A 144,179-nucleotide genomic window follows, 5' to 3' on the forward strand; every position below is an offset into this window, starting at 1 on the left:
TTGGAATTGAAGACTCTCAGGGCTCACCCGGGAGGACCTCCTGGGCCAGAATCTGCATTTTAACAAGATGCCTGGGTGATTTACGTAAATGTTCAGATCTGAGAAGCGCGCTGGTAGGAGAGGCTTTAAGGTGGTAATTAGATTTTTTCTCCACCTGCAAGAATCTTAGTTTCTTCATGTTAAACCTATTAACTGTGGCAATGGCATGGGGGTTATAAAACAAAACAAAATCCTTACATCAAGAATGCACCCTGGTGTGTTATGGATGTGGGTGAAATGAAATGTCTGGAATATGCTTTAAAATCTTGTAAAATAGCAAGAAGGAAAAGAAAAGCAGGAACTGGAATGAGATTGGTGAAATGTTGACAAGTTCTTGCAGTGGGATGATGGGTGCATGGGGGTTCATGGTGCAATTCTCTCCCTGATTTTTTTGTGTGTATGGGAAATTTCCATAATGAAAAGTTAGAGGTCGGGCACGGTGGCTCATGCCTGTAATCTCAGCATTTTGGGAGGCTGAGGTGGGTAGATTGCTTGAACCTAGGAGTTCAAGACCATCCTGGACAACATGGCGAAACCCCATCTTTACTAAAAATGCAAAAATTAGCCAGGCATGATGACAACATGCCTGTAGTCATGTTGAGGCACGAGGTTGAGGCATGAGAATCACTTGAACCCAGGAGGCAGAGGTTGCAGTGAGCCGAGATCACACCATTACACTCCAGCCTGGGCGACAGAGTGAGACTTGGTCTCAAAAAATTTTTTAATTTTCTTTTTTTTCTTTTGAGATGGAGTCTTGCTCTTTTGCCCAGGCTGGAGTGCAGTGGCATGATCTTGGCTCACTGCAAGCTCCACCTCCCAAGTTCACTCCATTCTTCTGCCTCAGCCTCCAGAGTAGCTGGGCCTGAAGGCACCCACCACCATGTCTGGCTAATTGTTTGTATTTTTAGTACAGACGGGGTTTCACTGTGTTAGGATGGTCTTGATCTCCTGACCTCATGATCTGCCCACCTTGGCCTCCCAAAGTGCTGGGATTATAGGCATTAGCCATCGTGCCCGGCCTTAATTTTGTTTAATTTTTTTCTTTGTTGAGACAAGATCTCACTCTGTAGCCCAGGCTGGAGTGCAGTGGTGTGATCCCGGCTCACTGCAGCCTCTACCTCCTGGATTCAAGCAATCCTCCCACCTCAGCCTTCTGAGTAGCTGAGACCACAGGCATGTATCACCACACCTGGCTAATTTTTTCCCTTTTTCTAGAGGCAAGGTCTTGCTATGTTGCCCAGGCTGGTCTTGAACTCCTGAGCTCAAGCAATCTTCCCGTCTTAGCATGGGAGTAATCCCAAAGTGCTGGGATTACAGGTGTGAGTCACTCTACCAAGCCTCAACTGTTTTTCATGACTCCACTTTTTCTCACCTCTTGGAAATGAGTAGTCTTTGAGGGAATGTCTTTTTTGTCTCAATCTCTGGTTTCTTTGCTCAGTGCACCTGTGTTTGGCGCTTTGTTGATCTCCAGACCTTTTTCAGCAGTGTTGTCCCTGGAGAGCAGGATGGCAGCTGATGGCTTCTCAGCATCTTTTAACTCAGTTTAAGATGACTATCAACGTCATCTAGTCAGCATCTGTTGCTCTCGGCAGCTGGGACTTCATTTCCTTTCTCTTTCTCCACCTCTCTAACCTCTTTAAGACTCTGGCTTTGTCATGGGTACAGCATCACCTGTGTGGCCCTTAGTCTCTCTTACTTACATGTGATCTGCATATTATGTCTTTACTTCAGGGCTTCTCAAACAGGGTGTGATTTTGCCCCCCAGAGAACATGTGCCTATGTCTGGAGACAGTTTTGGTTGTTGCAGCTGGAGGAGGTGGTGCTACTGGCATCTAATGAGTAGAGGCCAGAGATGCTGCTAAATATCCTACAATGCCCTGGACAACTCCCACTAAGACAAAATAATGATCCAGCCCCAAATGTCAATAGTGCTGAAAGTGAGAGACCCTGATTCCATCTTAGAGCTTAGAGATCATCCAAGCACATTTGGGCCAAATTGTTTTTGCTACTGTCCCATGAAGAAAAGGCAGACTCATGACTGATGGCAACATCGATGGGAATTTTGTTTACCTCTTCTTGGTGGACTTTGGGACACGATGACTTACCATTTGTGCAAGTTGTGCATCACACACCTCCAGGTGCCACCCACATATTTATGAAAATGCCACCACAGGAATTGCACAGTACATAGTCTACATGGCTATAAGCAGTTGCTCTGGTTTTGGGGTTGCCCTGGAGTGCTCTGAAACTAGGAGGAACTTTATTTCTGGTCATTAGAGGCCCTGAGCATGACATTGAGTATTCCTTCAAGAAAGGAGAAATGTTGAACAGAGAGGACCTCATTTTTATAACTCTTGACCATCATCTAGTTGCAGAGCATCCACTTTTCACCCCTGGGGCATATCCATTTGACGGATATAAAATGATCAAATTATACTATCATGGCTTACACTTTTGATAGCTTCTGCCCGGAACATAGCGGTAAGAGCCTCTCATTTTCAATTGATTCATTGGGGGAGAAAATATACACGGCTGCCCTAAGACTTTCTATTACACACCATTTGTTGATGGGATTTCTTTAGTTTCTGTAGCATAACTTATTCTAACTGGTCCTCAATCACTTTGCAATAAAAACTGTGACTGTGAAAATGTTCATTGTCATTACCAGTGACGGAGCAGTAAGTACAGAGTTCTGGAGAGGGAAGGAATCAAGAGATTTAAACTAGCAGAATGAGCCACTCACCCTCAGAATTGCTTTTCTTCTTGGTGAGAACTGAGGGGAATTTCAACAGGGTTCAGAGGGACTGCGGGGAGTGGGGCTGGGAGATGGCTGTTTGCACGTGTGGTCAGCAAATCCAGTGAGGGGGTCCATGTACTGTGGGCAGCCCCACAGATGGAGTTGGGGTTGCCCTGGACTGAGTACTGGGTCATCAGACTGCAAACTGCCATTCTCAAGACATCGAGGCCCAGGCTGGTGCAGGAGATACATCGCAGTGTGTCAGCCTTTCTTCCATCACTCCTCTCTAATGACAGTTCCCGATTTTCCACCAAGGAGTCACTAGTGCCCCAGGGCATGTGTGCGACTGGCCACTCCCCACCCTGATCTGGGGCTGGGGCATGTGGTCCCAGCCTGCATGTCAATATCCTTCCACCTTCTCCACCACCCTGGCCACAGTGATTGGGTCTGAGAAGCAGATTAGCCAAAGGAGAGACAATCTTGGAAATTTCATGTTCATGCTTAAGAAAGTAAAATGGAAAGTGGGGGGAGGGTGAGGGGTCATTCTGACGATATAGTTTGAGGACCTGGATGTAGCCACACCTGTAGCTGTCAACTCTGTGCCATAGTACTGCTTTTTTTGTTTTTTCCTTCATATTTAAATACTTTCTAGAGGCAAGGTCTTTCTATGTTGCTTGGGCTGGTTTTGAAAAGCCTCTTTTGGGGGGATGCTTTCACTGCTTCACTTCCTTTCTATGACAGCTCAGGGAATCAGAAGACAAGGGAGATGACTTTTTTTTTTTTTTTTTTTTTGAGACAGGGCTTGCTCTATTGCCCAGGCTGGAGTGCAGTGGTGCAATCACAGCTCACCACAGCCTTGATCTTCTGGACTCAAGAGACCCTCCTGCTTCAGCCTCCTGAGTAGCTGGGCCTGTAGGCAGGTACCACCATGCCCAGCTAATTAAATAATTTTTTTTTTTTTTTTTTTTTTTTTAGAAATGAGATCTCAGTATGTCACCCAGGCTGGCCTCAAACTCCTGGGCTCAAGTGATTGCCCTGCCTTAGGTTCCCAAACTTACAGGTGTGAGTCCCCACACCAGTCAACACTGTGGTCTTATGCACCTGGTGTCCCCATAGGCCTGAGCAATGATCCTCCTGCTTCAACTTCCCAAAGTGCTGGGATAAGAGATGTGAAGCACCATGTGTGGCCCACATAGTATTCTTATGGGTTAAATTGAGTCCTCCTCAAATGATGTTGAAATCCTAAATTCTAGTAGCTCAGAATGTGATCTTATTTAGAAATACTTATCGCAGGCTGGGCATGGTGGCTCACACCTGTAATCCCAACACTTTGGGAGGCCGAGGTGGGTGGATCACCTGAGGTCAGGAGTTTGAGACCAGCCTGACCAACATGGAGAAACCCCGTCTCTACTAAAAATACAAAATTAGCTGGGTGTGGTGGTGCATACCTGTAATCCCAGCTACTCAGGAGGCTGAGGCAGGAGAATCACTTGAACCCAGGCAGCGGAGGTTGCATTGAGCTGAGATCGTGCCATTGCACTCCAGCCTGGGCAACAAGAGTGAAACTCCATCTCAAAAAAAAAAAAAGAAAGAAAGAAATAGGCTTATTGCAGAAGCTATTGATTAGGATGAAGTCATCCTGGAGTAGGGAGGGCCCTAAGTCAATGACTGGTGTCCTTATAAAAGAGGAGAGGACACGCTGAGTCATGGAGACATAGGGAAGAAGGCCATGGATCGGACAGAAGATTGCACTGATGCGTCTGCAAACCAAGGAACACTGAAGACTGCCAGGAGACCGCAGGAAACTAGGACGAGGCAAGGCAGGACTCCCCGACAAGTGCAGGAGGTAGTGTGGCCCTGCTGGCCCTTCCATTTCAGACTGCTGGCCACCAGAGCCGGAAGACAATCAATTTCTCTTGTTTCAAGTCACCCAGCTTGTGGTACTTGGTTGTGGCAGCCCTGGGGAATGAATATAATTATTTTCTTTTTTTTTTTTTCTTTTTTTGAGACGGAGTCTCACTCTGTCGCCCAGGCTGGAGTGCAGTGGCGAGATCTCGGCTCACTGCAACTCTGCCTCCCAGGTTCACGCCATTCTCCTGCCTCAGCCTCCCGAGTAGCTGGGACTACAGGCACCTGCCACCAAGCCCAGCTAATTTTTTGTATTTTTAAGAGACGGGGTTTCACCGTGTTAGCCGGGATGGTCTCCATCTCCTGACCTCGTGATCCGCTTGCCTCAGCCTCCCAAAGTGCTGGGATTACAGGCGTGAACCACTGTGCCTGGCCAAATATAAGTACGTTTAAATTAACTCTCCTTTTCTCTCCCTCTTCTTCTAAATCATCATTTTTGCCTGAGCAACAGCTAGGGTCTAATAAGGATGTGATGACTCACTTCAAAGTGGGAAAAGCCAGTCCCCATGTGCGCCCAAAGCTCCTGCTGCCTTGGCTCTGGGCTCAGAGACTGGACCATTATTCTGGAGGCTTGCTGAAGATCTGAGACAGGGCAGCATTCTCTGTTGCCTTTAAACAAAGGCTGGTGCTCGCCCAGGCATGTGAGCTCCACAGAGGATCTATTTGGAAGGCAGAATTCTGAGATGTCCCCTTAGATTCTTGCCCTGGATAAATCCCAGGTGTAATTTCCTCTCCCTTGGAGTGTAGGCAGGACTCGTGGCTTGCTTCTAATCTATACCTATGGAAAAGTTGAAAGGATTTTGCAGATGTAACTAAGCCCCTAATCTGTTCCCTTTGAGTTAATCAAAAGGGAGATTATTCAGGGTGGGCCTGATCTTCAGGTGAGATCTTCAATGAGGGTCTGGAGGAGAGAGACTCCTTCCTCCTGGTTTTTGGTTTTTGTTTGTTTATTTGTTTGTTTGTTTTTGGGATGGAGTCTCATTCTGTTGCCCAGGCTGGAGTGCAGTGGCACGATCTCGGCTTACTGCAACCTCTGCCTCCTGGGTTCAAGTGATTCTCCTGCCTTAGCCTCCCAAGTAGCTGGGATTACAGGCATGCGCCATCATGCCTGGCTAAGTTTTGTATTTTTAGTAGAGACGGGGTTTCACCATATTGGCCAGGCTGGTCTCGAACTCCTGACCTCAGGTGATCCACCTGCCTCAGCCTCCGAAAGTGCTGGGATTACAGGTGTGAGCCACCAGCCCCGGCTGGTTTTGAAGAAGCCACATGAGTTCCACAGTTCCATGGAAATAAATTCTGCCAACAACCATGAGATGTTGGGAGAAGACCCTAAGCCTCATATGAGACACTAATTCCAGCCGAGACCTTGATCACGACCTTTTAAAACCTGAGCAGAGGACCCAGCTAAAGCTGCACCCCCAGACTCCTGACCCACAGGAAAGGAGAGGTAATAGATGGGTGTTTTAAGCTGCTAAATTTGTGTTGATTTGTTATGCAGCTTAGAAAATGAATACATCATTCCATTTTTTAAAAATCATAAGCTAATCACAGCATTCGATTTTTTTTTTTTTTGAGACAGAGTCTCACTCCATCGCCCATGCTGGAGTGCAGTGGTGCAATCTCGGCTCACTGTAACCTCTGCCTCCTGGGTTCAAGTGATTCCCTTGCCTCAGCCCCCCAAGTAGCTGGGACTACAGGCATGCACCACCATACCCAGCTAATTTTTGTATTTTTAGTAGAGATGGAGTTTCACCATGTTGGCCAGGCTGGTCTCGATCTCCGGACCTCAAGTGACCTGCCTGCCTCAGCCTCCCAAAGTGCTGGGATTACTGACATGAGCCACCGCACCCAGCCCGACACACCATTCAATTTTAAGGAACTTCCAAGTGCTGTGGTCAAGCCCCTCTTGTGTGGCATGGAGGTGGGGGTGATGGGTTGGAAGATGACTGGATGGGGGCACGGAGCTAGGTGGGAAGAGGAAAAGTGTCTTGAAGGAAGTAAGTCCCTTCAGATAAGGGAGGAAGAAGCTTGATCAGTATGCAGACTTTCACAGTCCTTCAGTTCATGGGGATATTGGAGGAGAGACAGGTGTTGCCTTGTATTTGAGAGTTACCACCCCAGGCAGAGACCCTACTTCCACCTTCTTGCAGCTGGGGCTGGAGGGCAAATACTTAGAGGAGAAATGAACACCCTTTGTAAGCATGTGAAAAGTTTCTGGAGTGGAGAGATGATGAAGCAGGATATTTGGAGTCAACAGCCAATGTTTTTATTTTATTTTTTATTTTTTATCATACTTTAAGTTTTAGGGTGCATGTGCACAACGTGCAGGTTTGTTAAATATGTATACATGTGCCCTGTTGGTGGGCTGCACCCATTAACTCGTCATTTACATTAGGTATATCTCCAAATGCTATCCCTCCCCCCTTCCCCCACCTCATGACAGGCCCCAGTGTGTGATGTTCCCCACGCTTTGTCCAAGTGTTCTTATCGTTCAATTCCCAACTGTGAGTGAGAACATGAGGTGTTTGGTTGTCCTTGCAATGTGTTTGCTGAGAATGATGGTTTCCAGCTTCATCCAAGTCCCTACAAAGGACATGAACTCATCATTTTTTATGGCTGCATAGCATTCCATGGTGTGTATGTGCCACATTTTCTTAATCCAGTCTATTGTTTTTGGACATTTGGCTTGGTTCCAAGTCTTTGCTATTGTGAATAGTGCCGCAATAAACATACATGTGCACGCGTCTTTATAGCGGCATGATTTGTAATCCTTTGGGTATATGCCCAGGAATGGGATGGCTGGGTTAAATGGTATTTCTAGTTCTAGATCCCTGAGGAATCGCCACACTGACTTCCACAATGGTTGAACTAGTTTACAGTCCCACCAACAGTGTCAAAGTGTTCCTATTTCTCCACATCCTCTCCAGCACCTGTTGTTTCCTGACTTGTTAATGATCGCCATTCTACCTGGCGTGAGATGGTATCTCATTGTGGTTTTGATTTGCATTTCTCTGGCCAGTGATGATGAGCATTTTTTCGTGTGTCTTTTGGCTGCATAAATGTATTCTTTTGAGAGGTGTTTGTTCATATCCTTTGCCCACTTTTTGATGGGGTTGTTTGTTTTTTTCTTGTAAATTTGTTGGAGTTCATTGTAGATTCTGGATATCAGCCCTTTGTCAGATGAATAGATTGCAAAAATTTTCTCCCATTCTGTAGGTTGCCTGTTCACTCTGATGGTAGTTTATTTTGCTGTGCAGAAGCTCTTGAGTTTAATTAGATCCTATTTGTCAATTTTGGCTTTTGTTGCCATTGCTTTTGGTGTTTTAGACATGAAGTCCTTGCCCATGCCTATGTCCTGAATGGTATTGCCTAGGTTTTCTTCTAGGGCTTTTATGGTTTCAGGTCTAACATTTAAGTCTTTAATCCATCTTGAATTAATTTTTGTCTAAGGTGTAAGGAAGGGATCCAGTTTCAGCTTTCTACATATGGCTAGCCAGTTTCCCCAGCACCATTTATTAAATAGGGAATCCTTTCCCCACTTCTTGTTTTTGTCAGGTTTGTCAAAGATCAGATAGTTGTAGACATGTGGCATTATTTCTGAGGGCTCTATTCTGTTCCATTGGTCTATATCTCTGTTTCTGTACCAGTACCATGCTGTTTTGGTTACTGTAGCCTTGTAGTATAGTTTGAAGTCAGGTAGTGTGATGCCTCCAGCTTTGTTCTTTTGGCTTAGGATTGACTTGGCAATGCAGGCTCTTTTTTTTGGTTCCATATAAACTTTAAAGTAGTTTTTTCCAATTCTGTGAAGAAAGTCATTGGTAGCTTGATGGGGATGGCATTGAATCTATAAATTAACTTTGGCAGTATGGCCATCTTTATGATATTGATTCTTCCTACCCATGAGCATGGAATGTTCTTCCATTTGTTTGTATCCTCTTATTTCGTTGAGCAGTGGTTTATAGTTCTCCTTGAAGAGGTCCTTCACGTCCCTTGTAAGTTGGATTCCTAGGTATTTTATTCTCTTTGAAGCAATTGTGAATGGGAGTTCACTCTTGATTTGCCTCTCTGTTTGTCTGTTATTGGTGTATTAGAATGCTTGTGATTTTTGCACACTGATTTTGTATCCTCAGACTTTGCTGAAGTTGCCTATCAGCTTAAGGAGATTTTGGGCTGAGATGATGGGGTTTTCTAGATATACAATCATGTCATCTGCAAACAGGGACTATTTGACTTCCTCTTTTCCTAGTTGAATGCCCTTTATTTCCTTCTCCTGCCTGATTGCCCTGGCCAGAACTTCCAACACTATTTTGAACAGGAGTGGTGAGAGAGGGCATCCCTGTCTCCTGCCAGTTTTCAAAGGGAATGCTTCCAGTTTTTGCCCATTCAGTATGATATTGGCTGTGGGTTTGTCATAGATAGCTCTTATTATTTTGAGATACGTCCCATCAATACCTAATTTATTGAGTTTTTAGCATGAAGCATTGTTGAATTTTGTCACAGGCCTTTTCTGCATCTAATGAGATAATCATATGGTTTTTGTCATTGGTTCTGTTTATATGCTGGATTATGTTTATTGATTGGTGTATGTTGAACCAGCCTTGCATCCCAGGGATGAAGCCCACTTGATCATGGTCAATAAGCTTTTTGATGTGCTGCTGGATTCGGTTTGCCAGTATTTTATTGAGGATTTTTGCATCGATGTTCATCAGGGATAGTGGTCTAAAATTTCTTTTGTTTTGTCTCTGCCAGGCTTTGGTATCAGGATGATGCTGGCCTCATAAAATAAACTAGGGAAGATTCTCTCTTTTTCTATTGTTTGGAATAGTTTCAGAAGGAATGGTAGCAGCTCCTCCTTGAACCTCTGGTAGAATTTGGCTGTGACTCCAACTGGTCCTGGACTTTTTTTGTTGGTAAGCTATTAATTATTGCCTTAATTTTAGAGCCTGTTATTGGTCTATTCAGAGATTCAACTTCTTCCTGGTTTAGTCTTGGGAGGGTGTATGTGTCGAGGAATTTATCCATTTCTTCTAGATTTTCTAGTTCATTTGTGTAGAGGTGTTTATAGTATTCTCTGATGGTAGTTTGTATTTCTGTGGGATTGGTGGTGATATCCCCTTTATCATTTTTTATTGCATCTAGTTGATTCTTCTCTCTTTTCTTCTTTATTAGTCTTGCTAGTGGTCTGTCAATTTTGTTGATCGTTTCAAAAAACCAGCTCCTGGATTCATGGATTTTTTGAAGGGTTTTTTGTGTCTCTATTTCCTTCAGTTCTGCTCTGATCTTAGTTATTTCTTGCCTTCTGCTAGCTTTTGAATGTATTTGCTCTTGCTTCTCTAGTTCTTTTAATTGTGATGTTAGGGTGTCAACTTTAGATTTTCCTGCTTTCTCTTGTGGGCATTTAGTGCTATAAATTTCCCTCTACACACTGCTTTGAATGTGTCCCAGAGATTCTGGTATGTTGTGTCTTTGTTCTCGTTGGTTTCAAAGAATATCTTTATTTCTGCCTTCATTTCGTTATGTACCCAGTAGTCATTCAGGAGCAGGTTGTTCAGTTTCCATGTAGTTGAGTGGTTTTGAGTGAATTTCTTAATTCTGAGTTCTAGTTTGATTGAACTGTGATCTGAGAGATAGTTTGTTATAATTTCTGTTGTTTTACATTTGTTGAGGAGTGCTTCACTTCCAAATATGTGGTCAATTTTGGAATAAGTGCGGTGTGGTGCTGAGAAAAATGTATATTCTGTTGATTTGGTGTGGAGAGTTCTGTAGATGTCTATTAGGTCTGCTTGGTGAAGAGCTGAGTTCAATCCCTGGATATTCTTGTTAACTTTCTGTCTCGTTGATCTGTCTAATGTTGACAGTGGGGTGTTAAAATCTCCCATTATCATCGTGTGGGAGTCTAAGTCTCTTTGTAGGTCTCTAAGGACTTCCTTTATGAATCTGGGTGCTCCTGTATTGGGTGCGTACATATTTAGGATAGTTAGCTCTTCTTGTTGAATTGATCCCTTTACCATTATGTAATGGCCTTCTTTGTCTCTTTTGATCTTTGTTGGTTTAAAGTCTTTTTTATCAGAAACTAGGATTGTAACCCCTGCCTTTTTTTGTTTTCCATTTGCTTGGTAGATCTTCCTCCATCCCTTTATTTTGAGCCTATGTGTGTCTCTGCACATGAGATGGATTTCCTGTATACAGGACAGTGATGGGTCTTGACTCTTTATCCAATTTGCCAGTCTGTGTCTTTTAATCGGAGAATTTAGCCCATTGACATTCAAGGTTAATATTTTTATGTGTAATTTGATCCTGTCATTATGATGTTAGCTGGTTATTTCACTGGTTAGTTGATGCAGTTTCTTCCTAGCCTCGATGATCTTTACAATTTGGCATGTTTTTGCAGTGGCTGGTAATGGTTTTCCCTTTCCATGTTTAGTGCTTCCTTCAGGAGCTCTTGTAGGGCAGGCCTGGTGGTGACAAAATCTCTCAGCATTTGCTTGTCTGTAAAGGATTTTATTTCTCCTTCACTTGTGAAGCTTATTTCACTGGATCCACTTATTTCGCTGGATATGAGATCTGGGTTGAAAATTCTTCTCTTTAAGAATGTTGACACGCCTGTAATCCCAGCACTTTGGGAGGCCGAGGCGGGCGGATCACGAGGTCAGGAGATCGAGACCATCCTGGCTAACACGGTGAAACCCCGTCTCTACTAAAAATACAAAAAAATTAGCCGGGCGTGGTAGCGGGCGCCTGTAGTCCCAGCTACTCGGGAGGCTGAGGCAGGAGAATGGCGTGAACCCGGGAGGCGGAGCTTGCAGTGAGCCGAGATCGCGCCACTGCACTCCAGCCTGGGCGACAGAGCAAGACTCCGTCTCAAAAAAAAAAAAAAAAAAAAAAAAGAATGTTGAAAATTGGTCCCCACTCTCTTCTGGCTTGTAGAGTTTCTGCTGAGAGATCAGTTGTTAGTCTGATGGGCTTCCCTTTGCACATAACCGGACCTTTCTCTCTGGCTGCCCTTAACATTTTTTCCTTCATTTTAACTTTGATGAATCTGACAATTATGTGTCTTGTAGTTGTTCTTCTCGAGGAGTATCTTTGTGGCATTCTCTGTATTTCTTGAATTTGAATGTTGGCCTGCCTTGCTAGATTGGGGAAGTTCTCCTGCATAATATCCTGAAGAGTGTTTTCCAACTTGGTTCCATTCTCCCCGTCACTTTCAGGTACACCAGTCAGACGTAGATTTGGTCTTTTCACATAGTCCCATATTTCTTGGAGGCTTTGTTCATTTCTTTATATTCTTTTTTCTCTAAACTTCTCTTCTCGCTTCATTTCATTCATTTCATCTTCCATCACTGATACCCTTTCTTCCAGTTGATTGAATCGGCTACTGAGGCTTGTGCATTCGTCATGTAGTTCTCTTGCCTTGGTTTTCAGCTCCATCAGGTCCTTTAAGGACTTCTCTGCATTGGTTATTCCAGTTAGCCATTCATCCATTCTAGTTAACCATTCATCTAATCTTTTTTCAAGGATTTCAACTTCTTTGCCATGGGTTTGAACTTCCTCCTTTAGCTCGAAGCAGTTTGATCGTCTGAAGCCTTCTTCTCTCAACTCGTCAAAGTCATTCTCTGTCCAGCTTTGTTCCATTGCTGGTGAGGAGCTGTATTCCTTTGGAGGAGGAGAGGCACTCTTATTTTTAGAGTTTCCCATTTTTCTGCTCTGTTTTTTCCCCATCTTTGTGGTTTTATCTACCTTTGGTCTTTGAAGATGGTGACGTACAGATGGGGTTTTGGTGTGGATGTCCCTTCTCTTTGTTTGTTTTCCTTCTAACAGTCAGGACCCTCAGTGCAGGTCTGTTGGAGTTTGCTGGAGGTCCACTCCAGACCCTGTTAGCCTGGGTATCAGCAGCAGAGGCTGCAGAACAGTGGATATTTGTGAGCAGCAAATGTTGCTGACTGATCGTTCCTCTGGAAGTTTTGTCTCAGAGGAGTACCCAGCCATGTGAGGTGTCATTCTGCCCCTAGTGGGTGGTGCCTCCCAGTTAGGCTACTCGGGGGTCAGGGACCCACTTGAGGAGGCAGTCTGTCCATTTTCAGATCTCCAGCTGCATGCTGGGAGAACCACTACTCTCTTAAAAGCTGTCAGACAGGGACTTTTAAGTCTGCAGAGGATTCTGCTGCCTTTTGTTTGGCTATGCCCTGCCCCCAGAGGTGGAGTCCACAAAGGCAGTCAGGCCTCCTTAAGCTGCAGAGGGCTCCACCCAGTTCAAGCTTCCCAGCTGCTTTGTTTACCTACTGAAGCCTAGGCAATGGTGGGCGCCCCTCCCACAGCCTTGCTGCTGCCTTGCAGTTTGATCTCAGACTGCTGTGCTAGCAATGAGCGAGGATCCGTGGATGTAGGACACTCCGAGCCATGTGCGGGATATAATCTCCTGGTGTGCCATTTGCTAAGACTGTTGGAAAAGCACAGTATTAGGGTGGGAGTGACCCAATTTTCCAGGTACCATCTGTCACCCCTTTCTTTGACTAGCAAAGGGAATTCTCTGACCCCTTGTGCTTCCTGGGTGAGGGAATGCCTCACCCTGCTTGGGCTCACACTCAGTGCACTGCACCCACTGTCCTGCACCCACTTTCTGACACTCCCCACTGAGATGAACCCAGTACCTCATTTGGAAATGCAGAAATCACCTGTCTTCTGTGTTGCTCATGCTGGGAGCTGTAGACTGGAGCTCTTTCTAGTCAGCCATCTTGGCTCCACCCCCATTATTATGATGCTTACACAGAGTCCTTTGCTTTCCAGCCACCTCCTCTCCCTCCTTTTTAGGTTGGAATCCCTGTATTTTAGTGGCCACTGGGATTCTGAAATGACAAGGTCTTTGTCTCAGAGACCTCACACATGCTGTTCCCTCTGCCTGGAACACTTTTCCTTGCTCTGGTCCCCTGAGATCTCTTTCAGCTCAACTGCCCCATGCTCAGAGAGCCCCTTTCTCCCTCTCTAGTTTGAAGCCAGTTTACCCCTGTAGTCTGTGCCTGGAAAACTCGTTTTCCTCCTTGGTGCCTCCCAAGTTGTCACAGGATGTATGTGCCTGTTAGGGTGTCTGGTGTCTGTCTCCCCAGCTAGACTGTATGCTCCTGGTATGCTGGAGGGACTGGAATAGCACAGGCCAAGTCCCTGGGGCTGGAGGGAGCAGGGCAGAAGGCACAGGCAAAAGGCCTTTGTGATCTGGAGGGAAGTGTGAAGGAGAGGGAGAGAGATGAGAGAGGCTGGCAGAAGATGGGCCAGTGGCCAGGCTGCATGGGATCTTTTGGGCCACAGAAAGACATTTGAATTCTCATGTAAGAGAACCAGGACACCACTGGAGGGTATGAGTCACCTCATCTAACTGAGCTCTGTAAATGTCAATATTTTTTTATTTTTATACAATTCTTTAAAAGTGATTTTAATTATTTACCTTTTTGTTTTTATTACTTTTATTTATTTATTTATTTTTGAGACAAAATCTTGTGCTGTTGCCCAAACTGGAGTGCAATGGCATGATCTCGGCTCACTTCAACTTCCACCTCCTGGGTTCAAGTGATTCTCCTGTATCAGACTCCTGAGTAGCTGGGGTTATAGGCGTCTGCCACCACGCCCAGCTTATTTTTGTATTTTTAGGAGAGATGACGTTTCACCACGTTGGCCAGGCTGGTCTTGAACTCCTGACCTCAGGTAATCCACCCGCCTCATCCTCCCAAGGTGCTGGGATTACAGGGGTGAGCCACCATGCCTGGCCTTATTTACTTTTTTAAAAAAGATCAGGCCAAGCACGGTAGCTCATATCTCTAATCTCAGCACTTTGGGAGGCTGAGGCGGGATGATCACTTGAGGCCAGGAGTTCAAAACCAGCCTAGGCAACATAGTGAGACACCCCCTGCTCCAATCTCTAAAAAAATGAGAAAATTAGGCACAGTGGTTGGTCTGTATCCCCAGTTACTGGGGAGCCTGTGGTAGGCAGGACTGCTTGAGACCAGGAGTTTGAGGCTCCACTGAGCTGTGACTATCCCATTGAGCTACAGCCTGGGCAACAGAGTGAGACCCTGGAGCCACCTCAGCCTCCCTAGAGCTGACCGAGCTCTGCTTCTTATTCCAGGAATGATGGGCGCTGGGGCTTTGATGGGCATCGGGTGAAATGGGCAGAATGGTGCTTACCCAGGATGGCGGTGAAGTGGGACGGGGAGGTCATTGTGACAAAGGGCGGCATGAGGTACTTGGCCTTGACGCTCTCCCCGGCCTGACGGTCCAGTTTGGGGGTGTCCACATCCTGATCCTAGTCCCAGTGGAAGCCCTGGAAGGAGATCAGCAGTAGCTGTGAGTGCTCTTCCTCCCTGGGACAGGGTGGCTACCCAGTAGGACAGGCGGCAGCAGCAGCAGCAGCTGGAGAGCCCCGAGCCCTGTCACCCCACGAGCACCTGTCATGCACTCCTCACAGAGTTCATGGGCTTCTCCCTCTTTAGTCCGTTGTTGAACAAAGTCCACATTAATAATTCTGCCCAGTTCTGTTGTGGGACAAACAACCCGGAATGTAGCAAGGTGCCGCATATTTGCAGGACAGTATGAAAGCGTTCTGGAGATGGATGGGGGACATGGCTGTACAATGTGGTGGATGCACTTAACACCACTGAATTTTTCCTTTGAAAATGGCTAAAATAATAGATTTTGTATGTATTTTACCACAATAAAAAATTAAACTGGCTGGGCATGGTGGCTTACACCTGTAATCCCAGCACTTTGGGAGGCTGAGGCAGGTAGATCATTTGAGGTCAGGAGTTTGAGACCAGCCTGGCCAACATGGAGAAACCCCATTTCTACTAAAAATGCAAAAATTAACAGGGTGTGATGGTACATGTCTGTAATCCCAGCTACTTGGGAGGCTGAGGCAGGAGAATTGCTTGAACCCGGGAGGTGGAGGTTGCAGTGAGCCGAGATTGTGCCACTGCACTCCAACCTGGACGATGGAATGAGACTCCGTCTCCAAAAAAAAAATCAAACCATGTGAAATATTTTGGACTCTTATAATAATTCCAACATTTTGAAGATCTGGGGAGAACAAACTAGATTAGCGCTTTCCTTGGCTTAGTATGTCCTGTTTTTATAGGGAGAGCAAATTATTGTTCACCAGTACTATTAAAATAGCTACAACAGGATGGGCATGGTGGCTCACACCTGTAATCCCAGCACTTTGGGAAGCTGAGGTGGGAGGATCGCTTGAGCCCAGGAGTTCAAGATGCCAGCCAGGGCAACATGGTGAGACCCTGTCACTACCAAAAATACAACAACTACAAAAATAGCTGGGTGTGGTTGCGTGCACCTGTAGTCCCAGCTACTTGAGAGGCTGAGGTGGGAGGATCACTTGTGCCCAGGAGGTTGAGGCTGCAGTAAGCTGTGATTATGCCAGTGTACTCAGCCTGGGTGACAGAGTGAGACCCTGTCTCAAAAAAAAAAAAAAAAGCTGCAGTGGACTCAGTGATCATGAGCCAGGCACTGTACACATATACATCATCTCATTTAATTTTTTCTCTTGTTTAAAATTAGTTTTTCCTCTAATCCCCATGTTGATCAACACTTTCTTAATCCAAGGATTTTATTAGTTGAAAATTTCGCATAAGAATTAAAAATTGCCTGGCGTGATGGCTTACACCTGTTATCCCAGCACTTTGGGAGGCTGAGATGAGAGAATCGCTTGAAGCCAGGAGTTTGGGCTAGTCTGGGCAATATAGTGAGAATGCAACTCTATAAAAAAAATTAGAAACCCTGGGTGTGGTAGCCTTCACCTGTAGTCCCAGCTACTTGGAAGACTAGGTGGGAGGATTGCTTGAGCCCAGGCGGTAAAGGCAGCAGTGAGCTATGATTGTGCCATTGCCCTGCAGCCTGGGGGACGGAGTGAGACTCTATCTCTGAAATGAATGAATAAAATTGTGGTATAATATATGCAACATTTACCATTTTGTGCATCTGAAAGTGTACAATTCAGTGACATTTTGTACATTTATCATGATGTGCAATTATCACCACTACCTAGTTTCAGAGCTTTTTCAACACCTCCATTGGAAGCCTCATATCCATATCCATTCAGCAGTCACCCTGCATACCCCCTCCTGCAGCCCCTGGAAACCTCTCCTCTACTTTCTATCTCTGTCAATTGGCTTAGTCTCAACATTGCATATAAATGGAATTGTACAATATATGACCTTTCATGTCTGGTTCTTTCACTGAGCATGTTTTTAACGTTCATCCATATCACAGCATGGATAAGTTTTATTTTCTTTTTAGACCCTATCTAAAAAGAAAACAAAATTGTAAAACAAAAAAATATATATAGGATGGAGATCAGATGTGTCCTGCAAAGCTGATAATATTTACTATCTAGCACTTTACATAGAAGCTTGCCTACCTCTGAATGATATGCAGGTACAGGGATGACATTTATCTTGGCACTTATAGAAAGACCTGTAAGTTGTATAAAGATGTCATCATTGGATTTCCAGTAACAAGAAGCGGCAAGACATGACGGTGTGTCCAGGTGTTCAGGTGAAGTTTAGGGAAGGTCTTATCTTGATGAGGTGGGATGTGAGACCCAGATGAGATAACCCAATTTCCCCTGCTGAAATTGCCTGAGAATTTCGTTCCAGTTATTTGTGTGGGTTGATTCTTTCGGTTGGGGGTGGGGTGGGTGAGGAGATGAAGTGTCAGGGGAGTTCTATTGTGTATTTGCACAACTTGGCTTTCTTTTCACTTGGTGTGGTGTTTTGCTATATGAGGAATTTCATAGACTTTTGTAATGAATATGCAGCTTAGTGGTTTGAGTCCTGCCAGGCGGAGGGTCATATCTCAGCTCTGCAACTCATTATCTATGACGCCTTGGGGCAGGTCCCATAACTCTCTAAGCCTCTGTTATATATTCCATGGGGTTGTGAGGTTCAGATGAAATAATGCATGCTGGCACGAATGGTTACTGCTCATGGGATTTCCATGTGCTCCCCGTATTCCCCAGACTCCCAGTAGTTAGATGGATCCATGCCAGGGTCCAATGCTCTATAAGTGGAAGTCACTGACATCACTTCTAGTCCACAGATTTGAGGGCTTGGGAATAACTATCTCATCCTCTCATCTCCTGGTGCAGTAACTATGGGAGAATCCCTGCATTAAGATGGTAGAATTTCCATTATTCTAGGTCTTTGAATGGCCATATGGAGCACACCATTCCCAGCCAACCCATTGTGGACATGGAATGTAAGAAATCAACCTTGGTTGCTAAGCTGCTGAGACTCTGGGGTTAATTTGTTACTGCAGCATAACCTAGTCCATCCTGACACATGCAGCATGCAAACCACTTACGTTGACCCTTAGCCATGGTAAGTGCTCCACAGATGTTAGTTACTTTTGGTAGGAAGATAGATTACCTCTGAAAGTTTTGTTAGCTGATTTCATGATGCCAATGTTGCTATTTTCTAATTGGATAAATTGGACTTGACTCTCCTTCCAGCATGTGGGACAGACAGATGACTGAGAGACAATAAAGCACTATTATCTTCAGTTTGTGTCCTTGGATACCCTTGGTGGCAATGAACATTGTATGCTCCTCTGAGAAAACTGGACCTAAAGGAGAATGGGAGGTGATACCAGAATTGGGAATGTCCAAGGCCCCAGGTATTCCCTGGTCTGGAGTCCACTTTGAGTCCTTGGTTGGGAAGATTCTCCGAGGGAACATAAATGCTTTTACTATCTAGTTTGTCTCTTTGATAATTAAAACTCTTTTTTTTTTATTCCAGTAGCTTTTGGGGTAGAGTTTGGCTCTTTGAGAATTGCCTACTAATTAATTTTAGGGGTCATCCATACACATCTCTATATTCCTGAAACACAGTAGAAACAGCCAGCAGTCAGGCAACCATCTACTGTGACCACTAAAACATCCCCAAAGTGAAACACCAGATGTGATCTGCTAGGTTTAGTGGAGGTGGCTGGCTCGAGAGTTGATTATATTTATTATTGTCACTGTGGTGATTATGGCCACAACATTGTGATGCGTCTTGGTCTTCTTCTGGTGAGTTGCAGTTTGGAAGGAATAAATCCATTATTCTTTTTTTCTTTCTTTTTATTTTTTCTTTTGAGTCTCGCTCTGTCACCCAGGCTGGAGCGCAGTCGTGCCATGTCAGCGTACTGTAAACTCTGCCTCCCAGGTTCAAGTGCTTCTCCTGCCTCAGCCTCCCAAGTAGCTGGGATTACAGGCGCCCACCACAACACCTGGCTAATTTTTATATTTTTAGTAGAGATGGGGTTTCGCCATGTTGGCCATTCTGGTCTTGAACTCCTGACCTCAGGTGATCCACCTGCCTCAGCCTCCCAAAGTGCTGGGATTACAGGTGTGAGCCACCACGCCTGGCCCCATTATTCATTTAACCAATATCTATTAGCACGTTGGGTATAGTGGAGGATGAACTGCAGGGGAGGGAGGAAGCCTCCTCCTGCCACTATGTTTTCAAGTTGTGCTAATACTCCAGCATGGTACATGCAGGCTTGTGGGTCCCAGAGCTCCAGAAGCATATCCCAACCACACCATCCTGACCCAGGTTCTACTGAAAAATACATGATTCTAGCAGAGCCATTTCTGACACTTCCCTTCTCTTGAACGGCTGATCTGTCAGTCATGGGGATCCCTTATGAAAGTGCAGTGTGCTTTGTGAAACTTGAGGTTGATCAAAGAATACCATTAAACTTTGTTAAGAAATGTACATATTGATGACATACGCAGTGGGGTGGAGGTGGGGAAATTCCCAAATACATTTTAGAAATTATCTCACAAGGAGGTAATAGTCAGAATCTTGGTTGCCAGTGACAGAAACTCATCCTACTAGTGTGGAGTGGAAAAGGGATCATGTTTTGGTCTGCACTCCCCAACCCCACCCCCAAGCAGATGCTGAAAGAGGGACAGGATTGCAAGTGGATTATTTAGGAGATGATTCCAGGGAACACCAATAGGGGAGTGAGGAACTGATTCATGAAAAGGCAGGAGGCCACACAGGGGGCTTCAGTGAGCAGCTTACCACTCCAGGCAACTAGGATTTGACCCCACTGGGGACCTCTGGGAGGTGATGTGGAATACATTTCAAAGTTGTTCCATCTAGGGGGTGAAGATATTGAAGGATTTATAGCCTGGTTCCCATCCGTCACTGGCTGAGGACTGGTCCCAGGGCATCAACTCTCTGGCTTTTCTTTTTTTTTTTTTTTTTTTTGAGACACAGTCTTGCTCTGTCATCCAGGCTGGACTGCAATGGCATGATCTCAGCTCACTGCAACATCTGCCTCCCAGGTTCAAACGATTCTCTTGCCTCAGCTTCCTGAGTAGCTGGGATTACAGGCGCCTGCCAACATGCCCTAATTTTTTTATTTTTTGTAAAGACGGGGTTTTGTCATGTTGGTGAAGCTGGTCTTGAACTCCTGACCTCGTGATCCACCTGCCTTGGCCTCCTAGTGTTGGGATTATGGGCGTCAGTCACTGCACCTGGCTTCTGTGGCTTTTCTGATATATTCCATGCCTGACTTTGAAAAAACTCTCAGGTGAAAGTCTTGGTTGTATGCAGTAGCAAGCATGGACTAGATTGATAAATACCAAGGGGCTTACCACAAGATCTCTCTCTCCATCTCTGGATGGAGACACCATCAGCTCTCTCTCTCCATCTCTGTCTCTAGGTTTGTCTGCATACTGGCTTAATTTCTTCTTACTCAAGCCTTTTCTCCATAAGGCGAGATATGTGGTCACAAAAGCTCCTGTATTTCTCATTACACACAGTTCCTGTCATCACAGAGAATGATTAACTTGGTCTGGTTCCAGTTTGGAAAAATATTCAAGGGAAGAATTCTTATTGGCCAATTTAGGCCAGATGTTCATCCCTGAGCCAATCAACTGAGGCCAGAGGGGTGGAGTCATGTGAGAACATGGCAGCCCCCATGAGAGGCACGTGACTGGAGTAGGAAGTGTGAGTCTCCATAGAGGGGAGAGCTGCTAGGCTGAAAAGGCAATAGATGTCTGCAGTAAAAGGAATAGATTAGGAGATATATTCTGTTAAACCTGTTAATTATTAAAAAAAGAAACTTTCAATATACAGTTACAGTATACGTGAGCCGGTGGCTCACGCCTATAATCCCAGCACTTTGGGAGGCCGAGGTGGGCAGATCAGAGGTCAGGATTTCGAGACCAACCTGACCAACATGGTGAAACCCCGTCTTGCGCACCTGTAATCCCAGCTACTCAGGAGGCTGAGGCAGGAGAATCACTTGAACCCGGGAGGTGGAGGTTGCAGTGAGCTGAGATCATGCCACTGCACTCCAGCCTGGGCAACAGAGTGAGATTCCCTCTCAAAAAAAAAAAAAAAAAAAGTTACATTGTGATTCCTTCAGCATGATTTATCAGAAAGGAAAAACTTACCATATGCATATTTCCTATGCACAGGCTACTGCTATGAATTCAAATTCTTAAATTCCAAAGATTAATTACTATGTTTCTCAAGACACATAAACTGTGTGAGAATCTGCTTATAATGACGCTGAAGTTGAGTAAGAAGAGAACTGGCATTTAGTACACTACTTTTCTTCTGTCGAGTACTGTCAAGTTTAAGTTCTGCCTGGAAGTAGATGCACCTCAAGGGAGGGTTACATGTAAAGGTGTGTGTGTGGGTGTGTGTGTGTGTGGTAGTTTCCAAAGATGGGTACAACTTTCTGCAAACGCTCGTGCAGTGTAATTGAACCAATCTTTCCTTTAAGACGTAGAGTTTATATTCCTCTACATGAATCTGGGCTGCCTATGACTTGCTTTGGCCAGTGGAATGCTGCCAAAGTGATGGTGACCAACTTCTAGCCGTGAAAGGAAAATAAAGCTTGGGGACCCAAGATCACTAAGCTAGGCCGGGCTCGGTGGCTCACGCCTGTAATCCCAGCACTTTGGGAAGCTGAGGCAGGTGGATCACCTGAGGTCAGGAGTTCCCAGCACTTTGGGAAGCTGAGGCGGGCAGATCACCGGTCAGGAGTTCAAGACCAGCCTGGCCAACATGATGAAACCCCGTCTCTACTAAAAAATATGAAAATTAGCCAGGTGTGGTGGCAGGCGCCTGTAATCCCAGCTACTCGGGAGGCTGAGGCAGGGAAAATTGCTTGAACCCTCGAGTTGGAGGTTGCAGTGAGCTGAGATCACACCACTGCACTCCCGCCTGGGCAACAGAGTGAGACTCTGTCCCCCCCCCCAAAAAAAAAGTTACTGAGCTGAAGAGAAATGTCAAGCTGGGAACGGCTTAGGGCAAACCTGCCTCCCATTCTATTCAAAGTCACCCCTTTGCTCACTGAGATAAATGTATATCTGATTGCCTCATTTGGAGAGGCTAATCAGGAACTCAAAAGAATGCAACCATTTGTCTCTTAACTACCTATGACCTGGAAACCCCCTCCCGGCTTCGAGTTGTCTCACCTTCACCTTCACCTGGAGTTGTCCTGCCTTTCCAGACTGGACCAATGTACATCTTGCACATATTGATTGATGTCTTATGTCTCTCTAAAATGTATGAAACCAAGCTGTGTCCCTACCACCTTAGGCACATGTTGTCAGGACCTCCTGAGGCTGTATCACAGGGGTGCGTCCTCAACCTTGGCAAAATAAACTTTCTGAATTAACTGAGACCTCAGATTTTTGGGATGCATATAGTCTTAGGCCTTGAGGGCCCTCTCGTAGTTTCCATATTTTTGCCCTCTTGGATGCTGGCACCAAGCAAGCCTTGGCTATCCTGTTTAAAGGGTCATTTGGAGAGGGGCTCTGGAGGGCGAGGGGCCACATGGAGGAAAATAAGGTTCCCCGGCTGACAGCCAGCACTAACTGCCAGGAACATGCGTGAGGCTGTCCTGGATGTTCCGCCCATCTGGCCCTCCAGCTGCAGGTAGCCACACAAATGAGCCCAGGTTAAGCCAGACAGGAAGTCCCCATGCAACTCACAGGGTCATGAGCAATAATGACTTATGGTGGTTTAAAGTTTCTAATTTTAGGGTGCAATAGGTAACTGAAATAGCCCACAAGGGTGTGAGCCTGTGGAGTTTGCATTTCCCACTTGAGGAAACTTCTCAATTCCCAGGATCCAATCTAGATAAGACTCTTGTTCTCAGTGTCCTTGATGGAAATGGCAATGAAATTTTTGCAGATTGGACCATCTCAGGAGAATCCCAAAGATCGGAAACTATTTTCTTTCTTAGAAACTTCCACACAGCATTGAGCCTTAGGAATTTCTAAGAAGGATCTGAAATGAAAAAAAAAAATCTTTTGAAAAGGTATTTGTATAGCTTCACTTCAGCAAGATTCATGGTGGGTATTAGACTAAGTGCTGGTGTTAAGCCAAACCATGTTTTTCAAAGACTCATCTGGCCTTAAGGTTGGCAGGATCAGAGTGGCCTCCCAGGATCTATCACATCCTCAGAAGAGTTGGTTCAACTGGCATGTACCCAGATCTCTTTGAGCTAGTATAATACTCCCTTGAGTCAAAGGCTGCCACATCACATCTCCTTTAAGTCCCCCTAAGTACGACCCCAGAAGCATTGACAAAGTGTGCTATTACTGAAGATTTCAGGAGGACATAAATGAAGAGATTAAACTGCAAGATACCAAAACTTCCATTTTTGCTAAAGACTCTCATCCAACCTGGGTGCTGTGGCTCATGCCTGTAATCCCAGCACTTTAGGAGGCTAAGGCGGGCGGATCACCTTAGGTCGGGAGTTCAAGACCAGCTTGATCAACATGGAGAAACCCTGTCTCTACTAAAAATACAAAATTAGCCAGGTGTGGTGGCACATGCCTGTAATCCCAGCTACTAGGGAGGCTGAGGCAGGAGAATCACTTGAACCTGGGAGGTGTAGGTTGCGGTGAGCTGAGATCACGCCATTGCTCTCCAGCCTGGGCAACAAGAGCAAAACTCCATCTCAAAAACAAACAAAAAAACCCTTATCCAATGGTCATGCCACTCTATCTGTCCATGTAATTTCTCCTCCTGGCTGTCTGTAGCAACAGCCTTCTGAGGAACCTCACTCTGCCTTTCAAAATCCCTTCAAATTGTACCCTTCATCAGCAAAGTATTTAGCTCAGCATGTATGCCTCTGGGGGAACTCATCCACATGACATTTAAGGATATTTCCAGCAACATCATCTTCACTACCCCAGGACAGCATTTTAGAGTGGATTACGTACCTGCTGGATGTGTTGTTCTTGAGCGAGTTAGAGAAAACGCTACACTTTGAGATGAATTAAGAGTCTGTTTATTTAGCCGGCGGCTAAGGAACGGCTAACGTTTAAAGTTCTCTCGGCTTCGAAGAAGGGGCTAAGATTTTCTTTTATACTTTGGTTTAGAAAGGGGAGGGGTGTCTAGTTAAAACAATTTTACATAAGTAAAGTAGGCAAAAAAGTTAAAAGGATAAATTGTTACAGGAAAGTAAACAGTTCTAGGTCTAGGGCCTTTAAGACTATTATAAGGTGATAGACACGGGACTTCGGGCGTTATCAATAGGATGAATTCCTGGGAACTGCGGTTATTGCTCGCCACAGTATCTTATCAGTTAATTGCATTCTTCGATGTGCTGGGAGTCAGCTTGCACAAGTTAAGTCCTTGAGGAAGGGGCTGCCAGTGAAAGAGCCAAGAAATGGAGTCTGTCTGGCTCTCTTAGCTAAGAGAGAGTCAATTCAGGTGGAAACAAGGCTAGGTCACTAAAAGAAAGGGAGAGTCTAAGAACAGGGTTAGTAAAAACAAGGTTGGGCATTACATTCCTCACTTGTGTTTTTGGGGAATCAAATCGTTGATTCTTCAGTTATAAAAAGGGGGTTATATTGAGTCTTAAGATACATAAGTTTGACAGAAGCTATGCTTTGTTCTACAAAACTAAGGAACTAATTTAATATACAAGGCCCAAAAATTAGACTTATTAGTAGGATGGGGAGGGGGTCTGGCTAATTTAGTAATTAGAGTGGTTAGCTATGGGTTCTAGTTGAACATGTTTTGATACTAGGGGATGTTATTTTCTTGTTCTTGTTGGCGCTTGTCTAGATTTTCTTGCACTTTTTGGAGTGCATCTTTTATGACTGAGAATGGTGGAGGAACAATTAAATCAACTTTGTCAGGGTGTTTCTGGAACATAGGGTTACTTAGATCAGTTAAAGGTCTGATTGGCTTGGGTGGGCTTCATGAGACTAGGGTTTTTTTGGATGGTGAACATAGACTTAACATTAAATCCTGGGATATAAAATCTTAATCTTCATGCCATGCCATGATACTATTGAGTTGAATTAAGGTCATGGACAGTTATAGTAAGAGGATTACAATTTTTTCTAGTACATAATTTAGGATGAGAAGCACGACTTATGGAAAGAGTTGAAGATCTGGTTGATCTTTTAGAGTAGGTGGCTAAAGTTACACATGTCTAACCAGGACAGAAAAACTGATAAGCATCTTGACAGCTAGCATCAGGGTGATTTCTAGGACAGAGGTAAAAGTCAATATTTTGGAGTCTTTTTTCTGCACTTTTGGAGCTTCTTCATTTAGTTTGGCTCTTGGAGTGTCTGAATCTTGCTGCAAGGTCGACACTTCCTGCTCCTGGGACTGGCAGATTGTGTTGCTTTTCGTGGGTATGGGCTGGCTTTGAGAAAAGTAAAAATAAATCAACTGCAAAGGAGACTTCCTTGGAGGTACTGGCCTTCTAAGTGGTGTTTGCAAATACACATCCTGTTGTGAAAGAGGTGAGGAGAAAGGAGTAGGAAGGCACAGAGGACATAAAGGGCAAAAACAAATAAGTGAGGTAGATAAAAAGAATTAATCTAATGGCTTCACCTGACTTAGGTGCAGTTTTAAGGGGTCTGACTTAGGCCTGGAGACTTATGTTTTTAGCTGGGCTCTGTTGGCCTTTTTGATGCGGGGGTGATGAATCTAAGCAGGAATGCCGTCTACTTTCAGAGCAGTTGGAGTCGTGAGGATGACGGTGTGAGGTCTTTTCTAAGCAGGAGTGAGTCTTTCTTTTTGGAACTTTTTAACAAACACTAGGTCTCCTGGCTGGAATGAATGGCAGGACTTTGTCTGGTCAGGAATTGGATTGGGATGGGCTCCTCGAACAAGTTGCAGGATGATCCCTTGTACCTGTTGGAGAGACTATAGGTACTGTAATAAATTAGTTTGTGATATTTCCGCGAATTTGGCATCTCTTAGCTTAAGCAAGATAGGCAGCCCCTTCTTATACATGATTTCAAAGGGTAAGAACTTAGCCTGGTAAGGGGTGCACCTTACTTTAAGTAAGGCTAAAGGAAGGAGACTTACTTAATTTACACTGGTTTTTAAGATTTTGTAAGAGTGTTTTTTAGGGTGTGGTTCACGCGTTCTATTTGCCTGGAGCTCTGGGGTTGATAGGCACAATGGAGCTTCTGTTGAATATTTAACGCCTTACTGACTGACTGAGCTATAGGCGAGGTGAAGGCTGGTCTATTATCAGACTTTATGGCAGCAGGCAACCTATATTGAGGGATGATTTCATTGCGTAAAAACTTAACTACTGTGTTGGTGGTTTCGTTTTCGGTAGCAAATGCCTTAGTCTATCTGGAGAAGGTGTTTACTCGTACTAGAAGGTATTTGTACTTAGCCTGGTGTGGTTTTACTTCTGTAAAGTCAATTTCTTACTTTTTTCTTGGAGAGTTTTTTCAGAGACAGTGGCCAGGGCTGGGTTTAGGACTCTGTTTGGCATTTACATGGGCGCAGGTTGTGCACTGGAGAGCTGCTTAATCTGTTAGGCTTTGAAGACGGGGGAGCTTAAAATGGGTCCGGAGGAGCTGAGGTAGCTTTGCTCTTTTTAAGTGGGTGGTAGACTGTAGGTGACTGATTAAAGTTTCTTTAAGAGTTCAGGATATGAAGATTCTAGAGTCAGGAAGAATCTACTAACTTTCCTGATTTTTATTGGCTCTGAGATCTGAAGCCAGTTTTTTGTTGTTGTTGAGTATATGGGATTGTCAGGCAGATCTGGCTGTGGAAAGGAGACTGTGGGCAGCAAGTTTAGAGGCATGATTGAAAGTGGCGCTGTGACCTTAGCTGCTGAATCAGCTTTCTGGTTACTATGGGCAACGGCCTTGTTTTCTTTTTGATGTCCTTTGCAGTGGATCACAGCTAACTGCTGAGGTGAGTAGCCTGCTTTCCTGGTAGATGGCTTTATGTACATGCACAGTAGCAAAGGCGTACTTGCTGTCAGTGTAAATGTTAATACGTTTATTCTTAGTTTATCGGAGAGCCTGAGTGAGGGCGATCAATTCAGCCTTTTGTGCTGAGGTGTTCGCTGGTAAAGCTTGAGCTTACAACACATCTGTCTTCATGGTAACAGCTGCACTGGCTTTTCCTACTTCCTGCTTGAGGAAGCTGCTACTGTCTGTGAACACGGCGGCATCTGCCTTTTCCAGGGGCACATCTTGAAGATCAGATCGGCCAGTTTCGATAGTTTCTAACAGTTCTTGACAGTCATGAGCAGGAATAGTGCACTCTGAGTCAGGAAGTAGTGTAGCTGGATTGAAACACTTTGTGGGATAGAAAGTCAAACGAGGCTGATCTAACAGTAAACTTCGATACTGCAAGATGCGAGCATTTGACATCTGTTTGCCAGAAGCACTTCGTAGTAAGGTCTTTACAGCACGAGGAGCTGTAAGGGTTAAATTTTGGCTTAGAGTAAACTTATCTTCTTGGGCTAGGCTTGCTGTAGCCTCTACGGCTCGCAGACAACTTGGCCATCTAGAGGCCACAGGATGTAGCCTCTTAGATAAATAGGCCACTGGGTGTCTTTAGGGTCTTAAAGCCTGAGTAAGCACCTCTTTAGCAACTCCTTGGCTTTTATGGAGATATTAGGGAGGGCTAAAGCAGGGGCTTCAGTTAATGCTAAACTAATGGGCTATTTTATTCTGCACTTCTTGGATAGCCGCCACTAAGATTTTTGTTTGTCTTTTGAATGCTTTATCAGCGGCCTTTTCAGCTGCTTGTGTTGCTTGTTTTTGTTTTTTAACCTTTTGATGGTCAAAAGCTTTTTGGGCTATTTCTAAAAGCTGACTGATATTTATTCTAGCAAATCTTTCTAGTTTTTGGAGTTTATTTTTAATATCCGGGGCTGCCTGAGCCACAAATGCTAAATTAAAAGCACGGCTATTTTCCGGAGCTGCCGGGTCAAAAGGGGTGTAAATCCGATAAGCCTCCTGGAGATGCTCTAAAAACGTTCTTGGTGACTTATAGGGCCTTTGGACAACTTGGGTCGTCTTAGACAAGTTTATGGGTTTCTGAGCGGCTCTTTTAATACTTGCGAGGAGATACCGGTGAAAATCGTCTAAAGCTCTCCTTCTACTTGAGGAATTTGGGTCCCAGTTAGGCCAGGTAGAGGGAAAGACCTCGTCAAGGAGGTCTCTAGTGTCTTCTTCTGGTCTATTGGCTGATGTGAGGAAGTACTTTTTGGCTTCTTTTCAGATACGTTCATTTTTTTCAGAGGTGAAAAGGGTTAAAAGGAGCTGTTGGCAATCATCTTAGGTGGGCAGGTGAGTCCGGAGTACGGACTCTATCAGAGAGGTCAAAGCCTGGGGCTTTTCAGAGAAGGGAGGATTATGGGTTTTCTAATTATATAAGTCAGAAGTAGAAAAAGGGACATAAACTAAGAAGGGGGCTGAGCGCTCATTACCTGGAGGGACTTGTGCCTCTCTCAGTGGTAGTAGAGGGGCTACTTCTTCCTGTCACGGTCGCGATTGAGAGGCAATGGGTGGCGAGCCTACAGGGGATGTCGTCGAGGAGACATGGGATAACTTTAAGGGAGCAGGCTGGTTGTAAGGCGGTGGGACTGGGTGAGGGAGACTCTCCTCTTCTTCAGAGGGAGGCAGTACAGGGGAAGCCGAACCGGCTGAGGGTCGAGGTGAAAACGCGGTCTGGCTTAGGAGGACCTTGGAGGTAGAATTCTGAATGGCTCATGAGCGGAGCTATGGAGGGGCTCCTGACTGAACTTAGCTATTGATCAAGGTAGGGAAACTGATCAGGGTGGCTAGGAGTTTCAGTAATAACCTGCCACACAGCTTGAACAATTGTGAGGTTCAATGACCCTTCAGGGGGCCACTTGACTTTAAACTTTGGCCATTTTATTTTGCACAGTGTCTGGAGTTTGCCTTTTTTAAGGCGGACTTTATAAACCTCTGAGAAACTGAGAGGAAAATTCTGCAGCACACATTGGAGAGGGCTTTAACTTTTAAAAGGCTGGGAGGAAGTGTTTCTTATTTTTTTTTTGAAGGCAATTTAATAAGATTTGAGCATAAATATTAAACTTAGCATGGACAGAGAAACTTATTTCTTGGGGGACTGGAGTATTGAAAGAACAGAATCAACATGACTAGAAAGAGCAGAAAAACTACAACAGCTAATGCTACTTGCTACATTACTGTAGCTTTAAGATTGAGGGAGGAGGACTAGAGCCAGCCTGAGATCTTCTGGGTCAGTTTGATCTAGGCGTTCTTCTTCTTCTAGATCTGGACTTTAAATACTTTTGGTGTCTTTATGACTTAAAGGCAAATAGCTTAAACTTAGCTTTTTCTTTTAAGGGTTTAAGGAGTGAGAGCAGAGCCAAGTCATGGAGATGCTGAACTTGCTGTCACACCAGAAAATGAGACGTGCAGGGTAGAGGGCAGGGACGATGTGAAAAGGACTACTCAGATCATTTTTAAGATGGGAGAGTAGCCACAGAGGAACAGAGTAAGAATCTCAACGAAGTAAAGTAGTACGGGTGTACGTTCTACTTCAGGGCACAGGAAAAGTTACAGAATGACAAAAGAAGTGAGCAAGGAAATCTGCATGGTGGCTGTTTTGAACTTACTACTGGTTTAGTTTAGAGGAGGTCTAATCACTTGGACGTGGGGTATGACAATCCAAATACTTACAACTTTCATGGTGCTAGAAATCTTAATCAGGCAAATGTTTTTCACACTTGTTCTTGTAACAACACTTGACTTGCTTCTGGCAGAAAAGACAGGACTGTGGTGGCCAGCCTAAATGATTGATAAGAAATTTAACCTCCTGTGACAAAAAATCAGCACTAAGGACTTTGAAGAAGTTTTTACTTAGATATCTTGGGCAATATCAACATCTTGACATGCAAAACTTTGACAACTACTAAACAAGAAAATAGACACTGAACAGAACAATCAACATAAACAATTGAATTTAGGGCATGTAAACAGTTATGACAGTTTCTTCCTTTTTTTTTTTTTTTTAGACAGACAAGGGGAGGGGGGTCCTGTGATGAGATCAGTCAGATGCCTGCCTGGCCGCTCCCCCTGAGGGAACTTGGGCTCCTCTTAGCATTGGCAGGCCAGTATAAACTTCCGGCTCAGATCGAGATATGCCTGATGCTGCCTTAAGCCTTATGAGGTCGCCACGGAACCGCAGGTGAGGGCCCACTTGAACTCCGAGCTTTCACCGTGGAGCTACGAACTGGAGGACAAGCGCAAGCCCTTGTCCTCCCTCATTCATTCATTATTCACACAGAGTTTATAACAGTTTTTCTTTCTTTCTTTCTTGGAGATTCTTCAAGAAACTTGAACAAGAGAAAGATGAGAGATAGAAAAAGAGAGGGAGAGAGAGAGAGTGTGACCGGTCTGCCAGAAACCAGGACTCAGTCCTCCAGCATCCTGGGATGTGGACTGAGTCAAGGGAGGGCCCCTGTCAGGGCCACTTCCCTCCTAGACAGAGACACAGACGTGCCTAACAGAAAAACAGGGCTCTAACTTCTAGCATCCTAGAGAAAGGGGCAGAGTCAAAAGAGGGACGCTGTCATCAGGGCCGCTTCCCTCTTACTGGAACTGAAGTCAAATCTGACCTACCTGACCTCGGGGTCAGAAGTTGAGGACTCAGAGGTGGAATTTTTGTGGGCACCCACACGGTAGTCTATCTGCTCTCCTCCGGAAGACGGTCACCTTTCGGGGACCTGAAAATTTTTTTTCAGGTGGCGCCCCCATTACAAGCCGGCCGTCCTTCCGGGGGGCCCGGAGCAAGCCCGGCTCTCGCCTGGTTGCGTTTCTCACTAGGGCCTCCAAATGTTGTACTTGAGCGAGTTAGAGAAAATGCCACACTTTGAGACGAATTATGAGTCTTTATTTAGCCGGTGGCCAAGATACGGCTAATGCTTAAAGTTCTCTCGTCCCTGAAGAAGGGGCTAGATTTTCTTTTATACTTTAGTTTAGAAAGGGGAAAGGGGTCTAGTTAAAACAATTTTACAGAAGTAGGCAAAGAAGTTAAAAGGATAAATTGTTACAGGAAAGTAAACAGTTCTAGGTCTAAGAGCTTTAAGACTATTACAAAGTGATAGACGCGGGGCTTTAGGCATTATCAATCAGACGAATTCCTAGGAACTGCGGATATTGCTCGCCCCACAGTATCTTTTCAGTTAATTGCATTCTTAGATGTGCTAAGAGTCAGCTTGCACAAGTTAAGTCCTTGAGGAAGGGGCTGCCAATGAAAAAGCCAAGACAAAGTCTGTCTAGCTCTCTTAGCTAAAAGAAAGTCAATTCAGGTAGAAACAAGGCTAAGTGATTAAAAAAAAAAGGAACGTCTACGAACAAAGTTAATAAAAACAAGGTTAGGCTTTACAGATGGGGTCATCCTTATATTCAGCACAGTGTTTGTTCTGAAACTTCAATGGAGTGCTCCAAGTTTGATAACTTGGGCCATGCCAAATAAATTGAATTTCTCTTTCTTAACAACAGATGTTTGGATACAGCCCCGTGTCCCTCTCTGCTCCTTCCTGCCTTCCTCCTCTCCTCTTCCTTCCCTTCCTTTTCAAGAGCAGGCTTTGCAAAATTTCTTGAAAGCATCAGATAGTAAATATTTTAGAATTCGTGGGCCATACAGTCTCTTGTAGTAGTTACTCAACTCTGCCACCCATAGCATGAAAGCAGCAGATATAGGGTGAATATGTCTCCCCGCCCAAATCTCATGTTGCAATGTAATACCCAGTGTTAGAGGTGGGGCCTGGTGGGAAGAGATTGGATCATGGGGGTGGATTTCTCATAAATGATTTAGCATCATCCCTTTCATCCTGTCCTTGCAATAGTGAGTGAGTTCTTGCAAGATCTGGTTGTTTACGAGTGTGTAGCACCTCCCTCCTCACTCTCTTGCTCCCACTTCACCTTCTGCCATGATTGTAAGTTTCCTGAGGCCTCCACAGAAGCTCAGCAGATGTCAGTGTCATGCTCCCTGTACACTCTACAAAACTGTGAGCAAATTAATCCTCTTTTCTTTGTACATTACCCAGTCTCAGGTATTTCCTTATAGCATGAGAGAACAGCCTAATCCAGCAGCCATAGACAATATGTAGCAAATGGGCATGGCTGTGTTCCAATAAAACTTTATTGACAAAAACTTGTGCAGCAGGTCAGATTTGACCCATGGGCCATAGTATCCCAAACCCTGCTCTGGAATATTCTCTTCAGCCTGGATGGACATTTCTAGGTTTTTGTTTTTATTTTTTTTTTTTTTTGAGACAAAGTCTCACTGTTGCCCAGGCTGGAGTGCAGTGGTGCAATCTTTGCTCACTGCAACCTCTGCCTCCTGGGTTCAAGAAATTCTCCTGCTTCAGCCTCCCAAGTAGCTGGGATTACAGGCACCTGCTACCACACCTGGCTAGTTTTTGTATTTTTTAATAGAAATCGGGTTTTACCATGTTGGCCAGGCTGGTCCCAACTCCTGACATCAGGTGATCCACCCACCTCAGCCTCACAAAATGCTGAGATTACAGGCGCCTATCATCACACCTGGCTAATTTTTGTATGTTTAGTAGAGACGTGATTTCACTATGTTGCCCAGGCTAGTCTCGAACTCCTGATCTCAAGTGATCCACCTGCCTCGGCCTCCCAAAGTGCTGGGATTACAGGTGTGAGCCACTGCAGCTGCCCTCTAGATTTTTTTTTTTTTTTGACCATGGCTTATTTGGTTTGACTTTCATTTTCTTCCCCATTGTTGTAGCCATTTTCTGAATGCCTGTTAGTCTGTCCATCTCTCTCCTCTGTAGTCCCTAGAGTCAGATGAACTCCTCTGCAGGTGCAATGGTGTAACACTCTCTAGTGCTGAATTTTGAGCAGGAGAAAGAGAGCAAGAGTGACAAGCACTCTTGGAAACTCTGGCCTCCTGAGAATTTGGTGTCTTCTCTGCAAAGGCTGCAAACCTGTTACCCCACAGGCCAGAGAGAGAGAGAAGCCAGAAGCATGATCTGTTAAGCTTGAGTTTAATATTTGATGCACAGAGATCACTGTGTTTTTTGATGAGAATTATAGGGGGAGACACGGCCACAGAGAACAATTTCTATCCCCAGGTGAGGATTCAGGAGATAATTCTGTGAACAGAACTTCCTGAGAACTGAGATGGGGGAAAATTGCTAGTGTTAGAAGGGTGAAAACGTCACTAATTAAGGCTATGACTATGCTCTGACAGGCGAAAGAAGAAAATGAGACTGCCAGGCATGAATAATGAGAAATCTTTGATGGAATTAGCCATGCAGAACAAATCTAAATGCATCCTCATTCCCCTCATAGTCAAAAGTTTTTGCTTAAGCTGGATGGGAAAAAGAGAATCCCATTTCACTAAGTATAAAAGAGGGAATTTTAGAGACGGTCTCAGAAGAAAGAGATGTGGGGGTTTGGTGAAACTCACCAGAGGCTGAACCCTCTCCAGCATAACACAGGGATTGGCAGGAGTGGGGTAGCATTAGGCCAGGTGCATGGCCCAGTGCTGCTCTCTCTGGACTTTCTGCTCTCTCTGGACCTGTTTGCTAGCTGAGCTCATCCATTTGCATAATTTTCAGTGCCATTTCTCAGCTGATGAGTCCTGAACTTTTGTCTTGAGGCTAGACTTCTCCTTCAAACAGCAGTCTTAAACACTCAACTTCTTGTTTTTTCCACTTGTCAACTCATGAACACCTCAATCTTGTTACATCCAAAGCCAAACTCACAGCTTGGAGTGGTAGGTGATGGCTGTAAATCCAGTGCTATGAGAGGCCGAGGTGGGAGGATTACTTGAGGCCAGGAGTTTGAAGCCAGCCTGGAAAACACAGTGAGACTCCCTGTCCACCAAAAAAAAAAAAAAAAAAAAAAAATTAGCTAGGCATGGTGAAGTGCATCTGTAGGATCTGTAATCCTGCTGCTTGGGAGGCTGAGGCAGGAGGATTGCTTGAGCCCAGGAGTTTGAGGCTGCAAAGAGCTATGATCACACCAATGCACTCCAGCCTGGGTGACAGAGCCAGAGACCCTGTCTTAAAAAAAACCCAAAGCCAAACTCTCTTTTTCCTCCTTCTCCATGGCCTCTGTCTGTGCCATCTCTGTTCTGTAAATGGCACCACCCCCTGCTGAGCTGCTCAAGGTGGTCATAACTCACGTGTTGTGCTAACTCTGCTTTTGCCTTCTTCTCCAGTCAGCAAGTCCCTTGATTCTAAACTTTATCCAACTTGTCCACTCTCTCTATCTTCACTGTCATTATCTTTGCCTAGGGCACTGCTATCCCAGCTGGGCTACAGCAGCAGCCTCCTAACTGGTCTTAACTGGTCCTCTGCACCTGCTCTTGATGCTCAGCAATCCATTTCCCACCTGGCAGCTTCAGTGATCTTGAGGTGTCCATTGAGTCTCATCCCTGCCTTTCCTGCCCATGGCACATAGAATAAAATCAAGACCCTGAGTCTTCTTCCTGTTCCTGCCACCTCTCCAGCCCTCTCCTATCTCCTCCCCTTGGCCTACTCTATTTCAGCCACTCTGGCTTCCTTTTGTTTTGTTGGACTTTCAAACCTTTTTCCACAACAGGGCCTTTGCACTTGCTGCTTCAGTCTGGAATGATTTTCCTCTGCACCTCCCCAAATTAGACCATCCTTTAGGTCTCAGCTAAAATGGTGCTTCCAACAGAGAGCTCTTTCCTGACCCCTTTATAAAGTGGACTTCCCTGCTCTTCTCCACCTTAACCTCTTATTATTCCTTGTTGTGGGAAGTCAGGGACCCCAAATGGAGGGACTGGCTGGAGCTGCGGCAGAGGAACATAAATTGTGAAGACTTTGTGGACATTTATCAGTTCCCAAATAATACTTTTATAATTTCTTATGCCTGTCTTTAATCTCTTAATCCTGTTATATTCATAAGCTAAGGATGTACATCACCTCAGGACCACTGTGATAATTGTGTTAACTGTACCAATTGATTTTAAAACATGTGTGTTTCAACAATATGAAATCAGTGCACCTTGAAAAAGAAGAGAATAACAGCGATTTTTAGGGAACAAGGGAAGATAACCATAAGGTCTGACTGCCTGCAGGGTCGGGCAAAAAGAGCCATATGTTTCTTCTTGCAGAAAGTCTATAAATGGATGTGCAAGTAGGAGAGATATCACTAAATTCTTTTCCTAGCAAGGAATATTAATACCCTGGGAAAGGAATGCACTCCTGGGGGGAGGTCTATAAATGGCCGCTTTGGGAATGTCTGTCTTATGCGGTTGAGATAAGGACTGAGATAGGCCCTGGTCTCATGCAGTACCCAAAGGCTTACTAGGGTGGAGAAAAACTCCACCCTGGTAAATCTGTGGTCAGACTGGTTCTCTTGTTTTCTGTTTTCTGTTGTTTAAGATGTTTATCAAGACAATACATGCGCCAATGAACATAGACCCTTATCAGTGGTTCTGCTTTTGACCTTTGCTTTGTGATCATTGCTGGACCCTTATCAGTAGTTCTGCTTTTACCCTTTGCCCTGTTCCCTCAGAAGCATGTGATGTTTGTTAGACCCTTAGTAGTAATTCTGCTTTTTGCCCTTTGAAGCATGTGATCTTTGTACCTACTCCCTGTTCTTACACCCCCTCCCCTTTTGAAACCCTTAATTAAGAACTTGCTGGTCTGAGACTCAGGGGGCATCTTGGCCCTACTGATATGTAATGTCACCCCCAGTGGCCCAGCTGTGAAATTCCTCTCTTTGTAGTGTCTCTCTTTATTTCTCAGCTGGCTGACACTTATGGAAAACAGAAAGAACCTATGTTGAAATATTGGGGGCAGGTTCCACCAATACTTCTTTCATGGATTTACTTAATTTTTGTTTATCTCCCTCTGTATCCTAGAAACTCCTGGAGGGCAGAGCCATGCCTGCCATTTCCATCATTGCATTACCACCACCCAGCACAGTGCCTGGCACAAAAGAGTTGCTCAATAAATTAATCAGGATGAATGGATAAATACACGGATAGGCACTTTGAACTACAGATGAGCTTAAATACTTTGTGTTTTTCTTAGTCAAACATGTGCAATTAAGCATGTGATAAATTATGTGATGACCACACCTATGTCTTGCCTGATGTTCTTTGCAATCACTAAACGAAGTCCATTTTGCCTGTTTTGACAGTTCTGTTTTCAACCTAATCTGTTTCTTTTAACTTCTGGCTGTTGGCTTTGTTTGCATTTGTTATCCTGACAAAGTGGCAGATATTGGTATAAGCTCTTTTGTTTAAATGTCACGAACTTCAAAAATGCCTTTGCTTTTGGTAAGAAACCCTAGTTAGGACAGTCTAGTGGTCAGGATGATTTGGGTTCTGGTGCAGTAACAACAATCCCCAAATCTCAGTGGCTCCATGCAGTGAGGTATTTGTTTGCTTGTTTGTTTTTGAGACAGGGTCTCACTCTGTCACCCAGACTAGAGTGCAGTGGTGCAATCTCAGCTCACTGCAACCTCTGCCTCCTAGACTCAAGCGATTCTCTGCCTCCTGAGTAGCTGGGATTACAGGCCCATTCCACTACTGTCTGGCTAATTTTTGTGCTTAGTAGAGACAGGATTTCACCATGTTAGCCAGGCTGGTCTTGAACTCCTGACCTCAAATGATCCACCTGCCTTGGCCTCCCAAAGTGCTGGGATGACAGGCATGAGCCACCATGTCTGGCCACAGTGAGGCTTATTCTTGGTCATGTTACATGTCTGGGCTGTGTTAGGGCATTGTGGGGTGGTCTGTTCATTGTGTTCACTCAGGGATCCAGGTTGACAAAAGTCCCATCTCTGCATGTGTCCTTGATCATCACTTCAGGGGAAAGGGAATGTGGTGGATCACAGAGCCTCTTAGCACTTCCACCTGGAGGTGACTCAAGTTGCTCCTGCTCATGGTTCATTGGACAAAACAGATCACAGAGTCATGGGCAACTTCTCTGTTCCTGGAAGGGGAACCAAAATATGAATAGCTACATTGATTTTCTCTAGCTAGTACAAAGAAGGCCTCATTTAAACACAGTTACTTATTTGTGTTTTGAAGCTAATTGTAGTCCATCAACTTTCACAGAAGATATGTGCACTTCCAAGCTATTTTTAAGCACAGCTTTTTTTTTTTTTCTTTTGAGACAGAGTCTCACTCTCTTGCCCAGGCTGGAGTGCAGTGGCATGATCATGGATCACTGCAACTTCTGCCTCCTGGGTTCAAGTGATTTTCGTGCCTCAGCCTCCCAAAGTGCTGGGATTACAGACACCCACCACTGCGCCTGGCTAAGTTTTGTATTTTTAGTAGAGATGGGGTTTCACCATGTTGGCCTGGCTGGTCTGGAACTCCTGACCTCAGGTGATCCCCCTGCCTCAGCCTCCCAAACTGCTGAGATGACAGGCATGAGCTGCCGTGCCCGGCCTTGAGTATGATTTTTGATTGGGAATGTCAGAGTTTGGGATTTAGTCTGAGGACAGTATGACGTGAAGGTGAAAAGCAGAGCTTGGCTGTGAGTTTGCTGGGATTCCTGTGCTACTTCTACAGTTCTTTGGCTGTGTGACCATCACCTTTGTCAAGTTCCTTTACCTTTCTATGTGTTGGTTTCCACATCAATAAAATGGAAAAAAATAACATAATCATAATATCTATTGGTGTTGGGATAGCCCAGTGGTTGACACATAAGGACTCAAAAATAGTATTTTTTTTTTTTTAAGATGGAGTCTTGCTCTGTTGCCAGGCTGGAGTGCAGTGATGCAATCTTGACTCACTGCAACCTCTGCCTCCTGGGTTCAAGCGATTCTCCTGCCTCAGCCTCCTGAGTAGCTGGGATTACAGATGCCTGCCACCACTCCCAGCTAATTTTTGTACTTTTAGTAGAGATGGGGTTTCACCATGTTGTCCACGATGCTCTCGATCTCTTGACTTCATGATCCACCCACCTCAGCCTCCCAAAGTTTTGGGATTACAGGCATGAACCACTATGCCTGGCTCAAAAATACGATTATCAATTTTGGGGGTAGTTACTATATTTTGTGAAAATCAGAGTTCAGTACCTTGTAACACTGGGTTGGGATCTAACCCTGAAAGGACAGGCTTCTAAAGAGGAAGGCATGGAGAGAGGGGCAAAATTTCAGTGGATGTTGTAATGACTTTAGGTATATGGACCTGGGGTTGAGTTCTAGCTGGGGCCACCAGGTAGCAAGGTGGACTTTGCTAAATTCTATCACTTTCCTGGGCCTCAGACTCACTTGTTACAAATGGGGTTAAAGCATCCCTCTTTCAAGGCTAAGATAAAGATGATTAAGTAAGCGGGGATGAAAGCAACTTCCATCAATGCTCAAAAGTATTCGTTTAACTTTTTTTTTTTTTTTTGAGATGAAGTCTCTCTCTGTTGACCAGGTTGGAGTGCAGTGGTATGGTCCTGGGTCACTGCAACCTCCACCTCCTCAGTTCAAGTGATTCTCCTGCCTCAGCCTCCTGAGTAGTTGGGACTACAGTTGTGTGCCACCACACCTGGCTAATTTTTGTATTTTTAGTAGAGATGGGGTTTCACCATGTTGGCCAGGATGGTCTCGATCTCTTGACCTTGTGATCCACCCTCCTTAGCCTCCCAAAGTGTTGGGATTACAGGCATGAGCCACCATGCCCAGCCCACTTAACTTCTATATTACTTTCCTGTTGGTGGATTTACCAGTGCAAACTGAGCAGCTTAAACACCACCCAGTTATTATCTGTTTTCATGAGCCAAGGGTCTGGGCAGGGTTTAACTGGGTCTTCTATTCAGGGTCACAATACTGCAACCAGAGTGTCAGTTGGAGCTGGGGTCTCATCAGATACTCAGGGTCCTCTTTCAAGCTTATTCAGTTTGTGGACTGAATTCAATTTCTTCCAATTGTTGAATGAAGGCCCTCAGCTACTACAGCTGCCACCTCCAAAGACAGCTCACAGCAGGGCCATTTGTGTCTCCTTGGAGGCTAAGGGTTGAATCTCTGAAACTTCTCCTTTAAAAGGCTCACCTGTTTAGGTCTGGCCCACCTAAGATCATACTGCTTTGGATGAACTCAAAGTCAGAAGAGCAAATGTGTTTAACAAAGCAAGTGTGACCATAATTACATTTGCAAAATTCCTTCCCCTTGGCCAAATCACAAGCTCTGGACACACTCAAGAATAGGAGATGATACAGGGAACAGATATAAGGGAGTGGGTCTCTTGGGAGCTGTCCTAGAATTCTGCCCATTACAACTTCCTTTCTCAAGGAACAGCAGGCCTGGGGAGAGATGATCATGGATGAGCACAGCCCACAGGTGGTGAGCACCTGGTGCTGGGGTAGGATGCAGGAGCCAGGAAAGCAAGTATGAAAAGCCGTCTCTGGGCTGGGTGCAGTGGCTCACGCCTGTAATCCCAGCACTTTGGGAGGCCGAGGTGGGCAGATCATGAGATCAAGAGATCGAGACTATCCTGGGCAACCAACATGGTGAAACCCCATCTCTACTAAAAATACAAAAATTAGCTGGGCATGGTGGTGCACATCTCTAACAACCCAGCTCACCAAGTGAGCAATTCCTGTCCCTTTTAAGGGCTCACAAGTCTAAGGGGGTCCATGTGAGAGGGTTGTGATCATGAGAGGGTCGTGATCGATTGAACAAGCAGGTAGTATGTGACTGGGGGCTGCATTTGGCAAACTCCATCTCTACTAAAAATACCCAAATTCAGCAAAGTCTCAGATACAAAATCAATGTGCAAAAATCACAAGCATTCTTATACACCAATAACAGACAGAGAGTTAAATCATGAGCGAACTTCCATTCACAATTGCTTCAAAGAGAATAAAATACCTAGGAATCCAACTTACAAGGGATGTGAAGGACCTCTTCAAGGAGAACTACAAACCACTGCTCAATGAAATAAAAGAGGATGCAAACAAATGGAAGAACATTCCATGCTCATGGGTAGGAAGAATCAATATCATGAAAATGGCCATACTGCCCAAGGTAATTTATAGATTCAATGGAATCCCCATCAAGTTACCAATGACTTTCTTCACAGAATTGGAAAAAACTGCTTTAAAGTTCATATGGAACCAAAAAAAGAGCCTGCACTGCCAAGTCAATCCTAAGCCAAAAGAACAAAGCTGGAGGCATCATGCTACCTGACTTCAAACTATACTACAAGGCTACAGTAACCAAAACAGCATGGTACTGGTACCAAAACAGAGATATAGACCAATGGAACAGAACAGAGCCCTCAGAAATAATGCCACATATCTACAACTATCTGATCTTTGACAAACCTGACAAAAACAAGCAATGGGGAAAGGATTCCCTATTTAATAAATGGTGCTGGGAAAACTGGCTAGCCATATGGAGAAAGCTGAATCTGGATCCCTTCCTTACACCTTATACTAAAATTAAGTCAAGATGGATTAAAGACTTAAATATTAGACCTAAAACCGTAAAAACCCTAGAAGAAAACTTAGGCAATACCATTCAGGACATAGGCATGGGCAAGGACTTGATGTCTAAAACACCAAAAGCAATGGCAACAAAAGCAAAAATTGACTAGTGGGATCTAATTAAACCAAGAGCTTCTGCACAGCAAAAGAAACTACCATCAGAGTGAACAGGCAACCTACAGAATGGGAGAAAATTTTTGCAATCTACTCATCTGACAAAGGGACCCATGACTTTCTTATAACCAAGAGAATATGGCAGAGGTGATGGGATGTGGTGATTATGTTAGATAGGATGTTAAGTTGTCTTGCTAAGAGGCTGTCTGACTTGCTGGCTTTGAAGATGTGAGCTGCCATGTCATGAGCAGCCAGATGGAGAGGCCCATGTTGCAAGAAGCTGAGGGCAGCAAGAAACTGGGGCCCTGAGTCCAGCAGCCTGCAAGGAACTGGATTCTGCCAACGACCAGATGAGCCGGGAAGCAGATCAATCACCAGTCACGCCTCCAGATGAGAACCAAGCCATGGCTGACACTATGGCTGCAGCCTTGCACTGAACCCAGCTGAGTCATGCCTGGATTCCTGACCCACAGAAACCGTGCAGTGATAACTGTGTGCTGTCTCAAGCCACAAAGTTTGCAGTAATATTGTTGCACAGCAATAGATAACAAATATAAAAACTGTCTTACATCATGTACATTACTGAGGGAAATGTAGAACCTGGATTTGAGCTCTGATTTCAGAGTTGTGGTCTCAGTCTCCCCAGGAAGACCTGTTCTGGGAGACAGTTATGCCAGGCTGTGATGCTGTGATTGTTCTCTTCCTACCCAGAAGCTTTCAATAGGCATGTCAAGCATGTGACCCCAGCTACATATACCAAATGTATTTCTGACAAATGCCAGGACATCGTGAACTTTCTTGTTTTACTGAGAGCTCCATAAAGGAAGGACCATCTCTGTCTTTTTTTTTTTTTTTTTTTTAAGAGTCTCACTCTGTCACCCAGGCTGGAGTGCAATGGTGCGATCTTGGCTCACTGTAGTCTCTCCCTCCTGGGCTCAAGGGATTCTCCAGCCTCAGCCTCCTGGCTAGCTGGGATCAAAGGCGTGCATCACCACACCCAGCTAATTTCATATTTTTGGTAGAGACGGGGTTTTGTCATGTTGGCCAGGCAGATTTTGAACTCCTGGCCTGAAGTGATCTGCCTACCTCGGCCTCCCAAAGTGCTGGGATTACAGGTGTGAGCCACTGCACCTGGCCTGTCTTTTTTATGCTATGTCCACGTGCAACAGCCCAGTGGTCAGCACACAAAGGGGTCCAAATGTGAAAGGAAAGGGCAAACACAGGGGAAACATAGGGGTGTTCAGAAATAGTTCCCAGGTCACTGCCTGTTTCAATATGTACAGTCCTCGGCCCCACCCACAAGATTCTGACTTGGCAGGTCAGAGTTGGAGATGGGAAGCTACCTGGTTATGAGGGATCCCAGTGCATTTTGAGGCAGCTGGTTGTTAGACTGCATTGTAAAAATTACTCCCCAAAGATGTGAAGGGAAACAGAAAGGCAAAGGCAGGCTAGAAAACAACACAAGTAAAACATGAACAAGTTCATTCCAGAAGGAGATTCTCAACCACAGCTGCACGTTAGAATCAGCTGGGGAGATTTTATAAACCCAGTGCCCAGGCTCTGCAACCCAGATCAATTATTACAGAATCTCTTGGGGATGAAACATGGGCATCAGTATTTTGTGTGTGTTTGTGTGTTTTTTTTTTTTTTTTGAGATGGAATCTTGTTCTGTCACCCAGGCTGGAATGCTGTGGTGCAATCTCAGCTCACTGCAACCTCTGCCTCCCGGGTTCAACCCATTTTCCTACCTCAGCCTTCCGAGTAGCTGGGATTATAGGTATGCACCGCCACGCCTGGCTAATTTTTGTATTTTTAATAGAAATAGGGTTTCACCATATTGGGCAGGCAGGTCTCAAACACCCAGCTTCACGTGATCCTCCCGCCTTGGCCTCCTAAAGTGCTGGGATTACAGGCATGAGCCATTGCTCCTAGCAGTATTTTTTTAATGAGGCAAAATTCACATAACATACAAATCCCTGTATGAAACCATACACTTCAGTATCATTAAATACATTCACAGTGTTAAGCAGTCATCATCTCTGTCTAGTTCCAAAACATTTTCATTAACGCCCCCCGCCCCCCCACAAAAAAACCCTGTATCCATCAAGAACCCCACATCCCCTCCCCTTTCCCCCAGCTCCTGGCAACCACTTGCCTGCTTTCTGTCTCTATAGATTTGCCTATTCTGGACCTTTCCAGAATAGGCAATCCATAATTCCATTATGGATTCACATAAATGGAATCATGTAATATATATAATAACCAAAAGGTAGCAAACAACCAAGCTGGCCATTTGGTTGACGAATGAATAAACAAAATGTGCTGTATCCATACAGTGGAAGTACTGGTGCCTACTACATGGGGATGGACCTTGGAAACATCATGCTAAGTGAGAGAGAGCCTTGTTATTGTCTCGTCTCCCCAGGAGATTCCAAGGTGCAGCAAAGGTTGAGACCCACTGACAAGCAATGGATATGGTTGGGTGCAGATGAAATAAGGCAGCCAGGGGCAGGAGGGACTTCTCATTGAAGATGACTATTTGTGGATGCCTAGCGGGGTGGGGAGGAGGTATGATAACAGCAACCCCAATCTCAACACAGCGTGACCGATTTTATCTTCAGTCAGCTGATACACCTCATGGGGTGTGGACACAGGACACTTCTGCCTCCCAGGCTCAAGTGATAACTCCTGCCTCAGCCTTCTAAGTAGCTGGGATTACAGGCATGTACCACCATGCCTAGCTAATTTTTGTATTTTTAGTAGAAACGTGGTCTCGTCATGTTGCCCAGGTTGGTCTCAAACTTCTGGCCTCAAATGATCCACCCACCTCAGCCTCCCAAAGTACTGGGATTACAGGCATGAGCCACAGTGCCCAGCCTCCAAATTCTATTTGAAGATTGACTTTCCACCTCCAGAAAATCCAAACCTTTGCCCAAGTCACAGTGGGACACCCCGGAGTTAATTTGAGAGAAATGTGCTTTTAAAAACAACTCCAAGCCAGGCGCAGTGGCTCACACCTGTAATCCTAGCACTTTGGGAGGCCGAGGCGGATGGATCACGAGGTCAGGAGATCAAGACCATCCTGGCTAACACGGTGAAACCCTGTCTCTACTAAAAGTACAAAAAATTAGCCGGGCATGGTGGCACATGCCTGTAAGCCCAGCTACTCGGGAGGCTGAAGCAGGAGAATCGCTTGAACCAGGGAGGCGGAGGTTGCAGTGAGCCGAGATCGCACCACTGCACTCCAGCCTGGGCGACAGAGTAAGACTCCGTCTCAAAAAACAACAACAACAACAACAACAACGATAAAATGTCACCTTTACTGAGCACACAGTATCTCAGTCCATCTCTACATCAGCCCTGTATTTCACCAGTGAGGAAATTGGGACACAGTAGTTACGTGGGATGCCCAAGGTGGGACCACTCCTATGAAGTTTCAACACCCTAATGTGAGACCGTTCATGACCTAGCCCCTCTCTTTCTCCAGCCTCATTTCCTGATTCTCTCACTTGCCCTGCAGGCTTCAGCCACACAAACTTCTTGAAAGTCCCTTAAATCTGGCTGAGCGCAGTGGCTCATGTCTGTAATCCCAGCACTTTGGGAAGCTGAGGCGGGTGCATCACCTGAGATCAGGAGTTCGAGACCAGCCTGGTCAACATGGTGAAACCCCATCTCTACTAAATATCCAAAAATTAGCTAGGTGTGGTGGAGGGTGCCTGTAATCCCAGCTACTCGGGAGACTGAGACAGGAAAATCGCTTGAACTCAGGAGGCAGAGATTGCAGTGAGCCAAGATCACACGACTCCACTCCAGCCTGACCGTCAAGAGCGAAACTCCTTCTCAAAGAGAAAAAAAAAAAAAAAGTCCCTTAAATCTGCTCTATGCCTATCAACCTCAGGGACTTCACTGTGCTGTTCCTCACCCTGAAATGCTTTTCCTCATTTTCTACCTAGTGAATTCATCCCACCCCCTATGCCTCTCCTTAAGTGTCATCTCTTCAAGGAAGATTTTACTTTTTTAATATAACTATTAAAATATAATTCAGGTACCGTATGATTTGCCCATTTAAAGTGAACAAATCAATGGTTTCATTGCATTCACAGAGCTCAGCAACCACCATTATGATCAATTTTAAAACATTTTCATCACCCCAAAAAGAAACCCTGTATCCATGAGCAGGTACCTGCCATGTCCTCCTCCCACTAAGCCCTGACAATCTACTTTTTTTGAGATAGAGTCTCTGTCACAGGCTGGAGTGCAGTGGCACAATCTCGGCTCACTACAACCTCTGCCTCCCGGGTTCAAGCAATTCTCCTGCCTCACGAGTAGCTGGGATTACATGCATGTGCCACCACGCCCATCTAATTTTATATTTTTAGTAGAGACAGGGTTTCTGTCTTCATAGATTTGCGTGTTCTGGACATTTCATATAAATGAAATCTTATAATATGTGACCTTTTGTGACTGGTTTCTTCCACTTAGCATAATATTCTCATGGTTCATCCGTGTTGTAGCACGTGTTAGTACTTCATTCCTTTTGATGACTGAATAATATTCCATTGCATGGTGAAACCATGTTCTATTACTCCACTCATCAGTAGACAAGCATTTGTGTTGTTTTCAATTTGGCGTTATTGTGAGTAATGCTGCTATGAGCATTTATGTACAAGTTTCTGCATAGACATATATTTTCATTTCTTTCATAAACAGGAGTGGAAGTGCTGGGTCATAGAACTCTGTGTTTAAGCTTTTGAAGAAATGCCAGACTGTAAGAAAGAAAGCCTTTCCTCACCCTGCAAGACTGAGCTCCGTCTCTCCATTTATATGTTCTCTTTATGCCCTTTGCTTCTCTTTCAGAGCAATTCACGTTGACCTGGGTCACCCTCAACTTAAGGCTCATAACTCCCCTAGACCCTCAGGGCCCACACTAAATGTGATGAAATATGATGCAAGCCACACATTTACTTTTGCATTTTGTAGTAACCACATTTTAAAAAGTAAAACAAAAGAAGTGAAGGTAATTGGAATAATATCACAGATTTAAATAAATCTATCCAAAATACCAGGTCTACGTGTATAAAATATTTTAACATTAGTAAAATACTTTGCTTTCTTTTTATATTAAGGCTTCACAATCTAATGTGTATTTGACACTTCTCACCCATCTCAGTATGATGGCAGCACCCCATATGGGAGGCCCTCCCATGATGCCAATGATGGGCCCTCCTCCTCCTGGGATGATGCCAGTGGGACCTGCTCCTGGAATGAGGCTGCCCATGGGAGGCCACATGCCCATGATGCCTGGGTGCCCAATGATAAGACCTCCTGCCCATCTCATGATGGTGCCCAGTCAGCCCAGAATGACTCGACCAGACAGAAAAGGATAGAGCGGAAGCCTCATTACCTCAGTGTTTTTTGTTGTTGTTGTTGTGGTTTTTTTGTTTTGTTTTGTTTTTGAGACAGAGTCTTCCTCTGTCACCCAGGCTGGAGGGCAGTGGCACGATCTCAGCTCACTGAAACCTCCACTTCCTGGGTTCAAGTGATTCCGCTGCCTCAGCCTCCTGAGTAGCTGGGACTACAGGTGTGCGCACCATGCCTGGCTAATTTTTTTTTATTTTAGTAGAGACAGGATTTCACCATGTTTGCTGGGATGGTCTCAATCTCCTGACCTCGTGACCCGCTTGACTCAGCCTCCTAAAGTGCTGGCATTACAGGCGTGAGCCACTGCGCCCAGCCTATATGAGTTTATATTTACCTGCTCCCTTCACCAGGAGATCATGCGCTGTGATACTGGGTTTTCTTAACAGCATAAGGAACACTTGCCCCCTTACCCTATCAAAGAGAATAGTTTTGGAGGGGAGAAGTGGGACCAAAAAAAACGCAGTTTTCATTTGTATTGGGAAATGTGAAAATAAAATTGTCAACTCTTTTAGTTAAAAAAAAAAAAAAAAGAAAAGAAAACAAGATGTGGGGCTGCCATGTGCAATACCGTGGTTTCCAAGGATCTTCTAATCTGGAGGCAAAGATTATCTTTGCTGAAGCCAGACCAACCTGACACAAAGACCTTTTGTTTTTTTTAATGTGACTGTGTTTTATTTTACAATGTGTAATTCACTTTAGAAGGGCAAAGTACATGTTTGGGGAAGACTATTTAATTTCCTGCATTTATTTAGAATGTTGGCTGATGTTACTATGAAGGGAAACAGCTCTAACAAGTGAGTGCCCCCCACATAGACACAGCTCATGAGTTCAAGGGGCAAAGGAATTGAACAGCAGCTTCCTAATAGCCGGCCTTCTTCGTGGTATGGAAATAATTGTTAGCATGTAAAAGACTATATATATATTCAACAATTCTGACCCCCTGCAAAATTCAAATCTACAATTGATTTGCTTCCTGGGCTCCTGAAAACAACTTTGTCAAAATTGTTCAGAAATCACCCAATCGTTGCCCCTTGGGGACACAGGACAAAGCAAGTCAGCCATGACCAATGTGGAGTCGGCCGTACACAATTACATGCAGACCTGCAGGGCATTGAGTCCCTGCTATGGTCCCTCCCCAATCAGGCCCCCATTGCCTGGGCTGCAGCCAGAAGCATTCAGGCACAAGTGCATTCAACAAATACTTATTTAATTGTATTGGTGGTTAGAGGGTTGCAGTTGATTAAGGTACATTAATGGATCCATGTCCTCCCTGTATCCAAGACTCTGCCATTTGTCTCTGCAGTTCCTCCCAGTGAAGAATCGGAGTATATTTCTCCAGCCCCTAATGTTGCATTTAGTCATGTGTCTAGCTTTGGCCACTGGAATATTAATCTGCATGACCAAAAACTTGGAAAGTGTGCATTCATTTGTGCTCGCTCACTCCTGCTATCACCATGAGAACAAGCCGAGGCCAGAATGCTGCTTCCAGAAGAAGACAAGAGACATCAAGTGCAAAGTCAAGCTTCCCAGACATGCTCATGCCAGATTAACCAATCCTCAGCTGACCCATAGATCCATGAAAATAAACAATTGTTGTATTAAGCCACTGAGATTTGGAGTGACATGTTATGCAGCATTGTGTGAAAACAACTAACGGATACAAGGGTCACCATCCTTTATCTCTGTAGAGTTTAACCAATTTTTAATAGCTAGATGGAGATCTTCTAGTTGCCCTTATTTATAATGAATATGACTGTAGAGCTAATTTGGCCTGACACTACCAGTAACCTACCCAGAAATTCAGAAATACTTTCTTCTCCAACCCGCCCCAACCAACCTTTTTTTTGCTTTGTTTTTGGGTTCTCCTTCTTTGCCTAGGCTAGAGTACAAGTGGTACAGTCAGAGCTCACTGTAACATCAAAATCCTGGGCTCAAGTGGTCTTCCCCTTCAGCCTCCTGTCTAGCTAAGACTACAGACATGTGCCACCATGCCTGGCTAATTTTTTTATTCTTTGCAGAGACAGGGTCTCAGTATATTGCACAAGTTGGTTTCAAACTCCTGGCTCCAAGCAGTCCTCCTGCCTCATCCTCCCAAAGTGCTAGGATTATAGGCATGAGCCACCACGCCCTGCCTCTTCTTCTTTTTAAATAGAAACCCTATTTTATTCTGACAGTGGGTTGCTTTCCTTTTTTTTTTTAAGAAAAAGTTGACCCAGCACCAGGGAATAAATTCTGACTGTTCTAAACAGGGTTGGCAAACTATAGGCCAGGGGCTAAATCTGGCCCTCTGACTGTTTGTATAAATTAAGTTTTACTGTAATAAACCCAGGTCCACTCATTTATGCATTGTCTACATATGCTTTTAGGCTACGATGGCACCACTGCATCACTGCAACAGAGGTTATCTAGACCAAAAGCCTAAAATATTACCGTTTGCCTCTTTATGGAAAAAGTTTGCCATTCCCTAGTCTAAGGTTTAGAGTCTGAGCTTATCATTTTAGCCTAATCCCCCTTACCAGTGACTGGCTCAAAACAAGTCTGTGATTCCATTCTGACTGTTCTACTGAGGGAATTCCCCCTTCTTCTCATGCAGAGCTGATGAGGGTAAGTTGTATTAATAGGACATATGCTTAGGTTTTCTGAAAAATACTTTTATCTAGAAATGCATAGGAATATGCTGGTGCCTGAATGTACCATCTGGGGGCCTGGAGATTGACTCACACTGCCTCCAGAGCTAGTGCTCACACTTACTACTGAGAGGCCTGAGGAAACGCCTGCCTACCCACCACCAGAACCTGCACACATCACCAGGAGAACTAGAGATCAGACTGCCACACACACCACCCAGGAGCCCAGTGGCGCACCTGCCCACCTGGCCCAGTGTTGCCACTGCCAGCAACCAAAGAAGCCACCTGGGGACCCAAGGATTGGCACATGCAGACAGGCTATCATCAGTGCCCATATACACTGCCCATGGTCCCTAGTATTGACAAACCTGGTCCACCACCACTACCACTGATGCTGAAGGACAAGACTTCCTGGCATCCCTATCCTCAGCAAAGCCTCACCACATCCTCCAATAACAACTGTGGTCTGGCCAGGCGTGGTGGCTCACCTCTGTAATCCCAGCACTTTGAGAGGCCAAGGTGGGTAGATCATGAGGTCAGGAGTTCGAGACCAGCCTGGCCAACATGGTGAAAACCCCGTCTCTACTAAAAATACAAAAATTAGCTGGGCATGGTTACACGTGCCTGTAGTCCCAGCTACTCAGGAGGCTGAGGCAGGATAATCACTTGAACCCAGGAGGCAGAGGTTGCAGTGAGCTGAGATTGTGTCACTGAACTCCAGCCTGGTGACAGAGCTAGACTCCATCTCATCAACCACACACACACACAAAAACAAACAAACAAACAAACAAACAAAAAAACTGCAGTCTAAGCCACTGAGTGACTCAGAGACACCACTCATGCCAATTACAGCTGAAGAAATCATATGCAGACTATACCACTGTACCCACCCAGAATCAAAGCCAAAGTGTGGTATCCAATGAACATTGTAGATACAGCTATAAGAAAAGGTCTTTCCCATATAAAAGCCAATCCATAAAATTGGAAGAAGTGACTGTTATGTCAGAGGCACAGATAGTCACATAAGGATGCAAGAAATATGAAAAAGGAAACATAACATCTCCAAAGAAGCACAATAATTCTCCAGCAACAGATTCCAATGAAAAGAAAATCTATGAAATGCCTGAAAAAAATTAAGAATAATGTTAGTAAAGAAACTCAGGGAGATACAAGAGAACACAGATAACGAATACAAAAAAATCAGGAAAACAATTAATGATCTGAATGAGAAATTCAACAGAGATAGACAGCATAACAAAGAACCAAACACAAATCCTGGAAGAGAATAAATCATTGAAAGAAATACAAAAGATAATTGACAGCTTTAACAACAGACTAGATCAAGCAAAACAAAGAATTTCTGAACCTGAAGACTAGTCTTTTAAAATAATCCAGTCAGACAAAAAGAAAGAAAAAAGAATGAAGCAAGGCTACATGACATATGGGACACATATGTGACTAAAAACTGAAATTCTGGGTGTTCTGGATGGAAATGAGATGGGTAAAGGCATAGAAAACCTATTCAATAAAATAATAACTGAAAACTTCCTGAAAGCTTCCAAATGCAGGAAGCTCAAAGATTACCAAATAAATACAACTCAAAAAGGTCTTCTCCAAGGCACATTATGGTAAAATTGTCAAAAGACAAAGAGAAAATGCTAAAAACAGCAAGAAAAAAGCATCAAGTCACTTAGAAGAGAATCTCCATCAGGCTAACGGGATTTCTCAGCAGAAACCTTACAGGCTAGGAGAAAAGGGGATGTATACTACAAGCAAAAAAAAAAAAGAAAAAATGTAAGCCAAAAATACTATACGCAGCAAAGCTATCCTTCACAAATGAAGGAGCCTGGCACAGTGGCTCACATCTGCAATTCCAGAGACTCAGAAGTCTAGGCAGGAGGATCATTTGAGCCCAGGAGTTCAAGGCTGCAGTGAGCTATGATCATGCCACTGTACTCCAGCCTGGGTGACAGAGTGAGACTCCATTGCTAAAAAAAAAAAAAAAAAATACATAAATAAAAAAGTATTTCCCAGATAAGAAAAAGACTGTTTGTTTGGGTCTTGTTTGTTGTGGTCCTAGGGGAAATGCTTAAGAGAATCCTACATTGGGAAGCAAAAGAACAATATCTACCATCATGAAAATAGATGAAAGTATAAAACTCAGTGGCAGAGCAGACACACAAAGAAGAAAGGATTCAAACAACACCACTAAAGAAAACCACTGAACTGCAACCATAAATAATGAGAGAAAAAAGGAACAAAGGTGTATTAGTCTGTTTTCACACTGCTGATAAAGACATACCTGACTGAGACTGGGCAATTTACAAAAGAAAGAGGTTTAATGGACTTACACTTCCACATAACTGAGGAAACCTCACAATCACGTTGGAACGCAAGAAGAAGCAAGTCATGTCTCACATGGATGGCAGCAGGCAAAGAGAGAGCTTCTGCAGGGAAACTACCCTTTTTAAAACCATCAGACCTTGTGAGACATACTCACTATCATGAGAACAGCATGGGAAAGACCAGCCCCCATGACTCAGTTGCTTCCCACCAGGTCCCTCCCACAACATGTGGGAATTCAAGATGAGATTTGGGTGGGGACACAACCAAACCATATCATTCTGCCCCTGGCCCTTCCCAAATCTCATATCCTCACATCTCAAAGCCAATCATGCCTTCCCAACAGTCCCCCAAACTCTTAACTAAGTTCAGCATTAACTCAAAAGTCCACCATCCAAAGTCTCATGTGAGACAAGGCAAATCCCTTCCGCCTATGAGCATGTAAAATCAAAAACAAGTTAGTTACTTCCTAGATACAATGGGGGTATAGGCATTGGGTAAACACAGTCATTACAAATAGGAGAAAATTGCCAAAACAAAGGGGCTACAGGCCCCATGCAAGCCCAAAATCCAGTGGGGCAGTCAAATCTCAAAGCTCCAAAATGATCTCCTTTGACTCCATGTCTCACATGCAGGTCATGCTGATTTAAGAGATGGGCTCCCATGGCCTTGGGAGAAAAAAGGCCACAGCCCCACTCCTGTGGCTTTGTAGGGTATAAACCCCCTCCTGGCTCCTTTCATGGGTTGGCATTGAGTGTCTGCAGCTTTTCCAGGCACACAGTGCAAGTTGTCAGTGAATCCACCATTCTGGGGTCTGGAGGATGGTGGCTCTCTTCTCACAGCTCCACTAGGTGGTGCTGCAGTAGGGACTCTATGAGAGGGTTCTGACCCCACATTTCCCTTCTGCACTGCCCTAGTAGAGGTTCTCCATGAGTGCCCTGTCCCTGCAGCAAACTCCTGCCTGGATGTCTAGGCATTTCCATACATCTTCTGATATCTAGGCAGTGGTTTCCAAACCTCAATTTTTGACTTCTGTGCACCCATAGGCTCAACACTATGTGGAAGCTGCTAAGGCTTGGGGCTTGCACCCTCTGAAGCCACAGCCCATGTTGTACCTTGGCTCCTTTTAGCTGCAGCTTCAGTGGCTAGGACTCAGGCACCCTAGGCTGCTCACCGCAGGGGGGCCCTGGGTCCAGCCCAGAAAACCATCTATTTTTCCTAGGCCTCTGGGCCTTTGATGGGAGGGGCTGCCATGAAGATCTGTGACATGTCCTGGAGACATTTTCCCCATTGTCTTGGGGATTCACATTTGACTCCTCGTTACTTAAACAAATTTCTGCAGCCAGACTGAATTTTTCTTGAGAAGATGGGATTTTTTTTTCTATTGCATTTTCAGGCTGCAAATTTTCCAAACTTTCAGGCTCTGCTTCCCTCATAAAACTGAGGGCCCTTAACAGCACCCAAGTCATCTCTTCAATGCTTTGCTGCTTAGAAATTTGTTCTACCAGATACCCTAAATCATCTCTCTCAAGTTCAAAATTCCACAAATCTCTACAGCAGGGGCAAAAAGCCACAAGTCTCTTTGATAAAACATAACAGGAGTCACCTTTGTGCCAGTTCCTGACAAGTTCCTCATTTCCATCTGAGACAACCTTGGCCTAGACTTTATTGTCCATATAACCATCAGCATTTTGGGCAGGTCTCTAGGAAATCTCTTCCCAATTTTCCCACATTTTCCTGTCTCCTTCTGAGCCCTCCAAACTGTTCCAACCTCTGCCTGTTTCCCAGGTCCAAAGTCACTTCCACTTATTCAGGTATCTTTTAGCAACACCTCACTTCTGGTACTAATTTACTGTATTAGTCCATTTTCACACAGCTGATAAAGACACATTCAAGACTGGGAAATTTACAAAAGAAAGAGGTTTAATGGACTTACAGTTCTACATTGCTGGGAAGGCTTCAAAGTCATTGCGGAAGTCAAGGAGAGGCAAGTCACATCTTACAGGGATGGCAGCAGGCAAAGAGAGAGCTTGAGCAGGGAAACTCCTCCTTTTAAAACCATCAGATCTCATGAGACTTATTCACTATCAAAAGAATAGCATGGGAAATACCTGCCTCCATGATTCAACTACTTCCCACTGGGTCCCTCCCACAACACATGGGAATTCAAGATGAGATCTGAGTGGGGACACAGCCAAACTGTATCAAAAGGATATACAAAATAACCAGAAAACAATGAACAAAATGACAGGAATAAGTCCTCACCTATCAATAATAACTTCGAATATGGGTTAAATTACCTACCTAAAAGATAGAGACAGGCTTAATAGATAAAAAATGACCCAACAACATCTACAAGAAACTCACTTCACTTGTAAAGACACACACAGACTGAAAGTGAAGGGATTGAAAAAGATATACCACACAAACAGAAATCAAAAGTAACCAGGAGTAGCTAAACTTACATCAGATAAAACAGACTTTAAGTCAAAAACTGTAAAAAGGACAAAGAAGGTCATTATATGGTAATAAAGGGATCAATTCAGCAACAAAGTATAACAATTCTAAATATGCATGCAACCAACACAAGCACATCCAGACACACATAGCAAATATTATTAAATCTACAGAGAAAGATAGAGTCCAATACAATGATAGTTGAGAACTTCAATATCCTACTCTCAGCACTGGACAGTTCATCTAGACATAAAATCAACAAAGAAACATTAGATTTAAGCTGCACTTTAGACCAAATGGACCTAACAGATATTTTCAGAATATTTCATCCAGCAGCAGCAGAATATACAATCATCTCATCAACACATGGAACATTCTCCAGGATAGACCATATGTTAGGACACAAAACAAGGATCAACAAAATTTTAAAAATTAAAATCATATCAAGTATCTTCTCAGACCACAATGGAATAAAACTTGAAATCAATAAGAAGAAGAAATTTGGAAACTGTACAAATACATGGACATTAAACATGCTATTGAATGACCATTGGATCAATGAAGAAATTAAGATGGACATTAAAATATTTTTTAAACAGAAAACGGAAACATAACATGCAAAACCTATGGGATACAGCAAAAGCAGTACTAGGAGGAAAGTTTATAGCAATAAATGCCTACACCAAAAAAGTAGAAAGATTTCAAATAAACAACCTAATGATGAACCTCAAGGAACTCAAAAAGCAAGAACAAACCAAACGCACAATTAGCAGAAAGAAAAAATAATAAACAACATAGCAGAACCAATTGCAACAGAGACAAAAAAGAAATGCAAAGAATCAACAAGATAAAAGTTGGTTTTTTGAAAAGTTAAACAAAATTGATAAACCACTAGTGAGAATAACCAAAAAAAAAAAAAAAAGGAGACCCAAATAAATACAATCAGAAATGAAAAAGGAGACATTACAACTGTTACCAAAGAAACAAAAAGGATCATTAGAGGCTATAATGAACAACCATATGCTAACAAATTGGAAAACCTAGAGGAAAGGGATAAATTCCCAGACATACACAGCCTACGAAGATTGAACTAGGAAGAAACAGAAAACCTGAACTGACCCAAAATGAATAGCAGGTTTGAATCAGTAACAAAAAGTCTCCCAAAAGAGAAAAGCCCCAGACTAGGCCTTTATGCTGATTTCTACCCAATTTATAAAGAAAAACAAACACCAATTCTTCTCAAACTATTCCCAAAAATTGAAGGGGAGGGAATTCTTCCTAACTCATGTATAAGGTCAGCATTACCCTGATATCCAATCAAGACAAGGACACAACAAAAAGAGAAAAGTACAGGCCAATATTCCTAATGAACACAGATGGAATAATTCTCAGCATAATACTACCAAGCCAAATCTAATGATGAATGAAAAAGATAATATACCATGATCAAGTGAGATTTATCCCAGGAATGCAAAGATGGCTCAACATACACAAATCAATACATGTGATACATCACATCAACAAGATGAAAGGCAAAAACTATCTGATCATCTCAGCAGATGCAGAAAAATCACTCGGTAAAACTTACCGTTCCTTCAAGATGAAAACTCTCAACAAATTATGCATAGAAGGAACACTTCAAAATAAGAAAAGGCATATATGACAAATCTACAGCTAACATCCTACTCACTGGGAAAAATTGAAAAGCCTTTCCTCTAGGAACTGGAGCAAGACAAGGATGCCCACTTTCATCACTCTTTATTCAACACAGTATGGGACATCCAAGCCAGAGTGATCAGACAAGATAAAGAAATAAAAGGCATCCAAAATGGACAAGAGGAAGTCAAATTGTCTCAGTTTGCAGATGACATAATCTTATACTTGTAAACAGAAAAACCTAAAGACTCCACCAAAAAACTCTTAAAATGGGTAAATTAGGCTGGGCATGGTAGCTCATGCCTGTAATCCCAGCACTTTGGGAGGCCAAGGTGGGTGGACGACCTGAGGTTGGGAGCTTGAGGCCAGCCTGGCCAACATGGTGAAACCCTGTCTCTACTAAAAATACAATTAGTCAGGCGTGGTGGTAGGTGCTTGTAATCCCAGCTACTTGGGAGGCTGAAGCAGGAGAATCACTTGAACCCGAGAGGTGGAGTTGCAGTGAGCCAAGATTGCACCACTGCACTCCAGCCTGGGCAACAGAGTGAGACTCTATCTCAAAAAATAAAAAATAAAAAATAAATTTAAAAAACGGATGTATAATTCAGTAAAGCTTCAGGACACAAAATCAATATACAAAAATCAGTAATGTTTCTATATACCAGTAACAAACTAGCTAAAATAGAAATCAAGGAAGAAATTCTATTTATAACAGCTACAAAAATAAAATACCTAGGAATAAACTTAACCAAGGATGGGGAAAAAAAAGACCAAAAAACCTCTACAAAGAAAACCACAAAACACTGATAAAATAAATTGAGAAGGAAAGGAAGAAATGGAAAGGAATCTCAAGCTCGTGGGTTGGAATAACTAATACTGTTAAAATGACCATGCTACCCGAAGCAATCTAGAGATTCATTATAATCCCTATCAATTATATTCTTCACAGAAACAGGAAAAAAAAAAAAAAAACCTGAAATTCATATGGAACCACAGAAGACCCCAATAGCCAAAGCAATACTGAGCAAAAAGAACAAAGCTAGAAGCCTCACATTACCCGATTTAAAAATATACTGTAAAGCAGCCGAGCGCGGTGGCTCATGCCTGTAATCCCAGCACTTTGGGGGGCCGAGGCGGGTGGATCAGAAGGTCAGGAGATCGAGACCAACCTGGCTAACATGGTGAAACCTCGTCTCTACTGAAAAAAAAAAAAAAAAATTAGCCAGGTGTGGTTGTGGGCGCCTGTAGTCCCAGCTACTTGGGAGGCTGAGGCAGGAGAATGGCGTGAACCTGGGAGGCAGAGCTTGCAGTGAGCCAAGATTGCGCCACTGCACTCCAGCCTGGGCGACAGAGCAAGACTCTGTCAAAAAACAAACAAACAAACAAAACAAACAAATATATATATATATATATATATATATATATATATATATATATATATATACTGCAAAGCTATAGTAACCAAAACAGCTAGTATTGGTATTAAAAGAGACACAAAAACAAAGGAAACAGACTAAAGAATCCAGAAATGAATCCACATATTTACAGCTAACTGATTTTCAAGAAAGCTGTCAAGAACATTCATTGAATAAAGGACAACCTCTTCATTAAATGGTGCCAGGAAAACTAGATATCCAAACACAGAAGAATAAAACTAGACCCTTATCTCTCATCACTTACAAAAATAAACTCAAAATCTATTAAAGACTTAAGTGTAACAGCCACAACTATAAAACTACTAGAAGTAAACACAGGAGAAACGCTTCAGAACAAACATTGTATGGCTAACACTTAAAAAGTACAAGCAACAAAAACAGACAAATGGGATTATATTAAATACCTTCTGCATATCAAAGAAAGCAATCAACAGAGTGAAAAGACAACACCCCTTCCTTACACCATACACAAAAATTAACTCAAGATGGCTTGAAGACTTAAATCTAAAACCCATAACTATAAAAATGCTGGAAGACAACCCAGGCAATACCATCTGGTACATAGTGATGGGCAAAGAGTTCATGGTGAAGATGCCAAACACAATTGCCACAAAAGCAAAAATCGACAAATGGGATCTAATTAAATGAAAGAGCTTCTGCACAGCAAAAGAAACTATCAGAAAATAAAGACATTTCTCAAAAGAAGATATACAAATCACGAAGTTTATGAAAAAATATTCAACATCACTAATCATCACAGAAATGCAAATCAAAACCACAATGAGATATCATCTCACACTTGTTAGAATGGTTATTATGAAAAAGACAAAGCACAACAAATGCTGGCAAGCATGTGAAGAAAAGAAAATTGTTGTATATTGTTGGTGGGAATGTAAATTAGTACAGCCATTATGAAAAAAATACAGAGATTTCTCAAAAAACTAAGAACAGATCTACCATATGATCCAGCAATCCCACTCCTGGGTATATATCCAAAAAAAAGGATATCAGTGTATCAACGGGATATCTGTACCCCCATATTTACTGCAGCACTATTTACAATAGCCAAGATATGGAATCAATCTAAGTGTCAATCAGTGGATGAATGGATAAAGAAAATGGGAATATACGCACAATAGAATAGTATTCAGCCACAAAAAAGAATGAAATCCTGTCATTTTCAGCTAAATGTATGGAATTAAAGGTCATAATGTTAGGTGAACTAGGCCATGCACAGAAAGAAAATCATTGCATGTTCTCACTTATATGAGCGGTTTATGCTCCTGGAAACCAAAGTGGGGGCCATGTTTCAGGTCAGTAGGGTCAGGGATAGAGACCGCAGTTATGGACTTGTGTGCCCTGGAGCTATATAAAATTGACATCATGGAGATAAAGAGTAGAATGATAGTTACCAGAGGCTGGGAATAGGAGGGGTTTGAAAAGAGGTTGATTAATGGGTATAAAAATATATAATAGAAGGAATAAGATCTAGTGTTATCACAGAAAGTAACTACAACAATTTGTTGTATATTTCTTTTTTTTTAAATTTCAATAGTTTTTAGGGAACAGGTGGTATTTAGTTACATGGATAAGTTCCTTAGTGGTGATCTCTGAAATTTTGGCATACTCATCACCAAAGCAGTTTACCCAATGTATAGTCTTTTATCTCTCACCCCCTCCCACCTTCCCCCTGAGCCCCCAACGTCCACTGTTTCATTCTTGTGCCTTTGCATCATCATAGCTTAGCTCCCACTTATGAGTGAGAACATGCAATGTTTGGTTTTCCATTCCTGAGTTACTTCATTTAGAATAATGGTCTCCAACTCCATCCAGGTTGCTATGAATGCCATTATTTCATTCCTTTTTAAGGCTAAGTAGTATTCTATGGTATATATATATATATATATATATATATATATATATATATATATAAATAAAATACATTTTCTTTATCCACTAATTGATTGATGGGCATTTGGGCTGGTTCTATAGTTTTGCAACTGTGAATTTTGCTACTGTAAACATGTGTGCAAAAGCATCTTTTTCATATAATGACTTCTTTTCCTCTGGGTAGATACCTAGAAGTGGGATTGCTGGATCAAATGGTAGATTTACTTTTAGTTCTTTAAGGAATCTCCATACTGCTTTCCATAGTGGTGGTACTAGCTTACATTCCCACCATCAGTGTAAAAGCGTTCTCTTTCACCACGTCCGTGCCAACATCAATTTTTGCTATTTTTCGTTTTTGGTTTTGGTTGTTTTTTTTTTTTTTTTTTTTTTTTTTTTGAGATGGAGTCTCACTCCGTTACCCAGGCTGGAGTACAGTGGTGCGATATCAGCTCACTGCAACCTCTGCCTCCCGGGTTCAAGCAATTCTCCTGCCTCAGCCTCCTGACTGGCTGGGATTACAGGTAACCGCCACCATGCCTGGCTAATTTTTGTATTTTCAGTAGAGACTGGGTTTCACCATGTTGGTCAGGCGGGTCTCAAACTCCTGACCTCCTGATCCACCCACCTCGGCCTCCCAAAGTGCTAGGATTACAGGTGTGAGCCACTGCGCCCGGCCCTATTTTTGTTTATTTTACACGTGGTATTGCATTGTGGTTTTGATTTGCATTTCCCTGGTAATTAGTGATATTGAGCATTTTTTCATATGTTTGTTGGCCATTTGTATATCTTCTTTTGAGAATTGTCTATTCATGTCCTTGGCACACTTTTTGATGGGATTATTTTTTTCTTGCTGATTAGAGTTCCCTGTAGATTCTGGACATTAGTCCTTTGTCAGATGCAGTTTGTGAAAATTTTCTCCCACTCTGTGGGTGATCTGTTTACTCTGCTGATTATTTCCTATGCTGTGCAGGAGGCTTTTAGTTTAATTAAGTCCCATCTATTTATCTTTGTTTCTGTTGCATTTGCTTTTGGGTTCTTGGTCATGAACTGTTTTCCTAAGCCAATGTGTAGAAGCGTTTTCCAATGTTATCTTCTGAATTTTTATGGTTTCAGACCTTAGATTTAAGTCTTTGATCCATCTTGTGTTGATTTTTGTATAAGGTGAGAGATGAGGATCCAGTTTTATTCTTTTACATGTGGCTTGCCAATTATCCCAGCACTATTTGTTGTATAGGGGGTACTTTCCCTACTTTGTTTTTGTTTACTTTGTCGAAGATCAGTTGGCTGTTAAGTATTTGGCTTTATTTCTAGGTTCTCTACTCTGTCCCATTGGTCATGTGCCTATTTTTATACCAACACCATGCTGTTTTGGTGCCTATAGCCTTGTAATATAGTTTGAAGTTGGGCAATGTGATGCCTCTAGATTGGTTCTTTTTGCTTAGTTTTGCTTTGGCTATGCAGACTCTTTTTTAGTTCTAAATGAATTTTGGCATTTTTTTCTAGTTCTATAAAGAATGATGATGGTATATTGATAGGAATTGCATTGAATTTGTAGACTGCTTTTGGCAGTATGGTCATTTTCACAATATTGAGTCTACGCATCCATGAGCATGGAATGTGTTTCCATTTGTTTGTGTCATCTATGATTTCTTTCAACAGTGTTTTGTAGTTTTCCTTGTAGGGGTCTTTCACTTCCTTGGTTAGGTATATTCTTACGTATTTTATTTTTACAGCTATTATAAAAGGGTTTGATTTGATTCTCAGCCTGGTAGATGTTGGTGTATAGCACTGCTACTGATTTGTGCACATAGATTTTGTATCATGATAAATGGATTTATTGTATATTTCTAAATAGCAATAAGATTTGAAATATTCCCAACACAAAGAAATGATCAATGTTTGAGGTGATTAATATCCTAAAGACCCTGATTTGATCATTACACATTGCATGCATGTACCAGAATCTCACATGGACCCCATAAATGTGTACAATTATTCTCTATCAGAAACGTTTTTAAGAAACATGCAGGAATACACTGTACCTCTTCCTTGCTGTCTCTGGATATTGTCACAGGAGGACTTGACATGCGGATTGTGGCAGCCTCTGTGACCAAGAGCAGAAGACAATAGCAGCATAGAAACCTCAAATGAAAAACCTAACATCTCAAGCTACTAATTTAGCCAACCTTGGCATCATCTATCTCTGGTCTTAGTACATGAAGTGATAAGCCCCCACTGTTCAAGTTGGGTGGCCATCAATTGCTGCAGAATAGAAATTAATGAGGCTTCCTCCTCCTGGATCCCCTACTAGACCCTGACATACCCATTCAGTCACAGGCAGAAAGGGAAGCAGAGGGTAAGGAGACCTGGCTGGCTGTGCCAGATGCAGATCTTACCTGTCCTGCTTAGAACACTCAAAGCTCAACTGGTTAACAAAAAAAGGAAAAAGACAGTAAGGAGTATAACACTCCCCAGATGCAACTTAATCTAAAACTCTGTACTTTAAATTTTCTGAACATACATAGAAATCAGACCACTACTTCTGCAGAACATTTTACTGGTAAAAAGAACAGCCCACATGAGGGAAAACTGATTTGGTGGAAAGACAACAGAAACAAAACATGGGAAATAGGTAAGGTGATAACATGGGGGAGAGGTTTTTCTTGTGTTTCACCAGGAGAAAATCAGCTTCCTGTTTGGATACCCACTAGACATTTGAAGTTCTACAATGAACCCATCAGAGATGCAAATGAAAGTGCCTCCGCAGAGACAGAAAACCCGCAATCGATCATCATCGACTCGCAGGGTGAACAAAATGGTGATATCAGAAGAACAGATGAAGTTACCATCCACCAAGGAAATGGCACATGTGGAGAGCCAGGGAGAGGAAGAGAAAGAAAAAGAGACAGAGATCAGAGAGAGACACAGAAAGTGAGACTGGGGAGAGAGGTAGTGTAAAAGAGAGAGAGAGAGAGACTGTAAGAGAAGGGAGACAAAGATAAAAGGTGCGAGTCAGCAGGTGAGGAGAAAGACTGAAAACTATGAGAAATAGCAACTAAGACACAAAGGACGTGGGAGACTGCCTGCGTGCCGCAGCACCCACACCGTCCTCTTGCCCCCTGTCACTTGGGTTAAGACCACCGGAAATTCCACTATTGCAAATTTTGTATTAATCCTTGTATGTCTGTCCTTTCTATTGTTACTCTACAGGTGTATCCAGCAGCTCAAGAGAGACATCGACCAGCGAGAAGGGGCCATGATGATGGTGGTGGTTTTGTGAAAACGAAAAGGGGGACATGTAGGGAAAAGAAAGAGAGATCAGACTGTTACTGTGTCTACATAGAAAGGGAAGACATAAGAGACTCCATTTTGAAAAAGACCTGTACTTTAAACAATTGCTTTGCTGAGATGTTGTTAATCTGTAGCTTTGCCCCAGCCACCTTGCCCCCAACCATTTTGACCCAACCTGGAGCTCACAAAAACATGTGTTGTATGAAATCAAGGTTTAAGGGATGTAGGGCTGTGCAGGACGTGCCTTGTTAACAAAAAGTTTGCAAGCAGTATACTTGGTAAAAGTCATCGCCATTCTCTAGTCTCAATAAACCAGGGGCACAATGCACTGTGGAAAGCTGCAGGGACCTTAGCCCTTAAAGCTGGGTATTGTCCAAGGTTTCTCCCCATGTGATAGTCTGAAATATGGCCTCGTGGGATGAGAAAGACCTGACGGTCCCCCAGCCCGACAACCATAAAGGGTCTGTGCTGAGGTGGATTAGTCAAAGAGGAAAGCCTCTTGCAGTTGAGATAGAAGAAGGCCACTGTCTCCTGCCTGTCTCTGGGAACTGAATGTCTCGGTATAAAACCTGATTGTACATTTGTTCAATTCTGAGATGGGAGAAAAACCGCCCTATGGTGGGAGGCAAGACATGTTTACAGCAATGCTGCCTTGTTATTCTTTACTCCACTGAGATGTTTGGGTAGAGAGAAACATAAATCTGGCTTACGTGCACGTCCAGTCATAGTACCTTCCCTTGAACTTCATTATGACATAGATTCTATTGTTCACATGTTTGTTGCTGACCTTCTCCTTATTATCACCCTGCCCTCCTACTACATTCCTTTTTGCTGAAATAATGAAGATAATAATCAATAAAAACTGAGGGAACTCAGAGGCCGTTGCCAGTGCAGATCCTTTGTATGTTGAGCGCCGATCCCCTGGGCCCACTGTTGTTTCTCTACACTTTGTCTCTGTGTCTTATTTCTTTTCTATCTCTCATCCCACCTGACTACAAATACCCACAGGTGTGGAGGGGCAGGCCACCCCTTCATTATGAGATTACAGGCATGAATAACCCCCCCTGGCCACCTAAGTCACTCTTGAGAGGCCAGAAGTGATGCTGGAACTTTCTTCCTCTGTGGGTTAAAAAGGGAAAATTAGGGAGAACACAAGGCATGAAAGATGCAGCGATGGATATGTCTATATGGAGCTTCTGTCTGCATCCAGTAGAAAATGCATTTCTAGGCACCAGGTTTAAGAGCAAAAACCTGGAGTCTTGTCTGTTAGCATTCTCCTTCCCCACAAACCAGAGAGGGAATACATTTTGCTCCAGCACACCCAGATGTAGGAAATGTCACATTCCTATTTCTGTAACTTCAGTTAAATCTGCTCTGAGTTTCTGGATGCCTGGCAGGTGGAGAATTCAATCTTGTCATTACCAGCATTCCTTTCCCTTCTCCATGGGCTTACGTAAGAATTCTGGGCTTACACACTGTTGGAAAGCCTGGCAGGAACTACATCCCCCGAACTCTCCATTATTCCAGCTGCTCATGATCCATCAGCCTTTTTTGGGCCATCTGCTAAAACAAGACCCTCCTCACAGCATCATTCCACTGACCCACAGGCTCAGCCCCGGGACCCTCACTATAACAGGTCTCCACTATGCATAGGAACTCACAAAAACCTTCTCTTCATCTTGCCTTCCTCTGATATCCAGCCACTCCCCCACTTCTCACCTTAAACACAGATGGCAGCTCCTTCCCATCGTTCCAAGCCTTGGGGATTGTCCAGCCAAATTCTCTTCAGACACCAAAGCTTCACCCGCCCTCTTCAGGGAAGTGATGCAAGGGCATCTGAGATCTTTGGAAGCCCAATTCTGGCCTCTCTTTGGGGTGGGCTGAGAGTGGGAACTAGACTCTCTTTTCCAAGTGCCATGTTTATCTTCTTCATCATTATATTATTTCCAATGCCTGGCACAGAGTAGGCACTACAGACTGAAACATAGTAGGTACTATTAGTGTCTGCATAATGGGACTCTTGAGGTTGAAGCTATTAACAGAAACCTGCCAAGCAAAAGGATGGAAAACCAACCACCAAAAAAAAAAAAAAAGAAAAAAAGAAAAAGAAAACAATCGTGGCTTTGAGCTCTAAACACACAAGGCACCAGCCCAAGTTTGGGCAATTTTAATACAACAGCCACTTTGCTTCCAAACAAACTGGCACTGGAAACCTCCCTCTGCCTCTTAAAGAGAACCAGTTTCTCTTTCTCTAAGTGGGCAGCATTTCTCCCTGGTGGCAGTACCCAGCCCACTGCCACCAGCAAAGGACTGCATCCAGGAACCAAGAGCTTGATACTTTAAAGAATGTATTTTATAGGGGAAAACAAAGTAACAGCCACATAAATCTGGAACTACCACCACTTTCCAGAGGCCGAATCCCATTTGTGGAGTCTCTTGCATCTCAAGCACCTTGCAGTCAGCTCAACCACAAACTTTTGGGATTCGTTGCAGAGAAGAGTGAAGGTTATCTGCAAAATAAAGGAACCAGGGCTCAGAATTCCCAGAGCAATCCATGACAGAGGAGGTAAGTAGAAAAGGGAAGGGTGAAGTCAAAGGAGAGAAGTCAATGAGTTGGCCAACACCAAGCAAGGACCATGGGACCCTCTCCCTGGCCCCACATCTCAAATGCAGTCAACAAAACCCATCAATGCTTGGTGTAAGTGTTGTATGCTCCCAGAAATGAAAGCAGGGGCCACATTTCAGGTCAGTAGGGTCGGGGAAAGAGGCAGTGGTCATGGACTTGTGGGCCCTGGAGGATGGGATGATTCTGAGACATTGAATCCCTACACGGATCTCAGTAGAAATCTCAGGTAGGGCTTCAACATTCGTGGACCAAGGACTCTGCGGGCCTGAGAGCAACAGCCTTGGTGCATGTCCCATCTCCATCAACCTCGACTGGGGCTTTGAACAAGTTACTTATTTTTTTAACTAACGTTATTTTAATTGACAAATCATAATTGTACACATTTATGTGATGTTTTGATATGTGTATACAATGTGGAATGATGAGATCAAACTAATTAACCTGTCCATCCCCTAATTTACTGACAATTTTTATGATGAGACATTTGAAATGTACCCTCTTAGTTATTTTGAAAGATACATTATTATTGACTATAGTCACGCTGCTGTGCTATAGATTTCAAAGCATATAATCCAGCAACCCAACTTCTGGGTATAGACAAAAAAAAAATCGAAATCAATATGTCGAAGGGATCCCTACGTTCATATGTTCACTGCAGCACTATTCACAATACCCAAGATATAGAATCAACCTAAGTGTCCATCAGTGGATGAAAGGATAAAGCAAATGTACTATATACACCCAATGGAATACTATTAACCCTTAAAAAAGAAATAAATCCTGTCATTTTCAACAACATAGATGAACTTGAAAGACATTCTGTTAAGTGAAATAAGCCAGGCACAGAAAGACAAATACTGCATGATTTTACTTATATGTGGAATCTAAAGAAGTTGAACTCACAGAAATAGAGAGTAGGACAGTGGTTATCAGGGGCTGGGGTGGAGGAAAGGTAGGGGATAGGAGACACTGGTCAAAGGTTACAAAGTTTCCAATAGGAAGAATAAGTTTTGAAGAAGCTAAACTCCTCTGAAAGATCAGTTGCTCATCTGTAGAGCAGGGACACATCATTAACCTTCTAAAGATGTTGCTGTGAGTAAGAGATGATGTTCAGCACAATACCTAACGCACAGTCAGGTCTCCTTAAGCTTGAACCTGCATCGCCATGACCTCTACATCTCAGGACAGAAAGGCTCACAGCCAGTGTCTCAGTTCCCAGTGAAAAGTGGATCCCAGACCAGGCTGAACAGCAGGATCCCTAGGGGATACCCCACCCTACTGAGTCAGAATCACCAGAGGTAGAGCCTGGGTTTGTATGTATGTATGTATGTATGTGTGTGTGTGTGTGTGTGTGTGTATGTATGTATGTATGTATGTATATATAAGAGACAGGGTCTTGCTCTGCAGTCCAGGCTGGAGTGCAGTGTCACAATCATAGTTCACTGCAGCCTCAAATTACTCCTGGCCTCAAGCTATCCTCCCACCTCAGCCTTCAGAGTAGCTGAGATTACAGGCGCATGCCACCAAGCCCGGATACTTTTTTTTTTCTTCTTTCTTTTTGGAGAGAGTCTCACTCTGTTGCCCAGACTGGAGTGCAATGGTGCAATCTTGGCGGACTGCAACCTCTGTCTCCCAGGTTCAAGTGATTCTCATGCCTCAGCCTCCTGAGTAGCTAGGATTACAGGCATGCACCACCACACCAGGCTAATTTTGCTTTTTTCATTGTTGTTTCCTGTTTGTTTTTCACAAATAGGACTTCTTATTTGCCACTGTTTTAAGTCTGAACTTTAAACAGATTCTTGGACTGGTGGTTCATATCCATCAGCTCATTCAACTTTAGCATGTGTCTCATCCCTAGTGGGTTTTCCAAAACTACTACCGTCACCACGAAGCTCCATGCCTTTCAAACCCAGGGTTCTCCAGCATTTTTACTTTTCTAATGAAGACATCATGGAGAGGATAAATTGGCAAGCCTTTTCTACATCTTTGCCAATGTTGTCTGGAATCAATTTATTAACCACTTCTTTCAAGTCATTTGTCTGCACCTCTCAGGTCATGATTTCCATCATCTTCTTCTGGATTTGGCAGACTGTTGGTGCTGAGCATAAGAGGTCTTCAGTATCTGATTGTTGTGTTTTTTAGTAAAACCAACACAAAACAGAAGAAAGAAGTAACCATCGGTAGTCTTGACATCAACATGAGCTTCAATCATTGTTGAACATTTTTCAACCTTGGAACATATTTTGTCACAGGTAAGACCCATGCCATAGAAGTTAGTCAGGCAGTTTTTGCCCTGAACGTCTTCAGTAATCAGCTTGAATTTTCTAAATGCAACTTCATCACTCTGCAAATCAGCAAGACTCATTTCAAACACAAGACCCTTGAGACCATCAGATGCAATTTGGGTTCCTTGGGTCCTGGTGACCAAGTCTTTCCAATATTTCTTATATTGAACATAGCAGGTGCTTTCACATCATACTGATCTTTCTTAGAAAATGGATCAACTGTTTTCTTCTTAACTCCCTTTTTGCCACCTTTCATAAGGCACTTGTTCTTAACATCCACCATGGTGCTGCTCAGAGTACCAAAAGGCTAAATTTTTTATTTTTCATAGAGATGGGGTTTCACCACGTTGGCCAAGCTGGTCTTGAACTCCTGATGTCAGGAGATCTGCCCGCCTCAGCCTCCCAAAGTGCTGGGATTACAGGTGTGAGGCACTGCACTCAGCTGATATTTATTTTTTCTTTTTTTGTAGAGACAGGGTCTTGCCATGTTGCCAAGGCTTGCCTGGAACCCCTGGCCTCAAGCAATCCTCCCACCGCAGCCTCCCAAAGCACTGGGATTTCAGGTGTGAGCCACTATGCCCAGCCTGGAATCTATTTTTAAAGTCAATCAAGTGTTGAATAAAATTGCAAATTGGGCTGTTTTTTCTTTGCATTTTTTACATTTCAATGGTTTTTAACATATTCAGAGATATACACAAACATTACCAGTCAATTTTAGAACATTTCATGACCTCAAAAAGAAACCTCATACCCTTTAGCTAACACCCCCTATCCTCCCATGCCCCTACCAGCCCTAAGCAACCACTAATCGACTTCCTATTTCTATAGATTTCCATCTGAATGAAATCATGTAGAATGTGATCTTTCATCTGTTTTGAAGGTTCGTCCACGCTGTAGTGTATGTACTTTCCTCCTTTTTGTGATCAAATAATACTCCACCATGTGGGTAGACAACAATCGGTGTATCTCTTCATCTGGTGATGGGCATTTGGATTAATTCCCTCTTTGGGTTATTAGGAGTGATGCTACTGTAATTATTCATGTACAAATTTTTGTGTGGGCCTGTGCTTTCATTTTTGAATATGAAAATATGGCACATCTCCACGGAAGACATATAAGTGGCCAATAAGCACATGAAAAGATGCTCAATGAAATTCATCATCAGGGAAACAGAAATCAAAACCACAATGCAATACCACGTCATACACATAAGCATGGCTAGAATCAAAGATAGAGAAAATTGGTCTGGTGCAGTGCCTAATGCCTGTAATCCCTGCACTTTGGGAGACCGAGGCAGGTGGATCACCTGAGGCCAGGAGTTTGAGACCAGCCTGGCCAACATGGTGAAACCCTGTCTCTACTAAAAAAAATACAAAAATTAGCCAGGCATGATAGCAGGTGCCTATAATCCCAGATACTCGGGAGGCTGAGGCAGGAGAGTAACTTGAATCTGGGAGGCAGAGGTTGCAGTGAGCTGAGATTGTGCCACTGCACTCCAGCCTGGGCGACAGAGCAAGACTTTGTCTCAAAAAAAAAAAAAAAATACAGAAAATAACAAGTGTTGGTGAGGATGCAGAGAAACTAGAACCTTCATACATTGCTGGAAGGAATTAAAATGGTGTAGCCACTGTGAGAAACACTTTAACAACTTCCCAAACAATTCTACATAGAGTTACCAAATGATGCAGCAATTGTGCTCCTAGGTATAGGTCCAACTTGGGCTCTTTTAATCTGTGGAAAATGAACTGTGGGTACTTGGCAAGAACAAAGAGGGAGAGAGGCAGAAATGGTGCTATGAGGGCACATTGATTGGTCTCTAGTACACACGGCTCCTACTGCAAATGGTCTCTAAATGACTTCATCAGTTCCTCATAAAAAAAATCACCCTCTGCTCCAATCATGGAGGAAGAAGTATGGATTGGACCTGGTGAGCCACGGTAAGACTGACTGCTAAACTTTATGAATGATGAGGTGATTTGCACGTATAATCTTGACTGTACTAGATTTTTTATTTTATCCACTGTCTTTGAAAACCTAACTCTTGACTAAGAACTGACTTTCCTGTACTTGTTGTTGACTCTAAGTAAATTTCCAATTCCACATAGTCCAAAGATAATGTGCTGAAAAATCTCTCAAAGGAAAAATGCTAAGAATACAGGAACAGTTATACGGCAAATTTTGCAGAATTAACACAAATTGTACTTGTAGGTACGAAGCACAAAACATTTTCATGGGTAAAGAAAAGAGTGCTCTTCATTTTAGTAGAGGCTGCAGGATGAAGCCGATCAAGGTGCTTGCCCAGCCAGACCTTGGGCTCTTACCAAGTTTGTGTTAGAGTCAACTCTGATGGAGTCTCTATCCCAGTCATCTTTTTTTTTTGACATGGAATCTCGCTCTGTCTCCCAGGCTGGAATGCAGCGGTGTGATCTCAGCTCACTGCAACATCTGCCTCCTGGGTTCAAGCTATTCTCCTGCCTCAGCTTCCCAAGTAGCTGGGACTACATGTGCATGCCACCATGCCTGGCTAAGTTTTGTATTTTTAGTAGAGACATTTCATCACGTTGGCCAGGCTGTGCTCAAACTCCTACCCTCAAGTGATCCACCTGCCTTGACCTCCCAAAGTGCTGGGATTACAGGCATGAGCCACCATGCCCGACCTCAGTCATCTTTTTATCCTCCACACCTGGCAAGTTCTAGACACACTGTGGTTCCATACAAGTTTGTTGAATAAATAGGAGACAGATAGAAAGTGGGAGCTCTGGAAGTAGAGAAGATTCCAGAAATTGTGCATATTTCCCAGAGACTGTGGCCAAATTCCTCAGTCCTGCCGAGTTTCTCTATCTCAACTCAAACCTTATGTGTGGTCCCAGGCGCAGTGGCTCACACCTGTAATCCCAACACTTTAGGAGGCTGAGGTGGGCAGATCACTTGAGGCCAGGAGTTTGAGAGCAGCCTGGCCAACATGGTGAAACCCTGTCTCTACTAAAAATACAGAAATTAGCCAGGCATGGTGGTGTGCATCTGTAGTCCCAGCTACTCGGGGGGCTGAGGCACAAGCATTGCTTGAACCCAGGAGGCGGAGGTTGCAGTGAGTCACAATTATGCCACTGTACTCTGGCCTGGGCAATAAAGCAAGACTGTCTCAAAAGAAAAAAAAACCCTTATGTGTGCGCCTTGTTACAGAATTAATGTTTATATGGACAATATGTACATGGGTGTATGTTAAGAGCATGAGTCATCCACAAGATTTTAGCAAAGTCCATTTAGAAATCTCAATGCTTTGGGCTTCCAATTGCTTTGCTGCCTCTGTCCTCAGAAGGAGGCCTCATCCTTGCAATGTAACCAGCAAATCCTTTATGCAGAGGTGTACACAACACAGTCCTCTCCTTGGCTATGACACCTTGAAAGTCTCCTCTTGGTGGCCCCTGGTGCTCATTTCAGAGTAGTTCAAATTAAGGTGATCAGCTTTCACGCCAATCACTCTACAAATCACTCCTATTATGACCAATTTTTCTAAATGCTTTATTGAATTATTACTTAAAGAAATGCACACATAGAAGAGGTCAACACAGTACTTTTCTTACAAACCAAACATACTGCCCAGAAGCAGTGGCTCATGCCTGTCATCCCAGCACTTTGGGAGGTCGAGGTGAGCAGATTGCTTGAGCCCAGGAGCTCGAGACCAGCCTGGGCAACATAGTGAGACCCCCCTCTCTACAAAAAATAAATAAATACAAAAATTAGGCAACAGTGATGGCACATGCCTGTAGTTCCAGCTACTCAGGAGGGCTGAGGTGGGAGGACTGCTTGAGCCCAGGAGGCAGAGGCAGCAGTGAGCCATGATGGTGCCAGTGTGCTCCAGCCTGGGTGACAGAGCAAGATCCTGCCTCAAAACAACAACAACAACAACAACAAAAAACCTGAACGTCTCCATATTACTGACACCCAATTCAAGAAGCAAAATATTGCAGCCCCTTCCAGGATATTCCTGGGGTCTCTTCCATCTCTACTAACCCCTGACTACAAACGGCCTCCACCTATTTCATCTGACATTGTACTTTATGAAAAGAAGCAGTTCTCAGATGGGGCTATTTTGCCCTCTGGGGACATTAGGCAATATCTGGAGACGCTGGGGTTTGTCTCTACTTGGGGGGAGTTGTGTTACTGCATCCAGTGAGTCCAGGGATCCAGGGATGCCACTCAACATCCTAAAATGCACAGGGAACCCCCACACATAGAACAGAGAAATTGCTGAGCCAAAATGTCAGTAGTGTCACAGCTGACACCCTGAGATACACACAATCACACACTGTCTGCTCTTTCATGCTCAGGATCTCTTTCATTCTAATCATCTCATAGGAAACAGAAATGTCATCTGGAGGTAGGTAGAGTCCAAAACAAAGAAGATCCAGAGTTTTTTTTTTAATCAGCCTGGTGCCTTTAGAGCTAGGATTTAGTTTCCATTCTTTCTGTCTCATTTTCAAGTGATTTTTCTTCAAATGGCATCTGCTGGGCTCAAGACCCAGAGATCCCCACAAAGCTGAGATTCACATGGGAATTTTTTATACACCCACACAGGTATACACTGCTATTTACATGCAGACATCCATGCACAGATACACACATCCGGAGACCAAGACAGAAAGCAAACTCCACCATAAAAGCACGGTTCCCCAAACACGAGAAATGCACCATTCACTCCAGGGAGGTACCTATTTGTTTAATTCAGCCTCTGATATTCAGGCTGTTGACAAGCCCAGCTCTGAAAGTCTTCCCCTCTAGGAAAGAGAGATGGATTTTTTCTTTACTCAAGAATATAGATCTAAAAAAAACAAACACTTCTGCATCTCAAAGCAGGCTCTACCTCCTGAGCTACACATATCGATCAGCATTTTATTGTCAATTTTCTTTTATTTGAACTGGAGAAAAATATAACCTAATTATGTTCTTACTGACACTTTGGAATCAGTTACACTAAATCCAATTCTTTGGGTTCTCATGATTAATGTTTTGAATTTGGGGGAGAACAAAGCAAAATCATTGGTCATGTTTTAATATAATTAGTACAGGATATATCTAAGGGGTTCAAGTATCACTGTAGCAAGAAGCTCATTCTGCAGTAAAAGGGGGATTCTGCCACTAGGATTGAGTGAGGGTGGTTCATGGCTGCACCGTTTCATCAATGTCTCTTCAAGAGTCCATGGAATGTGGAATGGGAAAGACTGAAATAGTCCAAGTTTTGGCTAAGCTTCTATTAAGGGGTGTTAGGAGCTGATAAAATAACCTGGTCTTTATAGACATCCCACACTATAGTTCTCTAAGCTACAGATTCTCAGATTTTTCTATTTTATAAACCAGTAAAAATATTTTTTTAATTTGAGAACCAACATAAAGTTGCAATTTTTTTTTCTTTTTGATAAGAAGGAACTTTTTTAAACTACCAGTTTCACACACACACACACACACACACACATACACACAGAAATTCCACCATGATTGGTCAGAATAGGTGAGGTTTTGCTGCAATAACAAACAACTCCTAAATCTTGGTAACTTCAAACATCAGTAGTTGTTTTTCTCACTCATGCTACAACTGCAGGGAGGTAAGGGGTGCTCTGTTTTCCATCAAACTTGCCCTAAGACTAAGGCTAATGGGGGTTGCATTACCTCGAGTATCACCAAGCAGGGAACAGAGGGAGAAGAATGCTAGAGAGTCTTGTACTAAGAATTAAATGCCCCAGGCTAGAAGTCTCACACTACACCTCTGCCCCCAGCCTCTTGGCCAGAACTAGCCACATCCCCTCCCCCACCACAGGGCAATGCATGCAGACAGGAGAATTGGATACATTACAAATTTCTACCCCATGGCATTTCATAAAAGGGAAAAAATGCAAATATGAAAATGTTTTAATAGAATAGAATATATACATTTTTAGAATACAGAACAACCCTCCAAAAACGACAGTTGGTGGTCTTTCACCAATGGGCACATTTCTGTGACATTTTCTCTGTTTTTCCATTTTATCCTTGACCTATGAACATTTTATACAGATGGTTCAAAGAACACCATTTGGGGACCACTGCTCTAATCAGGTGATGAAAACAGCCCCAAGAACAGAGCACAGTCTCTTTAGCAAAGACCCAGCAGGGCCAGGGTGACCATGTTCTCACCATCAATATGCAGACATCCACCTGCAGCATCCTCACATCCCAACATCAAACAGTGGCTCTTTATAGCTTGATTCTAATGCCCTTTGATCTTCATCATCACTGTAAAGCTCTCTGGCCCCAAGATCTAACATCGCCACTCTAGCTACATCCTGCAACTGTTCACCTCTCCTGCCTCCTCATCCCTCTAAACTTCTCTTCACAACCTCATGTTTCCTTCTTGCTTTACCTTCCTGCTCAGCCTGGACCTTACAGTCACCTTCTTCTTGTAATGTGCTCCTAAACTCGTTCTTCCCTGCTTTCAACCACACCCACCTGGAAAATCTCCATACCCCATTGATGACTTGCCTCGCAACTGCCTAAGGGCTGCTGAATGATACTGGAGAGAATCACATCATGGATCTGGTAGTTCCACTAAATAACCTCACCATCCAACTCTAGGATAGACTTCACTTCTGTTCAGCAATATTTTTAAGCATCACAAATAAATTCCAAACCATATTTGCTATAACAATTGACTTTAAACCTCTTCCATATCTCAAAGCCCCCCAAACCCATCCCTAGGGGTTTCAGAGCCCAGAGTTGAGTTCTCTCAACTCACTTCCATCTCACCCCTAGATCACTGTATCTTGACCCTCTTCCTCTGCCTTTCCCATCTTATAAGGAGAAGCATCCTTCTCCTTTCCCAAGCTACCTTCTCCACTTGTGCCTCATTTGAGACCTCCCTTTATCACCTGTTCCCTTGGAACTCCCATGACTCACCACCTTCACTTGTCATTTCACTCATAAATATTTTGCACGATGTATGTGCCAGGCGTTTAATATATAATCATGTTTAAGTCTCCACATGCTAACAAGAAAAACCTTGATTATCCCTGCTATGCCCTCAAGTCATTACCCTCCCCGCTCCTTTCCTGTGTTCCCAAACTTTGTTGATCTTCATCAATCCCTCTGATGCAGATGGCTCCGAAGTTTGCACCCTATTAGGTTGGTGCAAAAGTAATTGTGGATTTTGCCATTAAAAGTAATGGCAATCATAGCAATTATTTTTGTACCAGCCTAGTATCTTTTCTCCTTCTACCAATCTTTGTCCCTGAGCCATCTCATCACCTATAACTACCTCCTCCATGCAGTTGATTCCCAGATCTGTATTATTCTACTGAAAGTCCATTACCAAACTTTCTCAGCTAGAATAACAGAAGCCCAATTAGAATTCATGATACCATTTTCCCACCACCACCACAACCACAACCATCGCCCTGCCATTGTTAGCAAAACCATCTCTTGAGTGGAGCTCAAAGATTTGTAATCTCCCACTCCCCAGAAAGATAACTTCAGACTCAGCCTAGAAGTAAAGATCCTCCAGATATGACCTCAATGACCCTCCAACCCATGTCCCCAGTGCATCCCTTTGATGCCCCCTTCAGTGGAGTCAAAATGGAGTGAGTGTTTTTCTTTTCACATACTCCTGGTGTTCTTCCACGAATACAATTTTCACCTCTTGAATATTTTCAAGAATTCTCCATGCTACACACAGTGAAATCCAAACTCCCCATCAGGACCCCAGTCTTCCCAAAAGCTCTTTGCACTTTTCTGCCTCCACACTTTTCCTTGGGTCATCCTCTTCTCTAATATAACCTTGTGTATTACTCTAGGTTCTCCAGAGAAAGAGCAGAGAGATAGAGGTAGAGCTATACACATAGAGAGAGACAGATTGATTTGTTGTAAGGGATGGCTCACATGGTTATGGAGGCTAAGGAGTCCTGGAGTCTGCAGTCAGCAAGCTGGAGACCCAGGACAGCCAATGATATAGTTCCAACTCGAGTCCACATCTAAAGTCAGGAGAAGATTGATGTCCCAGCTCAAATATAATCAGGAAAAAAGAGCAAATTCTCTGTGACTCCACCTTTTTGTTTTGTTCAGGCCTTCAGTGGATTGGATGAGGCTCACCCATATTGGGGAGGAAAATCTGCTTTATTCAGTCTACCAATTAAATGTTATCCTCATCCAGAATACCTCAGAGGCACACCCAGACTAATGTGTAGCCAAATATCTGGGCACCCCACAACCCAGTCAAATTGATACATAACATTAACCATAATGTCTTGCTTCTACTCTCTCCCCATTACTGCATGTCCAAATCCTTCCCTTATTTCAAGTCTTAGTTCAAATGTCACCTCTTAACTAAGCCTTCCCTGCTAAGCCCAAATATTAATAGAATTGGTTTCTCCCTTCTCTGATATCTCAAAATACTTTGTGTGTTTCTCTTTTACTGTATTTATTACAAACTCCCTTATAAATCGAGACAGTGATTCCCAGACAAATTATCAAAAGAGTATAAAAGAAGTCTTCTTTGAGTGTGAAATATCTCACAGAATTTAGCACACGGCCTCTTCATGAAGAAACTACTGGGAGAGAAGAAGACAAGCTGGAAGAGGCCAGGGAAAGGGGGTTAGTACAAGGGGGGTTAGTACCAAACTTTTCTCCGTCTCTCATCCCACCCAACTAGAAATACCCACAGGTGTGGAGGGGCAGGCCACCCCTTCATCTGGCGCCCAACGTGGGGCCTTTCTCTAGGGTAAAGGTACGCTAAGAACATGAGCATTGACGACAGCTGACGAGAGATTCCCGAGTACGTCCACAGTCAGCCTTGCAGTAAGCTTGTGCGCTCGGAGGAATCCAGGGTAACAATGGGGCAAACTGAAAGTAAATATGCCTCTTATCTCAGCTTCATTAAAATTCTCTTAAGAAGAGGGGGAGTTAAAGCTTCTACAGAAAATTTAGTTATGCTATTTCAAACAATAGAACAATTCTGCCCATGGTTTCCAGAACAGGGAACTTTAGATTTAAAAGATTGGGAAAAAATTGGCACAGGACTAAAACAAGCAACTCAGGAAGGTAAAATCATCCCACTTACAGTATGGAATGATTGGGCCATTACTAAAGCAACTTTAGAACCATTTCAAATAGAAGACGATAGCATTTCAGTCTTTGATGCCCCTGAAAGCTGTGTAATAGATTGTGAAGAAGAGGCAGGAACAGAGTTTAAGAAAGGAATGGAAAGTTCACATTGTAAAAATGCAGTACAGCCTGTAATAGCTCAGTCAATGCAAAATGTTGACTATAATCAATTACAGGAGGCAATATATCCTGAAACATCAAAATTGGGGAAAGGAGGCCCAGAATTATTTGGGCCATCAGAGTTTAGACCACGATGGCCACCATCTCCCGCGGTTCAGATACCTGTGACATCACAATCTCAAATCCTAATCCAGGCACAGTATCCACAATAGCAGCCAGCAGAAAATAAAACCCAACCCTCGGTAGTTTATCAACACCAGCCGCCAGCCGAATTTCAGTATCAGCCGTCTCCAGAGGTTCAGTATGGATCTCAGGCGGTGCTTCCTGTGCTAAATAGCAAGACACTATATCAACAACCCACGGCGATGGCGTTTGATCCTACAGCACCACCTAGTGGACAAGATAGTGCACTGCAGGAGACCATTGCTACAGCCGGAAAACAGGGAGATCTTGAGGCATGGCAGTATCCGGTAATGTTACAACCCATACCGGCCGGAAAAGGGAGTCAAACAGGAGCATCTGTCTGAACTGAGGCTAGATATGAATCTTTCACCATGAAAATGTTAAAAAATATAAAGGAAGGGTTTAAACAATATGGACTCAACTCTCCTTATATGAGAACATTATTAGATTCCATTGCTCATGGAAATAGACTTATTCCTTAAGATTGGGAAATTTTGGTTAAATCTTCCCTCTCAACCTCTCAGTATCTACAGTTTAAAACCTGGTGGATTGATGGGGTACAAGAACAGGTATGGAAAAATCAGGCTATTAATCCTGTTGGTTATATAGATGCAGACAAATTGCTAGGAACAGGTCCAAATTGGGGCACTATTAACCAACAATCAGTAATGCAGAATGAGGCTATTGAACAACTAAGGGCTATTTACCTCAGGGTCTGGGAGAAGATTCAGGACCCAGGAACCTCCTGCCCTTCTTTTAGTTCAATCAGACAAGGCTCTAAAGGGCCATATCCAGACTTTGTGGCAAGGTTGCAAGATGCAGCTCAAAAATGCATTGCAGATAATAATGCCCGAAAAGTTATTGTAGAAATAATGGCTTATCAAAATGCAAATCCAGAATGTCAATCGGCTATAAAGCCATTAAAAGAAAAGGTTTCAGCAGGAGTTGATGTAATTACAGAATATGTGAAGGCTTGTGATGGGATTGGAAGAGCTATGCATAAAGCAATGCTAATGGCTCAAGCAATTACAGGGGTTGCTTTAGGAGGACAAGTTAAAACATTTGGGGGGAAAATGTTATAATTGTGGTCAAATCGGTCATCTAAAAAAGAATTGTCCAGGCTTAAATAAACGGAGCAAAAAAAAAGGAGGCACCTGGCCTGTGTCCAAGATGTGGAAAAGGAAAACATTGGGCTAAGGAATGTTGTTCTAAATTTGATAAAAATGGACAACCATTGTCGGGAAATGGGAAGAGGGGCCAGCCCCAGGCCCCACAACAAAGTGGGGCATTCCCGATTCAGCCATTTGTTCCTCAGGGTTTTCAGGGACAACAACCCCCACAGTAAATACCACCATTTCAGGAAATCAGCCAATTACAACAATACAAGAGTTATCCCCCGCCACAGCAGGCAGTGCTGCAGTAGATTTATGTTCTACTCAGATTATTTCTTTACTCCCTGGAGAGCCTCCGCAAAAGATTCCTACAGGGGTATATGGCCCGCTGCCAGAAGGGATGGTAGGCCTTATTTTAGGAAGATCAAGTCTAAATTTAAAGGGAGTCCAAATTCATACTGGGGTAATTGATTCAGATTATAAAGGGGAAATTCAGTTAGTGATCAGCTCTACTGTTCCCTGGAGTGCCAATCCAGGTGAGAGAATTGCTCAATTACTGCTCTTGCCTTATATTAAAATTGGAGATAGCAAAACAGAAAGAACAGAAGGGTTTGGAAGTACCAACCCTGCTGGAAAAGCTGTTTATTGGGCTAGTCAGCTCTCAGAGAATAGACCTGTGTGTACAGTTACTATTCAGGGAAAGCAGTTTGAAGGATTAGTGGATACTGGGGCTGATGTTTCTATCATTGCCTTAAATCAATGGCCAAAAAATTGGCCTAAACAAAAGCCCGTTGCAGGACTTGTTGGTGTGGGCACTGCCTCAGAAGTGTATCAAAGTGCCAAAATTTTACATTGTCTGGGACCTGATAATCAAGAAAGTACAGTTCAGCCTATGATTACTTCTATTCCAATTAATTTATGGGGCCGAGACATATTAGAACAGTGGCATGCAGAGATTACTATTCCAGTCTCCCTATACAGCGCCACTAGTCAAAAAATTATGACTAAAATGGGATATCTCCCTGGCAAAGGACTAGGGAAAAACGGAGAAGGCATTAAAGTTCCAATTGAGGCTAAAGAAAATCCAGAAAAAAAGGGATTAGAGTATCCTTTTCAGGAGTGGCCACTGTAGAGCCTCCAAAACCCATTCCATTAACTTGGAAAATAGAAAAGCCTGTATGGGTAAATCAGTGGCCACTACCAAGACAAAAGCTGGAGGCTTTACACTTATTGGCAAAGGAACAATTAGAAAAGGGACATATTGAGCCATCATTTTCGCCTTGGAATTCTCCTGTGTTTGTAATTCAGAAAAAATCAGGCAGATGGCGCATGCTAACTGATTTAAGAGCCGTTAATGCAGTAATTCAACCCATGGGGCCTCTCCAACCTGGGCTGCCCTCTCCAGTCACGATTCCCAAAGATTGGCCTTTAATTATAATTGATCTGAAGGATTGCTTTTTTACCACTCCTCTGGCAAAACAGAATTTTGAAAAATTTGATTTTACTATACCAGCTATAAATAATAAAGAACCAGCCACCAGATTTCAGTGGAAGGTGTTGCCTCAGGGAATGGTTAATAGTCCAACCATTTGTCAGACTTTTGTAGCTCAAGTTCTTCAATCAGTTAGAGACAAGTTTTCAGACTGTTATATCATTCATTATGTTGATGATATTTTGAGTGTTGCAAAAACAAGAGACAAATTAATTGACTGTTACACATTTCTGCAAGCAGTGGTTGCAAACGCAGGCCTGACAATAGCATCTAATAAGATTGAGACCTCCACTCCTTTTCATTATTTGGGAATGCAAGTACAGGAAAGAAACATTAAACCACAAAAAGTAGAAATAAGAAAAGACACATTAAGAACATTAAATGACTTTCAAAAATTGATAGGAGATATTAATTGGATTAGGCCAACTTTAGGCATCCCTACTTATGCCATGTCAAATTTGTTCTCTATCTTGAGAGGGGATCCAGACTTGAATAGTAAAAGAACATTAACCCCAGAGGCAACTAAAAAAATTAAATTAGTTGAAGAAAAAAATTCAGTCAGCACAAGTAAATAGAATAGATCACTCAGCCCCACTCCAACTTTTAATTTTTGCTACTGCACATTCTCCAACAGGCATTATTGTTCAAGATACAGATCTTGTAGAGCGGTCATTCCTTCCTCACAGTACAATTAAGACTTTTACATTGTACTTAGATCAAATGGCTACATTTGATCAGGCAAGATTACGAATTCATAATCAGGCAAGATTACGAATAGTAAAATTGTGTGGAAGTGACCCAGATAAAATCATTGTTCCTTTAAATAAGGAACAGGTTAGACAAGCCTTTATCAATTCTGGTGCATGGCAGATTGGTCTTGCTGATTTTGTGGAAATTACTGATAATCATTACCCAAAAGCAAAAATCTTCCAGTTTTTAAAATTGACTACTTGGATTTTACCTAAAATTACCAGACATAAACCTTTAGAAAATCTTCTGACAGTGTTTACTGATGGTTCCAGCAATGGAAAAGAGGCTTACACTGGACCAAAAGAACGAGTCATTGAAACTCAATATCACTTAGCTCAAAGAGCAGAATTGGTTGCTGTCATTTCAGTGTTACAAGATTTTAATCAGCCTATTAACATTGTTTCGGATTCTACATATGTAGTACAGGCTACCAAGGATATTGAGACAGCTCTAATCAAATATAGCATGGATGATCAGTTAAATCAGCTGTTTAAATTGTTACAACAAACTGTGAAAAAAAGAAAGTTCCCATTTTATATTACTCATATTCGAGCACATACTAATTTACCAGGGCCTTTAACTAAGGCAAATGAACAAGCTGATTTGCTAGTATCATCTGCCTTCATGGAAGCACAAGAACTTCATATCCTGACTCATGTAAATGTAACAGGATTAAAAAACAAATTTGATATCACATGGAAACAAGCAAAAAATATTGTACAACCTTGTGCTCAGTGTCAAGTCTTACACCTGCCCACTCAAGAGGCAGGAGTTAATCCCAGAGGTTTATGTCCTGATGCACTATGGCAAATGGATGTTACACATGTACCTTCATTTGGAAAATTGTCATTTGTCCATGTAACATTGATACTTATTCACATTTCATATCGGCAACCTGTCAGACAGGAGAAAGTACTTCCCATGTTAAAAGACATTTATTATCTTGTTTTGCAGTCATGGGAGTTCCAAAAATAATTAAAACAGATAATGGGCCAGGATATTGTAGTAAAGCATTTCAAAAATTTTTAAATCCGTGGAAAATTGCACATACAACAGGAATCCCTTATAATTCCCAAGGACAGGCCATAGTTGAAAGAACTAATAGAACACTCAAAGCTCAATTGGTTAAACAAAAAAAGGAAAAAGACAGTAAACAGTATAACACTCCTCAGATGCAACTTAATATAGCACTCTATACTTTCAATTTTTAAAATATATATAGAAATCAAACCACTACTCCTGCAGAATAACATTTTACCGGTAAAAAGAACAGCCCACATGAGGAAAAACTGATTTGGTGGGAAAATAACAAAAATAAAACATGGGAAATAGGTAAAGTGATAACATGGAGGAGAGGTTTTACTTGTGTTTCACCAGGAGAAAATCAGCTTCCTGTTTGGGTACCCACTAGACATTTGAAGTTCTACAATGAACCCATCAGAGATACAAAGGAAGGCGCCTCTGCAGAGACAAAAAACCCGCAATTGAACATCATCGACTCGCAGGATGAATAAAATGGTAATATCAGAAAAACAGATGAAATTGCCATCCACCAAAAAGGTGGAGCTGCCGACCTGGGCCCAGCTAAAGAAGCTGACACAGTTAGCTAAAAAAAAGCCTGGAAAACACAAGGGTAACACAAACTCCAGAGAATATGCTGCTTGCAGCTTTAATGATTGTATCAACAGTGGTAAGTCTCCCTATGTCTGTGGGAGCCGCTAGAGCTAACTATACTTACTGGGCCTATGTGCCTTTCCCACCCTTAATTCGGGCAGTCACTTGGATAGATAATCCTATTGAAATATATGTTAATAACAGTGTATGGGTACCAGGCCCCACAGATAACCGTGGCCCTGCCCAACCTGAAGAAGAAGGAATGATGATAAACATTTCCATTGGGTATCATTATCCTCCTATTTGCTTGGGAAAAGCACCAGGATGCTTAATGCCTACTATCCAAAATTGGTTGGTAGAAGTACCTACTGTCAGTGGCACCAGTAAATTTACTTATCATGTGATAAGTGGAATATCACTCGGGTCACAAATAAATAATTTACAAAATTCTTCCTATCAAAGATCATTAAAATTTAGGCCTAAAGGGAAACCATGCCCCAAGGAAATTCCAAAAGAATCAAAAGACCCAAAAGTCTTAGTTTAGGAAGAATGTGTGGCTGATACTGCAGTGGTACTATAAAACAATAAGTTTGGAACTATTATAGACTGGGCCCCTCGAGGCCAGTTATATTATGATTGTATGGGACAGACCCACTCGTGTTCACAGGCTCTATCTGTCTGGCCCACTAATCCAGCCTATAATAGTGATTTAACTAAAAAACTAGACCAAGTTGATAGAAGGCTACAATCACCCTATCCATGGAAATGGGGTGAAATGGGGATTTCATCACCCCGACCAAAGTTAGTTAGTCTTGTTGTTGGTCCTGAACACCCAGAATTATGGAAGCTTACTGTGGCCTCATACCACACTAGAATTTGGTCTGAAAATCAAGTTATGGGAACAAAAAATCATAAGCCATATTATACTCTTAACCTAAATTCCAATCTGACAATTCCTTTGCAAAGTTGTGTAAAACCCCCTTATATGCTAGTTGTAGGAAACATAGTTATTAAACCAGATTCCCAAACTATAACCTGTGAAAATTGTAGATTGTTTACTTGCATTGATTCAACTTTTGATTGGCAGCATTGTATTCTGTTAGTAAGGGCAAGAAAAGGTGTGTGGATCCCTGTGTCCATGGACCGACCGTGGGGAGCTTCTCCATCTGTACATATCTTAACAAAAGTATTAAAAGGAGTTCTAACCAGATCAAAAAAAATTCATTTTTACTTTAATTGCAGTGATTATAGGTCTTATTGCAGTCACAGCTACTGCTGCAGCTGCTGGAATTGCTTTACACTCCTCTGTTCAAACTGCAGAATATGTGAATAAATGGCAAAAGAATTCCTCAAAATTGTGGAATTCTCAGACTCAAATAGATGAAAAATTGACAAATCAAATTAATGATCTTAGACAAACTGTTATTTGAATGGGAGATAGGCTCATGAGCTTGGAATATCTTATTCAGTTACAGTGTGCCTGGAATACGTCAGATTTTTGTATTACACCTCGAGGCTATAACGAATCTGAACATCACTGGGACATGGTTAGACACCATCTACAGGGAAAAGAAGATAATCTTACCTTAGATATTTCTAGATTGAAAAAACAAATTTTTAAAACATCAAAATCCCAGTTAAATCTGGTGCCAGAAACTAAGGCAATGGTAAAAGCTGTTAATAGCCTCACAAATCTTAAGCCTGTCACTTGGATTAAAACTATTGGAAATTCCACTATTGCAAATTTTGCATTAATCCTTGTATGTCTGTCCTCTCTATTGTTAGTCTACAGGTGCATCCAGCAGCTACGGAGAAACAGCGACCAGCAAGAACGGGCCATGATGACGATGGCGGTGTTGTCAAAAAGAAAAGGGGGAAATGTAGAGAAAAGAAAGAGGGATCAGACTGTCACTGTGTCTATGCAGAAAGGAAAGACATAAGAGACTCCATTTTGAAAAAGACCTGTACTTTAAACAGTTGTTTTGCTGAGATGTTGTTGATTTGTAGCTTTGCCCCAGCCACCTTGCCCCCAACCATTTTGACCCAACTTGGAGTCCACAAAAACATGTGTTGTATAAAATCAACGTTTAAGGGACCTAGGGCTGTGTAGGACGTGCCTTGTTAACAAAACACTTACAAGCAGTATACTTGGTAAAGGTCATTGCCATTCTCTAGTCTCAATAAACCAGGGGCACAATGCACTGTGGAAAGCTGCAGGGACCTCTGCCCTTGAAAGCAGGGTATTGTCCAAGGTTCCTCCCCATGTGATAGTCTGATATATGGCCTCGTGGGATGAGAAAGACCTGACCATCCCCCAGCCCAACACCCATAAAGGGTCTGTGCTGAGGTGGATTAGTAAAAGAGGAAAGCCTCTTGCAGGTGAGATGGAGGAAGGTCACTATCTCCTTCTTGCCCCTGGGAACTGAATGTCTCGGTGTAAAACCCGATTGTACATTTGTTCAACTCTGAGATAGGAGAAAAGTTGCCCTGTGGCGGCAGGTGAGACATGTTTACAGTAATACTGCCTTGTTACTCTTTACTCCACTGAGATGTTTGGGTGGAGAGAAAGATAAATCTGGCCTACGTGCACGTCCAGGCATAGTACTTTCCCTTGAACTTAATCATGATATAGATTCTTTTGCTCACATGTAATTTGCTGACATTCTCTTTATTATCAACCTGCTCACCTACTACATTCATTTTTGCTGAAATAATGAAAAATAATAATCAATAAAAACTGAGGGAACTCAGAGGCCGGTGCCGGTGCAGGTCCTTCGTGTGTTGAGCGCCGGTCCCATGGGCCCACTGTTGTTTCTCTATACTTTGCCTCTGTGTCTTATTTCTTTTCTCCGTCTCTCATCCCACCCGACTAGAAATACCCATAGGTATGGAGGGGCAGGCCACCCCTTCATATGAGGAATTCAGAAATGGTTGGATCAAGGTTGAAGACCTAAAAAGAGGCTTTTCTCTCGGACACCAAGTCCCCATCTCATGCGTGGTTGAGTTAGTAGAAACTGAGGATGATGCTTCTTCCTCCAGCATTGGTATCCCATGGTTTTTGTTCAGTAGATGAAGTACCTCCATCCCCCAACATCCCCAAGCTCAATCCCAGTTTCCTCACATACACATTTTTTTTTTTTTTGAGACAGAGTCTCGCTCTGTCACCCAGGCTGGAATGCAGTGCAGTGGTGCAACCTCAGCTCACTGCAACCTCCACCTCCCAGGTTCAAGTGATTCTCCTGCCTCAGCCTCCTGAGTAGCTGGGATTACAGGCATGCACCATCATGCCTGGCTAATTTTTGTATTTTTAGTAGAGATGAAGTTTCATCATGTCGTCCAGGCTTGTCTCAAACTCTCGGCCTCAAGTGATCAGCCCACCTCAGCCTCCCAAGTGCTAAGATTACAGGTGTGAGCCACCGTGCCCAGCTTCCTCACTTACACTTTTACAGAAGATCTGATCATACCCACTCCGCAGAAGTCAGAATGGCCCCCACGTGGTGTTAAACGGGAGTGAAAACTTGAGTTCAATCAACTGAGGGTGACACAGAAACATTTCCTCCAAAATGCTTTTGGCAGTTCTGCTGATCCATAACCTGGCTCCGTTTCAGGGCAAGACCTCCACTTAAGCTGCACTGGCTTCCACTAGAGTAAATCACATTAACTCATGGCAAACACAACTCAAGGGCAAAAAGATTCTTTTTAAAATGATTTTTGTCTCTCACTTACCAACACACGCTGGCCTCCCTACAGCCTGACTCCATTCAGCACCTGTTCCACTGAGCACCCACTGAAAGCTCAGCTCATGAGGTGAGATGATGCAGACATCAAGGAGTTTACAATCCAGGGGAAGAACAGACCTGAATACAAGTGATGACAATACAAGACGGAGTCAAAGAGCCCAACTTGAAGTTTCAGCAGAATAGCACCAAAGACTAGTTCCCAACCCAGCTCCCAGAGCCAGAGCCAGAGCCAGAGCCAGGCTGGCTGCATGAGATCAGATGGGAGCTTTTGCAAACATAGGTCCTAGCTTAGCCCCTAATCATCAAACTGGGAGTCCCTGGGAGTGAGATCCAGGAACTGGCTTATTTAATAAGCACCCACACACACATGATTCTGATGTTCCTAAGGGTTGTAGAAACATGGAACTATAGAAAACACTAAAAAAAAAAGGCACTAAAAGAAACCTATAAATATTCACTACCATCCCAGCATCATGAGGACGCTCCACGTGCACTATTTACAATACTTAGAATAACCTGCAAGGGAAGCATTCATTCATGACGATGGGCTTTATCGGGATCAGAGCTAGCCCTGGGAATGCTTGAACCTGTGCTGAAGGTCACCCCCTCCTCCCCACAGGAGGGGGCTAATATTAAGGAGCAGGGGCCAAATGGGAAATGGAGTGTCCTTTTATTATGAGACCACAGTGACAGACTTTTTTTTTTTTAAGAGTCTCGTTCTTGCCACCCAGGCTGGTGTGCAGTGGTGCAATCTCAGCTCACTGCAACTTCCACCTCTTGGGTTCAAGCGATTCTCCTGCCTCAGCCTCCTGAGTAGCTGCGACTATAGGCGCCCACCACCATGCCTGGCTAATTTTTGTATTTTTAATGGAGACAGGGTTTCACTATATTGGTCAGGATGGTCTTGATCTCTTGACCTCATGATCCACCTACCTTGGCTTCCCAAAGTGCTGGGATTGCAGGTGTGAGCCTCCACGCGTAGCCTGAGACTTTCAAGTAAAGCCACAATGGACCACAGAGCTTAGACATCAGGGCTAACATGGAATCTCTGTCATTAAATCTTGAGATCTTATTATCTTTGCTCAAAGAAAAAAATAATCACAATTGACATTTTGAGGACAAGACATCTGAATGTAAACTTGATCTTAGAGGATATTAAGGAATTACTGGTAATTTGATTAGGTATGACAATGATCATATAAAAAATGCCCTCATGTTTTTAGAGGGAAAGTAAATTATGTAGGGGTGAATATCATGATGCAATTACATAACTACTGTAAACCATTTTTTAAATACTTCAGAAAAACAAATGGAGTAAATATTGCAAACGTTAATAGTTTTTAAACCTATGTGATGGGTATATGATAGCTCATTAAACTAGTCTCTCTACTTTTATGTATATTGAAAATTTTTCATAATAATAATAATAAAAAAACTTTGGCCAGGCACAGCAGCTCATGCCTGTAATTCCAGCACTTTGCGAGGCCGAGGCGGATGGAGGACTGCTTGAGCCCAGGAGTTTGAGACCAGTCTAGGCAACATGGTGAAACCTTATTTCTACAAAAAATAGACAAATTAGTCAGGCATGGTGGTGTGCACCTGCAGTCCCAGCTACTCAGGAGGCTGAGGTGAGAGGATCACCTGAGCCCAGAAGGTCAAGGCTGCAGTGAGCCAAGGTCATGCCACTGCACTCCAGCCTGGGCGACAGACCCTGTCTCAAACAGACAAACAAGCAAACAAAAACTCTCTTGATCCCATTTCCCCAAAAAATGATTTTTTTTTGACATCTTACCATCTCCTGGCTTGGTGCAGAGTACAGGAAATCAAGACAAAGTATAGCACATAAGGAATAAGGAGGGAGGGAAGTGTGGGGGAGGCTGACACTGTGGACTCTCCCAGCTCAGTCGACCCATGCACCTTGCTTCATGGTAAAAAGGAATGGAAGATGAATCCGGTCTTTAACACACAGTGACCTTCCTCACTAGTAAATGTGCCTCCAAAAGTGTCCAAGAACTCAGTGCCAGAGCCAGGCTGGCTGCATGAGAATCACCTGCAAGCTTTTGCAAATATAGGCCCCTACTGGGTCCAAATGTGTTCATCTCTTGGAGAGGAGGAGAGAGGCAGAACAAGGAAAAGGATGGGAAGAGACCAGCCTTGCGCACAGGAGGATGCTGGGATTCCTCCTGCGCGTTTAGCGCAATGCAGCCTATTTTACAAGGTCACAGAAGCTCAAAGAGGTAAACCTGCCCAGGTTCTCATAGTTTGTAACTGGCAAAACCTGCCCAAATCTCTGTCTCTAGAGATATTTCCACTTGCTTCAACTCTGGAGCTGTCTTAGTTGTAAAGATGACAGATTCCACTCATCACTCACTTTTGTTTGCAGATATTGCCTAAGGTCCCTTGTGAATATTTAGGTCAGGGCTGTTTTTTTTAGTTTTTTGTTTGTTTGTTTCTTATTTTTTTTACAAAGCAATCTTGTGGAAAGAACCCAAAGTGACTCCCCCATTTAAGACCCTATAAACAGGGAGACCAGAGTCTAGAGTCCTGGTCTGGTTCCACACCTTCCTTAGATTTCCCTGTGTGTAAAATCCAACAACAATCTTTGACAAATTACCTCCCCTAGGGGAGAGATGGAGGAAGTGTTAACTTTGCTTTTTGTTTGTTTGTTTGTTTTCAGACAGAGCCTCGCTTTGTCGCCCAGGCTGGAGCGCCATTTCAGCTCACTGCAACCTCTGCCTCCTGAGCTCAAATGATTCTTCTGCCTCAGCCTCCTGAGTAGCTGGGACTACAGGCAGATGCCACCACACCTGGCTAGTTTTTGTATTTTTAGTAGAGATGGGGTTTCACATATTGGCCAGGCTGGTATCGAACTCCTGGCCTCAAGTGATCCACCCCCCTCAGCCTCTCAAAGTGCTAGGACTACAGGCATGAGCCACCCTGCCCAGCCACTTTGTTATTTTTTTTTAATAGACAGCTTCGAGGTCCAGTATGATTTCACAGATTAGGAAACATCACAGGCAAAGAAGAACACTTTGCATTCAAATAGCAGAATGTTTTCATTTTCAAAGAGCTCTCAACTGCCATCTAATCTTGTCTTCCTAGAAATCCTGGGAGAGAAGCAGATGTGGTTTCCAATCCTACTTTCCAGAAGAGGAGACTGAGGAAGAGGCTTTGCAGATACACAGAGGACATGTGAGGACAGGTGAAGGTCATGATCATTGTCAGCCTCCTCCCCCAACTTGACATTCCCAGATCTGGTGGACTTCCAGCCAGAGGAGACAGAAGGACTGGATCACTCAACTCTGCCATGGGTGCCAGGACCAAATTTTTCCCTGGCTAACTCGGTCACATCCCGTCTGGGATCTCCAACTACTACCCATCCAACAGGTCTCAGCTAAAACAGCAATTCAACAAGAAACTTTTTTCTGAGGCTCCAGGATTGGGCCAGGCCCTCTCCATGGCTCTCTGCCTTCCCTCTACTGAAGAACTTAGCACCTGTATGTCACTATTGGTTCAAACATGTGTCTTTCGTATGCTCTCCACGTTATCTGCAGCATCTGCCAAGAATAATAATGAATGGTAAAACCTAATCTCTATTGAGTGTTGATGATGCACTTTTAACGTGACATCTTATTTAATCCTCACTATATCTGCAAGAGTAGAAGCTATTAATAGCCAATCTTCAGATAAGAAAATCAAAGCACAGTTTCTATAACTTACCCAAGCAGCTAGCTAGGAGGCAGCTCAGTTTGAGCCCAGGGAATCATATTCTAGAGACAGTGTTCTCAATTACTAGAGCAGGTACCTCCCCAGAATCTAGCAGGTGGTTAACGAGTCTTTGTGGAATAAATGAACAGAAGGACAAGCAGATGGATGGATACATAGCTGGGTGGGTGGATAGATGGGTGGATGGAAAGATGGGTGGGCGGGCAGATGGGTGAATGAATGGATGGTTGAGTCGGTGAAGGGATGGCTGAGTGGGTGGAGAAATGGATGAGTGGGTGAGGGGGTGGAGGGATACATAAATGGATGGACGGGTGGGTGGATAGATGGGTAGATGAGTGAATGGGTGGATAGATGCATGGTGAGTGGATGGATAGATGGGTTGGTGGGTGGGTAGGTGGATGATAGTTGGGTGCATAAGAGAGTGGGTTGGATAGATAGATGGGTGGGTGGGTGGATAGATGGGTAGGTGGGTGGATGGATGTATGCATGTCTGGATGGATGGATGGATGGATGGAAGGAAGGGTGGACGGATGGATGGACAGATGAACAGATGGACTTGAGCATTTATTCGGGGTCCTCCAAATAATTGATTGATTTCCTAGGGTGTCTCATCACCTGCAGGTGGGTGGGCAAGGGGGCTTGCCTCTTTAATACTCATGATTATGGGTAGTGCTCAGCCTTAGTCATCACTCTCAGAACACTTTATTGACTAGGAAAGTCAAAACTGGCATTGGCAACTAATGCAAATTACAGGTATAACTAAAAGAAGATGGTGAGCTGATGACAGCTGGGCAACCAATAATCAATAACTTGGCTGTGTCATGTTACTGCCACGCTGGGCAGGTAGAGCCAGGGGTTCCTTAATCCCTCCATCACATTGAGGATGCTTATCAAGACTTCCCCAAACATGGGGACAGGGATCTTATCAAACACTTGCAGTTCACCCCAAAAGGCTCACCCTCTTCGTTCCACCTGCACATGACCTTCAGCTCAAAGACATTTCCGGTCCTCCAGGTCAGCCCTTCTTCCCGCCTTTGAATTAACCCTGATGACTGCCTGCCCATTAGGTATCTTCACCTTTCATCACACAGCCTTTTCCAAGGCTTTCCTTCAGTCCAGCCCTCACTAAACGCTGGAACTCTTGTTGACAAAATCCAGAGCAAGCTGGCTGGGGGATACAGGTGGGAAGCAGGCTGTAGTAATGGGGAAAAATTTTAAGCAAGCTGGCTGGGGGATACAGGTGGGAAGCAGGCTGTAGTAATGGGGAAAAATTTTAAGCAATCTCGAACACAGAAAAGCAACTGAACAGGTAAGAGAGAGGCAGTCAAGAGAAGAAGTGTTAATTTTGCATAACTGAAGCTGAAGAAGATCGGGGGGCATGGCAGACCACAAGATAAATATGAGATAGACTCCTTTTTAAAAAAGTATAAACACCCACCCTTTCCTATTGACAACTGTGCTTCAAATATTGCTAAGGTCTTTACTAAAGGCGAGTCAGAAAAACTGAGTATTTTATGTAATACAGTAAGGCGGCCCATAGGCAAGCATGTCCCTGACACCACCTTCTGGGATAACCCCTGGGATTCTGGTTACACCTGTCCTAAAGTTGTCTCTCACTCCTGCTGTTGGAGAGCTACCATGACAGAAAAACCATAGTGAATTGGTTAAGAGTGTGCACCCAGCGACCAGCCAGATGGCTTCAAACCATCACTACCTAATACTGAGCAAGTTACATAATGTTCCTGAGCCTCAACTTTCTCATCTGTAAAATGGGTATGACATCATTCATTACTCAAATTCTAGGTAAGCATATACTAAACACCAGAGACACAAATGAGAATCAGGAACAGCCATGGCCCTGGTCCTCATGGTGACCACAGTCTTGAAGGGGAAGGATGACATGCACAGAAATAGGAATCCATAGCTGAGCTAGTGTCTACCCCAGAAAGGCACCTCGTGTCATGAAAGCAGATAACAGGGGGTTGCTGTGACTGAGTTAGTGTGGCCAGGCGTCCCTGAGGATGTAGTGACTCCACTGTCAGATGAGACTGTGACCAGGTGAAGAGGCAGGGAGAGGGAAAATCTTTCCAGGCAGAAAGAGCAGGATGTGCAAAGGCCCTGTGGCAGGAAAAGAGCAAAGGAAGTGCAAGAGCCTGAAAGAGGCCAGAGAGAACAAGTGAACATGTGGATAATCACAGCACCCACCTCATACAGGACTTGCAAGAAATTGAGACCCTGTCTGTAACAGATTCAGCAATCACTAAATAGAAACTGTCTCCTAAAAGCACAAGATGAGGCTCCTTGGTGGTATTTCCCATGTGAGGCTGCCATGGACTCAGAGGCCAAGTTCAACCTGCCTGTAGACAACCTCCAAGCCAGCTGGACACACATACACCCTCAGGCTCAGGATACCCAGGACAGAGTCCTGGATGCTTGAAGTCATGATAAGTATCCAGAATGACACAGAATTCCAGCCAGGCATGGTGGCTCACACCTGTAATCCCAGCACTTTGGGAGGCCGAGGTGGATCACCTGAGGTCAGGAGTTCGAGATCAGCCTGGCCAACATGGTGAAACTCCCTCTCTACTAAAAATACAAAAAAAATTAGCCAGGTATGGTTGTGGGTGCCTGTAGTCCCAGCTACTCAGGAGGCTGAGGCAGGAGAATCGCTTGAACCCGGGAGGCAGAGACTGCAGTGAACCGAGATTGCACCATTGCACTCCAGCCTGGGCAGCAAAAGTGAAACTCTGTCACAAAAAAGAAAGAAAGAAAAAAAAGAATGACACAGAATTTGCTAAAGGGGGAGAAAGGGCTTTCTTCCAAAGCTGGGCCTGGTTTCCACAGAGAGTCTTCCAGATGAAAATTAAGCAGCTCTTCACAAGCACCTCAGAGGAGAACCCCTCACCTTGATGAATCAGGCACACAGGCGGATCCAAGACAATTGGCTGTGTGCGTGTGAACAAGCCTATGGTGGAAATGCAGTGCTTTATTTGTTTGGGGTGGTTTAATCACCAGGAGGGAGAAGCTTCTAAAGCAGCATTCAGAGGTGGCTGTTGCCTGGGTTTTCTGGAAGGGGGAGGTGGTGAGGATGAGGGCTTCCATTTCATCTGCAGGCCCCTTGCAGAAGGAGCTGGGGAAAGCTTTGCAGCCATCTGCACACTGTTTGCCATCTTGTCTGACTGGGCAGCCGAACTCCAGATGGGGGCAGATGGGATAGCTCTTGCTACCGTATTTGGAGAGAGATGGCAGGGAAGTCAGCCCCCGTGAAGAAGACAGGAGCAGGCAGGTGCTGGACAGTGCTGTCCAGGCACCTGGGGCTGAAGTGTCCAACCCCACAGCCTCTAGGTACCACTAAAGCAGCCCAAGAGGGTCTTCTCTGTCCATCTCCATCTTGGCACCTACAGACACTTGGAGAGAGTCCTTCACATGGGAACTCGCAAATGCACACTGATAACCCCCACAAGGAACTCTCATATGTAGCAAGTGAAAAGACAGGATGCCAGTTAAACTTGAATTTCCGATAAACAACAAATCATTTTTTAGGGTAAGCAGGTCCCAAATATTGCATGGGATATATTTGCACCAAAAAAAAAAAAAAAAAAAAAGGTTAATGAGAAACTCAGGTTTAATTGGACCTCCTGTATTTTACCTGGCAAGCCTAACCCTGCATAAACACATCCTCAAGCTTGAAACTCAGAGAAGCCACGGCCGTGCTCACACATGTGCACAAACCCATATGCCTTACAGAGTCAAGGGCTGTGATGAGGGGGTCCCCACCCTTGCACACTTCCCTGTCCTCTGTCTGGGCTCAGAGTGAACAGGGGGTCACCTGGCATCCACGTCTAAGCTGGGCTTGGAGGTGTCCTAATGAAGCAGGATGCTGACCTGCACTTCCCCAGCTCAGCGGGGGCTGCAGCCAGGCCTAGCTTCCAGTCTCGGGCCTAGAACACACAGCACAGCCCTAGACCTTGGCAAGAAGTCTTCATCTCAAGGGCCACTGGTTCAGGACCTATTAGAAGCCCCACTTCTTTCCTCTGTTTCTGCTGCCATTGCCCCCATCTCTGACCCTGCCACCCAATCACTCTATAAACACAGCAGGTACTAGGGGTGGCTCTGGGCTTGGCACTAAAGACAATGCCCCTGGTAAAGCCTCAGTCTAGCAATGACAGTCAACAACGTATCAGCAACAGCCCTGCCCCACATGTGCTGACTGCGCACAAGGGCGGCGCTGTGAACGTGCTCTCAACAGTGATCTCACTGAACCCTCATGGCAGCTCTAGGATGCAGACAGTAGCATCACATTATCCCCATTTTACTTATGAGAAAACTGAGGCCTGAAGAAGGCAAACACAGGCCTAGGGATTTGCAGTAACATTGCCAGGAATGTTTGAGAAAGCAAACTTCTCCAGAGTGAAGCAGTCTGCCAAAGCTCAGAAGACAGAGTCCCTGTTAGCAGGCGCTGGGAGGACTGGGGACAGACAAGCGGGTAGGGGCTGGACCCCCCCAGGACACCAGAGTGCAGACTGGTGTGAGTAAAAGAAAGAGAGGCTGTCGTGCCATCATCTGCAGAAGATGATGTCTACAGATGACAGTACCATGTGAGCCCTTGGGGAGCCGGATGACTGGATGGAATTTTGCACAGGATGCAAATTAAGCACAGATCCCCCTCTGACCTAGACAGCCCACCTCCAGGAACATCTCACAGAAATGCACACACAGAGCACCAAGTGATGTGTGCAAGGAAATTCATCAGAACACCGTCTGTGATTGGGAAAAGGCGGAAACCATCCAAAGACGTATCGGTGCAGGGCTGGTTAAACGAAACGTGGTGCATCCACACGTCAGAATAACTGCTGGGAGAAGAAGGTGGTACACAGGTTCCAACATGAGACAATGTCAAAGACATGCTGCCTGAAAACCAGGCTTTCCAAAGAATAAATATAGCATTATTCCATTTTTATTTTTTTAAAAAGGTTACAATAAACACTTATGTGCAAATACATGTGTTTGCGTGCACAGAGGGGAAAGGTGTGGACAGGAACAGAAAACCAAACTCTGCGTGTTCTCACTTATAAGTGGGAGTTGAACAATGAGAACACATGGACACAGGGAGGGGAACATCACACACCAGGGCCCATCGGGGGTTGGGGACAAGGGGAGGGAGAGCGTTAGGACAAATACCTAATGCATGCGGGGCTTAAAACCTAGATGATGGGTTGATAGGTGCAGTAAACCACCATGGCACATGTATACCTATGTAACACACCTGCACGTTCAGCACATGTATCTCAGAATGTAGAATAAAAAATAAAAAGAAATCAAAGAAAAAGGTGTGGAGAGGTATACCCCAACCCTTCCCAGTGTTACCTCTGAGAAGTAAGATCAAGAAAATCAAATCAAGAGGAAGTTTTGTGTTTTGTTTTCTATATAAATTTTTCATTTTTTTTATTTTTTATTTTGGAAACTTTGTCTCACTCTATTGCACAGGCTGGAGTCCAGGGACACAATCTCGGCTCACTGCAACCTCCTCCTCACTGCAACCTCCTCCTCACTGCAACCTCCTCCTCACTGCAACCTCCTCCTCACTGCAACCTGCTCCTTCTGGGTTCAAGTGATTCTCTTGCCTCAGCCTCCCAAATAACTAGGATTACAGGCACGCACCACCAAGCCCGGCTAATTTTGTATTTTTTGTAGAGACAGGGTTTCACTATTTTGGCCACCTGGTCTCTAACTTCTGGCCTGCCCGCTTTGGCCTCCAAAACTGCTGGGATTACAGGTGTGAGCCACCATGTCTGGTCCACATTGCTTGAATTCTCAGACCACATGGACCCTCTCATCTGGCCCAATTGCAAGAGTCCAAGGCAGGAAAGGCAGAAGGCAGGGGCTTACCCCTCCATCAGGACAACATAGAACAGAGTCAAAAAAGAAAAACATGAATGGGTCAGTCAAGAGGGCCGTGCGCGTGCCCTCCCGGGCACCTACACCTTGCAACTTAAGCCGACAGGCTTTCAAGCCACAGAGTCTTCCTCCCCAGAGACTAGCAAGGACACAAGCCCTGGCCAGGCCCCTCGAGGAGGATGGTCTGAGGGACAAGGTGGGGTGCACAGTCAGGGGTGGCAGGAGGAAAAGGGGACAGGAAGCCAAGGAAACCAGGGCACCCCATGCTTCCTGAAGGCCACCAGAACAGGGCGCCACACAGAGCCCCTGCATACCTGTTTCTACAACAGCCTGAACACAAGGAAAAGGAAAACAAGGAAAATACACAAAGCCACGACTCACCTGGAGCAGGTTAAATAAAGGTGTGTGACTTTGTCTTCATGTCCTTTGGAATTGGAAATCCAAGCTTCCTCTCCTGTGCCTTTAAGGCCCTGGCTGCTGCCCCACAGCTCCCTTCTCTTCCCTCCTCCTCCTGTCCCGACTCTTTTTTTTTTTTTTTTTTTTTTTTTTGAGATGGAATCTTGCTCTGTTGCCCAGGCTGGAGTACAGTGGCACAATCTCAGCTCACTGCAACCTCCACCTTCCGGGTTCAAGCAATTCTCATGGCTCAGCTTTGCGAGTAGCTGGGATTATAGGTGTCACCACTTCTGGCTAATTATTGTATTTTTAGTAGAGACAGGTTTTCACCATGTTGGCCAGTCTGGTCTCAAACTCCTGGCCTCAGGTGATCCCCCAACATGCCTCCCAAAGTGCTGGGATTAAAGGTGTGAGTCACCATGCCCGGGCCTCTTGTCCTAACTCTGCCATCTCTTTGCAGTCTCCCCCAAGCAGCTTTTCCTGGGCCCGCCCTGCCCTCCTCCAGAGCTGCACTCTCAAACCATCCCCCAATGCCCCCAGGCCCTGGCTCCTGTCCCGGGGCTCTGATCCTCAGCTGGTGAGGTCCAGAGGGTCAGAGGGAGCCAGATTCCCTAGAGAAGCTAAGGCAGGAGCCCTGTGCTTAGGCAGGAGCTTAGCTAAGCTCAGGCAGCTTAAGCTAAGCTCAGCTAAGCTCAGGCAGCTTAAGCTAAGCTCAGCTAAGCTCAGGCAGCTTAAGCTAAGCTAAGCTCAGGCAGCTTAAGCTAAGCTCAGCTAAGCTCAGGCAGCTTAAGCTAAGCTCAGCTAAGCTCAGGCAGCTTAAGCTAAGCTTAGCTAAGCTAAGCTCAGGCAGCTTAAGCTAAGCTTAGCTAAGCTAAGCTCAGGCAGCTTAAGCTAAGCTTAGCTAAGCTAAGCTAAGGCAGCTTAAGCTAAGCTTAGCTAAGCTAAGCTAATCTTAGGCAGGAGCTAAGCTAAGCTAAGGCAGGAGCCCTGTGGGTAACCTGCCCCCTTCCAGGTGGGGCTGAATAGAAGGGGGAAAGGCTGCCTCCAGAATACAGGGCTCTCAGAGGCCCTGGGGATCTGTGCTGGCAGTCAGGAGGACTGTCACCTCAGCGCAGTTGCCTGCAAGGAGGGCTGTGCAGGAAGCTGCATATTGCTCAGAGAACAAAAAAAGGAAATTAAATGCACCATCTGGTTATTAGGATGAGCTTTTGAGGCAGACACTTAAATATGCATGCCTAGACATTATAAAACTTGGGGGGAAAGTTAATTTCAGTAACGCCAGTTCTTGTGCTTGCAGAAACCATTCTTTTATCTCCCTTCCTAGTAATCTGGGGGCTCCATCCCTCAGAGTGGCAGTGCCAAGACAGCTGGCCTCACTGGGTTTTGTAAGCTGTGCAAGCTGAGATCCCAAGCCCTTGCCTGGAGACCCATCTTAGGAAAATGTTAGAACAGGGCAACAAATTGCCATTTCCTCCCTCTTATCTCTTCCCCATACAAAAATCAGAAAGCACCCTAGCCCAGTGCCCAGCCACAGTGATGGGGAAACCCCACTCAAAACCCTGGGTTGTGCCCCTGACACCAAAGACCTGCAAAATTGGGACTCACCTGCTGCAACCCTAGCCCAGACCTGTGTACATTTCAAGGGTGGCCGGACTCATGGACGCCTGGGACATCAGGGTGGTACAAAGTCCTCTTAACCTAAGACTGTCGGGGTACAAGGATCAGCATTTTTTTTCCTTTTTCTTGAGGGCCAGATGGTAAATAGTTCAGCTTTGCAGGCCATAGGTCTCTGTCCCAACTATTCAACTCTCCATTGTAGCAGGAAAGCAGCCACAGACAATATGCACTGAAATGGGTGCGGCTGTGTTCCAATAAATCTTTATTTGTATGAACAGGCAGGGGGCTGGTTCTGGCCTGTGGGCTACAGCCTGCCTCCTCTGCTTCAGCGTAATCTCCAAGGACCCATCCATCTCGTAGACCAGCAGCTGGCACACAGGAGCTGCTCAGATACTTGAAGGAGGAATGGAGAAGGCAAGCAGCCCCCAGTGCGCAGACGTGAGGGTCTCCCAGCAGCACCATCCTTTGCCATCTCATGCTGAGGGACAAAGCCAGAGCAGGGCTCTCCACCAAGGCTGGGTTCTCCTTCAAGGAAATGTGATAACAGGACAGAAAGCGTCGTGGAAGGACAGGGGCTTTGGAGTCCCACAAACCACAGTTTGCAAGACCAGGAGCAACCTGCACTTCCTTGCACACACCGTGGGTGGGTGCTGGAGCATCTAGACTTAGAGTGAATCTTTTCCCCCTCCTCCCCCAACTGGCCTCCATTACACTTCCAGCAACAATGTGGCGTATGTACACAATGGAATACTATTCAGCCTTCAAAAAGAAGGAAATCCTGCCATTTAAGACAACATGGATGAGCCTGGAGGATATTATGTTAAGTGAAATAAGCCAGGCACAGAACGACAAATACTACATGATCTCACCTATATGTGGAATCTAAAAAAGTTAAACTCGGCCAGGCACGGTGGCTCATGCCTGTAATCCCAGCACTTTGGGAGGCTGAGGCTGGCAGATTGCTTGAGCCCAGGAGTTCGAGACCAGCCTGCATAACATACCAAGACCCCATCTCTACAAAAAATTACAAAAATTAGTGGAGCGTGGTGGTGCATGCCTGTACTCCCAGATACTCAGGAGGCCGAATTGGGAGGATTGATTGAGCTTGGGAGGTCAAGGCTGCAGTGAGCCAAGATCACAACACTGCACTACAGCCTGGGCAATAGAATGAGATTGTCTCAAAAAAAAAAAAAAAGAAATAAAAAGAAAAGAAAAAAGTTGAATTCACAGAAGCAGAGTAGAATGATGGTTGCCAGGGTGGGGAAGTGGGCAGATGCCAAAGGACACAGAATGTCATTTTTAGAGAAGAAGAATAAGTTCAGGATATCCATGGGGCAACATGGTACCTATAGTTAACAACAACATATCATACACTTGGAAATCACTAAGAGAGTAGATTTTTTAAGTGTTCTCACCACAAAAAAATAAGTCTGGGAGGTGATATGTTATTTAGCTTGATTTAGCCATTTCGTAATGTATACATACTTCAATCACATCATGTTGTATACCCTCTTGTACGTAATTTTTGTCAATTCAATAAATTCAATAACTCCAAAAAACAAGATATTCTCTTTACAAAAATAATTATTAAAAATAAAATTCAGAATTCTATTTTATTTATTTATTTATTTTTGAAACAGAGTCTCGCTCTGTCACCCAGGCTGGCTGAAGTGCAGTGGTGCAATCTCGGCTGACTGCAACCTCTGTCTCCCAGGTTCAAACGATTCTCCTGCCTCAGCCTCCCAAGTAGCTGGGATTACAGGTGTGTGCAATAACACCTGGCTAATTTCTGTTTTTTTTTTTTTGGTAGATACAGTTTCGCCATGTTGGCCAGGCTGGTCTCGAACTCCTGACCTTAGGTGATCTGCCAGCCTCGGCCTCCCAAAGTGCTGGGATTACAGGTGTGAACCACTGCGCCTGGACAGAATATAAAAGATTGTTTAATTCAACAAAAACATTAAAACATAGATTATTTCTATAAGTGGTAATTGTTCTAACATGTTTTGGTCAAAATAGTCTCCTTACCCATCCATAATTAAATGGTTAATTGACATTTGATTGGATTTTGATAAAGTTTTCAAATCATGATTGACTTTTCCAATGTACAGTAAAATGTGTTTGAAAATATTTCATAAAAATTAATATTTAAAAATGGTCAGGCATGGTGGCTTATGCTTATAATCCCGCACCTTGGAGGCCAAGGTGGACCGATCACTTGAGATCAGGAGTTTGAGACCAGCCTGGCCAAACCTCATCTCTACTAAAAATACAAAAGTTAGTCAGGCATGGTGGCACGCACCTGCATTCCCAGCTACTTGGGAGGCTGAGGCAGGAGAATCCCTTGAACCTGGGAGGTGGGTTCCCCAGGCTTACAGCAAAACCCCCATCTTGTCTGTCTCCACTCTCATCCCAGGCAATCATGGTCATTTCCACAGCCTCAACCACTGTCTACCTGGGATGCCTCCCAAGCCCGAGTCTCCAGCCCAAACCTGCCTTCCTAGCCCCAGACCCATCTGTCCTGGCACACATTGCCCCCTGGGTCCCAAGCAACATCAGCCAATGAGTTCAACATCAACTTCCTGTCCTTGCCTGACACTGCCAGCCCTGAGATCAGACTTGACCATTCACCTCCAGTACCTGATAGGTCTATCAGTGCTTTGGAACATATCCCACAAACATTCCCCAAACCAGGCACTGGACTCCACACATCAACACTGTCATGTGAGTCACCAGCATCCCTGGCAGGGACCCCTGTCCCAGCCTCCAACCCATCTCCTTCCTGTCCCTTGAGTTCTGTGTCACATTCCAGAGGCCACAAGAAGAAAAATGACCACCTTAATGAAATTAAAAGAATTGAGAAGACATTTCCCTATGGTCCAAAGTCTTTCCAACTGAGAAACACATATCAAGATCCAGACTGCCAGCCCTGCGGTTAAATGTTCCTGAAATAATTAAAGCCCAGGACAACACAGCCCCCACTCCACAAGTACTCCCAGCACAGTAAGACTTGCTTCTCTGCAGGAGCTTGAAATGTCCAGTGTGTACCCTGTCTCTCTCTGTCATAGCTAACAGGAATGTGCTCCGTGTCTTCTTCCTGCTCAAAGTACCGTCTACCAACCTGCACAGGCAGCACTTTCAGCCGAGGGGGATGCGAGAACTTCCCACCATTTCCCACTTATGCACTGCATTCCTCAGGAACCTGCCTCACAAATTACAAGAGCGCCACGGCAGACACAACACGTTCCAGTGGGTGGCCATGTCTTCATGTCAGCTTGAAAGATCTTCGCCAGGGAAATATCTATATCTCGGCAGAGAGAGCTTCAGCCTGTGTAGTCCAGCTGTGCTCAAATGGAAATCCAGAAACCCAGATGTTGGTCAAAACACCCTGTCTTGGAGAGCCGGCTCTGCAGGTCCCCAGCGTGGGAGTGAACTGGGTGGGCCACCTGCCCTGCCTGCCCACATCCCTGCCTCCTGGAATCCTGGACCCTGAGAACCAGGGGGATGTGGTGGGGAACAGGCAAGTCTTGTGCAGAAAGCCAAGATGCCACCCAAATCCACTCTGCAGTATAGGTGGGTGATATTCTGGTCTGCACCACACCAGCGCATGAGGGGATGGAGGATGGAGTCTAGACAAGCCAAATGTAAAAAGATATTGCCCAAGTATTTTGTGCTTTGTCTGTGTTACAATGCTATGCCTAGCCCAGCGTGGTGGCTCACACCTGTGATCTCAGCACCTTGGGAGGCCGAGGCAGGCAGATCACCTTAGGTCAGGAGTTTGAGACCAGCCTGACCAACGTGGTGAAACCCCATCTCTACTAAAAATACAAAAATTAGCCGGGTGTGGTCGTGGGCACCTGTAATCCCAGCTACTCGGGAGGCTGAGGCAGGAGAAACACCTGAGCCCAGGAGGTGGAGGTTGCACTGAGCAGAGATCATGCAACTGCACTCCAGCCTGGGCAACAGAGTAAGACTCCGTCTTAAAAAAAATAAAAATAAATAAATTCTATGCCCAGCATTTTCCATGTACTGTCTTATTATCTCAGTAAATCCCACATAAACTTCCTATGAAAGTGTATCTCATTTATCTCCATTTTATAGATGAGAAAACTGAGGCCCCTGGAGTAGTATTAATTTTCCAAGACCGCATTGCTCATAAAGGGTACAGCAGGGACCCAAGCTCAACACTCTCACTCTCAAACATTTCCACAAGTGTAGACCAATGGCTCTCAACTGGGGTGGTTTTGCTCACGTACAACTCCCTTGCTCCATGATATTTGAAACCATCTGGAGACATCTGGGGTAGCCATAGCAGGGAGGGTAGAATGGCACTTAGAAGATGGAGACCAGAGATGCTGCTAACCATCCTACAACACACAGGACAGCCCCACCACCACCACCACGAATGGTCTGACCCCAAATGTTGTGACTGTGCCAAAGCTGACAAACCCAGGTTTCTCCTCAGCAAGAAGAGAAAATACCTGCAACATGGATGCACCTCTACAGGAGCCCCAGGCTGACAATAACCTTCCTGATCTGGTTTCAACCCTGGATACTTTTACCTGGTGCGTCCATCGGGGATTTCAGGGACTCCAACGAGTTACCCTTGAATGCTCGGTTCCGCCTGACAAACCAGAAATCTCTGCCGAGGTGCCTGGTCTTGAGGAAGGCTCAGCAAGTGGTTGAGGTTGATAACCAAATACATAGGAGAGACTTTTCTCTCCCTCCAGGAGGAGCTGTGGGTCAGACACACCCTGGGATCATTCACAAGCAGTCAATAAAGGCTTGGGGAGGGCCAGGTTTTCTAGGCCTTTTCAATGGGGTGGGTGTTTGTGGATACACAAGAAGTCTGTGAAACTTCTGATATTGGCAGGAAATCAACACCCCCCACCCTCCACACTCCACCCCCCCCCCCACCTCCCCACCATAAACACATGCCCTGCAGCAGGACTTGGCACTCAGGGGCTCCTGGAGGCCCGATTTTCCTGTTAAAACATCCTCTAGCCACCAGCGAATAAAGCAACCCCTTGCCACCCAACCACAAGAGCACAGCCTGGGAGCCACTCCAAGGGACATCCAGTCACATTAAAACCTCAGCCATCGAGAGCACCAGGCCTGGCGATGAGAAAGAACATTTTATCCTTAAAAGCATCTGAATGCCCATGCTGCTTCTTGCAAAGAAAAGTCCAAAATAATCTATTAAAGAACGAGGATGGTTTCGACATTTTTACCAAGTTAATGGTCTACGCAGACAAAATCTCGTAAAAGGGCACTCTGTTCTTCTTGATCCACTCAGACATGGCCTGTGAGTGAAGAAACAGGCTCTCTTTCTCAAAGAAACTGCTGCTGATCCTCACACCAGCCTAACACTGCTTCATGGGTCCTTCAAAGAGAGTATTCCCATAGAAACTAAAAGGGAAGAGGAATGTGTCTGGCAGGCATTGTGGGCAGCAGTGGGCTTTGGGCCAAATTTTAAATTTGAAAATCAAGATTCCCTCTTTTCGAGCGGCCGCTGGACGAGCAGATACAGACACCGTGAAAAGAGGGTGCCATATTCAGATTCAGGAAACAAGGATGGTTTCTGTTCAGTTCCTGCATCATCCTTCAGGTCATGCGATTCCCATTTCCCTCTGTGGACCAAGAAATTCAGTGGGGTTTCTGCCTTCTAAATATTTCATTATCAATATGTCATCCTTTTAGCCTCCAGAAAGCATTTTAACATGGAGATTCTGGCTTAAGACAATTGTGGGTCTGTCTCTCTCTCTCTCTTTTCCTTGAAACAGGGTCTCACTTTGTCACCTAGGCTGGAGTGCAGTGGCATGATCACAGCTCACTGCAGCTGGACCTTCCAGGCTCTAGCAATCCTCCCACCTCAGCCTCCCAAGTACTTGGGACTACAGGCACACACCACCATACCTGGCTTTTTTTTTTTTTTTTTTTTTTTGGTAGATATGAGGCTTCACCACGTTGCCCAGGCTGGTCTTAAACTCCCGGGCTCAAGCGATCCTCCCCCTTCGGCCTCTCAAAGTGCTGGGATTATTGGCTTGAGCCACCACGCCCGGCCAAGAACCTTGTCTCTTGTGATGCACCCGAGAACAAAACTTCACTGCAAAAACAAACCAAGGCATGAGTTTCAGTCCTAAGTCCCATTTATCCACCATACACTATGTGCCAGGCACAACGCTAAGTGCTTCTATGGACGAGCTTCCCTTAATCTCATCAGTAACAACCCCAGGCAATGGGGCCTGTTGACCGATCCATCTGCCACTGAAGACAGTAAGGCTCAGAGAGGGTAAGTGGCCTGTGCCATGTCAGCCAGCTAAGGAGGGGCAGAACCGGGACGCAAACCCCAGCCGCCTGGTTCCAGACTCGCGTTCCCAAGGTCCCACTACACTTGGTCCCTCCACTGCATTCTGGTATCCTGGTCTTTGGCAGTGTCCATGTAAAAGAGGGAGGTAGAGAGAGTGAGAGGGACTTCACGCAATAAAGTTTCCCGGCGTTACACTGCCACCGTAATTGTGTCCCCGACCAGGACCTCTCCCTTCTCATCCTTTCCGTGATCAGCCCTGGAAAACCTTCCTGAGAACTGTCCTCCTTCTCCCGGGATCTCAGAGAAAATTCACCTGAGTTCAGTGTCCAGGTGACCCAAGCTCTGAATGCAGTAAAGTGCACGGGGAGATGAGGATGTCACCATGAACAAGCCTCCCAGACAGCATCCAGGGGCAACCCCAAGACTGGGCAGCGGGGGCTCTGATGCAGCCCATGGCGAAGAGGGCTGCCCGTGCTGCTTCAATGGGTTCAGAATGAAGGCCGCCCTCTCTCCCATGTGGGGCTCATTAACCACGAATCAAATTATTAAGACGAGCTCAGCTGAGCAAATGGTCAAACATAAAAACATGTGGAAGGAACAAAGAGGTCAACCCCATTATCCATCAAAAACCATCAAGGTGGCGGCCCTCACTGAGGGGTACAGCTCTCCAGTGGGCCCTCATCTGCCCTCCAAACCCACGTGCCTCCCCAGTGGAAGGCCAGCAAAGCCACACAGGAAGAGTTGGGGTAGGAAAGCAGAAAGTGAACCCCAGGAGGACAGGCTGACCACGGAGCCCCATCGCACACACACAGGCCCGGTGACTCAGGGGTCCACGTGTGCAGGACACCGGGAGCTCACAGGGACAGCGTGCCGGGGGATGCAAGGAACTTTGCCTCTCTGTCCCTCTCTGTAGGGATGGAAAGAGGAGAGCGATTTCTGGGATGGAAGCCATCTGCCTCCTCTCAACTCTCGCTGCCCAACCAGAAAGGGAAGAAAAACAGGAAGATGCGGGGCAGGTGAGCTGGGTGAGCGCCGCCAGCCCGCAGCCCAGCAGAGCAGGGCTTGGCCAAGCCTGGCGCCAGGGACTTCCCCCCTACCCCCACCACAAGCCCCTCACCAGGTGAGAGGCACCGACAGAGTCCCAGACAGATGCCCCAGACAGGATGCCCAGAGCAACCCCCGCCCCTTCCCCTGCTGGGGGCCCCCAGGACGCGGGGCTCCCCCTCCCCTTTTGGCTAGCCGCAGAGTCCAGCTGGTCTCCCGGCCAGGGACGTCGTGGGAGAATCAGGAAGTCGAAGCCACACAGCCGAGAAGGGGCAGCTGGCGTCTCGGAGGCCGTCACGAGCTGTCACTCCGCGCCCGCCGGAGATGCCGCTCAGTTACCAACTTCAACGCAGGGCCGGCCACGGAGACTCCCGCCGCCCCTACCCCGCGTCCCTGGCACCCCCGGACCCCCGCGCCCGCGTCACTTACTCCTCTGCCGTCGCCACCTGTCTGGGTGCCGGTCTCCTCCCTGCCCGGCCGCGGCGCGTCCTCCCCGTCCTCGCAGTCCTCGGGCTGTGCGCTTCCCCCCCTCCAGCAACAGCCGCAGCCTCTTCCCCTCGGAAGGGACGTCGTCCTCCTCCCTCCTGGGCCGGCCATCCCCGCCTCGGGGCTTGCCAGTGTCTTCGGAGCTGCCGGAAGGACTGGCCATTGCTCCGGGGGCTCTGCCTGCACTTGGGGAAGAGGAAGGACCCGGCGCGAGCGGCCTCTCGTCGGAGCTGGGGCGTCTGAGCGCGGGCTCGGTGGGTCTGCGCGGCGCGGAGCTGGGCGTCGGGGCCGGCGCGGGCTCCTCCGTGGGCCGCTCCTGGCTCTCTGGCGCCCTCTGCTGGCCGCTCGCGCGCACCGCGGAAACGCCGTGCCGGGGCCTGCGCCGCGCTCACCTGCCCCGGCCTAGGCGGTCGCTGTCCCCTGGCCGTGGCCAGGCCCGCTCCGGCCAGGCCCTGCACCTCCTCCCCGCCCCAGCCAGGTTGCACCCCGATGGTCTCCCTGCCCAAGGAGGAGAGAAGAGAAAGGACGCCCCGAGAGGGTGGACATCGGCCACAGCCACCTTGTCTTTGCTCTTACCCTGTGTCTTGCATGGTTTGGAGGTGGTGGGAAAACCGAGGCTGCTCAAAACTCGTGGATAATTCTGCCTGCAGGATGACAAGAATGCACCTTCGCATTGCCTACCAACAGATCTTTTTTGAGCATCTCTGTGGACCAGGAGTGGTGATGGGGGAGGGTATATTGTGGTGAACATGACAGGCATTGCCTTCACCCAGTGGGGCTCAGCGCTGGGTGAGAAGGCATTGAGAACGGACATTGTCAATTGGGCAAAAGGAGGCCAAGGAGAAGTGCTGGGTGCATGGGAACTGAAAAAGACAGGAGGCTCAGCAGGTCTTGGAGCTGGGAGAGGGACAGCAGCAGCGGCTGTTCCAAAGGAAGCAACAGCTGAGAGAGGTCTCAGAGAGTTGTTCTCAGCCCAGTGGAGCATGTTCGGGCAGAGGGAACAGCGTGTGCAAAAGCCCAGAGGCTGGGAAAGAAGCAGAAAGAGGACTGTGGGGCTGGAGCGTGGTGGGCAAGGGGAGAGAGGTGTGGTGGGCAGACAGATTGCCTGGGACCCAGCCGTGCAGGGACAGAGGAGATAGGGGATCCTTGCAGGCCCCCAGCCAGGGCTCAGGCACAGAGACAATGCAGGTGGGCAAAGGGAGGAGACGTGGAGAAATATTCTGGAGGCATGCCCTGATGAATGAGCCCAGGATGCATCCTTAGTGTCAGTGTGGAGGTCCTTCCTTGGCTGTGTGATGAGCTGAACCCGGGGGTATTTTCTGGACATTGAGGTGCTACACCAAGAGTCCAGGACAGGCTAAGTGAGCACCAGCAGCTCCTGGCCTACCTCGAAAGCAGGAGAGACAGGGGAGGCTGGGGAGGAAGGGGAAGCCAGGAAGGCAGGAGAGGCCAGGGAAGCAAAGGAGGCCAGGGAGGCAGTGGAGGCAGGAGAGGCTGGGGAGGCTGTGTCCTTTCCATGATTCTGCCCAGGATCCTAGGCCCCTGTACTCCCTGAGCTTCCCCACCCCAAGCACTGGAACCATGTTGCACAATGGTCTCTCCACTAAGCTCCTGATGGCGGCCCCTATCCTGCTGTGCTCCCTATTTCAACCCTAACAGCTCTCACAGTGGGCAGCACATAGTAGGTGCTCAGGAAACACTGGTGGGAGAGCACATGGGTCTGCTCAGCACCTTCCTCTCTCCTCCAGCTCTCCCCTGTCATGAAATAATTCTGATAATGACACATGGGCTTTGAGACCCTCTTCTATTGCTTTCCATATGCTAATCCATCTATACCTCACAGCAGCCCTGGGGGTGGATGCTATTAGGATGCCCATTTTACAGAGGAGGAGACTGAGGTACAAAGAGGGTAAGTGACATAGGCACACTACAGGGGCCGGGGCCAAGTGATTGCAGCACTCAATCCCCAAAGGCAAGGTGGACGCAGTTACCATAAAAGACAGCAGAGTCAAAGCTGCAACCAGAATAGCCTGACTCGCAGAGACCTATGGTGCCAGCTGATCGTGGCATTCCTAGAAGTGAAATAGATAAGAAGCCTGCCACATTTTTACTTGATCTGTGTTTGCAGAAGAGTTCTAGGTCAGGTGAGTAGAAGTCTAATCTGAATCATAAAGACAGAGTCACAGTCCCCAGTCAATTCCCAGACATAAGCCAGTTCACAGTCCCTCGTCTGAATGGGAAGCCAGGTCCCCTCCAGAAAGGACTCTGCTCCACTGCCAAAAATTTATACTGTCAATTTTTCTCCCAGCCTGCCCCCGAAGGAATACACAGCCTTTTACCAGGCTGACTGAACAGGGGAAAAGGAACTAATGAGATCTGTGCAGGATCACTGGACACAGGCTCTGAACTGGCACTAGGGTGAGACTAGGGTCTACCAGTCAGAATAGGCATTTTGGAGGTCAGATGAATGTTGGTGCAAGTTCATGTCATGATAGATCCATTGGGTCCCCAAATCCATTCTCTGGTTATATACAAAGGGGCCATGCTGAGATTCAAATTCAGGGCATCCAACATAGAGGCTGTGCTCTTACTCATGAAACATTCTGACACTAGTAACCTATTTAAAAATGCAAACACCTCCTGGGGCTAGCCAGAGTCCTCCAAACAGTCACGTAAATTGGTTCTGTCAAGGATTTCCTCCTACCCCCTGCTGAGAGCCAGTTGCAAGGAGAGACTATGGAAAGGCATTGGGTAACTTTGTTGCTAAAAGCTCTTTTGGATAAAGACGTTTGGGAAAAGAAGCAAATAGAGTTCAGCAGAAGAGGTAAGAAAGTAAGTTTATGTTTGGCCAGGCACGGTGGCTCACACCTGTAATCCCAGGACTTTGGGAGGCCAAGGTGGGCAGATCACGAGGTCAAGAGATCAGACCATCCTGGCCAACATGGTGAAGCCCCATCTCTACTAAAAATTCAAAAATTAGCTGGCCATGATGGCACACGCCTGTAGTCCCAGCTACTCAGGAGCCTGAGGCAGGAGAATCACTTGAACCCAGGAGGCAGAGGTTGCAGTGGGCCGAGATCATGCCAGTGCATTCCAACCCGGCAACAGAACAAGACTCCGTCTCATAAAACAAACCAAAAAAAAAAAAAAACCAAACAAAAAAAAGGCAGCTTATTTTTAAGCCTGAACAAGTGTAGTGGTTTAGGCGTTCTGCAAATACGGCCCCAATCAGGCTACAAGATGTTGTGGCAGCAACACTTACACCCAGTCACTCCTGGCTGGCTGAGCCACTTTTCAAAACACCCTTGCACAGCTGTGCAGAGGGGCTGGATCCACTGGCAGCCGGCAAAGCCATAACTCACACTATCACCACTCCCCTCAAACCCTTTCAGTAAGCACTTTATTTATTTTTTTTTTGAGACGGAGTCTTGCTCTGTCATCCAGGCTGGAGTGCAGTGGCGCAATCTCGGCTCACTGCAAGCTCCACCTCCCAGGTTCATGCCGTTCTCCTGCCTCAGCCTCTCAAGTAGCTGGGACTATAGGCACCCACCACCATGCCCGGCTAATGTTTCGTATTTTTAGTAGAGACGGGGTTTCACCGTGTTAGCCAGGATGGTCTCGATTTCCTGACCTTGTGATCCGCCCGCCTCAGCCTCCCAAAGTGCTGGGATTACAGGCTTCAGCCACCGCTCCCCGCCTGGTAAGCACTTTTAATCAATGCAACAAGAATAAACATTTGCTGCAGAGCAGCAATGTGCAGGGAGGAACATGGTTCCACTCAGGCTCAGAAAGCAAAACCTCCTGACTCTTTGCATCTATGCGAGAGCTCGCAGGAAAAGCCCTCTGTGTGGCTGCCAGCCTCACACACTCCCCAAGGGATGAGTTTCTCTTTCCATGTTAATCTATGCCCTGACGTGCCATCTGTCAACCACCACACCATTCTCAGTTGACATTTCAAAGCATCTTTGCCCTGTGAATAGTCACCAGCCCTGCCCTGCAAGCCCCCAGGTGACATTGAACTTAAATGAGAGAGAAAACAGGTTTCGGGGTGGATTTCAGTTCAGCATCTTGGAGTCTCTGTGTGGACATGAAATCTGTCTCCCCAGCTGTGGGCTGCATCCTTGTTTGTCATCTGGTTTGGTTCTTGGGGACTTGGAAACGTGTGGGCACCTTTGCAATTTGTCAAGAAGCTGCACAGCCCTTCCAACAAAAGCAAGCAATAGGAACAGAAGCCCAAGGCTTCAGATCAAGATGCGATTTAAAGCAGCCTCAGTGTAAAAGCAAACAGGATTCAGAGGGATGCTTAAGGCAGAGTCTAGTCCCCAGGGCAGCTATAAGGCAAAGAGAAAGAGAGAGAGATAGACAGAGACAGAGACAGAAAGACAGAGAGAGATGGGAGGAGACATGAGGCACCCAGGACTCTGCATCAAAATCCCTACAAGAGGGGCTTCCTAAGAATGCAGGAGGCTGAGGTGGGCGCACACAGAAGTTCAAGACTAGCCTGGGCAACATAGCAAAACCCTGTCTTTACAAAAAATACAAAAATCAGCCAGGTGTGGTGGTGTATGCCTGTGGTCCCAGCTACCCAGGAGGCTGAGTTGGGAGGATGGCTTGAGCCCAGGAGGTAGAGGCTGCAGTGAAACGAGGTAGCACCACTGCACTCCAGCCTGGGCAATAGAGTGAGACTTCATCTCAAAAAAATTTTCAAAAAGGATAACCCTGGCTACTTGAATGGATGGTAAGAAGGTAAGAGCAGAAGCAAGGAGACCAGCAGTGAGATTCTGTAGGTGGGAGTTCACAGTGGCTCAGACCAGGCTGGTGCTGAAGACCGGCTGGATTCTGTATATATTTTGATGATGAAGCAACTCACTGACTCTTGAAGAGTGGGCTCTAGGAGAATGTATTTTTAACAAGCTCTCAGAGGATTCTAATGCAGGCTGAAGTTGAACTCCTGATTTAGGTGAAGCTTCTGTTTCATCCTTGGGGAAGTACCTACTGACTTTTCTCCAAGCCACCTCAAAAGAGGCGCTAGACAAGATGTGCTCCAATGTCTGAACATGTGTGCACAGCTCTAGAGCCGACCTCAGGACACTGAGTCAAAGGTTAGGAGTACAACAGTGAACAACCACCATCCTCTTTTCAATGAGCTTTGCATTTAATGAGAGAAATAAAAAGCAAAAAAAAATCATTTTCAACTCAGAATGGTAAGAGTTATGGTGACAGTATGCCTGGGGCAATGGGAGCACAAAGAAGGGGCACCCAATCGGCCAGGTGCAGTTGTTCATACCTGTAATCCCAGCACTTTGGGAGGCCAAGGTGGGTGGATCACTTGAGGCCAGTTCGGAAACAGCCTGGCCAACATGGTGAAATCCTGTCTTTCTAAAAATACAAAAAAATTAACTGGGTGTGGTGGCAGGCATCTGTAATTCCAGATACTCAGAAGGCTGAGGTGGGAGAATTGCTTGAACCCAGGAGGCGGAGATTGCAGTGAGCCAAGATCGCACCACTGTACTCCAGCCTGGATGGCCAGAGCGAGACTCCGTCAAAAAAAAAAAAAAAAAAAAAAAAAAAAAAAAAAAAGCCAGGAGATGGGTGGGCATCCAATCTATATCAGGTGGTCAGAAATACTTCTCCATCACAGTACTCCTAAGTTGAAGACTAGGAAATGGTAGGAATTAGCCAGGTCGATAGGAGAGGTGTAGAAGATCATTCCCAGCAGAGGGAAGAGCATGTGCAAAAATCGAGACATGAGAGGGTGAGGAGCTGAGAGATGTTCATATAATTGTAAAAAGTGACTAATGTAGAGGTAAGTTGGAGCCAAATCTTAAAGGCTCTTTGTCATGTTTATCCTGTAGACAAAGGGAGACAGTAGATGTTTTTAGGCAAGGGAGTAATGATCCACTTTGTGCTATAAAAAGAGCAGTCTGGCTGGAGGAGAGTGGGAGGTGAGTAGACCAGGTAGAAGGCTGCAATACACCAAGTGAGACAAGATGGTTGGCTGGACCAAGGCTGTGGCAGTGAGGATGGAGAGGAGACAGTAGGCTAACTTGACTGAGAAAGAGGGAGGAATGCAGGATGAGGCCCAGGTGTTTTGGAAGCTGGGTGGATGGTGGTGTGAATCTGATGTGGTGAGCCCAGGCAAAAAAGGAAATCAGGAGATGAAAGGTAAGATGAGGTCAATGCAAGACAGAGAGCCAAGTGGAGATAACCAGTGGGCAGTTGGATTCATCAGCCTGGAGTTATACAGAGAGCTCTGGAATGGAAATAAAGAGGAAAGGACTTTGGGAATAGGTGAATCCTCCCAGAATAATGTGTAGAGAAAGGAGAATAGAACACAGGGGACAGAAAAAGGGAAGAGATTTGTTTTTAAAACCAACCATCCATCAGACATCTTCTAATAAAACACTTGTTAGAGGTTTCCTCAGTGTGAGTTATTCGGGACCAGAGCTAAAGACCATATTCCCAATAAAATCACTGCTGGGAAGGTCTTCATGAAAACATTTAATGCTGCTTTTAAAACAACAACAACAACAACAACAACAACAAAAAGGCTTTAGCTATTGCACAGACCCTGCAGCAACTTTTCGGCAAGAGTCTATCAAACACGAATCTGATCTGACTCAAGGAAGTGTCATATCAAGTGTAAAAATCCAATTCCAATGTCCATAAGAGCCTTTCTGCCAGGTACAAGACCCTAATCCAGTTGAAGTGATTTTCTATTGATGAATAGGCTGAGAATACACAGGTTGTTGGTTTTTCAGATTTCCCTCCCTGTGCCTTCATGCCAGCTGTGAAAGAGTCAAAAGGCTCCCAACTGTCAAAGTAAAAATGACACTTGGTCACAGAGGAAACAGATTATAGGTCAGTCACCTTGATGACTTTTTAACTATGAGGAGCCATTAATGTTACTGAATAAGCAAATCTGTTTGCATAACCAGATTTTCATAGGCTACTGGGAATAAAGGCTTTCCTAAGTGGGTGATTTGTAGAAAGATAGCCTTTGGGTCTCTGATGGAACAGCTCTGATGAGGAAATGTTCCTTTAATTATATGGAAGGCCAATTACCACGTTATAGCAACATTGTTTTGCATATTGCATATAATTTCACCATTTCCATAGCTTCAGCACTATAATTCTGGAGAAAATTCAAGCACCAAGAAGACACTTGAGGCACATTATGCTGGAGATAAAGATGTTTTAGCAAATTCAATTTAAGCCACAACATTAAAGTTATTTTGTTGAATAAAACATAATGCAATAATGAGCTTGTGTATGTCAACTCTGTAGTGGAGGTAATAATAGCTAGAGAGAGTATGTCCCATCTCCTATTTTTCATGCTCATTCGAGTAATAGATAATGCTATAGAGAGAACCTTTCTCTAATATGTGCTTCATCTCAGGCTAAGCGTGTTTTGTGCAACTGTGCTTCATGAAAAACAAAAAGGTAAAGGAACTAATTTGGGAGCCATTCACAAAAGTGCTACCACTTGATGTTATTTTATACTCTGAGATTTCTTATTCCCAGTGCCTACCAGGAATGTACTTTCTGGAGAAGCTCAGATTAATCACTCCTTATGAGAGGTGACAGTGTGCTGGCAGCCCTCACAGCCCTCGCTCACTCTCAGCACCTCCTCTGCCTGGGCTCCCACTTTGGTGGCACTTGAGGAGCCCTTCAGCCCGTGGCTGCATGATGGGAGCCCCTTTCTGGGCTGGCCAAGGTTGGAGCTGGCTCCCTCAGCTTGCACGGAGGTGTGGAGGGAGAGGTGTGAGCCAGAATCGGGGCTGTCCCCGGCACTTGCCTGCTGGCTGGAGTTCCAGGTGGGCATGGGCTTGGCTGCCCCACACTAGGAGTGGCTGGCCGGCCCTGCCGGCCCCGGGCAGTGGGGGGGCTTAGCACCTGGGCCAGCAGCTGCTGTGCTCAACTTCTCACTGGGCCTTATCTGCCTCCCCACGGGGCAGGGCTTGGGACCTGCAGCCCTCCATTCCTGAGCCTCCCCTGCTCCATGGGCTCCTGTGCGGCCCGAGCCTCCCCGACGAGTGCCGACCCTGCTCCACAGTGCCCAGTCCCATTGACCACCCAAGGGCTGAGGAGTGCGGACGCATGGTGAGGGACTGGCAGGCAGCTCCACCTGTGGCTCCTGTGTGGGATCCACTGGGTGAAGCCAGTGGGGCTCCTGAGTCTGGTGGGGACTTGCAGAACCTTTATGTCTAGCTAAGGGATTGTAAATACACCAATCGGCACTCTGTATCTAGCTCAAGGTTTGTAAAGACACCAATCGGCACTCTGTATCTAGCTCAGGGTTTGTAAACACACCAATCAGCACCCTGTGTCTAGCTCAGGGTTTGTTAATGCACCAATCAACACTCTGTATCTAGCTACTCTGGGGGGGACTTGGAGAACCTTTGTGTGGACACTCTGTAACTAGCTATTCTAGTGGGGACGTGGAGAACCTTTGTGTCTAGCTCAGGGATTGTAAATGCACCAGTCAGCACCCTGTCAAAACAGACCACTCAGGCTCTCTGTAAAATGGACTAATCAGCAGGATGTGGTGGGACCAGGTAAAAGAATAAAAGCAGGCTGCCCGAGCCAGCAGTGGCAACCCGCTGGGGTCCCCTTCCATGCTGTGGAAGCTTTGTTGTTTTGCTCTTTGCAATAAATCTTGCTGCGGCTCACTCTTTGTGTCCACACTGCCTTTATGAGCTGCAACACTCACTGAGAAGGTCTGCAGCTGCACTCCTGAAGCCAGTGAGACCATGAACCCACCGGGAGAAATGAACAATTCCAGACGTGCCACCTTAAGAGCTGTAACACTCACCACGAAGGTCCACAGCTTCACTCCTGAGCCAGCGAGACCACGAACCCCACCAGAAGGAAGAAACTCCAAACACATCCGAACATCAGAAGGAACAAACTCCAGATACGCCACCTTTAAGAACTGTAAAACTCACCGTGAGGGTCTGCAGCTTCTTTCTTGAAGTCAGTGAGACCAAGAACCCACCATTTCCAGACACATTTTACTTGGCACTGGGAGGTCTGTATGGAGCAAGTGAAGAAATCAGCAGAGTGAAGATAGAGGGAGAACAACGTGATGGGGGAAAGGCAAAGTTACTGCCATGTTGGTTTCAATTCTGCCACTGATGAGTGAGACCCATGACCTCCTCTCTCTAGGACTCTGTTGTTCTTATCTGTAGAGTGGAGGAATAGAGGGGCCTTTTAAAGTATTAACATTTCCTGACCTATCTGTAAAACACTTTTATTCAAACTGATGGGAATCTTGACTACTTTGCCAAGAGGACATAATAATCATCAAGCTGAATGCACCAAACAACATTGCCTGAAACTATCTAAGCAAAAACTGAGAAAGTTACACAGGACAGACAAACCTCCTATAAGAGTAAGAACTCTTTAGCGCATGCTTAGTGTGTCAAAGACAGTGCTGTGTTCACACCATTCCTCTTCCTGGACATGCAGAAAGGCTACATTTCTGAGCCTCCCTTGCAGTTAGTTTGGAGCCACGTGACTGCATTTCCACCAATACGAATGTAAGAAATCACTTCTGGGCCAAGGTTATCAAAGGCAAGTTTGAGCTATGTTCCCTCTCTTCCTATCCATATGGCTACAAGTGAAAAATTCTGAGATGGCAGAATTAAAAGATGGAAACCTCCAGAATCTCTGAATCACTGTTGGACAAGGGCCCCCAAGGAGAACCCCTGACCTGCACCAGACTATGCTATGGGTGCCAACCCACTGAGAATTCATGGTTTATTTGTCTCAGAAGCAGTCTATTGTTACACTGACTAACATCCTAAGGTTTGAGAGAACTAGTATATTGTTAATTGAAGCTAGATTTCAATTACACTGAGAACCTTATCTATTTAAAAATAAAAACTCTCCTAAAAAATAAATCCACATTCCTTTTAACCACATGTGGCACATTTGCAAAAAAAAAAAAAAAAACTGGCCACATATTAGGCCATAAAGAAGTCTCAACAAAATCCACTATAGGATTGACATTGTCCAGACCACGTTTCCCTGACCATAATGCAACAAAATTAGAAGTGAACAGCAAGAAGATAGCTAAACACAAGCATACATTTGGAAAATTAAAAATATCCTTTCATGAGTTCAATGAAAAATCACAATAGAAATTACTAAATGTTTACAACTGAATGAAAACAAAACTTTATATACATATATATGTGTGTGTATATATATATTTTTGTGAGTCTTCCAACTTTGTTCTTCTTTTACAAGGTTATTTGGGAAATTCTGGGTCTCCTGCAATTCCTCATACAGTTTTATGCTGTTTGTCAATTTCAGTGGCTGGGATGAACTTGTCGTAATTCTCATAGACCAGGGTCTGCATGTCGCTGTCTAGAGCCCAGATCTGCCGCACCATGTCCGTCTCACTGTCCATCAGCTGGGCCAGAGGGCACTCTCTATGCAGCTTGTCTAGGTAAACTTCCGGGTTGAAGTGCGCCCCGTTCAGATCAGTGGGGTCCAGGGGGTTGGGCCCGGTGGGGAGTCCCACCGCCTCCCCTTCCGAGAGGCCGTAGTAAAGCTTTAGCATCCTGTGCGCCTTCCGCCGTCGCTCCGTGAGGCTCCCCCTCGGGCCCTTCTGCGGAGTTCCCAGGTCCACACCCCGGGCTAGGCCCAGCGGCAGCTGCCGCCACCATAGCTCCAACTGCAGCCCACAGGCATAATTTTTATGTTTTTAAGTTGGATACATGGAGCTACTTGGCTTTTGCTTTCATCACATCATTGAGGAAAGAGGTGGTTGCTTATGGTACCCTTGTTTTTACTGCAACCTGTAATAGATGAGAACCTCCCTGTTGCAGAGAGCAAAACACTGAACTAAATTGTGCTGTAACACAGCCCTGTGTTGGGGGATTGGGAGTGATCATGCAAACGCTTGCAAATTTGCACAGTGACAGAGACAATCGTTTGGGCAGCTGTTCACTATATGAAAAGGCAACTGACCAAAAGTCAGTTACTGAGCTATCTCAATACTTTCATTTTATTTTAACTTTTGGCAGCAGGGTGCAATTAAAGGAGAGAAAGAAAACAAAGTGATAAATGTAAGATAATGTACACACATGTGTACAAGAAAGTAACAAGACAGGATGACTATTTGTCTCTTGGTTAGCTCCTTGGGCTCTATGTCTCCTTCCTCAGAGAACCTCACTTTCCTTTGTCTAGATTTGTTAGGGTGGAAAATCCAGGCGCCTGCTCCCCCATGATGGAAGCCAAAGACGTCCCTGGAGCCGCCTCCCGCTGCATCCTTTCCTGCACTGCCCACATGGACACAACTCAGCTGATTAGACTTCCTCTCAGAACTTTAGTCTTGAGCAAAGGGATTAAAGGGTGAAGTGACTGAAGGTATGCCCTTCCAAAGTGGTACGTAAGCTGATGGCTAAAGTTTGCCAAGCCCTTCCAAGCACTTTTTTTCGTAATTTTTATTTATTTATTTTTTTGAGACAGAGTCTTGCTCTGTCACCCAGGCTGGAGCGCAGTGGCATGATCTCGGTTCACTGCAACCTCTGTCTCCCAGTTTCAAAGGAGTCTCCTGCCTCAGCCTCCCAAGTAGCTGGGATTACAGGCATACGCCACCATGCCTGGCTAATTTTGTGTGTGTGTGTGTGTGTGTTTTTAGTAGAGACAGGGTTTCACCGTGTTGGCCAGGCTGGTGTCGAACTCCTGACCTTGTGATTCACCCGCCTTAGCCTCCCAAAGGGCTGGGATTACAGGCGTGAGCCACTGCACTCAGATTCAAAAAGTTTTAAGCAGAGCTCAGAGGTCTTAACCACAGGCACACCTGGGGAGCATTTTTGAAACACTTTCCAGCTTCCTCAATAGGAACGGAAGCCAAACTCCGAATTGATGACTCCTTTGAGGAAGTCGAGAGCTGTATGGAAAGCCAGGAACAGGGGCAAGGGAGAGATGTGTCCCGAATGATCCTGTGCCAATTCTTTCTAGAATCCTTGATGTGATCTCAGCTGCCCTTTCTATACTTGACACAGTGATTGTGGCACCCACTGGTCTAGCTGTGGTCTACAAGGAACCCCCAAAGGGAAGGGCACAGTGAGCAGGGGCATCAGCCTGAATGACAAGGATTTGAGACGGCAGGTTGGATGCACGGAGAGGACTGGCCAAATGCCATGTGTCTGGACTTAGACTGCCTGGTTCACCCCTGACTTCACCCTTTTTGACTTCATGATCTGGTAGAAGTTGTATGAAAATGCGTTGCTCCTTTTCTAGTCTGTAAAATCATCATGAAATGTGCACTAATAACTGGGAGACTATGCAGATGAAATGAAACAAGCTGCATAGAGCACAGAGCTCAGAGGCTGGCCTTCAGGAAGCCCTCAGTAAGGGTTCGTGATGCCATGGTGTCTGTCATCATCCTCTTTATCCTCATTATCACCTTCATAATGTTTTTGTTGTTCTTAGGGAATAGTTTAGAGGGACTGATTCCCTGTTATCATGGGTGAGATGTCTATGAAAAGGAGAACCAGTGGGGGAGGAAAGCAAAATTTTGAATAAGATTTCTGAGACCCCCACCACAACCAAGAACAGAAACTCCACAGTCTGCTGAGCGGACAGTTTGCACATTGGTATCCTCACATCTGCACACCACATTCTCCTGTTTGTCCTGAGGATGAGGAAACAAACAAGGCTCCCGACCGTCCCTCAGCACTCACTTGAAGGGGTGGCCTGCCCCTCCACACCTGTGGGTATTTCTAGTCCGGTGGGATGAGAGACTGAGAAAAGAAATAAGACACAGAGACAAAGTATAGAGAAACAACAGTGGGCTCATGGGACCGGTGCTTAGCATACCAAGGACCTGCACCGGCACCACCTCTGAGTTCCCTCAGTTTTTATTGATTATCATTTTTATTATTTTAGCAAAAAGGAATGTAGTAGGAGGGCAGGGTGATAATAAGGAGAAGGTCAGCAACGAACATGTGAGCAATAGAATCTATGTCATAAGGAAGTTCAAGGGAAGGTACTATGACTGGACGTGTACGTAAGCCAGATTTATGTTTCTCTCTACCCAAACATCTCAGTGGAGTAAAGAATAACAAGGCAGCATTGCTGCAAACATGTCTTGCCTCCCCCTATAGGGCTGTTTTTCTCCCATCTCAGAATTGAACAAATATACAATCGGGCTTTATACTGAGACATTCAGTTCCCAGGGGCAGGCAGGAGACAGTGGCCTTCCTCTCTCTCAACTGCAAGAGGCTTTCCTCTTTGACTAATCCACCTCAGCACAGACCCTTTACGGGGGTCGGGCTGGGGGATGGTCCGGTCTTTCTCATCCCATGAGGCCACATTTCAGACTATCACATGGGGAGAAACCTTGGACAATACGCCGCTTTCAAGGGCAGAGGTCCCTGCGGCTTTCCACAGTGTATCGTGCCCCTGGTTTATTGAGACTAGAGAATGGCGATGACTTTTACCAAGTATACTCCTTGTAAACATTTTGTTAACAAGGCATGTCCTGCACAGCCCTACGTCCCTTAAACATTGATTTCATACAACACATGTTTTTGTGAGCTTCAGGTTGGGTCAAAGTGGTTGGTTCAAAGTGACTGGGGCAAAGCTACAGATGAACAACATCTCAGCAAAGCAATTGTTGAAAGTACAGGTCTTTTTCAAATGGAGTCTCTTATGTCTTTCCTTTCTACATAGACACAGTAAGAGTCTGATCGCTCTTTCTTTTGCCTACACTCACTGAACTGCCCTTCCCCTCTGCTGGGCCATGACCACGGAGAACAGATCCACCGTCCTCCCTGCGTGGTGCACGATGGAGGCTCAGACTCTGTCCTCAAGGCTGGCAAGAAGACAGGGTGAGACATGAGCCTCCTGATACAGGTAATGGGTGTGGAGCCTACAGGACCGGAACCGCACACTGCAGGGCTGAAGGCATAGACTGAGTACTTACTATTCTGTGGCCTGGGGGACTCAAGGCACAGAGTTCCTCATTAGCCAAAGTCGCCCAAGTTCCCCAAGCTCTAAGGACTTCCTCATCATCATACAAGAAGAAGAGAAAAGTGAGTGTCCATAGAAGCTTTGGGGCTCTTCCTCTAATCAAGAGAAAGCTGGTGTGTATTCTTCACTTCTTTCTTTTTAAAGATCCAACTGCTTTAATTGTCATCTTTATTATGGGACAATATACCACGTATAAATATTAAAAATTATAAATATACATTAGTTCATATAGAATGGCCAGTATAAACATTTACAATTTCCACTCTTTTTCAGTTTACAGTTTAATGACATTAAGTACGTTAACATTGTTTAGCAACCATCACCGCCATCATCTTCGGAACAGTTTTATCTTTCAAAATGGAAATTGCACCCATTCACCAAGCTCTCCACTACTCTCTCTCGCCCACCCCTGAGGGCCACCTTTCTAGTTTGCAACTCTATGAGTTTAAGTACTCTAGACACTTCATAGAAAAGTGGAATCATACAGTGTTTAATTTTTTTGTTTGGAGACAGAGTTTTTCTCTGTCACCCAGGCTGGAGTGGCAGTAGCATGATCTCGGCTCACTGCAACCTCCACATCGTGGGTTCAAGAGATTCTTGTGTCTCAGTCTCCCGAGTAGCTGGGATTACAGGCGTGCGCCACCATACCCAGATAATTTTTGTATTTTTAATAGAGACAAGCTTTCACCATATTGGCCAGGCTGGTCTCAAACTCCTGACCTGAAGTGATCCGCCTGGCTGAGCCTCCCAAAGTGCTGGGGTTACAGGTGTGAGCCACTGAGCCTGGGCATGTTTATCCTTTTGGGATTTATTTATTTCACTGACGATAATGTCTTCAAGGTTCATCCATGTTGCGGCCTGCTTCAGAAGTGCCTGTCTGGTTTCTTTTTGTTTTTTGTTTGTTCGTTTGACTTTGTTTTGTTTTGTGTTTCCATGGAGTCTCATTCTGTCGCACAGGCTGGAGTGCAGTAGCACAATCTGGGCTCACTGCAACCTCCGCCTCCCGGGTTCCAGCGATTCTTGTGCCTCAGCCCCCGGAGTAGCTGGGACTATAGGCACACACCACCACGCTCGTCTCATTTTTTGCATTTTCAGTAGAGACAGGGTTTCACCAAGATGGCCAGGCTGATCTTGAATTCCTGACCTCAGGTGATCCGCCCACCTCGGTCTTCCAAGATGCTGCGATTACGGGTGTCAGCCACCGAACCTGCCAGAGGTGCCTGCCTTTTTAAGGCTGAATAGTCTTCCACCGTATGAAAGAACTGCAATGTGCTTTTTCATTCATCTGTCCATGAAACCTTGGGTTACTTCCACATTTTGGCGGTTGTGAATAATGCTGCTATGAATATGGGTGTACAAAAATCTGTCTTCCACTCCTGGCTTCTAATTCTTTTTGGTAGGTACCCACAAATGCAACTGCGGGAACATCTGATCATTGTTTCTAATTTTTCCAGTACACGCCATACTATTTTCCCCATTCCTTCACGGTTTTACATTCCCTCCGATCACACGAGCATTCCTACTTCCCTCTAGTCTCACCAATGCTTGTTTATTTATCATATCCGTCCTAATGTGTGGTATGACATTCTTGGTTTGATTTGCACCTCCCTATGTTTAGTGATTTTGAACATCATTTTAGATGCTTCTTGGCCATTGCTATATCTTCTTTAGGAACACGTCTACTCGAGTCTTCTGACCATTGTTGATGGGATGCTTTGGGGTTCTTGTTGTTTAGTTCTAGCTGTTCTTTATATATGATGGATATCAGCCTCTTTTCAGATATACGCTTTGCAAATATTTTTCCTAATCCATGGGTTATCTTTTCACTCAGTTTGCAGTGTTTTTTGCTGCACAAAAGTGTCTGTCATTTAGATGTAATCCAAGGAATCTAATTTTCTTTTGTTGCCTATGCTTTTGGTGTCATATCCCAGAAAGCATTGCCCAATCTCATGTCATGAAAGTGTGGCCAATGTTTTCTTTTAGGCGTATGATACATTTAGCGCTTGGGGTTAGGTCTTTGATCCAGTTTGTGTTAATTTTTGCACCTGGTGTGACATAGAGTCCACCTTCTTTCTTCTGCATGTGGAAATCAAGTTTCTCCAACACCAATTCTTGAAAAGGCTGCTTTTCCACCAATGAACTTTCTTAGCACTCATGTTAAAAATCGTTTCAACATATAGGTGAGAAGTTATTTCTGGGCTCAAAAACAAACAAACAACAACAGACAACAGATAAGGATACAGCTTGGGCCGGGCGCGGTCGGTCGTTCACACCTGTAATCCCAGCACTTTGGGAGGCCGAGGTGGGCGGATCACCTGAGGTCAGGAGTTGAAGACCAGCCTGACCGAAAGGGAGAAACCCCCATCTCTAATAGAAATACAACATTAGCTGGGCGTGCTGGCGCATGCCTGTTATCCCAGCTACTCGGGAGGTGGAGGCAGGAGAATCGCTTGAACCCAGGAGGCAGACGTTGCGGTTAGCCAAGATTGCACCATGACACTCCAGCCTGGGCAACAAGAGCGAAACTCCATCTCAAAACAAAAAACAAAAAACCAGCATAATTTCAAGAGCAGAAAGAGAAGAGCTAAAAAACCAGCATAATGAGAAAGTTAGGAAGCTTCTTACCAAAGCATCAGGAAATATGCAAGAAATTCTTGTGAACTAAAATTTTCATACTGTACTATCAAACACTAGAACTCACTTATTCCATCTTTCTGTATTTTGGGACCCAATTATCCACTTCTCTTCATTCCCCACCCCACCCCTTTTCTTCCTAGCGTCTGCTAACCACCTTTATACTTTCCACCTTCCTGAGATTCCTTTTGTGTGTATGTGTGTGATGGAGTCTCTTTCTGTTGCCCAGATTGGAGTACACAGGCACAATCCGGGCTCACTGCAACCTCCGCCTCCCGAGTTCAAGCGCTTCTTGGGCCTCAGCCCTCCGAGTAGCTGTGACTACAGGCACGCGTCACCACGCCTGGCTAATTGTTTGTGTTTTCAGTAGAGACGGGGTTTCACCATGATGGCCAGGTGGGTCTCAAACTCCTGGCCTCAAGTGATCCGTGCGACTTGGCCTCCCACAGTGCTGGGATTACAGGCCTGAGCCACCACACCCGGCCAAGGTTTCCTTTTTTCTTCCTACATAGAAGTGAGGACATGAAATATTTGTCATTCTGTGCCTGGCTTATTTCATTTAATATACAGACCTACAATCTCATCCATTTTGTCTGCAGTGGAGAGGATTTTCTTCCTTTTTAGGCTGAATAATACTTCATTGGGTGTGTATACCACAGTTTCTTAATTGAAACAAATTTCTAAAGAGCAAATATTTTTAAAGTCTCGGAATATGAAACTTCAGGGATACTGTGCCTATTTTATTCTTTTCTATTTCCCATCTTATGTATATGCAAGTGTATAACAAAGCAGCAATCAATGTGTGTATAAATCTATAACTTCAACAAATGTAAAATGTAAATGCTAAGTGGTGGCTGGGCGTGGTCGCTCATGCCTGTAATCCCAGCACTTTGGGAGGCGGAAGCGGACGGATCACCTGAGGTCGGGAGTTCTAGACCAGCCTGACAAAAATGGAGAAACACTGTCTCTACTAACAACACACACACACACAAAAATTAGCCGGGCATGGTAGCGCATGCCTGTAATCCCAACTACTTGGAAGGCTGAGACAGGAGAATTGCTTGAATACGGGAGACAGAGGTTGCAGTGAGCCGAGACCATGCCATGGAACTCCAGCCTGGGCAACAAGAGTGAAACTCTGACTCAAAAAAAAAAAAAAAAAGGAAAAGAAAGAAATAGAAAATGCAAAATGGTAAGAAACAACAGCATAATAAACATTTGTATGGTGTTGATGGGCAATGCATTTGAAGATACTATTTGAAGAAATCATATTGCAATTAATTTCTGTTCTTAATCATTGGAGCTTGATGCCTCTAAAAACTTCATCATTGGAACCACCTCTGGTGCTTTAAAAGAAAAAAAAAATCCACATGCTCACACAGGTGCAAGGAAATCAGAATCTCAGGTATTGAGACCCAGGCCTCATCATTTGTAAGCTCCCCAGGTGATTTGATTCAAAGCCAAGATTGAGGAAGGGCGACATGGATCTTTACACATAACCTGCCTAAATAGATTCTCTAGAAGCAGTTTATAAAGAAATTCCACATGAACTGTGGAAGAGGATATGAATTTGATGTACAGTATGTCCTCACTTAACATCTTTGAAAGTCTCTTGGAAACTTCACCTTGAAGCAAAATTATGTATAGTGAAACCACTTATTTTTCATGAAGAGTATAACTACACAACTTTGAACAACCAATGGTGTTGGAGGACCTCCTGTACATTGTTTCCATAAACTCAGTTTTCAGGGAATTCCAAAATGAAGGGAGGACTTCGTGTATATAAAAAGATGGTTGTGATTCCACCTGGATGACCGGGTTATTGCTCAGAAGCTAAAAGAGGCCGCCTAGGTATAGAGGATTCTGTCATGAAGTTTCTGCTAAACAAAGGATCCCAGAATCCTCACCCGTTGCAGTTAAAGGCATAAAGAAGAAAGCAATATTGACAAAGGAAATGCGGAAAGGAATAAAAGCCATCAAGCCACAAAACTAATGTGACTAAGGGGCAGGATTTGCAGATGTAGGGATTTAATGTGGTTGCCCTTTCTCACCCACACAAGAAAAAGGAATGAACAGATCATGAGATTCGACTGTTCTGCTGCACAGCCTCTGCAGGACACTTTGTATATCCATCTTTCCTAGGCTGTAGATGAAAAGGTTCAGCATGGGGGTGACCACAGCATACATCACTGATGCCACCACACCATTCCTGGGGGGTGGTGACACAGCTGAAGTCAGGTACATGCCAATGCCTGTTCCATAAAATCAGCAAGCAACTGCCAGGTGAGAGCCACAGGTGGAGAAGCCTTTATACTTCCCATCTGATGATGACATCCTTAGAATGGAGGGGACAATTTTATAGTAAGACAAAAGGATCCCTGAAATGGGAAGAAAACCAAACATAGTACTATCGAAATATATGAATATGTTATTGATGACGCTGTCAGAACAAGCAAGGTTGAGAAGTTGAGAGGGGTCACAGACAAAATTAGTGATTTCCACATTCTTGGTGATGGTGAATAGTAACACAAACCAACTGTGCAGCTGGGAATCCAACGGGCTAAGGAAAAAGGACACCAAGACGAAGAAGACACAGAGGTGAGGATTCACAATGACTGGGTAGTGCAGAGGGCGACAGACGGCAGTCATAGGCCATCACAGTCAGGAGCATGTCTTCCATACATGCAAAAAGGACCAAGAAAGACATCCGTGTCAGGCAGCCCTCATAAGAGATGACTCTGCTATGCGACTGCATGTCCACAATCATCTTGGGAACGGTGGCCAAGGTGAAACCGATGTCAGCCCAGCACAGGTTGGAGAGGTAGAAGCACATGGGGCTGTGGAGGGGAGAGTCAGAGCTGACAGCCAGGATGCTGAGCAGGTTCCTCAGCACCGTGACCATATACATGGACAGGGACAGGGACAGCAAAGCGAGGATGGGCTGCAGTTCTGGATCCTCTGAGAGTCCCAGGAGGAGGAATTCTCAGACACCTGTGAGATTCCGTGGCTCTGTGTGACTTGGACACCTTGAGAAGTAAAGAGGATTGGAAAAATAAAAGATAAAAACCAGCCCTTAATGCTGGATGCAAGCAATTCACAAGGAACATTTTCACACTTGTGGACCATACACCGCCAGCAATGTTTCTCAGTTGTGACAATTCCAATAATATCAGAGTTATTACGTGATTTACTTTTTTGCTATACAAGTCTTTGTGTACATACTACTTTAGAGAAAATCCACTTAAGAATATTACAAGACCAAAAAGTCATATATAACAAATACGTGATCTCAGTAAAATATGGCCTACTCTTTTCAGAAAAAATACAATGCAATGAAAATGTCCTTCTCTCTTTAAGAAAAAGATCTCAGTCTAATTGAAAGAAATTAAGAAGCCGTGAAATACACTCTATTTTATTCTGACACCATGCTACAAATTCCTTTGAGGTAGAATATGTAAAAGGACGACACAATAGCTAGGACCCCATTATCTAAAAACGAAATCGAACCTTATAGTTCTTAATCGGAAGACCTTTTCACATGCCTGTTACTTTTCATATTTATTATCATCCTTAGGTTTTCTGACATCATTTCTTCATAAAAGTACATGCACACTCAAATATGGGAGCTGTGTTTCCAAATGAATTGAATATATAACTCTTGGCCCAGCACCATGGCTCACAACCGTAATCCCAGTAATTTGGTCAGCCGAGGCTGATGGATCACCTGAGGTCAGGAGATCCAGACCAACGTGGTCAACGTGGTGAAACCCCATCTCCAGTGAAAACAAAAAAAATTAGCCAGGCGTGGTGGTGGGTAACCCTAGCTACTTGGGAGGCTGAAGCAGGAGAATCCCTTAGAACCTGGAAGACAGAGATTGGGCACCCTGTGATAGGATTTTTCATGTCCTAGGGAGATACTGCTCCTGACAGCAGAGTGCATGTACACCCTGTGATATTATTTGTAATATCCTAGAAAGATATTGCTCCTAATATCACAGTGGCTCCACACCCTGTCATATTAATTGTAATATCCTACAGAGATAGTACTCCTAATAATACAGTGGGTGTACACCCTGTGATATTATTCATAATATATTACAGAGATACTACTCCTGATATCACAGTGAGTGTACACCATGTTTGTACACCCTGTGATCTTATTTGTAACAACTTAGAAAAATATTACAGCTAATATCTAAGTGGGTGTACACCTTTCGATGTTATTTGTGATCTACTAGGTAGATATTACTCCTAATATCACAGTGAGTGTACACCATGTGCGTACAGACTGTGAAATTATTCGTAATACCCTAGGAAGATATTACTCCTAATATCACAGTAGGTGTACACCCTGTGATATTATTTGTAATCACCTAGGGAGATACGATTCCTAATATTACAGTGCTTGTACACTCTGCGATGTTATTTGTAATGTCCTATGAAGATATTACTCCTAATATCAAAGTGGATGTACACCATGTGTGTACACTCTGTGATATAATTTGTGATATCCCAGAGAGATATTTCTAATATCACAGTGGGTGTACACTCTGTGATATTATTTGTACTATCCTAGAGAGATATTGCTCCCAGTATCACAGTGGGTGTACACCCTGTGATATTATTCATAATATCCTAGAGACATATTACCTCTAATATCACAGTTTCTGTACACCCTGTGGTATTATTCATCATAACCCAGGGAGATATTATCCCTAACATCACAGTGCGTGTACACCATGGGTGGACACCCTGTGATGTTATTGGTAATATGCTAGGGCAATATTACCCTTAATGTCACAGTGGGTGTACACCATGTGTGTATGCACTGCGATGTTCCTCGTAATATCCTAGGGAGAAATTACACCTTGTGTTACAGTGGGTGTACACCATGTGTTTCTATTCTGTGATGCTATTGGTAATATCTTAGAAAGTTATTAGTCCTAGTGCCACAGTGGGTGTATACCGTGTGTGTCCACTCTGTGATGTTATTCGTATTATCCTAGGGAGATAGTTCTCATAACATCACCGTGGGTGTACATCATGTATGTACTCCCTGTGGTCTTATTGGTTATGTCCTGGGTTGACAGTACTCCTAATATCACCGTGGGCGCACACCATGTGTGTACATTCTGTGATGGTATTCGTAATATCCTAGGGAGATATCACTCCTGATGTCATAGTGGGTGTACAGCCTTGTGATATTCTTGGTAGTATCCTTGGGATGTATTACCCCTGTTATCACAGTGGGTGTACATCCTGTGAAACTATTTGTAATATCCTAGGGAAATATCATTGTATACCCTGTGATATTGTTTGGGACATTTGAGGGAGCTATTTCTCTTAAAGTCAGAGTGGGTGTACACCCTGTAATATTCTTCCTAATATCACAGTGGGTGTACACCGTGATATTTTTTTCTAATATCCAGCGGGGGAGAGGATGATATTGCTTCCAATATCACAGAAGGTGTACACCCCCCTGTGATATTGTTCCTAATATCCAGGGAAGGAGAGGATGACATTACTAGCAATATCACTGGGGGTGTACCACCTCCCGCTGGGATATTGTTCTTAATATCCGGAGGTGGAGTGAAGGATGTTACTCCCAATATCACAAGGAGTGTACACTACCCCTGTTTGTAAACAACCCCTGTGATATTGTTCCAAATGGCCTGTGAAAGAGTAAATATGACTCCCATTATCGCGGGGGGTGTTCAGCCCTGATGATATTGTTTTCTAACATCCAGGGAAGGAGAGTATGCTATTACTCCCAATATCGCAGGGGTTGTACACCCTTTTGTGTTTTTGTGCCCAATATCCAGGAAAATAGAGGATGATAGTACTCCCAATATTGAAGTAATTGTACAAAACCCCTGTAATACTCTTCCTAATATCCAGAAAAGAAAAGAATGATATTACTCCCAACAGCGTAGGAAACGTATACCAGCGCTGTGGTATCTTTCCCAGTATCCAGGTGGGGAGAGGATCATATTACTTCCAATGTCGCAGGGTGTGTACACCCCCTCTGTGATCTCGTTGCTAAAATCCAGGTTTGGGGAGGACGACATTACTCCCAATATCGCAGGGGGAGTACACCTCCCCGTGACCTTGTTAGTCATTTCCTGGGTAGAGAGGATGATATTACTCCCAATATCGCAGGAGGTGTACACACCCCTGCGAAAATCTTCCTATATTCAGAGGGAGAGAGGATGATATTACTCCCAGTACCGCAGGGGGTTTACATAGCCCTGTGATACTCTTCCTAATATCCACAGGGAGAGAGGATGATATGACTCCCAATATCGCAAGGGATGTACACAACCCTGTGATATTGTTCCTAATATCCAGAGCGAAAGAGGATGATATGACTCTCAATATCGCAGGGGGTGTACACCCCTCCTGTCCTATTGTTGTGAATACCCTGGGAGGGAGAGGATAAGTTTACGTTGAATATTGCAGGGAATGTACACCCTCCCCCTCTGATACTCTTCCTAATGTCCAGGGGAAGAGAGGAAAATTTTACTCCCAATATCGCAGAGGCAGTACACCCCACCTGTGATGTTGTTCCCAATATGCAATGGGGGAGAGGATGATACTACTCTCAATATCGCAGGGCTGTTCACATCCCCAGTGACATTTTTCCTAATATCTAGGGGAGAGACAATTATATGACAGCAAAGGTCGCGGGGTCTGTACATCCCTTCCTGATATTGTTCCTAATATCCAGGGGGGAAGAGGATGATATCAAGTATGAAAGGGGGTGTACACCCCCACCCCTACGATATTGTTCTTAATAATCGTGAATGGAGACGGTGATATTACTCCAAATATCGCAGGGGTTGTTCACAACCCCCTGTTATATTGTTTCTGATATCCAGAGGGGAAGAAAATCATATTACTTCCAGTATTGCAGGTGGTGTATACCCCACCTGAAATATTGCACTGAATATCCAAAGAGGGAGATGATGGTATTAATAGCAATATCAAAGTGTGTGTACACTCCCCTTGTGATATGGTTTTTAATATCCAGTGGGCGGGAGGATGATATTATTCCCAACATCCCATAGGGTGTACACTACCCCTGTGATATTGTCCCTAACTTCCAGCGGGCAGAGGATCATATCACTCCCAATATCTCAGAAGTTGTACATCCTCCGTGATATTGTTCGTCATACCCAGGGAGGCGCAGGATGACATTCCATTGAATTTCGCAACAGGCGTATACGCACAGTGTGATATTGTTCCTAATATCCAAGAAGGGAGAGGATGATATTACTCCCAATAAAGCAGTGGGTGTACATCACCCCTGTGTTACTGTCTCTAATATCCGGGGGCGCTGGGGGCGTGGGGGAGAGGATAACATACCCTCCAATTTAGCAGGTGGTTTGATGCCCCTTGTGGTGTTGTTTTAAATATCCAGAGGTGAAGACAATAGTACTATTTTTAATAGTCCGATTCATCCGCTCCACCTTTCTAGAACTCTGAGGCCGGGAGGCGGCATGCAGTTTCCGCGTGATCCCCAATACCTTTGCCGTCTTCTGTACCAAGGCAGACAAAAACGCATGCCCATTATCTGAGCCGATCCTTAAGGGCAGTCGAAATCTAGGAATCAGACCTCAAAGAAGCACAGGGGTTACTTCACTAGCTTTCTCAGTTCGTGTTGGATAAGCCTCCACCCACCCAGAGTAGGTACGCCCAAGAACTAGTAAATACTTGTTACCTCCACACTTTGGCATCTCTGTGAAATCTACCTGGAGATCTTCAAAGGGGGCTTGTCCGTAAGCTCGTATGCCGGGCGGAACGGCTGGACCTTGCCTCGCATCATGCTGTCGGCAGGTAACACACCGCTGCCTCACCGTTTTGGCAAGGGCTGAGAAACGCAAGATGTAGAAATACCGGGCTAACAACTTTTCCAGTGACTCCTTACCTATATGGGTGGTTTCTTGCACAGCCAGTACAACTGCGGCTCCTGGCAGCTGTAGCACAGCTACTCTCCCGTCTGGTAACCGAATCCATCCTTCCTCCATCACTTGTCCTTCCCTCTACCTGGAGAAAGTCCTTTTCTTCTTTAGAATAAGTACGTCCAAGATCAGGTGCTTGAGGGAACACTGATGTCCAGAAGGGGGCAGATGCTGCTTTTGGAGCCTCTGAGTCAGCGCGGGAATACCCCAAACCCAGCAAGGTGGAAGCTCGCTGGTGTCCTCTGCAATGCATAACTGCCACCTTGTGGGGTTTCCATACTGCTTCTAATCATTGCAAGATTACTTGTTGATATTTTCTGTCTTTTCCCCCAGAGTTCAATAGGCCCTTTTCTTTCTATCACGCTCCATGCACTTGAAGGGTTAAAAAGGCATACCGAGAATCAGTGTAAATGTTTACAGTCTCACCCTCACTGAGTTCTAAGGCCTGAATTAAAGCAATGAGTTCAGCTTTCTGGGCTGAAGTGGCCTGGGGCAACGATGTGGTTTCAACAAGTGTCCAGGGTTCCCACTGCATACCCTGCACCTCTCTCTCCTTGGGGGTTGAAGAAGCTGCTCCCATCCACATCTAGTTCCCAGTCTACTGATGCCCAAGGCTGGTCCCGGAGGTCAGGTCTGCTAGAGTCAATTGAGTCCAACACTTCTACACAATCAGGCTCGACAGGGCTCTCTGATACCAGGAGCAAGGTGGCGGGGTGTAGGGTGTTACAAACTTCAATGGTTATACGGGGATTTTCACAGAGCAAAGTTTGGTACTTGGTGAGTCTAGCATTCGTTAGCCAATGATGTCCTTTAGTATTCATTAAAGTCACCACAGCACGGGAGGCCTTTATGTTCAGGTTTTGCCCAAGAGTCAGCTTATTTACTTTTTGTACTAGCAGGGCAGTTGCTGCCAAGGCCCTCAAACACAAGGGCCATCCTTTAGAGACCCCGTCTAGTTGTTTAGAGAGGTAGGCCACCGGCCTCTACCAGGGCCCCACAGTTTGGGTTCAAAGTCCGGCTGCCATCTTTTCTCTCTCTCTGACACATAGGATGTAAAAGGCTTTGTCAGATCGGGTAGCCCCAGGGCTGGGGCTGCCAGAAGTTTTTCCTTTAACTCATGAAAGACTTGCTGTTGTTGGGATCCCAATTCAAAAGGTTCCCTGTCCCCGCCCCCTTTGTGACCTCATACAAAGGCTTGGATAATACTGCAAAGTTTGGGATCCACAGTCTACAAAACCCCACAGCTCCTAAGAATTCTCTCACCTGCCTTCTACTCAGGCTCCGCTAGATTGCAAATGACCTGCTTTCTTTCTGATCCCAGGCTACGTTCCGACCCCTGTCGGATAGTAAATTGCAAGTAACGTACCTGCTGTTGGCAGATCTGAGCTTTCTTCTTGGACACCTTCGACCCACAGTCCTCCAGGTGCCGGTGTAGGGCATCTGTTCCCCTGGCACACCCGACTGCCGTGGGGTGTCCCAGCAGAAGGTCATCAACCTACTGAAGCAACACGCAGCCTAGGTCTCTGGTGGGAAACTTCTGGAGGTCTCGAGCCAACGCCTCCCCAAAGATGGTGGGGGAGTTCTTGAACCCTTGGGGAAGCCCGGTCCAAGTGTACTGAGTAGTGACACCTGACTCCGGATCTTCCCACTGAAAGGCAAACAACTTCTGCCTCTCAGGGGCTAATCTGATAGGAAAGAAAGCGTCTTTCAAGTCCAAGCAGGTGAACCAGCTCTCCTCAGCTGGCGGCAACCCCAACAATGCGGACGGGTTAGGTACTATTGGAAGTAAAGTCAGTGTAGCTTGATTAAGCAAGCGCAAATCCTGTCCCGGCCTGTAGTCCTTCGTCCATGGCTTGGGAACAGGCAGGAGGGGAGTGTTCCATGGAGACTGACAAGGAACAATAATTCCAAAAGTTCTTAGGTGCTTGAGAGGGACCTGGATACCTTGAAGAGCTTCTCTGGGGACCAGGTCCTGTTTTTGCCTAAGCGGCTGGGCCCCAGTCTTAACTGGCCAATCCCGGAGGGTTGTCTTCTGCCTGTACTCTTGGCCACCACTCAGCCAGAGCTGGTCTTCTCTCTTGGCCCGGCTCTGTTAAGAAAAGTCTTCATTCCTCCTCTCGGGGGACCATAAGGGTCATAATGACTCCCGTTCCGGGTAACTTTAGCAGCAAAGAGCCGTGCACTGTCAAAGAGATAGTGGCTCTCAGCTTGCTGAGCAAGTCCCTTCCCAAAAAGGTCAAGGGACAGTCAGGCATGTACCAAAACTGATGAATGACTTTAAGGCCTCCTACAGTACAAGTCCAAGGCAAGCAGAAAGCTTGCTTTGCTGAAACCCCCGTGGCTCCGATGACGTCAATAGTCTTTTTGGATAAGGGGGCGACCGGGGCAGTTACTAGCCAATGTTCAGCACCGCTATCTATAAGAAAGTCAATGTCCTTACCCCCGACTGTCATTCTGACCAGAGGCTCTTTGGGGACGCTTGAGCCCGGTCTCCCTCAGTCCAAGAACCCTCCTGCCAGGTTGAGCAGGGCCCCTTCCTCCTTGTCCGGGGCCTCCTGCTCTGAGTCACCTTGTTTTCTTTTGAGCTCAGGGCATTTGTTCTTCCACTGTCCTATTTCTTTACCATGAGCACACTGGTTACGCTGCAAACTCTGACAGCCAAGCTGAGTTTCTTTCCCAGGGCCCCCCTTCCCTTGCCTCTTTCGGGGGGCCCCTCTGATTGCTGCAGCTAACAAACAGGTCAGTGTTTTGCCAGGCCTGACCTCCAATCTCTTTGCCATTTTCCTTCGGGCTTACTGCATCCCTGTTTACAAACACCTGCTTAGCTCTTTCTCATCAATGTGATGTATTCATCCCTGCAAGTCCAGCCTGCTTCTGCAGTTTTCTTCTAACATCTTCCGCGCTTTGACGGACTAAAGCCATGTGAATCATGCGCTGATTTTCAGGGTTATCGGGATCAAGGGGAGTATACATACCATAAGCCTCACACAGTCTCTGGTAGAATTGTGTGCTGGACTTTCTTCTTTTCCCTGAATGACCTCAGAGACCTTGTTAATGTTTGTGGCCTTCGGAGCTCCCCTCTTGAATCCTTCCAAGAGAGCTTCCCTGTCTTGGTTTAGCCTTTGCATATCCTCTCTTTCATGTGGGTCCACCTGGGAGTGGGTTCCTGGTAACTGGGTCCTTCCACGCTCTTGGGGGTTTCAATAATCAGCTGGTGCATGTTCCTCTAGCCACTTAGTTGCTGCGTGGAGCCCTCTCCGCCTTTCGCCTTTCATCTCTCTTAAAGAGGAACATGAGCAACCGGTGGCGATCAGCCCAGGTGGGGTTGTGGGTCTGGATAACAGTTTGGAGCAAATCAATTAGGGCTTGCGGCTTTTCTCTCTATGACGGGGTATTGTTTTCCCAGTTGAGAAGGTCGGCAGAGGTGAAGGGCTGGTACATAAAAACACGCCTCTCCACCACGTGACCATCCTCCTCTATCACAGCATACCGCTGCTCTCTCAGGGGCATTTGGATCCCCGTTTTGGGTCGTAAACGAGCTGCCGAGGGAGGGGTGGAATGGCGCAATGTGACTTACCACAATTAATAATCTCAATTATTAATTGATACTAATAATTATCAATATTAATGACTGATCATATAATTCTTAAAATCAATACCGATAATAATGAAAATTCCTATTAAAGTGTTATACTCACGATAACAATAAATGATTAATATTAATGATTAATGATGCCTGGTATTAAAGAGTGATATTGATCTTATTCATTAGAAAACTGTCATATTAGCTCCTAATAATTAATATTAATATTAATAATCTGAATACTATTAGCAATGATTTCTTATATTAATATTTATATTGGTAATACATATTCATGTAAATAATAAATGAGGAAGAATTAATATGAATATTATCTCTAATACCTCAGTGGATGTACCCCCACCTGTGATATTGTTCCTAATGTCCAGGGAGGGAGAGAGCATGATATGACGTTGAATATCGCAGTAGGTGTACACCCACCCGATGATATTGATCCGAATATCATCTCCAGGGGATGGCATATGACGTTACTCCCAAGATAGCAGTGGGTGTGCATCCACCCGGTGATATTCCTCCTAATATTCCCGGAGGAAGAGAATGCTATTACTCCCAATATCTCAGGAAGTGTACACCCCTTCTGTGACATTGTTCCTAATATCCGGAGGGGGAGAGGGTGATATTACTCGCAATATCGCAGGCTGTGTACACCCATCCTCTGATATTGTTCCTAGCAGCCAGGAAGGGAGAGGACGATATGACTGCCCATACAGCAGGAGGTGTACACCCATCCTCGGATATTATTCCTAATATCCATGGAGAGGAGAAGCTGATATGACTCCCAAAATCGCAGGGGTCGTACATCCAGTCTGGGATATTGTTCTTAATATTCAAAGGTGGAGAGGTTGCCAAAACTCCCAATATCACAGAAAGTGTACAAACCCATGTACTATTGTTGCTATTATCCAGAAGAAGAGAAGATGATATCACCCCTCCATCGCAGGAGGTGTACACCCACTCTGTGATAGTTTTTCCAATGTGCAGGGCAGGGGAGGATAATATTCTTTTTAATAGCACAGGGTGTGTACAGCCCCACTGTGATATGGTCCTTAATATTCCAAGGCGGAGAGGATGATCTTACTCCCAATACCGCAGAAAGTGTACACAACCCCAGTGATATGGTTCCCATGATCCAAGAGAGAAGAGGATGATGTTACTTTCAATATCGCACGAGGTGAACACGCCCCCAGTGATATTGTTCCTAATTTCAACGTGGGAGGGATGATACTACACGGAATGCCCCTGGGGGTAAAAACACTCCTGTGATATTGTTCTTAATATCAAGGGGAAAGACGATGCTATTACTCCAAAGAGTGCAGAGAATGTGCATCCGTCTGTGACATAGTTGGTAATTTCCAGAGGCAGAGAAGATATTACTGACAATAAGGTGAACACGCTGTGTGACCACCGTGGATCGTCATATCCAGGGGGGGAGATGGGGGTGATATGACTCCCCGCATCGCGGGGGGCGCCCGCCCCCCTGTGATGTGGGTCCTCATATCCTGGGGGGAGAGGGGGGGTGATATGACTCCCCGCATCGCGGTGGGCGCCCGCCCCACTGCGATGTGGATCGTCATATCCGGAGGGGGGGGTAATATGACTTCCCGCATCGCGGGGGGCTCCCGCCCCCCTGCGACGTGAATCGTCATATCCAGAGGGGGGTGATATGACTCCCCGCATCGCGGGGGCCTCACCCCATTGCGATGGGGGTCCTAAGAACCAGGGAGAGATAGGGGCTGGCTCTTACTTCCCGTACCGCGGGGGGTGGGGGCCTCACGGCCCTGCGACGGGGCTCCTAAGAGCCAGGGAGGGAGAGGGGCTGGCTGTTACTCCCCGTATCGCAGGAGGTGTGTACAACCCCTGCGATATTGGGAATAATATCATCCTCTCCCCCTGAATATAAGAAACAATATCACAGGAGCGTGTACACCCCCTGCGATATTGGAAGTAACATCATTTTCTCCCGCTAGGGATATTCGGAACAATATCACAGTGGGTGTGTACAGCCCCTGCGCCATTGCCGCTAGTATCTCCCTCTCCCTCCCAGGATAGAAGGAAGAATGTCACAAGGGGTTGTATACCCAGTGCGATATTGGCTGTAATATCTTCCTCTCCCCCGCTGCCCTTTAGGAGCAATGTCACACAAGGGGTGTATACCCCTGCTATATTGGGAGTGATATCATCCTCTCCGTCCCTGGATATTAGGAACGATATCCCTAGGGAGTGGACACCTCCTTCAATATTCAGACTAATATCATCCTCTCGCCGCCTGGATGTTAGGATCAATATCACAGGGGTGGTTTGCATCCCCAGCGAAATTGGAAAAAATATCATCCTCTTCACCTTTGGATGTTAGGGACAGTATCACGGGGGAGGTCTCCACCCCCTGCGATATTGGGAGTCATATCATCCGCTCCCACCCAGGATATTAGGAACAAGATGACCGAAGGGATGTACACCCACTGCGCTATTTTCCATAATGTCATCCTCTACCCCCTGGCTATTAGGAGTAACATCATAGAGGGGTGTACACTTTCTGTGATATTGGGAGTCATATCCTCTCCCTTACGGATATCGGGAACAGTTTTATTAATTATTAATATTAATAAATAGAATAACAATTAATAGTAATCATCGATATTAATAACTACATTGGAGACAGTAAAACTTAATGCGGATTAAAAATATTAATGATTAATAATTAATAACCATATCACTATTAATAATAAAATAATGATATCGTAATTAGTCTTACTTAAATCCATCATAAGTGATGTTGGTAATAAGACAATGATTAATATTAATATTAATAACTAATATTTTTTAAAATGACATTAATAGTAAGAATTTAATCATGCATAATCATGTCTTTAAAATAATGATTAATGACTAATAACGTTATACTATTAATTAATATTACCATTGATAATCATTAATGAGACTGATGTTTAATAATTCATAATGTTATTACTCCTAATACCGCAGGGGGTGTACACCTACCTGTGATATTGTTCCTAATATCCAGGGATGGAGAGCATGATATTAGTTTTAATATAGCAGTAGGTGTACACTCACCCTGTGACACTGATCCTAACATCCAGCGGGTGGAGTATGACATGAATGCCAACATAGCAATGAATGTACAGCCACCCGGTGATATTGCTCCTAATATTCACGGAAGAAGCGTATGATATTACTCCCAATATCGCAGGGAGTGTACACCTCTTCTGTGATATTGTTCCTAATAACCCGAGGGGGAGAGGATGATAATAATTCCAGCATCGCAGGCTGTGTTCACCCACCCTGTGATATTGTTATTAATATCCTGAAAGGGAGGGGATGATATTACTCCCCATAATAGAGCAGGAGGTGTACACCCACCCTGTGATATTCTTCCTAATATTCAGAGGCCGAGAGGTTGCTATTACTCCCAATATCGCAGGCAGTGTACACTCCCTTGTGAGATGGTCCTTCATAATATTCCAAGGCGGAGGGGGTGATATGACTACTTGTATCGCAGAAAGTGTACACCCCCCAGGGATATTGTTCCCATGATCCTGGAGGGAAGAGGATGATATTACTTTAAATATCACAGAAGGTGGACACGCCTGCACTGATTCTGTCTCTAATTGCCACGTGGGAGAGGAGGATATGACACCCAATATCACAGGGAGTAGAAACACCTGTGTGGTACTGTTCTTAATATTCAGGGAGGAAGAGGATGATATTAATCCCAATACAGACGGGTGTACACCCGTCTGTGAAATAGTTCATAATTTCCAGAGGGAAGATGATATTACTCACAATATGGTAAACAGGCTGTGAGTCCACCGCGGATCCTAAAAACCAGCGGGGGAGAGGGGCTGGCTCTTACTCCCCGCATCGCGGGGGGTGCCTCACCCCCCTGCGATGGGGGTCCTTAGAGCCGGCGGGGAGAGGGGCTGTTCCCTACGTTGGGGCACTGAGTTCCCTGTTTTCTTTCAAGCTGCCATCGGGGACCACTCTCGGCTTCCACAGGCCCCCTTGTAGGTGGCACCATGTCCACTTGCCCTACTCCAAGCCTGCAGAAGAGCACCTCTCCGCCATGTCCCTTTCTTTTAAAAGACTTGCCTGACTGGTTCAGGTCCACTTAGGTAGCGTCCCATGTGATTAGCTCAAAAGTACTGTAGCCCATCACATTCACTCACAGGAGGGTATTAGCGGAGTGTGGACACCAGGCAGTGAGAATCTCTCAGGCCAGTTTAGTATTAAGTTGGTCAGCCAGGATTGGTGGCTCACGCCTGTAATCCCAGCACTTTGGGAGTCCAAGGCAGGCAGATCACCTGAGGCCAGGAGTTCGAGACCAGCCTGGCCAACATGATGAAACCCAGTCTCTACTAAAAATACAAAAATTAGCCAGGCGTGATGGTAGGTGCCTGTAATCTCAGCTACTTGGAAGCCTGAGGCAGGAGAATCGCTTGAACCTGGGAGGTGGAGGTTGCAGTGAACCGAGATCGTGCCATTGCACTTCAGCCTGGGCGATACAGCAAGTCTCAAAAATAAATAAATGCGAAGGCTGCTGAGCGCAGTGACTCATGCTTATAATCCAGGCACTTTAGGAGGCCAAGGCAGGAAGACTGTTTAAGGCCAGGAGTTTCAGCCTAGCATGGACAACACAGTGCAACTCTATCTCTAAGTAAAATAAAATAAAATAAGTAAAATAAGAATTCGGTTGGTTAAAAGAAACTCACTAGGTCCAGCCCACAATCAAGGGATGGAAATTACACAAAGTTGTGAAGAGTCAAGGGTGGGAGATCACTGGCAGCCCTTATAGAAGCTGCCTATCTCACATACCTGTTGGACAGCTTCTCTCTCCTAGCTGCGGATATTTGGAGCGGGTGTAGAATCCTGCTCTTTTTTATGTCTGTTGCCTTTTCTCGCGGTGATGTGTTTTCTGTGTGTTCTGTAATTTTGGATCGTAAGCTGAGCTTCAGAGGGGCTTTACGTGGGGAATCCTGGGTGGCCAGGTTTGAGGGAGCCACCTAGAGAGGTTTTCTCTTTGGCTTTTCCAGGGGCCCCAGGGTACCACTAAGCCAACGCAACTTTTTTTTTTTTGAGATGGAGTTTCACTCTTGTTGCCCAGGCAGGAGTGCTGTGGCGCAATCTCAGCTCACTGCAACCTCTGCCTCCCAGGTTCAAGCTATTCTCCTGCCTCAGCCTCCCGAGTAGCTGGGATTACAGGCACACGATGCGTGGCTAATTTTTTGTACTTTTAGTAGAGAGGGGGGTTTCACCATGTTGGCCAGGCTGGTCTCGAACTCCTGACCTCAGGTGATTCACCTGCCTCAGCCTCCCGAAGTGCCGGGATTACAGGCGTGAGCCACCACCCCTGCCCCAAAGCAACTTTTTAGTGCTAATTTCTCAACTCTGGCATTCCTAGACCACACAGGTGGCATGACTTCATTGTAGGAGTTCCACATTTATATAAGAGAGGCCTGAAAACGCAATGATCTCATGGGAAACTTGTTCACCACCTAAAGCTCAAATTTTCTCACCTTTCTCTGTTCCCCTGGGTGGAAATTTTTCTGTCCTTTTCTCTAAAGGTGTTGCATTTCTGTGGCCCCAACTTCATCATGCTTGACTGTAACACTGACCCCCTGCCTTGTAAGGGCTTCCAAGGCTCAACCCAGCCCTGCCCTCAGGCAGTTGCAGCACCAGCTCCTCTGTCCCCACCTTGGTTCTCACTTCCCTCTTCACTTCTGGCCTTAGGGGACTTAATTTATTTTCTGAAGAACTCAGCTATGTATTTATTTTATTTTATTTTATTTATATATTTTTTGAGATGGAGTTTCACTCTTTTGCCCAGGCTGGAGTGCAATGGCGTGATCTTGGCTTACTGCAACTTCTGCCTTCTGGGTTCCAGCGATTCTCCTGCTTCAGCCTCCTAAGTAGCTGAGATTACTAGCGCCTGCCACCACTCCTGGCTGATTTTTGTATTTTTAGTAGAGATGGGGTTTCACCATTGGACAGGCTGGTCTCGAACTCCTGGCCTCAGGTGATCCGCCCGCCTCAGCCTCCCAAAGTGCTGGAATTATAGGCGTGAGCCACCATGCCCGGCCTCAGCTCTATAGTTAAAAGGACATTTGTTTCTTACCCAGCATTTCTAGGTGTTTTGAAGAGGGAGATTTCTTAGGTTATCTAACCTGCTACTGAGAACTTAAAGATAGGAAAAATCTTGGACTGGAGATTCTTGGAATCACATAATTGAAAAATCCCAGCTGGGTGTGATGGCTCACGTCTGTAATCCCAGCACTTTGGGAGGCCAAGGCAGGTGGATCACCTGAGGTCAGGAGTTTGAGACCAGCTTGGCCAACATGGTGAAACTTCGTCTCTACTAAAAATACAAAAAAATTAGCCTGGCGAGGTGGTGGGCGCCTGTAATCCCCGCTACTCAGGAGGCTGAGGTAGGAGAATTGCTTGAACCCAGGAGATGGAGGTTGCAGTGAGCTGAGATCATGCCATTGCACTCCAGCTTGGGCAACTAGAGTGAAACTCCGTTGCAAAAAAAAAAAAAAGAAAAAAGAAAAGAAAAAGAAAAATCCCCACAGTGCAGATCGACAAAATCACAGAGTTGCTTTGGGAGTGAGGGTGGTAATCAGACACGGAGGCCATGACACAACCTGCTCGTCCACTCAGGGGTCCAGAACCTCCACCCAGTCACCTTATCCGGAGGTGATGGAGACAGGGGAGGTGCCACCTACGCCAGTGTCATCCCTTACAATGAGCTCTTCTTCTGCTCGAAAAGAGCCAGCCTGCTGAGCTTGCTGCCAGGGCCCGTCGCACTGCCTGCGCTGTGTTTCCCGTCGCACTGCCTGTGCTGCGTTTCCCGTCGCACAGCCTGTGATGTGTGTTTCCCGTCGCACGGCCTGTGATATGTGTTTTCCATCATGTGTGCACGTGTGTTGTCGTGTAGTGTCTGTCACAGGTGTTACCTATCACGTGTGTTTGCATGTTACATGTGTGTGGCCTATCAGGTGTACATATGTGTTGTCTGGCACATGTCAGCATCTGGGCATCCTCCGTGTGCCAGGAGCAGCCAGGTGGCCTGTGAGGCCTTCTCATGGGAAATGCCCAGATAGGAAGAGCACAGCCAGAAGCCAAGCCCCTGAGTGGCCACTCCCTGTGCCCAGATCACCTTCAAGCCTGCTCAACACAAGAGCCTCTGTTCCTTGGCACCATGGACATTAGAATTGACTCAGAACGTGGAAGAGCTGTAGGCCCACTAACCAGGCACCCGCTCCCCGTTCGCCCAGCATCCCAGGGGCCCACACCCTTCCAAATATCACCTTGCCCTCCATTCAGGGGTGAATCATCCGAGCGTCAGGTGGCCCAGCTCCGACTGGTTTTGCTGGAGCCTGCCTGGAGGATGTCGCCAGCCACCTCCAGAGAACACTCAGTCTACAGATGCCGAAGGGGAACTGGAAGCACACAGCGCTGGCCTTCACCCAGCTTACGGTGGCACCTCGGGACCGCTTCTGAGTCTGCTTGTCATTGAAGGTCAACGTGAGGCAGGCAGCTTTCCCTCCCAGATTTAGAAAATGTCAAGTCTCCCGCCGCACCCTTTTGTGTTTCTTACAGGCCCTGGGGAGCTTGCAGCTGCCACACTAAGGGCTCCAACATGTTACCTCACACACTCAACAGAGAAGGAACCTGTGGCTCAGATGGGAGACTCCCTTTCCAAGGCCACAGAGTCTGGCCCCAGGGCCCACTAGAAGCTTCAAGAACCAAACTCACATGAGGGCAGAGAGGAGAGATGGGGCCAGTTTAGGGCTGGGAGAATCCATAGAGCGATGCTGAGGCAGGCATGGAGCCTGGAGGTACAGACGAGTGTCTCGCCAAAGTCAGAGGTAGAGAGGCTGTGGGGAGTGAGGAATGGTGTGGGCCAGCCCCGGGCCTGCTGGGGTGCAGCTGGGGGCTCCATGGCCCTCCCACGGCCCCCACTTGTCCTCACCCAACCGTTCAGAGCTCTTCATGGCGGGGGTGTCCCTCTCCTCTGGCCACAAGAGGAGCGGGTGGAGGAAAGGCACCTTCAGGCCTTGTAGGGGGTCTGTCCCTCCACCAGCCTGTTTCTCGTGGGCATCGCAGCTGAGGCTGTAGCCGGGAAAGGGTAGTAACCGAGCGTACCTGGCCTCCAACCACCACTTCCAAGGCCCCTACTGGGCACAGGGTGACCCCACCGTGGCTCGGAAGTGGACCCTGTCCGACGCGGGGGTGGTCGCTGGAGGGCCGAGGATGCCTACACAGGCCCCTGGAGGGTGTGCCTCCGGAGTCTGTCGCGCCCTCGGGACCCATGGGGGACCAGCAACGCGGTCACACCCTCCTCTGTCTCTGCCAGCCTCTCCGCCGCTCCCTTCTCCTGGCTGGGGTTGGCAAAGGCAGGCAGCTATGGGGGGCGGGGCCTCAGGAGGGAGGACGGGTAGGTGGACGGGGCCTACGGACACCTCGCCCCGCCCCCAGTGGGGCTCCGCACTCCCCACACCCCGCGGTCCCCCTAGGTCAGGGCCTCCCACCACGGCGCCCAGAGGCCGGGCCAGCCGGGCGTGCACCCCAGGGGCGCTCCGTCCCCCGCGGCCTGGGACTCCCCAGTCAGGGCAGTACAAAATCTCTTTATTGCTCATTTTCTGTAAAAAATCGTGGCTCTCGGCGGACCCTGGGGATAGGAGGTGCAAAGCGCGCTCACACGTGGCCCAGGTCCGCGGCCGAGAGCTGGGGGGATCTGGAGCGGGGCCGGTTAGCAAGAAGACCCTGACCCTGCTCTGGGGCTGGGGCGCGTGCTAGGGGCCCGCGGGGTTTCAGCTGTATTTTCGAACCCCTGTGCTTGGCCGAGGGGTTCCCAAGGCTCCACTCCGCCTTGGAAGGGGCTGCGGAAGCCCAGAGGTGACCCAGGCTCTGGGAGGGGCGTCCCCAACGTGGGGGAGGGGAGATAGGGGCCTTTGAAGACAGCGCGGGACTCGGAGGGGGTCCCCCCGACCTAAGACTGGTAAACTGAGGCCGGCGAGGAGGGAGGCTGAGTCCGGGGACCAGGCGGCCCCTCACTGCTCCTCCGGCCCGTCGCCCCCCTGCGCCTGTTCATACGGGCAGGGCTGGTGGCCGAGTCCAGCGGGCTCGGGGCCAGGCCTGGGTCCCGCGGGCGGCGCCTCCTCCTCCGCGCCATCCCCAAGATCGCCCTCTGCGTCGCTCTCGTCTGAGTTGTCCTCCTCCAAGTAGCGGTAACCGCGCACCTTGTGCTGGGGCCGCGGGATGCGGGGCTGGCACGGGGCCACGCCCCGCCGCAGCTTCTGCTCCATCCGCAGATAGGAGACCGCGGTCGCCACCAGCGTCACCAGCAGCAACGCCAGCTTAGCCTGGGCGTAAGGAGAGGGATGCCAGGGACCCGCGGCCGCCTCGCCCCGCACCTTTCCCGCCTATGCCCCTCGCTGAGATAGGCCCTTCCCTCCTCCGGGAGCCTCCCGGGCCACGCGGCCCTCAACTTCTCCAGCCCCTCCACCCACGCTTCCTGGACCGCCTCCTGCAGGCTAGGCTCACATCCAGCACTGTCCCTTACAGTCGCCATGCCCCTGGCGACCTCAGTGTCCCACGCTGTAAGGAGACAATGCAAACCCATTTGTCTCATAGGGTGCATGTGCCAGTGTTGATAAAGTGCTGGCCACAGGCCCTGCCTTCCCAGGGCTCACCACACTGTGTCCCTGACACACCCGTGGGCTGTAGTGATGCTTTTCATGGGGTTTTGACTATAACCCGCAGTCAGGAATGATTTTACAACATAGCTCAGTACATACACACATATCTGTATGCATACTTCCGGCTATTTTCTTTTTTCGAGACAAGGTCGCTCCGTTTCCCCACCGCTCCCCCTCCCTCCCTCCCCCCACCCACTGCTGGAGCGCAGTGGCATGCTCACTTCAGCCTCAATCTTTGAGGCTCAAACCATCCTCCCACCTCAGTCTCCCAAGTAGCTGGAACTACAGGCATGCGCCACCACTCCCAGCTAATTTTTAAATTTTTTGTACCGACAGGGTCTCCTATGTTGCCCAGGCTGGTCTTGAACTCCTGGCCTCAAGCAATCCTCCTGCGTCAGCCTCCCAAAGTGTTGGGATTACAGGCATGAGCCACCATGCCCAGCCCACTCACTGCTTTTCTTTTTTCTTTTTTCTTTTTTTTTTTTTGGGGGGAGACAGAGTCTCGCTCTGTCCTCCAGGCTGAAGTGCAGTGGCGCAATCTTGGCTCACTGCAACCTCCATCTCTCAGGTTCAAGCCATTCTCGTGCCTCAGCCTCCAGAGTAGCTGGGATCACAGGGACGCACCACCATGCCCAGCTAATTTTTGTGTTTTTAGTAGAGACAGGGTTTCACAGCCTGTTACCCAGGCTGGTCTCGAACTCCAGACCTCAGGTGATACCCCTACCTCAGCGTCTCAAAATGCTGGGATTACAGGCATGAGCCACTGCTCCCGGCCCACTCCCTGCTATTTTTAGTTCTATTTTTATTTTTATTTTTATTTTTATTTGAGACGGAGTTTTGCTCTTGTTGCTTAGGCTGGATGGAGTGCCAAGGCCCCATCTCGGCTAACTGCAACCTCCGCCTCCCAGTTCAAGCGATTCTCCTGCATCAGCCTCCCGAGTAGCTGTGATTACAGGCGACTGCCACCACGCCCGGCTAATTTTTGTATTTTTAGTAGAGACGAGGTTTCACCATGTCGGTCAGGCTGGTCTCAAACTCCCTACCTCAGGCAATCCACTCGCCTCGGCCTCCCAAAGTGCTGGGATTACAGGCGTGAGCCACCGCGCCCGGCCATTAGTTCTATTTTTCAAAAATGTTTAGCAACTGGGACTTGCTAGACTGAGCCGCCATCTTTTGGGAGCAGAGCATGAGGAGCCTGCTCCCCTTCAGGCCATGAAGGGAGACAGACCCATCATCTGGAGAACAGGGTACCAAACAGCCCACAGGATGGCTGTGATGCACCCACAAATCCCCTCAGAGATGGGCAAACTGAGACTGGCTGGAGGTGGGCCAGTAAGTGGGTTGCTGAGTTGAGGGCCACCCAGTGGGCTGCAGGAATGGGGCTTGGCCCAGAGACTGGCTTGGGAAGGGGTGGCGTTTATGAAGCTGTGAAGCCAGGGCAGGGGCTAAGGAAGTACCTGTCACTGGGCATGGGGCCCCCAACCCTACCCAGTCTCACCTTCATGTGCAGGCTCCAGCCCAGGTACACGATGAAGATGGCCACAGCCTGCCACCAGTGGTAGATGGTGAAGAGGAAGTCCTGTCTCTCCTTGTCTTCGTACAAGATTCCCAGGAGTGCTGCATGCAGGCAGTACAGGGCAGGCAGGGGAGAGGTGTCACCTAGGGCCTGGGGCTGCCGAGCTACCATCTATGAACTTTACTAAGCCCTGTATGGGTCCCAGCCCCGGACCAGAGAGCGCCTAGAAAGTGCTGTGAGCCGGTCCTGGCCTGCCCCCTGGTGGAAACCCTAGTCACCACACTGCTCACACGCTAAGCAGAAGTAGGAGCAGGTGCGTCGGGCTGTGTGGATGCAGGTGGTCCCGCTCCGCACCACATGCGTGGCCTCAAAAGAAGAAAGCTCTGTGCTTAGTCATGTCCTGTCCCCAACCCCAGGTGTGCAGTGCCAAGCTTGCAGGCACTGTTTCTCCTCTTCAGCCGGGACTACAGAGATCAAACTGTTTGCACCTGCCAACTCTGCAAATCAAACCTGAAGCTAAGCATGGAGAGTGGGGCTTCCTTTCCAGTGAGTCCTCCCAGAGTGGGCAACAAGAGTAATGGATTG

At 45.5% G+C, this 144,179-nt stretch overlaps 3 pseudogenes; all 3 read right to left on the bottom strand.

Annotated features, from left to right (window-relative positions):
- Positions 1–27,050: 27,050 nt before the first annotated feature.
- Positions 27,051–104,799, bottom strand: LOC107970439 (uncharacterized; annotated as a pseudogene).
- LOC738416 (small ribosomal subunit protein eS1-like) lies at positions 65,994–66,843 on the bottom strand (annotated as a pseudogene).
- Positions 104,800–123,065: 18,266 nt separating the features above from the next.
- Positions 123,066–126,868, bottom strand: LOC107970486 (olfactory receptor 7E24-like; annotated as a pseudogene).
- Positions 126,869–144,179: the final 17,311 nt, after the last annotated feature.

Source organism: Pan troglodytes, chromosome 2 (genome assembly GCF_028858775.2).
Source record: "Pan troglodytes isolate AG18354 chromosome 2, NHGRI_mPanTro3-v2.0_pri, whole genome shotgun sequence".
Lineage (NCBI taxonomy): Eukaryota > Metazoa > Chordata > Mammalia > Primates > Hominidae > Pan > Pan troglodytes.